The sequence below is a fragment of the Phyllobates terribilis genome, unplaced genomic scaffold (genome assembly GCF_046119375.1).
Source record: "Phyllobates terribilis strain yellow unplaced genomic scaffold, ASM4611937v1 Scaffold_13__5_contigs__length_258822181, whole genome shotgun sequence".
In the NCBI taxonomy this organism is placed as follows: domain Eukaryota; kingdom Metazoa; phylum Chordata; class Amphibia; order Anura; family Dendrobatidae; genus Phyllobates; species Phyllobates terribilis.
The window spans coordinates 226,477,440-226,621,618 of record NW_027362773.1 but is presented as its reverse complement, the minus strand read 5'-3'; the positions used below and the strand labels follow the sequence as shown (position 1 = coordinate 226,621,618).

Here is a 144,179-nt window from a genome sequence, read left to right as displayed (position 1 = left end):
AACAGGTGGCGGTGAATGCTAGTTCCAGCCAACAGAGAGTCCTCAACAAGGAGATAAAAGCCCTGATGAGACGGCAGCAGGTATAACTGTCTGGTGGTGAGATCGGTAGCGTAAGACTGAGTGACCCATTCCCCATTTCCATGCCTCCCAAAAGTGAAATGATGATCTGGTGTCGGACTGCAATCGGGTTGAGAGGTAGAGACTACCAAGCCATGGTAGAACCCGTGTACTCAGACAGCAGGCCCACCATTTTGACAGCCCGGGGGGTGGTTGATGTCCGTCATGGGAGGGTGCCCGTTCGCATTCTCAACATTGGGGAGAGGGAGGTACACTTACCCAGGTACGCTACACTCGCCAAACTGTTTGTTGTCGAACACAAAGCTATCAGGGCCGTGGAACCCTTGCCTCCATCTCCACAGGCGGAGGGTAATGGCTCCCAGAAACAAAACGAGGACTGGTGCCAGAAACTCCATGTGGGTGCTGACTCCACTCCCCTGCGCCAAAAACAAGGAGTCTACCGGGTGGTACAGGAGTACGAGAGAGTCTTTAGTAAGTACCCGCTAGACTTCGGCAGAGTAAAAGGGATAGAACACCACATCCCCACAGGGAGCCACCCACCAATAAAAGAGAGACACAGACCTGTACCCCCTGCACATTATCAGAACGCAAAGGGCATGCTAAGAGAAATGAAAGAAGCTGGAGTCATTAGAGATAGCTGTAGCCCCTGGGCAGCCCCCTTGGTTCTGGTGAAAAAGAAAGACGGCACCATGAGAATGTGCGTCGACTGTAGACAAATCAACCGTATCACCCACAAAGATGCATACCCGCTGCCCAGAATAGAGGAGTCTTTAGCCGCACTAAAATCAGCTAACTTCTTTTCTACTTTGGACCTTACTAGCGGGTACTGGCAGGTTCCTGTGGCAGAGGCTGACAAGGAGAAGACCGCCTTCACCACCCCGATGGGACTGAGTGAGTTCAACTGTATGCCCTTCGGGCTCTGCAACGCACCAGGGACCTTCCAGAGGCTGATGGAATTCTGTCTAGGGCACCGAAACTTCGAGACGGTCCTCCTTTACCTGGACGACGTGATCGTCTATTCGAAGACCTACGAGGACCATCTAAAGCACCTGGCCGAGGTGTTCGAAGCCCTGGCAGGCTATGGCCTGAAGGTGAAACCATCGAAGTGCCACCTGTTGAAACCAAAGGTCCAGTACCTAGGGCACGTGGTAAGTGCAGAAGGAGTAGCCCCTGACCCTGACAAGGTCACGGCAATCAAGAGCTGGCCAAGCTCCTCGAACATCAAAGAAGTGAGGCAGTTCCTCGGGTTGGTAGGCTACTACCGAAGGTTCATCCCCGGGTTCACTAAGATGGCTGCTCCTATGCAGGACCTCCTGATAGGACAGTCTAAGTGCAGAACCCTTCAAGTGGGATCAACCTGAAGAGGAGTCCTTCCGCCAGTTGAAGATGGCCCTCACAGGAGATGAGATCCTGGCCTACCCTGATTATGGCCAGCCTTTTATCCTTCACACAGACGCCAGTAATGTGGGACTGGGAGCCGTACTGTCCCAAAACCAACAGGGCAGAGAAAGGGTGATCGCGTACGCCAGCCGGAAGCTGAGGCCCACCGAGAGGAACCCGGAGAATTACAGCTCCTTCAAGCTAGAATTCTTGGCAGTGGTGTGGGCCGTAACGGAACGCTTCAAGCATTACCTGGCCTCCGCAAAGTTCACCGTGTACACGGACAACAACCCGTGGACACATCAGGACAATGCGAGACTGGGTGCCCTGGAACAGCGGTGGATGGCCCGTCTCTCCAACTATGACTTCGTGATCAAGTACCGGGCGGGCAAAACCAATGCCAACGCTGACGCCCTATCGAGAATGCCTCACTTACCTGAAGGTGACACAGACCCAGAAGAGCTGGAGGAGGTAGAACTCCCCGTGTTTCACCAGTATGGAGCCGCTCAATACTCCCACCGCGTGAAGGAGGAGGATCTAACAACCGTGATGATCAATCCCCTACCTCACCACAGCTGGGCAGTGACCCAAGATAGTGACCCTGCCATCCGCCTAGTGAAAGATCTGCTGACCCAGGAAGACGCCCGCATGGATCCGGATGCCCCAGAAGAAGCCAAGCAGCTATGGAAAGAGAAGAGCAAGCTGTTCCTCTACGAAGGCAAGCTGTGTAGAAGGATTGTCAACCACCGGACCCATGAGCTGACCTGGCAAGTCGTGGTCCCAAGGCGGGATGCAGCTATGGTCCTGGGGGCTTACCATGACAGAGCGGGGCACTTCGGTTGGAAGAAACTGGAGTTCCTGCTGAGAGGACGGTTCTTTTGGGTCGGCATGAGAGGGGCTGTAGAGAAGTGGTGCAGAGACTGTGGCCCTTGTCACCTAAAGAGGAAGGACCGTGCCAGCCAGAAGACACCCTTGAGGCCCATCGTCACCACGCAGCCTCTTGAGCTGGTAGTACTGGACCACGTCAAGTTGGCTCCAAGCCGGTCAGGGTACATCTACACCCTGACAATCGTGGACCACTACTCCCGTTTTCTAGTGGTGGTCCCGGTGAAAGACTTGACAGCCCAAACGGCGGCCAGAGCCTTCCAACAATACTTCTGTCGTCCACACGAGTATCCGGAACAGGTCCTGACAGACCAGGGTCCAGCGTTCGAGGCTGAAATTTTCCAAGAGTTCTGCAACCTCTATGGCTGTAAGAAGATTTGGACAACGCCTTACCACCCACAAACCAACGGGATGTGTGAGAAAATTAACAATATAGTCATTGATCTCCTGAAGACGTTGCTCCTGGAAGAACACAGCCTGTGGCCAGAAAAACTGCCGGACCTGATAGACCTATACAACAATATCCCGGTGAATGCTACAAACTGCACCCCGGCTTACCTGATGCGAGCCAGACCAGGTAAACTGCCCGTAGACCTGGAGATGGGAGTTCTAACGCCTGAGGACACCTCCCCGGATGCGGACTGGGATACGGAAAGGCAACTGCAGTACAAGAAGGTACAGGAGTGTGGAGAAGAGCCTGGCCCAGGTGAGAGAGAAGCAAGAAAGACTCTTCAACCAACACGCCCCTGCTGGTCCCCTAGAACCTGGTGAGCAGGTCCTGAAGCTAAAGAGAAGGCTACATAAGTTGGACGACCAGTGGGAAAGGGAACCCTACACCGTACTGCAGTCTGATCACGACAACCCGAAGGTGTGCGTGATCACCAAGGATGGAGGAGAAACCACTAGTACCGTCTCCAGAGACCACCTAAAAAGGTGCCCCGAGCAACTCCGTAGTGCAGAAGAGGATCAAAGTGACATTGAACCCGCAGAGGACAAGGAAGAAATGATCAGCACCGTTCTCGGAGAGTTTCCTCAGTCCTGGACCCGAATAAGCGATGCCATAGTGGTACCCGTCCTGCATTTCCTGCAACCGGCTCAACAACAACCTGCACCAGAGCTGGAAGGTGAAGAAGAGCAAGCAGTTCCAGAGGCAGAAGAGCCTGAACCAGCAGCCCAGGAGAATCAACCCTCTGCTGACAGTGAGCCTGCCATGCCTGCGGTAAGCCAAAGGACCCGCAGACATCTGCCTGCCCTACCTGTACACCCAGCTGGTAGCTGTACCCCTAACGCTAGTTAGGTTGGTCCACCACCAGACAATGGATTAAGGAGGTCAACCAGGAGCACAAAGGGGCAGATACCCGCTCGCTGGAGAATATAGGGTGCACTAAAATTGTAAATAACCCTGTTGCCAAATGTTGAAATGTTTGCAAAGTTACATGCATGTTTGGTAATTCTGTGTTTCAGTTTCTTGCAGTTACCGTAAGGACTCAAAGGTTATGGACTTTTTTATAACCGGGACCTTGTATGGACTGCGTTCGGAGCCTAGCCAAGAAATGAACTAAGACTCTAAAGGACTTGGGGTAGGACAGATCCCCACCTGGTTAAGGCTCCCCGTTGTATTGGTGATATGGACACCCGGTCACAGACCACACTGTGACCTTAAGAACTCAATCTGTGTGTCACTTTCCTGATAATGTTTTATGGTCATGTATATTGTCTTTGTTTATTGTTTAGTCCCGGAGTACTAAATTTTACTAGGGGGGAATGTGTCACCCTGGCCTGGATGCCACAAGTATAATAAAGCTGTGTCTGAGAGCAAGGGGGAGGTTATCTAGTCAGGGGAACATTAGCACTGGATAAGCTGGGCAATTGGGAGCCAGTGAATGGATCTTATAGATTGCAATCTTATAGATTGCTGGGGCCAGTTCACAGTAAAAAAGTAGCCATAGAGTGTCCGGGAACCTTGGCCAGTGATGCTTCTCGGCAAGGTTGCACGGGCCCACCAGAGAACCGGAGACTCCCCCGGTGGGCCCTGGCTTCTCCTTCAGGAGAGTTCATAATGCAAACCTTACAACTGCTATGGGGCTCTTGAGCAGGGGAGAAAGGTGGGCCCTCAAAATCATATTCTCTGGTGGGCCCAATGTTCTTCAGTCTGACATTGCTTCTTGGTGACAGTTGTATTTCACCACAGCCATATTCTTTAGCTCGGTGAAAGGACTCGCATAGAGGGAAACTGAATCTATGCCGGCTGTCATTTCTCCCAGGAAAGTCCTTTAATGCAGCTTCTTCCATAAGCAATGATAGCCCGCCCAACATCAGCTCACACTTCTTGGTGGTGCTTCAACATACAAAGATGTTTCTTTGCGCCTTGAATTTCATGACTACAGAGTTGGGCAATGGGCTGATCTACAATGCTTTTTCAGAAATAACGTGCATAAGCAAAGCCACTGAAGATCATCATTAAGCGAAACTCGTACAGCTTTTCCACAGACTGAAAGAGGGGTATTAAGACTTCCAAGAAAGTCAAGACTTCCCTGTCCTCACTAAGAGGACGACTGTTCATGTTCTCCTCCTCCTCCTTGAGATAAGATGAGGCTGGGCTGTGTAGCATCACCCTGTATAGTTTCCTGCTCTGCCTGCAAGGCCTTGTCTTTGTGAGCTGTGAGCGTTTCAGTAAACAGAGAAGCGGGATGGTGACGCTAATTATGGCGTCATCGCCACTCACCATCTTGGTGGAGTCCTCAAAGTTTTGGAGACAACACAGATGTCAAACATCCATCCCCACTCATCAGCTATGTGCGGAGGCTGACCTGAATTCCAACGAGCATGTTGAAGCTTGTACTCAACAACTGCCCTCTGCTGCTCACAAATCCTTCCCAACATCTGCAACGTTGATTTCCAAAGTATGGTCACATCGCACACCAGTCGGTGAGCTGGAAGCTGCAAACGCTGCTGAAGCACTGCCAGGGTGGGGAAAGCTGTAGCTGACTTTCTAAAATGGGCACACACGCGGCGTTTTCATGAGCAGCTCTGGCAGATCTGGGTAATTTTTGAGAAACCGCTGAATCACTAAGTTGAGCACATTTAGTGCTCGCTCATCACAAATGGGTACCCCTGTCTGGAGAACAATATCATCACCAAAGAATTAAAAGATGAAATGTAGCCTGCTTTATATACCACAGTACTAAGAAAACCAATATCAATTATATCATCTGTACTCCTGTGACAATATCTGTACCAAAGAATTAATTTCACTAGATATAGAAATAGTATAATGGGGACCGACAACTCTTCCACTACAGCCAATCCAGCAGATGAAGACCCAACCAGGAGTGTTCACATTTCAAACAATTAGGGCCTGACACCACCATTTCTGTGGCCAACAGTTTGGAAATGGTGGTGTTCAATCTCTTAGCTTTGTCATGTGTAGGAGGAAACAATCTTTTGCTGGCTGCAGTGCTGAGAGAGGGCGGAGTATGGTAGACTGGACAAACAGCTGGACCGTGAGTGAGATGCAGACGGAGATGTTACGATGGATAAGGTTGTGGTGTGCTCGTTCTCTGAGATTGGTCAAAAACAGCAGGCATGTCCGCTTCCATTACAGGAGATGGGCTCTCACTCATCCTGACTGGAGTGGGTAAAGAATCGGAGATTCTGCGGTCAGAGACTTGCTTGACAATACTTGGCACGGTAACAAAAGAGGAGGAGGAAGCAGCAGATGCATTTTATGGGGTGGCTAATGGTTGTTTATTGAAAATCAATTTTGAGTTTAACATGTTTGTGTACCCCTGTGTGGAGATTAATATCTGCACCAAAAATTAATTTCACTAAAGTATAACTATTATAATAGAGACCAAAACCTCTTCCACTACAGGCAACCCAGCAGATGGAGACCCAACCAAGAGTGTTCACATTAAAAAATTAGGGCCTAACACCAGAGAAGTGGCATCTATTTCAGTAGATTAGAAGTAGTATAATGGGAACAGACACCTCTTCCACTACAACCAACCCAGCATATGGAGACTCAATCAGGAGTGCTCCATCCTCTCCAGTAGTTCATGTGTCAGACTTGTACTCTGTTATGCTGGTGCACGAGCTGGTCTAAAAAATGTGTGAAAGGACTCACAGAAGTTGCTTCTGCCACTTACACTACTGCTGCTACTAATATTTTTGCGTTGATAAATTGACGTGCAAGAGGTTGGAAGTGTAGAGCTGTAATGCACTCTGTGTGCCTCATTGCTGTCTTGGAAAAAACCTCTCTTAAGATTGTGTAAAAACGTGTTTCGATACTCCAGCATTCGCGGGCCCCTTTCCAGGACGGGAAGCATGTGGCAAAATTTACTCTTATAACATGAATCTAACAGAATTGCCACCCAATAGTCAGCACTATTTAGAATCATAACTATATGGGGATCATGTTGCAGATAGTGCAGCAAGAAGGCATTCATATGTTGGGCTCTTCCATGAGGTTCAAGTTCATGCTGTGTTGGTGGCTGGGTAATTCTGAAGCTTGTTTCCTCTGTCCCCTCCCACCAAACACGAACAGAGAGGGGATGATTATCCTCTTCATGTTCAGACTGTTGCTCGCCCCCATCACCTCTTCCTCTTCCTCTTCCATTTGTTCCTCGCCTCTTGCACCTTCACTAACAATTTGTCTGGTATCACCAACCCCCCTCGATCGCAGTGAACCACGCTCCCTTGTCACCCTGAGATGTCCCCCAGTGTATGACGTTAATGACTCGCCCTCTGGACTGCGTGGGGAACCCGGAACCGGGCCTCTGGTGGGATGCTGGGGGAGGTAGTCTCAGTGTGGCGGCAACCCGGTCCGTGGCTCAGGGTGGTCAAACCAGTGGCAGTCTTAGTGTAATAACAAATGTCCGACTACGCCACCCGTGGATTGCGGTCAGTGGGGACCGCCGCTGCGCTGCAGGCCGCTGAGGCTGATGTTGTAAGCGCAGCCAAGTATGGGATAACTCCCCACGGGAGAAGTATTGCCTCAGGGCAGCTAGTGTGGATGATGGGAGTGATGGTGTGAGCGTCCCAGTACTAATGGTGCTGGTGCGGCGATGAAACACAGAGACGTGTGGTGCAGTTCAGGGTCTTTACTGATGGTATAAAGCAGACCCTCCCGGAAGTACTGGTTAGCAGTAGAGGCCTGGTCAGTCTGTGAGCAAGCAGGATCTCCCCCTGGCCAGGTGGAGTTGTAGGCCTCCCCGTCTATCTGCACTCTTTCCTGGCTACCTTGCTCTATGCGGGTAGAAGTAGCCCACGTCCCTGAGTATACCGTGTGGTGCTCACCCGTATGGCCGGTGACTTGGGGCCTTCTGTTAGCCTCCACTCCACGATAGCGGTGCTGGTCCCTTGCTTGTGACCGTGCCTCCGAGCTTCTAAGGCCAGAGGACCTGGAATCCCCTGCCGGTTGGATTCTGCTGCTGGACCTGGATGTCCCCACAGCCTCGGACTCCATGTCGGGGTTTAGTGTCTTCAGCCAAGGCGAGCTATCTAGCTTCCAGCCTCTGGCTCTCACTCCTGCTCCTACAGAGCTCCTGCTGTATCTTTCCCTCTCCAAGCTCTGACTCACCTAATCCCGCCCCAGACCCAGTTTATAAGGGCAGATTCCTCCCCTCCCAGGTCTGGGCGGGCAGTGTTGCATGCTTATGGCTCCTGACCAGAGAAACCTCCCACTTGCTCTCAGACATAAATATTTCTATTACTTTGGCAACCAGACCCCTGGGGTGCCACATTCCCCCCTAGTAAATTTTAGTACTCCGGGACTAAACACATTTTTAAAGAAACATAAATACAAGGGAATAAACGATAATACAATAACATATTTACAAGAAGCTTTAGTTCTTTAAAGGTCACGGCGTGTCCGCAACCGGGTGTCCATATCACCCAAGGTGAAGTTTGTGAAACAAGAGGGTGTCCATGTCACCCAAGGTGAAGCTTTAAGCGAAGTAGGGGACCTGTCCAAAGCAAACCCCTTGCGTTGGCCTTGGGCGAGGCTGCAAGGCTGAAGCTAGCTACTTTGGGCCGCAAGGAGGCCACGCCAGACAGGTTTTCTCTTCTGCGGCCATCTTCGCAAGAGGCACAGTGTGCAACTATCTACAAGATTGTTCCGGTTATCCAGCGTCCATAACCTGTTAGTCCAAATAAATCTGCAGGGTAACTGAGAAACATAATTAATAACAGGTAACAACAAAAACTGTAAACATTTTCAAGAAACAGGTAAATTTACAGTGCATTACTTTATATTTTCCAGCGAGCGGGCATCTGACCTCTAGTGACTCTAGTGGACCTACGGAGCTCACTAACTGGTCCTGCACTACAGGGTGTAGGAGGTGTTATGGGTAAGCTGGGCAGCTGTCTGCGTACTCTTTGGCTCACTAGGGGCACGGCAGGCTCACTACTAGCAGAGGGTTGATTCTCCTGGTCTGCTGGTATGGATTCTTCTGCCTCCTGGGCCGGCTGCTCTTCCAGCTCTACCTGGTCTTCTGTAGGCACTTGAGGAGCTGGCTGGAGAAAGGTGAGGACGGGCACCACGATAGCGTTGTTTACTTGTGTCCAGGACCGGGGAAAGTCTCCGAGTACGGTGCTGATCTTTTCCTCCTTTTCCTCTACGGGTTGAGGGTCTTCCTGATCTTCATCCATGCTTTGCAACTTCTCGGGGCACTTTTTCAGGTGGTCTCTGGAGACAGTGGCTGTGGTCTCTCCTCCATCCTTGCTGATGACGTACACCTTTGGATTATTGTGGCTTGAGGGCAGTACGGAGTACGGGTCCTTTTCCCACTGGTCGTCCAACTTATGGAGCCGCCTTTTTCTTTTCAACACCTGCTCTCCAGGTACCAGGGGAACAGCGGCAGCATGTTGGTTGTAAGTCTTCTCCTGCCTTTCTCTTGATTGACAGAGATTTCGCTCGACGCTCTCCTGTACTTTCCGGTACTGCTGCTGCCGTTCTGTATCCCAGTCTGCCTCTGGCGAGGTGTCCTCAGGTGTCAGGACTCCCATATCCAGGTCAATAGGCAGCTTACCAGGTCTTGCTCTCATTAGGTAAGCCGGGGTACAGTTGGTGGAACCTACCGGGATGTGGTTGTACAGGTCCACCAGATCAGGCAGTTTCTCAGGCCACAGGCTGCGTTCTTCCAGGGGCAATGTTTTTAGCAGATCTATCACCACCTGGTTCATCTTCTCGCAGAGTCCGTTGGTCTGCGGGTGATAGGGCGTTGTTCTTATCTTCTTGCAGCCATACAGGTTGCAGAACTCCTGGAAGACCTCTGCTTCGAAGGCTGGTCCTTGGTCTGTCAACACTTGCTCTGGGTACCCGTGTGGATGGCAGAAGTGCTGCTGGAAGGCTCTAGATGCTGTTTGAGCCGTTAAGTCCTTGACGGGAACCACCACCAGGAACCGGGAGTAGTGATCTACGATTGTGAGGGCGTAGACATACCCAGATCTGCTCGGAGCCAGTTTCACATGGTCCAGGGCTACCAGTTCCAGTGGCTGTCTGGTGATGATGGGCTGCAGGGGAGTCTTCTGGCTGGCACGGTCCTTTCTTCTTAGGTTGCACGGGCCACAGTCTCTGCACCACCTCTCGATGGCTCCTCTCATGCCTACCCAGTAGAACCGTTCACGCAACAAGTACTCCAGCTTCTTCCATCCAAAATGCCCTGCTCCATTCTGGTATGCCTCTAGAACCATAGCCGCGTCTCGTCTTGGGACCACTACCTGCCAGGTCAACTCATGTGTTCGAGAGTTAACCATTCTCCGGCACAGCTTCTCCCTGTAGAGGAACAGTTTACTTTTCTCCTTCCACAGTTGCTTGGTCTCCTCCGGAGCGTCTGGGTCAAGACGGGCATCGGCCTGTGTCAGCATTTCCTTCACCAGACGGACTGCGGGATCACTGTCTTGCATTTCTGCCCAGCTGTAGTGGGGCAAGGGATTGAACGTCACAGAGCTCCTGTCCTTCACACGGTGGGAATACAGGGTAATCCCATGACGGTGGAACGCAGGGAGCTCGACTTCTTCCAGATCTTCTGGATCTTCCCCTATGTCCGGTAAGTTTGGCATTCTAGACAGGGCATCCGCGTTGGCATTTGAGCATCCCGCCCGGTATTTGATGGTGAATTCATAGTTGGACAGGCGGGCCATCCATCTCTGCTCCAGGGCACCGAGCCTTGCAGTGTCCAGGTGTGTCAACGGGTTGTTATCCGTGTACACGGTGAACTTGGAAGAGGCAAGGTAATGCTTGAAACGTTCGGTCACTGCCCACACCACTGCCAGGAACTCCAGCTTGAATGAGCTATAATTCTCAGGGTTCCTCTCCGTGGGCCGTAGCTTTCGGCTGGCGTAAGCGATTACCCGTTCTTTCCCCTGCTGGATCTGGGACAGTACGGCTCCTAGCCCGATGTTGCTTGCGTGCGTGTGGAGGATAAAGGGCTGGCTGTAATCAGGGTACGCCAGGATTTCATCCCCCGTGAGGGCCATCTTCAGCTGGCAGAAGGACTCCTCTTCCAGCTTTTCCCACCTGAAGGGCGGCTTCTGGTTTTTGGCTTTCCGAGATTGACCTATCAGGAGGTCCTGCATAGGGGCTGCCATTTTGGTGAAACCGGGAATGAATCTTCGGTAGTAGCCTACCAACCCGAGGAACTGCCGCACTTCCTTTATGCTGGAGGGTCTTGGCCAGTCTTTAATCACGGTGATCTTATCGGGGTCGGGAGCCACTCTGTCAGCACTCACCACGTGTCTCAGGTATTGCACCTTTGGTTTCAGGAGGTGACACTTGGAGGGTTTCACCTTTAGGCCGTAGCTTGCCAGGGCGTCAAACACTTCTGCCAGGTGTTTCAGGTGGTCCTCGTAAGTCTTGGAATAAACTATGACATCGTCCAGGTATAACAGGACCGTCTCGAAATTCCGGTGTCCCAGACAGCATTCCATCAACCATTGGAAGGTTCCTGGTAAGTTGCAGAGCCCGAACGGCATACAGTTAAATTCGCTGAGTCCCATCGGGGTGGTGAATGCGGTCTTCTCCCGGTCCGCCTCTGCTACAGGAACCTGCCAGTACCCGCTAGTGAGGTCCAAAGTAGAGAAGAAGTTAGCAGATTTTAATGCAGCTAAGGACTCTTCTATCCTTGGTAACGGGTACGCATCTTTGTGTGTGATACGGTTGACCTTCCTGTAGTCTACACACATTCTCATGGTGTTGTCTTTCTTTTTCACTAAGACTAGTGGAGCTGCCCAGGGGCTACAGCTGTCCCTAATTACCCCAGCCTCCTTCATGTCCTTTAACATCCCCTTGGCGTGCTGATAGTGTGCAGGGGGTACGGGTCGGTATCTCTCCTTTATGGGAGGATGGTCTCCCGTTGGGATGTGATGTTCCACCCCCTTCACTCGCCCAAAGTCTAGCGGGTGTTTGCTAAACACTCTCTCGTACTCCTGAACCACCCGGTAGACTCCCTGTTTTTGGTGTGAGGGAGTGGAGTCAGTACCCAAATGCAGTTGCTGACACCAGTCCTCCATTGGTTTCTTAGAGCCGTTACCTTCCTCTGGTTGAGATGGAGGCAAGGGTTCCACGGCCTGTACAGAGTTCTGGTTTATGGTGAACAATTTGGCTAGCGTGGCATACCGGGGCAGGTATACTTCTCTCTCCCCGATATTTATGATGCGGACGGGCACCCTCCCATGACGTACATCGACCACCCCCCGTGCTGTCAAAATGGTGGGCCTACTGTTTGAGTAGACGGGTTCTACCATTGCTTGGTAGTCTCTACCTCTTAGACCAATAGCTGCCTGGCACCAAATCATTATCTCACTTTTTGGGGGCATGGCAATAGGGAACGGGTCACACATTCTCACGCTACCTATCTCACCACCAGATAGTTCCACTTGTTGCCGCTTCATCAGTGCCCGGATCTCTTTTTGGAGCACACGCTGCTGGCTGGAACTGGCGTTCTTGGCCACCTGCTGCAAAATAAGAATCACCTCTGCAAGACAGTTTTCAATTACGTTAGTACCTAGGGTTATTTTTGGGTGACTCTCGCGACGGTCAATGTCCACAATGATCAGTCCTTGTGCCGGCAGTTCAACTTTACCGACCTTGATGGTCACTTCTTTAAATCCTATCTGTGGCACGGGCTGACCATTGCTGGCGATAATGCTCATGTCGTCATCTGGGTAGCGGGTTATGTCCGAGTCATTCCAGTACCTCTTGAAGAGCACGTACGGGATGGTGGTGACCTGTGACCCGGTGTCCAGTAGGGCACTCATAGGAATGCCGTCCAGTACCACAGGCAAGACCGGATGTCCCCCTACGTATTTATCATGCCAGTTCGATGGGCCTGATGATCTTGTGCCTGGGGGTTGGCCCTCTACCCCAGGTTGTGCCCGTTTAAATGACAGTACCTTGCCATATGTCCGGGTTGATTGCAGCGGCGGCAGATGGGATGTCCGTCCTCGTTGTACCTGTCGCTGGGTCTCCCTCTGGCCGGTGGGGTCCTCCTCAGTCGGCGCCACGGGACGTCCTCCGGTCCGGATGCCAGCTGGATCTTTCCTGGAGAAGAGACCTGTAAAGACTGCACAGTTCTGGTTAGTGCAGCAACGCTCTTAGTCAGCTCTTGGACCTGATGGTGCAGGTCTGTAGCCGGGTTATTGTTCAAAGCCTGCGCATCAGCTCCCACAGGCCCTGCAGACAAGGGCGCCGCGTCCTGGTGATAAGTGATAGCAGGGCGCCTGTGGGTCACAGCCCCACCTGGTGCCGGTTCTCGGAGCACCCGGATGGCTCTGTCCTTGAACTGTGCAAAGTCCAGGTCAGGGTCTTGTAAGGCCATTGCCCGCAACTGGGTTCGGTGGGCATTGCACAGTAGACCCTCAATAAACTGTTCGGTCAACAGCTTGTCTTCATTTCCCACGCTGTCAGGGTCTGCCTGCTTAATGGCTCTCAGGGCCTCTTGTAGGTTTAGAGCATAGTCTCTTATACTTTCATGTGCCCGTTGTTTGCACTCGTAAAATCTGAGCTTTATTTCGGCTGAGGTTCGGGTATCAAATGTGTCTTTCAGCCGGGCTAGTATTTCTCTGACAGTCCTCTTCTTCCCAGGTGACCAGGACTTTACCTCCCTTTGGGCTGCCCCGATTAACTGGGCCACCAGGATGCTTACTTTTTGCTCTTCCGTGAGGGGGTATACCTGGAAGAGGCTATCCAATCTTTCCCTAAAGTCACTTAGGGTATGTGACTCCCCTGAGTACTGGGGTAGCCAGGTTGCCCCCGGGATATAGGGCATGGTGAATGGCATGACCGCTGCAGCGGTTGCGCTGGCGGCCGGTGTGGCGGTGGAGCTCCCCTCGGTATCCGACATCCTTCTACCCCCCTAGTGGACCGTGGCCTACCTTGCGATGCTCTTCTTCCGTAGGCCGCGGCTCCGCAGTCAATCGTTGGGGTAGAGGACCTGGCGTCGCGCTCCGATGACGTTAGCGTCACTCTTCCTCCCTTCCAGGACCTTGCGCAGCGTCAGTGCGTGGGGCGGAGCTTCGGATCTCGCGCGCTTTCGGCGTCCACGCCCCTCTTCTTCCCGTGCGGCGTCCCGAAGATGGCGTCCGATGGCGGGAAGCGGCTGCGGATGGCGGGAAGACGGCAGAGGATGGCAGGAAACGACCCAAGATGGCGTCCGATGGCGGGAAACGACTCCGGACGGCGGGTAACTTCACCACAGGTAAGTACAAAAGTCTTTTTCAGGCACGCAGTACCCGGTGGTTGCGGGCACGAAATCCTGCCGACTACGCCAAAGTTGACTCGCCCCCTGGGCCGCGTGGGGAACCCGGAACCGGGCCTCTAGTGGGATGCTGGGGGTGGTAGTCTCAGTGTGGCGGCGACCCGGTCCGTGGCTCAGGGTGGTCAAACCAGTGGCAGTCTTAGTGTAATAACAAATGTCCGACTACGCCACCCGTGGATTGCGGTCAGTGGGGACCGCCGCTGCGCTGCAGGCCGCTGAGGCTGATGTTGTAAGCGCAGCCAAGTATGGGATAACTCCCCACGGGAGAAGTATTGCCTCAGGGCAGCTAGTGTGGATGATGGGAGTGATGGTGTGAGCGTCCCAGTACTAATGGTGCTGGTGCGGCGATGAAACACAGAGACGTGTGGTGCAGTTCAGGGTCTTTACTGATGGTATAAAGCAGACCCTCCCGGGAGTACTGGTTAGCAGTAGAGGCCTGGTCAGTCTGTGAGCAAGCAGGATCTCCCCATGGCCAGGTGGAGTTGTAGGCCTCCCCGTCTATCTGTACTCTTTCCTGGCTACCTTGCTCTATGCGGGTAGAAGTAGCCCACGTCCCTGAGTATACCATGTAGTGCTCACCCGTATGGCCGGTGACCTGGGGCCTTCTGTTAGCCTCCGCTCCGAGCTTCTAAGGCCAGAGGACCTGGAATCCCCTGCCGGTTGGATTCTGCTGCTGGACCTGGATGTCCCCACAGCCTCGGACTCCGTGTCCGGGTTTAGTGTCTTCAGCCAAGGCGAGCTATCTAGCTTCCAGCCTCTGGCTCTCACTCCTGCTCCTACAGAGCTCCTGCTGTATCTTTCCCTCTCCAAGCTCTGACTCACCTAATCCCACCCCAGACCCAGTTTATAAGGGCAGATTCCTCCCCTCCCAGGTCTGGGCGGGCAGTGTTGCATGCTTTGCCGTGAACACGGCCTTGCAGACACAAAAAAGCCAGATGTCAAATAGTGAAGCTACATAAAGATGAGAACGTTGAATGGACAGAAAATAAATCCATAGATCCCAACTGAAAGAAGAACGACGCACAGATGACATCATGCCAGCCCTGACTAATCAAAAGTCACGCCGGATGAGGTAAGGTTAGTAGTGTTGCATGAGCGTGCTCGGCTAACCCTTTCACAGAGCACGCTTGGGTGCTGCTCGAGTATTTTTGGCATCTATGCTCGAGCCGCCGCGGCTGTTAGACAGCTGTGACACATGCAGGGATTGTATGTTTGTTAGGCAATCCCTGCATGGGTCACAGCTGTCTAACAGTCCCAGTGGTTCGAGCATAGATCCCGAGCACGCCGTAAATACTCAGGCAGCACCTGAGCATACTCGGTGAAAGGGTAAACCGAGCACGCTCATGCAGCACTATAGGTAAGAGATTCGTGGCCTCCTGTCCAGCGTTTCATGAATTGACCCGCTCAGCTCTAGTTCAAACTAGCTATGGAATCCGTTCTACGCCTGGGTTGCGAGCATCTTTATTGGTATATGGTCTGCCATGCTGGTATGTGCTGCCCCCCTCCTGGTATTTGTGCTGCCCCACTATCCTATCCTGGTATGCGTGGGGTCCCTCACCCCCCAATCCTGGTATGCGTGGGTCCCTCAACCCCCAATCCTGGTATGCGTGGTGCCCCTCACCCCGCAATCCTGATATGCGTGGCGCCCCTCACCCCGCAATTCTGGTATGCGTGGCGCCCCTCATCCCTATCACACTGCACACATACCAAAAAATAAACACTTATACTCACCTTTCTTCCCTGCGCTGCTGTGTTCTGTTCTGCCGAAGTACGCGTGTGCCCATACCGCGCTGTCCGGCGCCATTTTGCTGAAGACGCACTGCAAATGTGTCTTCAGTAAAATGGCACCGGATAGCGCTATGCGCATGCACCAATTCCTACGCCTCGCTCCTGCCCCAGTCTCCGGCAAAGAGAGGCGCCATGGCAATGCTCCTCCCGGTCAGGTATGGCACCAGAGATAGCGGTATATGTTCAGGGTCTACGCATACCGTGATCTCCGGCGCCATACACTCCTCTTACCTGTAACGGCTCCATGTGTTCTTCTCTCTGGAACCATACTGCGCAGGCGTGTCGCGCTTGCGCAGTTTAGAGAGGCTTCAGAGACACGCATCTCCCGTTATATTATAGATAACTGCCTTTCTGCAGTATGTGGCCTGAGGCACAGCCGGCACTATCTAGTACAGTCCTCCCGTGTGGCCTGGGGCACGGCCGGCACTATCTAGTACCATCCTCCCGTGTGGCCTTGGGGGACGGCCGGCACTATCTAGTACCGTCCTCCCGTGTGGCCTGGGGCATGGCCGGCACTATCTAGTACCATCCTCACGGTGTTCTGGGGCACGGTAGGCACAATCTAGTAACGTCCAGTTCTATGGATGTCGCTGGTCTTCATCCAACACGGTCCTCCTTCTCTGCTTCATGTGGATTACACGTCCAACGTCAGCCACACAACATCTGCCATCGCGCTCCTGCTCAGGCACACTTCTCTGCTCTGTGCGGGGAAAGGGCAGAGAGAAGTGCGCCAACGCAGTAGCACAATGTAAGACACTGTCTGGATGATGTAGGATACGTCATCCACTTGAAGAAAGGAGGACGGCAATCTCAGGAGGAGGAGCCGGATTAACACTAGAGAAACCCATTGGACGGGACTGCCCTGTAGGTGAGTCTAATATAAGGTGTTTTTTTTACGTTATGCAGATCGGCTTGGGGACTTATATACAGCATTCTAGAATAGTGTATATAAAGGCCATACAGATGGTGGTCATACTTTATATGGGGAAAACCAGGTGACAGGTTCCCTTTAAGCAGGTTTTCATCTATGCAGCTTGTACAAGTGAGCTTCATTGTTTCAAAAGTGGGTTACCTGTCTAAGCCATGTTATTATAGTACCTTTTACATGGTTTACACAGATGCATCATGGGCTTTTCCTGCCCTATGAGTAAAATGAAAGGCTAAAATACAATGTGGAAACTTAATCAGAGAAATGTTTTATTTACATTCAGAACAAGTTTAAAAGAAACAAAATAACCATTACCACAGAAATCTCAAACTTTTAATTGTAGAAATATTGTATAAATAACATTAACATCATATATAGAAATAATTCTAATTTTATAAAAGTGCATTTATGGGAGGATTGTGGGCAAGGTCTTTGCCCCGACCCTTCGGCCTGCCTCCGGTGTCTGATGTCTCAGCGTCCTGGAAATGAGATCAGGATGCCTGCTTTGGATAGCAAATCAATAGCCTTGAAAAACCCGGGAATAAGGGAAAGGGGGGTCTTTGGGGAAATTGGTCTCGAAAACAAGGCAGCGTGGAAAATTCTATTTTGTGGCTTTAGGTGACAACGTCTCAGACCCAAGCGTTGTTGACTACTGAGCGCCACTCATCCCGGAACCAAAAGGAGACGGCCGCCCACCCCGAGAAACATCCCAGGTGGGAACACCGCATCATACCGACGAGAATCTGCTAGATCTGGGCCTGGCAGACTGGCGCTAGTGGGTTCGTTGATGCCAGGAGGGGGCTAGCCTAAAGAAAGGTCTCTTCTTTTCCTGGCGGGTCAGAGAGTTGTCCTTGTTGTTGCTGTTCTACACTGAAAATTTCCGAAAGGACCAAAACTGGACTGGGCATCTCTTGGGGGGGAGGACATTTGGCCCTCTGTTGCGGAAGCAAAATATTCTTACCCCCCATTGCATTAGAGATCATCTTATCTAGCTCTTCGAAAAGGCGGGAGCCCTGGAAGGTGAGGGTGGTGGACTTTTTGGAAACTGAATACACGTTCCATGATTTCAGCTATGAGGCCATGTGGATGGTGATGTTGCCGGCTGCCAGGGCTGAATAGGCGGCTGCAGGGGGGGCACACTCTCGTTATAGGCAGTGAGGTGCTCCTCGGGAGGTGACATTGTGGGCGGACTGCAGTCCTGGCAGAGGGAACAGGTCTGACCAGAGGGAAACCTTTTGTTACAAGAGAAACATGCAAAATGCAGGACAATGGGAGTGAGATTCCCTAGGGTTCGGTATAGAGAGAAGAGAAAGAAACAGGTGCTAGAGGGGAGCTAGGCTGTGGATAAAGAGTTGCCCCCGGTGGCAGAGCTTACTCAGACCCTGCATCCTGAGGACCTGGAGAGGCTGAAGGTGGCGGTGATCCAGCAGAACCAGGCGATGAGGCAGCAGAATTCAGGTGAGATGCGGCAGTGTTATAAACTGGCGACAGAAAGATGGCGCCGAGCAGGAGAAAGGTAGCGTCAGGAAAAACACCAGAATGCAAAGTGTGCCCTGATAGGTGGAGGGCAGAATGCGCTGGAGAGCCAGCGTGCGTGATTGTTTAGGCTGCTAGGGGTGTGGCCCGGGCACCGGGGAAAGTCTAGACTGAAGTCTGGATTTTTTAAGAGAGGGGGCCACAGGAGCCTCTGGAAAATGTGGAGGTGGCGATTCGAGCACCCTCACTGCCTGGTAGGATATATCTGTACTGAAGAACCTGAATCCTTCTTCGCAGACCGATGATGAGGCTGAGCATGAGATAACCTGGACAAAGACCTTCGGGCAGCTGGCAGGTAACAGATCAGTCTTCCCTCCCTGCACCTTCTGGATCTGGGGGGCGAGCGGGCAGGGGATTAGTGCCAAGGACCATCTGCTGTGGAATCCCAAACACTCTTGTTGTGTTAGGGTTCTGCCTCGTAGACCACAGAGGATACAGTAGTGAAACAATTCCACTGTCGCCCTCACAAACTGTATCTGAAAGAAAAAGGGGAATCATTAATAAAAAAAAAACAAAAAAACCCCACAAATCTAAGGCTACATACACATTGCGTTCTGTGTCCCGTCGGGAGTATACGTCCGAAATCCCCAGGAAACAAGGTCTGACGTATGCGCCGAAGGGGGCCATAGACTGCAATGGTGACGGCAGAGCGAACGTGCACTTTTTTCGACAGTGTATTCCTACAGGAGGCGGACTCTCAGACACAGTAGCCTATGTCTGTGTGTCCGCCTCCTGTGGGCATACACTCCGGAAAGCACACGTTCACTTTGCCGTCACCACTGCAGTCTATGGCCACCGTCAGCGCATACGTCCAAACCCCGTTTTGCCAGGGATTTCAGGCGTATGCCCCAACAGGGAGACAGAACGCAATGTGAAAGCACCCTAAGGTAGAGATGGGCCTGGGTCCAGATCCGTGTCTGCCTCCTACTGACACCACGCTAAAACGGATTAGCTTCATGCCAGTTGATCATGCACCCTTCTGGGGAAGAGAGAATTTTTTTTTGCATAGTGTCAGCAGCATACACTCATGTTTTTTGTGTCCCCCAATGAAGCATTAACCCCCCACCCCAAATCACCCCCAGCATTAACCCCCCACATCAACCTGAGGGCCCCAAAGCATAACCCCCCCAAATCCCACCAGACCTCCCCCAAGCATAAACCCATACCAGCCACCTCCCCAAGAATAAACCCCTACCCCAAAGCCCAGCAGATGGCCCCCTACAAACATTATTCCCATCGTGCACCATCATACCCCCCCCGAGACCCCACAGGCGTGCACCATCCCCCCCCCCAAAGAGCCCCCACCAGCATGCCCGCACCAGCGCCCCCGCAGCATCCCCCCAAAGCAGCCGCCAGCATCCCCCCAGAGCCACCAGAAGCCACCAGCATCCCCCCAGACCCACCCCCTAGAGCCCCCAGCATCCCCCCACAGATTCCGCAGCCTCCCCCCAGAGCCCGCACAAGCCTGCAGCATGCCCCCACAGACCACCCTTTTCAGCATGCCCCCAATGTACCCACAAGCCCGCAGAATCCCCACAGAGCCACCACCATCCCCCCAGAGCCACCAGCAGCCCCCAGAATCCCCCCAGACACACCAGCATCCCCCCAGAGCCACCACCAGCCCGCAGCATGCCCCCACTGAGCCCGCACAAACCAGCAGCATGCCCCCAGCATCCCCACAAGCCCGCAGAATCCCCCCAGACCCATCACCAGCCCGCAGAATCCCCCCACATCCACCACCAGCCCGCAGCATCCCCCCAGCGACCACCCAGAGCACGCAGCATCCCCCCAGAGCCACCATCAGCCCGCAGCAACCCCCACAGAGCACGCAGCATGCCCCCACAGACCACCACCAGCCCTCAGCATCCCCACAGAGCACGCAGCAGCCCTGACCTCCTGCAGGTTCACCGGCTGCTGTGTCACTCTCTGCATGAGACTATGGCATCTGGTGCTAAACTAGAACACGCCCATAATGCACTGTCAGGACACGCCCCCCGGAGATGACATCATACCTAGAAGGAGCCCATACATTCTAGCGTTTACCGAGGTAACAGGGAGACACTGTGAGCTTCCCTGATCACCAGAGACTATAAAGAAGACACTGTTAGGCTGCGTGCACACGATGCGTTTTTCATGCGTTTATGCTGCGGAATTTCCGCAGCGGAAACGCATCAAAAACGTATGGTAATCCGCACCCCATGGTCCCCAGTGGCATTCCACAATGTCAATGCACATGCTGCGGATTTTTCCGCAGCGTTTCTGCAGCGCTCATAAATCCGCAGCATGTTCATTAATTTTGCGGAAGCGCCGCCATTGACTTGCATTGAGACGCATAGAATGCGCGTCTGTACATTTGTACAAGTGGATTTTATGCATCTCTATGTGCGGATGGTACCCAGTTCTGGACGAGAGCAGACTCTCATCCAGACCTGGGTACCATTGTACCTGTAAAAAAAAGAAATAAAAAATAAAGTTTATATTCACCTGTCCAACGGCTTCTCTCGGCATGCCGGCAGCGCTGAAGGACCTTCGGTGATGTCACAGTCATGTGACTGCAGGCCCTTCACCGCTGTGTCTCGCGATATGCCGGCAGCCGGGAACCAGACAGGAACGAGCGCTGCAGCACACGCCGGGGCATCGGGGGTGAGTATAACTTTATTTTTTTTATTTTTGCGGTCACACTATATAAATCCATGCTGTTTGCATGGATTTATATAGTGTGACCTAGTTATCAAGCACTTTCCAAGTGATGCTAATCGCCTGGAAAGCGCTTGTCAATCTGCATGCGGAAACGCATGTGAATCCGCATGTATTCTGCAGGAAAACCGCATGCACAATCTGCATGCGTTTTTTCTGCCAGGGAGATGCAGAAATGCCACAGAAATTTTCTGCTTCATTTCTGCATCGTGGGCACATAGCCTAACTCTATGGAAAGAGAAGATGACTGACTATGGAAAGATTTGTTGTTTGGGACTGTGTCAAGGAGTAGAGAAATGTATCCTTTTCTTGAAGAATGTTTTCCCTGGAGACCGAGGACCTGAGACAACACACAACACAGAGTGTCAGCCATTCCTGTGAGAGAGTGGAGCAAAGTTTGCCTGCCGGCTGGCAGGAGGACTCGTATACAATGAAAAGACTCAAGTGAATTCATCCAGCTCTTTCCCACCAGGAACAAGCGGCAGCTGCCATCTGCGCACGCGTGAGAGGCCCAAATAGCAGAAAGCCAGATTGGAGATTAGCTCAGAGTAGTTTGTGAAACTGGTTGTTCTGAGCTTTCATTGCCAGAACTGGAGCATAGTTTGTAACTTGTTCCAGCTCTATCTTCCCATGTTCAGGTTGGTAATATTGTTATTGTAAATATATTCATCTCCCGTCATATAATTCCTTTGTATATAATAAAGCCGCAGTTTTGTTTCAGTCTTCTCATCTGCTGTGCCGTACTTGAACCCTGCCTTTTGGTGTTCTTTGGACACCGCTACAAAATTTACACAGAATGTCCTGTCGCCTGTGAGCACCAGGGGAAGATGCTTCATTTGGTTGCATAGCAGGCATAGATAGACTAGGTCCTCTCTCTCCCTGCAGCAGCTACATCACCAGCAGCAACACTGCCACGTCCCCTATTAAATGCTTTCCACCCCAAAAAAGTGTAGACTATTACACAGCCTGTAAAGAGAGTTGCCAGCACATTACACTTCCTGTATAAAGAGTGCCCCCACAAAGCCTGTTTTCAGAATACCCCATCTCCTCCACCACCTCTTCCATCTACACCAACTTTTGGTTCAAGATTATTATTTTAAGTAATTTTCCTATCCACGTTTGTTTGCAGGGCAATGGTCCTGCTCTTACCACCATTTTGCTTCCTTTTCAGCCCTTTGGTCCTTACTCCATCCATTTTACAGAACCAAAGTTTGGGTTCCCATTGACTTCTATTGGGTTTGGGGTCAAGTTCTGATGCCCTAACCAAACTTTGGACTATAGTTCAACTGAACCCAAAACATCCACACCCCTACCAATCATCCTTAAACAGATTTTTTTTTAATAAAAGAAAAAATATAAACCTTTATTCATTAGAAACTAGACAGGCAATTTTACAGAGTCGTTACAATGATTTGAAAAAAATAATCTCAATATTTGTAAATCATAATAAGCGTTACAAAACAGAATAGAATGATTCTACATAGGCATATGAAGTAGGTTTTATAAATCAAACATCATTTTGTAGTGAGGGGTTTCATGCAGTAGTGCCGATATCGTAGACAAGAGACAACATCGAAAACTGATTGGTTTATAAACCATACTAACTCAGAATAAAACGTAGCTCAACTCTAGCCATTCTTCTGTGATATTGTCCCCATGAAGACAATAGTCTGAATAGGAGCTGTATACACAAATGGTTTCTAAAATTTCAAATTTGGACTAATTACATATTATTTTTATTAGTCTGAAGTACTGGAGCAATACTTTTACATGGACATCAGATATGTTCATAGATCAAGGTATAGAGTTTATTTGGCTGTTTTTCAAACATTTTTACAGCTACAGAAATCCCATGAAGTATAAAGAATTAAAGGAAGGATGTCCAGATAGGATTAAGCAACACTGGCCTCTTCTTAAAAGAGACTATTTGAACAGTCATTCTACACTGACAATGTCCTGCTACTTGGTGCTTCATGGCCGGGCCAAATCATTCCTATACGCCTTCCCACATGCTTGTTTTCCCCTCAATCCCCCTCCTCCTCGATTGACAGCTCTAGCTTCTTAGAGACAAAGAAGGGAGGAGATAAATACACCTTCCTACCTGCTTGGTATGTAAATGATTGGCCTATCATGAAGCACAGAACGCCTGGATTTTGCAGCACAAAATTACTGTTCAGAGTCCCTTTAAGTCCCTGCAGAAGTTGTTAGTGGTCACATTTATAGCACAATCCTTGAGAGAACGGTTCTGCTGAGCCCAAGAATAGTTTCACCAATCTATTCAAAGGTGCAGCTGAGAGGTGAAATTCATGCCCCAATGGCAAAATATTTTTTTTTTTTACATATATATTTATTAAATAATTGCCGTTTTAATTAGTGAGCAAATGAGGTTTAAGTGCCCTGGGAGTGAAAAGCACTTCAAGTCACTGCCCCTCTGGCTTTATTCCCCCATTCAAACCCTTCATCTGCTTGACTACACAATAAAAAAGGTACCACGAGTCAGGCAGCAGAAGAGGAGGCTGGGTGGTGAATAAAGTCAGGGAGGCAGAAATCTGGGAAGTGCATTGACACTCCCAGAGCACCTATGGCTCATTTACGAATGCAATCTGATTTTTCAGCAACAGATTGCGTCAGTAAAAAGTGTGTGTGACATTATCATGTTGCACTCTGAAGGATAAACAGTTTGGTGGGGAGGGATGAATTGTTGTGAAAGATTACATTTCAGTGAAATCAATGCAATAGATTCATCACAATAATCACAATACAATAGTAAACAGATTAGAATCACATTGGCCAGAACTACTGCATGAAGCCAAATCATAATGAATTCATCTGATCTGCCGATTTGATTGAGCACTGTGCTAAAGAGATAATCCATCAATCTCATAACAAAAGTTTAAAAATGTTATGGTCCGGAATAATTGCAATAATCCAAAAATATATATATAAAAGCATTTAAAGGTCCATTCTGCCTATGATTGTAATCTCTATACTACACAATTATGGCTGCTGGTAGCTACATCAACTCTTGGAAGTAAAATATTTTTGGGTTCAGATTTAGATTGTCCACTTTACTCATCTTGGAATAAACCAGAAAATTGATGTTGAAGTACCTGAAAATTAGAGTATTTGGCACATTTTGCCAAACTGAACAAGCCCGAAGAAGGAAATTCCATGGCTTTAAAGTTCCTTCTATTTGCGTGTGTGTGTGTTGGACCAGTTGGTTGTCGACTAAAATGTGACTAGAAAACTAGGAGAGCACAATACTGATACATTAGTGCAAAGTCCCACTGGTGTGAGCAACACCACTAAAGGCAAGAAGGAGCAACATTGAACGCTGGCTAGATATAAACACTTTTCAGAAACTCTGGCTTTTACTTCACAACACCATCAATGGTCTACCCATTTTCCACAGTGGGATACATGAAAATCTTTTTTTTTTTTTTTTTTTTTTTTTTGTAAAAAGGTTACACAGAAGAGCACATGGTAATTGAATGTAGAAGATCTATGACCCAAGGACAATTTTGTGAAGGCACTTTGATTTTAAATTGCAAGTGTACAAAAATCTAAAAACATCCTGGAAACTACATATATATATTATTTCGGGATTTAAATATAAAAAAGGTAATTATATAGTGATTACTGAAAAGAAAGGCCAGATCTGCAATATAAACTAACTAAATCATAAAAACCTGATCTACAGTTCCTCACTTTTTAATTACACAAGATAGAACTTACTTCTAACAAACCAGATTCACAAATATTACTTTTGCTGAGTTTTTAATGAAAACAAGCAAACAAAAAAAAAAACTCCAAATACTGCAAGGAGTTTAAAAACCATGAGTTTTGATTGGAGACGTTCCACTTTGAGAACGCAGCAAAAACTCAGTGAACACACATTTATAAACAGCAGAGAAAGGGATGGCAATCTTATTTGCTTGTACAGGAACATAATTTCATCATTTTTTGTCCATGAAGGTTTTATGCATGTTCTAACATTTCAGCGTAGATTTAATGGGCAAGTTGGATTTTCTCTGTCCAGTTTTGCTTTCTCCAAGATGACAATTTACTGGAGGTTTCCAACAGGTGCTTGGTCCTGCAACTACCATAGAAATGGTTATGTACATTTTGCCTCACCCAAGAAGCATGTTACTGGGCAAGTGAGAATTCACTGCTGAAAGATCATTTTGAAAATATTAAAAAAAAGGGGATTATTCACATGCCATTGTATTGCTTTAGTTATTTTTTTTCTAAGTCCATAGCAAATTTGCTTATTTATTTTCATGCCATTTGCTGTTATTCTCCTGATAGGAGAGCTTTTATCTTCTATTGTGTACAGTTTTTTCCCCACAGAGCTTGGCCACTAGAGCGGCTTTGTATGCTCAGTTGTTACATTCCAGAAGGAGGAGTTAACTCCTAGCATTCTACCCAGCATTGGCAGTTTTCAGAGCAGTTCTAATCTGCTCTCACTTTTGAAAGCAGGGTGCTTGTCACTTATCTCCATATGTAAATCTAGTGATAACAATGTAGACTCTGAACAAGCCCTGACAGACAGTTAATGTGTTCTTGCAGACTAAAGCTACTAAGCAGAACTGTTACTCAAGGAGGAGCACCCACTCCCAAAGCACCCTGGAAGTGATGAGACTGCTGAGCTGCTCGAGACAAGTTGAAAATACCCCTTTAAGTGTGGACCAGTTTTAAATCACTAGTCAATCCAGATGTCTAGAAATAAGCATTGATGAAGATAAGTATTGATGAATCCACAATCATTTTGGAACAGTAAGGAGGCAGAGTGTTTAGTAAAATAAAAAAGATTAAATGGTAGAAAGTGTCACTGGAATGCATAGCACGACAATGGCAGCAAAGACCAGTTTCATGGCAAAACAACTTTAGTTGCCATATCTGCATGATGAAAAGTATTTGGTAAAGACATTTCCAATGCCTTATCTTCTTCCTTCTTACAATGTTGTGCAAATTAGCCAGAAGTTCCTAAGTAGGACATGGAGCTTAGAAGAAAATAGACTAATCTGTATGCAAGGTGCTTGAAGGAATGTCACCATATTGGTTCCCAGAGAAATCCTTCACACATCTATAAAAGTGGATTACGGAGGTGCTCTTATTCGTTGTGCTTCTGTTTTTGAAGGGCTCTTGGCACACACTTATTCCTTAGAAACATGCCTTTGAAAAAGTTGTCACCGATACTGTGCGGTAAGTAAAGTCCAATGAAATACAATAGCCACATCTGTTTGCCAGCATAGTATATCACTTTTGGGTTCTCGGACAGAATGGCATCTGTGATACTATCTAACACAGGACTGAAGTCAGAGCTTGCTGTATGTCTATAACTGAGAAACTTGTTTTGAGTTTCACGGATATATTCTTCTCCATAATCCAGAAGCAATTCACTTGGAAGACCAGCCAGCAGCTTTTTATGCTCATTTTCCCAGTACATTGTTTTGCCATGTGCACCTAGAAACAATTATACAGACAGATGAAGTGGAAAACAATATGCAAGTAAAATAACATGGGTAACATGAGCAATTAAATATATGGTAATATATATATATATATATATATATATATATATATATATATATATATATATATATATATATATATATATATATATATATATATATATATATATATATATATATATATATATATATATATATATATATATATATATATATATATATATATCACAGGAACATCCAGAAGTTACTAGACAAATTCTGGTTTAGCCTTAAGAGCTATCCGGTCCTCTCTAGGCACCTTCCTGATAAACCAAGGGTGGTGTTCAGAAGGGGTAAGAACCTCCGCAATATGGTGGCTCCTAGCAATACGCTATGTGAATCCTCTCCAACCCAATCTACCAGCATGGGCAATTCGATCAGTGGTTGTTTCTCTTGTGGGGTCCCCAAAATGCATGTGTTGCCAGAGCATCTTTAGTGGTTCAAAGACTTTCTCCTCGAATACCACTGGCAAAACATATACCATTAGACAATTTTTAAACTGTCACTCCATGTTCGTGGTATATCTTCTTGAATGTACGTGCGGCCTACAATACATGGGCCGTACAATACAGGCCATGCATGCACGGATGAATAAGCATAGGTCTAATATTCGTAGTGGTTTCCTTCTACATAGCGTTTCTAAACATTTTTCTGTGGCGCATAATAAGGATCCTACGGACTTAAGGCTTAAAATTATTGATCAGATTGCTGAAACCACGACTCACCGCTTGGGTCGTTTAATTAATCGTGAGAGTTATTTGATTTTTAGATTGGGCACCCTGTCCCCCGAGGGCCTTAATTTAACAATTGAGAATGCGATTCATTAACTATTTCTCTCTTGGTTCTTATTCATGCATTACTAGTTTTTATTTATTTATTTTTTTTATTAATTTTATATTTTATTCATAATCCCTGCTTTTAGTACATCATGACATTATTGGGTATACTGTGGCATCTTTTATCCTCTTTTGACCTGCTGATCTAATGTAGTATTTATATTCATATTTATATGATATTCATTTCCTTTACTTACCTTTTTTTTTTTTAACTTCCTGTTTTGTATTTCCTGTGTTGTCATAATTGTTAGTGTCCTTTGATTGGTGCACCTACCCTATATAATGGTTGCTTTCATTTGCTCTCTAATCTACCTGAGGAAGATAGCGTCTGCTATCGAAACGCGTCGTGGCGTTAGAGAGCGTACTAAACAATAAAAAGGTGTGTGTGTTATAACCTAATCCACTGTCTAGTTGTTCTAGCGCTTCACTAACACCGCAGAATTCCTTCTTTCTTGTTTTGCTGAGATGTCAGTTTCTGGGGTGGGGCTGCCCTGTGCTCTCCCCAATAACCCAGCCATCTCCTTACATTGCGCACTGACAGTGCGCTCCCTTGCTGTCTTGTCACTTATCATAGCTGGCGAGAGCACACCGTCACTGTGCATTAAAAATAGTGCACAGCAAGTGCAAACCTACTGAGCATACATCAGACATGCTCAGTAGAGCATGGACTAGCCCAGTCCCTGAAACGGACATCACTGATTACTTCTTGTTTGGGATACTCTAAAAAAACGTCAAATAGATTGTGGGTAAAAAGAAAAAAGAAAGCAGTTCGAGTTGAGAGGAAACAGTATGCAAATTGCCTCTTCAGAGAAAAAGAGGACTTGTACTCTATAGCGCCACCTATTGGAAGCAGCAATCCTACAAGTCACAATCAACCCTTTAACGAGTCGTGCAATATGACTTAGGATAAAAGCCAAATCAGAATCTCAATTTGCAGACACGGTGTTTCGGGCTGTTGGCCCTCGTCAGTGCAAAGTATGAGCTCTGGTTTGGCTAGGTGAGAGGCTCTGGACTGAGGTCTAAGGGGTAACATTTCTCCTTAAGGAGAAACGTTACCCCTGAGGAAACAGTAGGGGGTTTTTAATTTAAGTAAATTAGAAAACTTATAAAACATTAAATAGATAAAGATTTAGGATTAAATCAATGTTAGTTTCGGGACACACTAAGGTTTCCACAAGTGGTCTACAGATTTTCTTTTGTCCCTGTCCTTACGATCAAAGGTTTACTCATGCTTGGGTGAATTCTATCTAAATATTAAGTCTCATTGGGTTGACCCTTTTGAAATGACCCTGTTTGTTGTGTTGCTCGTTATGTAGTTTACCCTATGGCAGTCAAATCATGTTATTGTAGAATATACGAGATGGCCAAATCATCAATTCATATACTAATTGCGTAACCAATTTTACTGCTATTAGATTAACCAGCCCAGCAATGTGGAAAGCAAAATTAGCATCAAATGGTAAAAAAGGTACAACAAATGCTTTTATTGGAAGAACGAAGTTTAAGGACAGAAAACAGTCTGTTCCCATCTACTGCTACCAGTAATAGTGTTACTTTTTTTTTTTATTAAACTGAAGAGATTTTTGTATTTTATTACCCAGACTTAATAACTGAGGACATTTCACCTTATATTGCTTAGTACATCTGTGCTGATCTAGCGGTCTACCAGCCTAATTAAAGTGTCTGGACCATTGTTTATTAAGCATTCAACAAATACACAGATCTCTGAAAACAAAAATAAGGTAGAAAATAAACTACAGGACCCATCACGATGGTACTGTTCACCATCATATAGTCCACATGGTTTATGGTAAACCAAATGTTGACTTCTGAGTACTTGGGGGCATAGGAATTGTTGGAAGGTAGAAAAAAATAAAAAATAAAAGGGCTGAAGTTGTGCAGGTTCATTTAAAAAAAAAAAGGTGGAATAAATTTACAGGAGCAAAATTAAAAGTGAGGGCCAAGTTTAAAAGGCACCCATCATGTCAAAACAATATTAACCTGCAGATATGGGGGTTAATAGTTTTGCAGCTGCTGGGAGGGAATTAACCTTATTCCTCTCAGCAGCCTTCGACTTTCAGTCAGAGGTGCTGTCGGCGCAGCTTCAGTCACCGCTCAGTACATAGTGAGCAGTGTAACCACGTGCCAGCACTGACTGACAGCCAGCTCACCGGCGCAGAACCGGCTGTCAGTCAGTGCCAGGTTACAGCCACCGCTCACTAAATACTGAGTGGTGATTGAAGCCGCGCCTCTGACAAAGTCGGAGGAATAAAGTTAATTTCCTCTTGGTAGCCAGGCTTTCAGTGTGGCGGATCCACAGCTTTAGAACACCATCGCCTCATATCTGAAGGTTAGTTGCATTATTTTTTTCATGGCAGGTTCCCTTTAAAAGGCATTTTCCCATATCACTAGGATATTCCATCACTTTATAATGGATGGGGTCTGGCCTTTAAGACATCCATGAACTGGAGAACAAATGGGTATGTTCCTGAGTTCACCTCCATAGTGTTACCACCCACCAGGCTGTACAGGGAATGGCAACTAGTTATTTTCATTTGGTTAGGGCCTGAATACAGGGATAAACTGTTAAAGGGGTGCTACACCACTAGGTCCTGCAAGGAAGAGAGATGGGAAGAGATATGGGCTTGCGATGAACATTGACTGGCTGCAAATTGGTAGGTATGGTCTGTCGGCTGGGTGGTGTGTAGACAACCAATTTTTAGCATTTCTGCAAGTGTATAAAAAGGAGCTAATGCAGGGTGTCTTTGTCAATTTCCTACCACGCTAGACAAATAAGTGTCTACGTGGCCAAACCAATAGCATAAGAAGAAATTGTCTACTTCTGACATTCAATGCAGTTGTTTCATGGTTTTGAAGTTGTATTTACCATATGAAACCCAATTGTTACATACCTGTTCTGTAGGACCCTGGCTTTATCACACTAACGTTTACTCCCCAGGGCATCAGTTCATGACGGAATGTGTCCATGAGTCGGCTCAGAGCAGCTTTTGAGGAGCCATATGCAGCCAAAAATGGAAATGAGTGGTCACCTAAAAAAGGTACAAGAACATGTTCAGTACATAGGTTATTTGGTGGTAGATGTAACACTTAGTGTCAGAGGTTTAGCTTAATGGGAAAATCTTCTCAAAAAACATTTGGCTGATCTCATACGTAGAGGGGGGGGGGGGGGGGACAAACAAAAACATTAATGTGACGTGTTGTCTCAATTTTCACAAGGATTTCTAGAACAAAGGGCCTATCGCTCCATAAGGAAGGCACGTTTAAAATGATTGAACTCTCCGACAGAACAGAATTAGGAAATGGTCTTCTAAAAGCATTTCGGTCTGTGAAATGACCATCTCTCACTGGTTTAATAAGTTTCTCTTTGTGGAGACCACAATCTAGGCTATGGAGACTTCTGGCAAAGTAATGCCCGCTGGGAAAAGGGTATGAAAATAACCTCTATTAGAGGAAGAAAACTGGCTCTCTGGGGTGTCACCACTTGGAGGAACATGACTCTCGGTCAACCCTTTAGAGTCAAGGCTCCCCAAACACATTAGATAACTGAAACCACCAGATTTTGGTGGGAATGGGTACAATTAATGAGTGTAGGGGCCTCTCATCTGTTCCCTACAGATTATGTTTAAAGGAAGTAGAGGTTTGGTAGGTGGGAATTCAATTACTTGATCCCCTTGTTCAGCGGTGAATTAAGCTGGTGTCTGGCAGCAGCTCTCAAAAGATTACATAAATTCTTGATCGAGCTCAGTGTTTTTTGTATGGGAGAGATTAGATCGCTGCAAGTTGTACAGTGTATGGCTAGTTGAAAGGTTTGACCTTTTTACCTTGTAAAATGACTTGGCATATTTAGACAAAACCAAAAAGGAAAGGATTTCTATCTGCAATACTGAACGTGTCTCTCTGAAATCTCTGCAATATATCAGACATTATATAAAACACACACACACACACACCTTGTGAGTTCTCACCTTTAAGGATCAATACCTTTGGTGAAAATGCTAACTCCCCCTCAACATATCACATGTATATATGCAGGCCGTTTTATTAAAGGTTTGGTTACATGCCATTTCCTTCGACATCAGGAGGGAAGCTACACCCAGTCCAGGACCAAAGGCCCACACCAGTAACATCAACTTTGAATGCATAGTGTTCAGCTACATGGAAAGATTGCATTACACACATTCACAAGTTTATGTAATAAAACTGGGTAGTGTATTAGCCGAATGATGAGATGCCGCCATTGTCTGTACATAATGACAGTGCCAAGTACTGTTCATCTATAAAGGTGGGAGGCCCACTCCTGCACAAAGGCCTACCAGGGGATTCACCTGCTCCCCAGTGGGCCAGTCCAAGCCTGGCGACACCCATAATAAAACATTTACATGTGTAGTCCCCCCTGGGATCGGACATGTGCATGATTGGCTGTTATTGTGCGCCTGTCCTATTCTTTGGAATTGTACATGATACCTGCCATTGTGTATTCCGTAAAGTATCGTGCACATTTGCACAAAATCACATAGTTAGGTCATCATTACTTCAATTCTCCTAATATTGAGCTGCAACAACAAAGCAATTCATCTCCCTTACAATTGCCTGGCTGCCACATCAGCAAAGCCAGGTTGGAGTCCATTAACTATGATCACTGGTTTTATTTCATTGCAACAGTAAATGGCATGAGCCATTATAATATTAAGGTAGAGGAGAAGAAAATGTAACTAAAGTTATCATGATGCCAGCTGCATTGTCAGGAAAACTGAAGTCCAGCTCACATTAGGAGGACTGATAAGGGACACATTATGAACGAGCGGGCAAAGTCTCAGGTTTCCATTAAAAGGTGGTAGTAGTGACTTCATATGGATGGCAAGGATTATAAGGCGCGATGACGAACATTGGCAGGTACCACCCGCCTTCTCTGCCAGAAACTTTTGACCAGATCAAACATTTCAAAGCATAGAGAGATGCAAAGTATCATGGGGAATACCGAACATGTACTGTATGACCTTTAGACAAAGTCAAAAGATTTATATTAAACTAATTTAATACGTTTCATGTAACCATATAGTATGGTCAAAACACAGTTTACATGGAATTATTCTTAAGAAGCAAGGGGCAAGTCTTCTGATAACGTTGGACCAATTTAAAAAATTTAAGATGTAAAACCAAATTAAAGATTTACCCTACTTAAACTCAGAGTGGAAAGTCAAGCGGACCGATCTGCTGTGCTAAGCCCACCATGCATGTTAGATCATTAACTATCACTCAGCTGACAGCCCTCTCGAGTCCCCCCCATACACAGGAACTACTTTGGTAGATAAGCCACTGCAAGATGAGTCTGGCAGCAATTTTCTCCTAGAGAATAAATGGCTAGGTCAAAGGAAATATGGCCAGCCTGATCCTTCTCTCCTCAAACATCAATGGTCAGGGCGGGGACATATTGGAGGGCTCGGCCGACTTTTGTCCAATGTGTATGAGGTCTTTTTTGCTGCCCAACCTGTAGGTCAGAGTAGTGAGGATATAGTTACCGGCAGGGCTGCTAACAGTCACGATCCTTCCTTTAGATGAACGTAGCATGGGTAAGAGAATTTTGGTTATTTCGAGTGTTCCAAAAAAGTTAACTTCCATGCAGCTTCTGTAGGTGGACATAAGCGACAGCTCCGCATCTCCAAAGTGAGCACAATATCCAGCATTATTCACCAGTGCCCACAGTCCTAAAATAGCAAGAAGAAAAAGAAAACAAATCTTAAAATGGCTAAAACCACAAAAGGTTAAAAAGATTAACAAGAAGCCGGCCGCAGTGCCTTTACACCTGCTGGATAGAACTAGAATTTGGAAACCTTCTGGCACTGCCATACAAAGTGATTGAATAGAAAAACTATATTAAGTTATAGTACAAGAAGCGATTAATGAATCATTCTCAGGAGGGAAAAAATGCTGAAAAACAAGTTAGCAGTCCTGTCCTCCGTCTACCTTAAGAAATGTTTACTTCTAACCTAGAATGAGGCACGGATACAAATGTGTAGATCATAATTTTATTAAAAAAAAAATTAAAAAAATAATGATAAGAGTAAAGCCTTTACTGTTAATATAGAGACAATGGACAAATATTTATAATTAAATTGAAGATTTGTTGTTTTCTTGTGTCCCATTAGCTGTAATCACTGAATTTTTAAATTGGAATCTGTGATCAGGTTTTGCCTCCTAGTCTAAGAGCAGTATAATGTAGAGGCAGAGACCCTGATTCCAGGGATGTGTCACTTACTGGGCTGCTTACTATTGTTTTTAAATCAGAAGGATTTTCATTATATGACTAGTAAACCTGCTGTCATGTAGTCCTCCATATTCATGAGCTCTGTATAACCCGCCCACACCACCGGCAGCTTTGTATGTACACTGTGCATTGGCTGCATTCTGCCTATCAGTGGTGTGGGCGTGGTTATACAGAGCTCAGCATTTAGAGAACTGCTAGATCTGCAGCAGATAAAGCAGTCATTTTATAAAAACTACAGCAAGCGACACTGTTTTGGAGTCAGAATCTTCTGCTCCTATTTAATACTGTTCTCAGATGGGGTAGCAAAAAACTGGTGAAACCTTTAACCCCTTTCTGACCCAGGGCGTATTAGTACGTATTTGTGCCCTGGGCCTTATATGTATTAATACGCCCTGGCGATTTCGCCTACACACAAGCGGTGCGGGCGAGATCGCTGCCCTGTGTCAGCTGATTGTCACAGCTGACACCCAGTGCTATGTGCAGGGAGCGGTCCCGCACCGCTCCCTGCACATTAATCCCCAAAATGCTGCGATCGAAATCACCTTCTCAAGCTCCAGCGACAACTCGCCGCTGATGCTTTGTTAAATGCTTACAGGCTGTAGGAGCGATATCAAAACTACAGCACAGCATCGCTTCGGTCAATCACTGAGCTCAGCGGCTCTGCAATATTGTTGACAAGCCTCCGAGTTCAATGACTGGCTGCAGCTGTGATGTGCACTGTTGATGTGATGTCACCACTACAGCCTGTAAACCATCATCATCATGGAACAATTAACCTTGAAAGCTCCTTTATACCTCCCTAATCTACTGTACATACAGCGCTTATGGCTGACGTGTCTACCACATAACAGTAAGAACTTGTACAGGTGAAGGCAAAAAGAAAGTCAACTCCTAATGTTAACATATTGGAAGCAGGAATGGTTGGCAACCATTAACTGGGTCATGGCCTCCAAAGGCTTATTGATGCTGGAAATTGAACCCAAAATGAGAACAAAATTGTTGGGCTGAAAAAATGAATAAATAAAAAAAAAAAAAATAAAAAAATAAAAAAAAATAATAGGAAAACGGTGCCACTATTCAGTGTCGGCACACACAGTGCGGTTTATGGGGTTGTGTACCCGCAGACTGGTTAGACTGCCAATGCCAGCCACTGTCAAAAGTGCCTCCAATGGTGAGGAGAGTACAGAACTGGACTATGGCCAGGTCTGAAAAAGCTAATTATTTTCTCGGCATGTGGACGACTGATTTATTTTCGTTTCTTACCTACAGAAGAAATGGCGCCAGGATGCACTATATGAAAAATGGCAAGTCAGCAAAGGCAGCATGAAGCACTGGGCAATTTTTCTTTCGTCAAGGGACAAGAATTAGAGTTAATGTGGATTTTACTCTACAAAAAGAAAGTCCAGCTCACTCCCCACCAGGTGCTTGGACCACATAGGGAATGTGCAGGAGCAGCAAAAAAGAAATCCAGCACCAACAAATCCTAGATTGGCCTAATGGATTTTATCCACAGATGACAATACAGACAGAACATCCAAGTTCAGCTCAACTTTGATGTGGCCTGTGGTCACAAGTTAGCGGGGGAGTTCCGAGAAAAATAAAAATCTTCCAATCAGAACAAGTTCAGACAGATTCTGAGTCTACTCAATCTGTTACTCTAAAAAGGCGGAGAATTAAATGCAGTAAACTAGTCTTATTTGAAATTTTTAGCTAAACAGGTCTACAGGTACAAGGCCCAAATTGTCACATGCAAGTAGGTGCATATTAATAAGAACATACCAACTTCTTCAGTTTTCTCCCTTATGATTTGAGAAGCTCTCTTTAGGTCCTCAGGTTTGGTTAAGTCCATTTGAATTATGGTTAACCGATCCGAGCATCTCTTTTGCAGATCCTTGGCACCTGGGCTTTGCAGATCCAGCACACTTGCAATCACTTTGAAGCCCATTTGATCCATTTGATGAGCAGCTGCATTTCCAAAACCTGAATCACATCCTGTAAAGAAAAGATAATCTGCATAAGAAACAAAAAGTGTTTTCAGCATTTCATGGTCTAGCAATATATATAGCTACTGGATTTTATTAATATCCTTTCACGCAGATCTATTCTTCAGTTCAAGGGTGACTTTGCACCAAATTGAAGAATGAGAATGAATAATTGTTTGGAATCTTTTTTTTGTCGTTTCTGATGCAAACTGGCTAGATATTAATGATATGGATACATTTTAAATTCCATAACACTGAACCTTAGGATGAGAGAAGTTTGGTTCAGTAGGAACAGCCAAGTTCTTGCAGCCGTATTACTGACACTACAATGTGCATATTATGGCTGTCAGAATTAATCAATTTAAAGAAGTGTTTTTATCCTCTTAATGTATTACGATCATATTATACAGCACCGTGTACTTACAATTGCTCATTTTGCCTTTCTACCCAGCTAATTCTTCTTTTCCATTAGATCACATGATTAAAAACCGACTAGCTGAATCCTTCTAAGCTCTATGTAGAAACAGGAAGTCTCTTGTCCCTGCATTTATCATTCCCCTCTTCAACTCGTGACCCAGCTGCTCCGCTCCTCCCACCTGCCAGGGACTTTGCAGTGGGTAGAATTGTAGTTCTAATGATGACTCATGCAGGGAAAATTGACCTCCTGTTTCTACATAGAGCTTAGAAGGATATAGCTAATCGCTTTTAATCATGTGATGTCAGTCCTAATGGAAAAGAGAAGAATTAGCTGGGTAGAAAGGCAAAATGAGCAATTGTAAGCACACAGTGCCATATAATATGATGATTGAAATGTATTAAGAGGATAAAAACGTGATGGAGGAGTGCTTCTTTAATAGGGTCCTTAATTCAAAGGCAATTAGTCAAAGACACTTTGTTATATACTGCAGTACGGTAGCTCAGTGGTTAGCCTTGCAGCGCTGGAGTCCTGGGTTCAAATCCCACCAAGGACAACATCTGCAAGGAGTTTGTATGTTCTCCCTGTGTTTGCGTGGGTTTCCACCGGGTTCTCTGGTTTCCGCCCACACTCCAAAGACATACTGATGGTGAATTTACGCTGTGAGCCCCAATGGGGACAGTGCCAATGTCTGAAATGCTGTGGAATTAATGACACTATATAAGTGAGTAAATAAATAAATAAATACTGCAATAGAGCCAAGCAAGTCTATTCAAGGCAAATGAAATCTGCCATGAATTTTACAAAAATAAAATTTGCCAGAAACCAGCAAAATGGCAGCCGACCATGACATGCAAGGATAAAAAAAAAAAAAAAAAAAAGCTATGCTTCACGCCGGTTCCCCACCCAGTCTCTCCCTGTGGTTCTGGTGCCATTTCTTCAGGTGTGGTGGTGAATGTTCTCTTCCGCTGCGGACGTTAAAACATGTGTGTTGAGGCACCAAAGACATCCGTCACCACACCTACATCTTTGTGGTGTGGCAGGTAAATGTCAAGGAGAGGTCTGTACAAAATATATATTTTCTTCTCAGAAAAGACCCCTGAGCATAATAAAACACATTCGATTTGCATCAAAATTTTAAGTGAATCAAACTTATCCAAATTTGAGCCATTAACCAATTTCAAAGATTCCACTGATTGGCTCATCACCATTTAGCAATACATAACAAGGTACAAAACCAGTGTTACGAAACATGACTAAGTGCCAAACCGGTGGAGGACTTTTCAGGGACCCATGGTTCCAAACTAGTCTATGTCCAAAGATATTGTTCAATAATTTCTAAATTGGAAATTTGTTGGGTTAGAGATTTGCAACTTGTATTTGATCATAATGCCTGGTCATTACCGCAAGTATTTTATATGTTCATGGTAGTAGAAAGTATCCAAGATTGAAAGAAAAAGGAGGAGATGTTCGGCACTTCCATCCGGTTGGGGGTGAATATAACAAGCTTTATTTATAAAATAACCTTCACCGGATGGAAGTGCCGAACATCTTTATTTTTTCGGTTAGTGCTGTGCTCCACCAGCTGATCCTGGCCCTCACCGGCTAGAGCATTCCCGGCTTTCTCAGACAAGCCGGCGGTGAACTCCTTTCCGCTTTTGTTTTTATCCAAGATCGAGGCCAGGGTTTCTCCGGAAACCTGCAGTACATGGAGATTAGCGGAATCCCTGCACATTCTGTTAATATCCAGCATCAATTATGATCAGACAGTAAAGCGGTTTCCCTTGAACAGATAAGGTTTCATGTGTAGACCTCAAGGTCTTATGTAATCCATTTACATAGCAAGTCCTAATGGAAGCAAGTAACCGCATAAAGGACATATTTTATTTACTTTCTTAGAAAAGACAGTGCATCCAGACCCTGGGGGAAGTCGTAACATAACAGTCACAGTTAGCTTAGTTATGCAATGGTTGGATCTTGAACATACCAGTTAAGTGATTTGGCCTCTGTAGAAGAAAGGTAAATGAAAGCAATACATTGTAATTCTATTCTAATGGAGAATTAAAGGAATTTAAGATTTTGTTTTTATTTTAGCCAACCCTTTTCCTTGGGCTGTTTCTGCTGATGCAAGGTGAATAGAGCATATGGCAATACCAATGATTAAGTTGGTTCGATCTACAAAAGGGGGAAAAAAAAAAAGATTTTTTTTTTCTTCACTATGTTATACAAACTTAACAGATTACAGAAATTTGGCTTAATTGAACAAACTGGTTGTGCTCTATAGTGGTAGCTCCAAGGTATTTTTGGATGGCATTGATGCTATTAAGGCAATGTGGACATGCTGTGAGTAACCAGGAAACTTTAAAATCCTGGAGTTGGCATTTGGGGGAAAAACTATTTAGCTGATAAAGATAGGAGAGCACCCCTCACTTAGAAGTTGGGGAAAGAAACTTTTTTCCAACAGTACAAATGAGGACTTAGTTTTCAGTCCGGTTTTACATGCATAACATTCATGCTCAGACTGCAGGTCTCCTGACCAGAACTGATCAGCTGCATTTATCCATATGGGGCTGTTGAGTATGGATCATTAAATCTGCAACCTGTCCGGACATAGACATGTGAAACTGGCCCATGTATGTGACGCGCCCCCTGGGCCGTGTGTGGGGGAATACCCGGAGCAGAGTCTCTGTGTAATGCTGGGGGTTGTAGTCTCCGTGGCGGCGACCCGGTCCCGTGGCTCAGGGTGGTCAAACAGTGGCAGATCTGTTTATTTGTTTTTTGATGTTTAAATGTCCGACTACGCCACCCGTGGATTGCGGTCACTGAGAACCGCCGCTGCGGGGCAGACCGCTGAGGCTGATGTTGTGTGCGCAGCAGAGGGTAGTATAACTCCCCACAGGAGGAGTATAGCCTCAGGGCAGTGAGTGCAGATGGTGGGGGTAATGGTGCGCAGGAGCAACAGTAATGACTCAGTCCAGTGATGCAGTCCAGGGTCTTTACTCACAGTTTTATACTCCAAGCCACTCCTGCAGGTAATGGCTGCCCACGTCGTACTGTGCTCACCAGGTGAGGGGCTCGGCCAACTCCCAGGTACCTTTGGAATGCTTTTCAGGACCCCCCTCGTGTGTCCTTTCTCTGGCCCGTCGTACCCCACAATTGACCACGTTTCTGTCCAGCTGCCTCGGGTCTTGGCGGGCAAACGTATGTTCCGTTTCCCTGGGCCCTATATGGTGCCTTCCTAACGGGTGTAGTGAGGGGCCGTAACACGAGCAATGCCACGGCCTCCGGTTACTAGCTGAGGGTAGTTGCTCTCCTCCACTAGATGAGCTCTCTCTCTCCCTCTCCAAGATGGTGCCCACCTTATATATTCCTACTTTTCAGTGCACCCAGAATCTACTCTCCCCACCCACACACTACCGGGTTCCCCCTTTCTAGGTGTTTCCCCCCCCCCCCCCACTCCAGCCAGGGACAGGGGCAGTTGTGCTCACTCTTGGGAGCATTGCCGCCCTGCCCCCCAGAAATGTGGTGTAGTGCATGTGGGTGTTAGGGTCCTGAGCCACACTCTATCCTTACCTGGAAGTGAGATATCACACCTCTGGGTGAGATGCAATACCTCTGTAGCGACCGAACCCTCGGGGCGCTACATATGGACCACTAACATTCAGTGTTTAACTCTTGCCAAATCACCCCCAGCCACGTCCATCATCACGTAACACTTGGCAGAGCATACATGTGTCATCTTTGAGTAGATTGGAGAAAGCATCCATCACATTCCTGCTGCATTTCATCTTCCTTGAGTACAAAAGAATTGGACATAATTTGAAAAAAGAACAGTTGCAGAAACAAGGCTTTACACTGGACTGTTTAGGTCTCGATTTCCTGGTTTAAATAGAGTCTAGAGCAACCATTTTGTCCAGACAGAAAATAGAACAAATTGCATTCTAGAAAAAAAAAAAAGTGGTCAGATCTAGCACCTGTTCACATTAGATGGTTGTTGGCCAAACGATGCTTCGCTAGCAGGCATCTTGGCAGTCTGTTCTATACACAGGAGCACGCATTGGGCCCATGGCAACTCTCTCATAGAAAGCACAAGGTATAACAGATCTCTAGAGGCAGCTTTTCTCTGGGAGATCAAAGTAAAAATCGGCAGCCGAAATATGTTCATCGGGAATGTCCTCTCCCCTGGCAATCAGTCGGCCGGTGCCCCCATACACATTGGAGCATCATCATTAGTCTAATGTTTATAGGGGGCTTAAGGGTTTCTGATACCATAGGATTAGACAACACCTCATTTAAACAATGCAAAAGAGACAAGAACACAGATAATGGCCTCTGTTCACATAATCCTGATAAAAAGTCTGCAGTATCTCCTGAAATCCATGCCACCGTACAGTTCAGAGCGGCATATGCTTGTCCTTTACCAAAAAAAAAAAAAAAAGAAAAAAGTATATAGGAAAGCAAATTAAAAAGGTCTGCTGGCAGATACAAGCATGACACAAGGTCACTTTTTTGGTCTCCAATGGGCGAATGGCCGCTTTTGGCTACTCAGTGCATAAGCCAGGAGTTCTCTCACGTATATACTGAACATGTGAGGTGGACAGAGGCCACAAATCTTATTCCGCCAGGGTTTTTTTTTAATTGTGGGCTGATTTAAATTAGTTTACCGTAAACTGGGGGCAAAGCAATTTTAATTGGTTTATTTCTACACCCTCCTTTATGTATATTTAATAGTTAAAGTTTTAGGTCCTGTGCATGTAAAGATTTTTTTTTTAAACTTTCTGTCATCATGAATAGAAAGCACAACATACAAAATGTGCATGAAGGTTATATGAAATTTTAGCTATAAAAAAGTGCAGCTTCAGCAAGATATAACCATGGATTTTCTCAACAAGTCAACACATGAGCTCTAATAAAGCAATATAATGCAGACGTCATGATGAAAAGGGGAATGAACTTCTTGAATAGTGTCTATTGTAGACTCGTAAATGAACGACTTCAGTGATACAGCTGCAGCGATAAACAGGGGTAGGGCACGTAGTTTTGATACTAGGAAGACATTTGTTTGTCCAAAAGCCAATTACGTACGGATGGAAATACACTTTATATATATATGGATCACAAGATATGTCAGAACAGCATGTATCCGTTTAAAAAGTTACATATTTCACCTATAAAAATGTATATATATATATATATATTATATATACACACTGACTTTAAGCAACTCCCCCCCCCCCCCCCTAACTATTTTAATAGAAAAGGTTTTTCTCTTTTGGCTTTAAAGTCATTACAAAGCTTATTTTGTCAGTTGAATTAGAAATGGTTATTAGAAACTATGTTCTTTCATGGATAAGGTAAAATGTATGACTAAAGGGAAAGAGTTGACCGAATGTACTGTATCAGTGACTTTAAAGAGGTTTTCCCCATGAACAAAAAAGTTAAATTTTATTCACTAGATCTTGTAATGAAAATAAGGTCCACAATAGGAACTGGTTAGTTGGAAAACCCCTTTAAATGCAAAAAACACACCTTAGAGGGTTTAATATTGTATTTTACATGGATTTATTCAGTGCACCCCTGGGTATGTTGACAATCCATCTGGAAATAGTTTGATAGAGATTTGGTGGCATCATGTTTCTACTAAGATGCTAGAAAAACAAAACAACCCCAAAAAAAAACAAACAAAAAAAAAAAAACAGTGGATGGAACTGATGCAGATTCAGGTTGCCCGTGATCCAAGCAGTCAGAGCTATCCCTTTCATATGCCACCAATTGAATTAGGTCGTCATCTTCCTCTAGAAAAGGCCTTTTAAAATGTTAGAAAGTCTGATTTGTAGATTTTCCACAGCTGTGTAATGCCAATCACATTTATTCATTTATATGGCGCCATTAATTCCACAGAGCTTTACAGACATTATGGGCACTGTCCCCATTGGGGCTCACAATCTACATTCCCTATCAGTAGGTCTTTGGAGTGTGGGAGGAAACCCGCACAAATCTGCTCCTCTTTGAATATGATCAGATCTTAGACACTTCAGGAGAGCAGTACATACAGCTCAGCTGTGCAGGGGCTAAGAACCCCCATAAATCTGAGCATATATCACATACTGGATAGATTTCTAAAATCATATCGTTTAGAATAGCTTTAAAAAGGGAAACTGTCATTAGGTTTTTGCCACCAGATACGAGAGCAGCATTATGTAGAACCTGATTCTAGAGATGTGTCACTTACTGGGCTGCATGTTGTCATTCATATTCATGCGCTCTTATAACCCTGTTTCCACCATTGATTGCATATGCACAGTGTACACAGAAAGCTGCCAATCAGTGGTATAGGTGGGGTCATACAGGGCTCAGCTATAGAGAACTGCAGCAGATAAAAGCTATCAAAGCAGTCCAGTAAGTTACATTGCTGGAATCAGGGTCTCTGCCCCTACATCATGTGGCTTTCAGATTGGAGGGGGTGGGGGGAATGGCAAAAAAAAACAAAAAAAAAAAAAAAAAAAAACAAACAAACCACACACCACCCACACACACACACAAACCACCAACATTTATATGATTCTCTTTAAATTCAAGGACAGGCTTATGAAGAGGAAGTAAAGAGTTGTGGAGAAACATCGGTAGTCCTGTACGGCCTGGAAAGTGCAGTGTGTTGTGTTCTCCAAGACGACAAGTTTATTGTAGGGCTCGGATGCGGTTTAATAAGCTTCATAACATAGGTAAAGATTAACTGACCTGTGCTGAGTGGCACGTGCAGGACAAATTTACCTTTCTCTTGACAAAACCAGGAAGATTTGACATTAAAGAGAAAACCCAGGAGCTAGGTTGGCCCACAAACTACCACCATCAGTACCTGACTGATGTAGCTACTGGGGCGAAGGGGAGGTAAAGGTGGAAAATACAGGAAATATAAAAGGACTCCACTAGAAAAAAATGTCTGCTGTAAGTCACTATCTGTAACATCTTACATGTTCTGCAGGACTGATATCTACCACTACGGTCACAATATAGCAATAATATTAGTGTTCATCTTTGTATAGAGATTTTTATTGTTTTTTAAGTAACAGCGTGGTCATCTGCTGAGGTTCTCCTACATCAACTATTAGGGTGTGCCACCATATTTTTAACCAGGGTTACTCTAGTTAATAAGCTTCTCTAATCTATCTTGCTAGGCTACCTTTTGTGACCTTAAACCCCTTTCTAGGGCCCTGGAAGGAGGCAAATGATGACTGGAGGAAGAGCCACTTTCTTCTTGTTGACATACAGTATACTCAACTAGGGTCTTCCTGATAGGGTCTAGTTTGCAGAACTTTTCTTCCTTTGGGTTCTTAGGAGTCAGGAAATTGTGCTTCCCTCCTTTCGTGATAATCCTATGAAACCCCATGGCTACTTTTGGAAGATAGGCCAGATCTGGTTTTAATACAATTTGGTCCTCAAAATCCTTAGTATATGAGGGGTTAATTGATAAGCCCTGGATGTCACCAACTCCACGGAATGAGGTCAGTGCTACCAGAATTCTTGCTCTTAAAAAAGTGGTGGGATTTTTGACGGATAACTCCCGCAATGACTCAAAAGGGTCATTTGGTCAATGCCTCCAATATCAAGTTGAGATCCCAGGGAGGAATTCTTAGATTAGGGACCAATCTAGACTGATCACAGGACTTAATGAATCTAGTTATCCATCCATTAGCTGTTTGGTTACAATAATACAAAGCCCTTAGGGCTGATATCTGAACGTTAAGGGTGCTGGTAGACATCCCTAGCTCTAGCCTTTTCTGGAGAAATTACAAGACAGATTTTATTGGGACTTCTCCAACCATTTTTTCTCCTGAACTGGCCAACATTTTTTTTTCCAAAGTCCTGCCCTACATCCTTGTTGTTACTGGCTTTCTACTGTTAAGTAGAGTGGATACTAAGCCTGAGGAAAACCCTTTCTGCATTAATAGCAACCCCTCAAATCCCAGGCTGAGGATGATGGATCGGACCTTGAGTAAGCAGATTCGGGATCTCTGGCAAGAGCCAAGGATCAGAAATGGACATTCGCCTCAGCCAGTAAAATAGCCCCATTTTGGCCCAAAAGACCATCAGGATTATTCTCGCACAATCCTCCCCGATTTTCAGCAGCACTGCCAGAATCATTACTACTGGAGGGAATGCATATGTAAGCAGGTTACAACAGCGGTACTGAACCAATACTATTTGACAAACACAAAAAAAGTATATTATATATGCATACAAAACGTAAGCGCTATATTGCCAGTAACAGTAACATGGTCAATACGGTATTATGACAGCAATAATACGAAGTACTATAACTATGCAACATTCTATTACATACACTGTTCTTGTCATCTAGCAGTTAAACAACTCAATTCCTTTATGTCTCAACTTCACAGACATGACTTAGTACTAGGCCTGTCCCTGGAGTAGCTTCTATAAACATCTGGTAGTTACACTGGCCCTTGCGGGGGTCACCGGTATTCCCTGCTAGGCCGCAAATCCTAGATATGAGAGTCAGTGGGTATACAATGTGCTCGTGGCACTGGCCTTCTCCGTTCCCTGAAGCATGGCCCCAGCCCACACTATGTACCGTACGTCTACACTGAAAATAATGGCCCACAGCAACGGTCCTCTGCTACAGCCGGATAGTCTCCAGAGCCTGGTTCGGAACTGGTCACGGTCTTCTACTGGCTCTGCTTATGATTCTTCACAGGCCCTTACCAGTATCTGACTGCTCTTGGACCCTCCTGTTACAGCCACTATCGCATGCCCACCTAACAGCCGCACGACCTGTCCTGGTCCATGTTCTGGCGCCAACGGCCTCTAAGCCAGGTCTTTTATAATTAGAAACTGACACAGGTGTCACCTGACCTGGTGACATATTTAATCTCCTCCTCTGGGAACATAGGAACCTACTATTATCATTCTCTTTACTTTCATCTTTGACCAGCAGATAGCGGTGTTCACTTACAATTACTCAGCTGAGGGTGGTGGGGGCATCCTTTTATTTCAGTAGGTTTCTGGTCCTTGATGGGCTAATCCCTCTCAGGTGTGCAGTGATGGGTGAAAGTGAAAAAAAAAAAAAATCTTATTGGTAAACTGAATTATCTTTAAAAAGGAGGTGACAAAGTGAGTTTCTAAATAAGTGGTGGTCAAAGTCCAAACCATGTATTCTGTCACTGATTAATAAGCTGGAACATTACTGGATAGGCATGATGAGGATGTCCGAAAACATCTACAGAAACAATTCAAGATGTGAAACAGCGATTTCTGGCATCCCCACGTAAATCAAGAGAAACTTAAAATGAGTTATTGTCAGTGGTTCCAGACCTTAATTGCTGGGGAAACAAAAAAGTTAGACTAAGTGGTTTCACCTACGTGGCTCCGTCAATTTGCAAAATACCCGTATTTGGGCAGCTGACAACGTGCACGTGCTTCACAAGATGCAGCTTCATCCTGAAGAATAGCAATCTACAAGAGACTGGCCACTAAAATCACCCGATCTAACACCACCGTATTTTTACCTTTGGGGCCATGTGAAAGAACATACAGTGGGAAATTCAGGCTGACCCCACACGTCCTGCAGAATACAGTCAATATGGATCAGTGCAAGCAGGCGTGCTTGGATGCTAACGGTGGACATTTTCAGCACTTGCTTTAAAACATCAGTTTCTCATGAACCAAGGAATGTACAGTCCAAATTTCAGTATGATTGATATTCCTGTAACTTCTAAAAGACTATTTCCGGGTAAAGTAGCAAGTGAATCTCCCTGTAGTTGTTTCAGCTGGTTTAAGGCGGTGTGCCCACGATGCGTTTAAGCGTTTCTGCAGCGGCAAAAACGCTTTAAAAAAAACAAAAAAAAAAACAACGCATGGTAGAAGGCCTGCCATGTTCCCCAATGATAATCCCCATGTGCTGTGCACATGCTGCAGAAATTTCCGCTGCGGATTATCATTGCGGAAAAAAAAACGCAGCACTACCAATTATTTTGCGGAAGTGCTGCGTTTTCGCCATTGACTTGCATTGGAACGCATGGATTACGCATCACTGCATATGTAGATGCACATTGGAATGCGCAGATGGTACCCAGGTGTGGAGGAAAGGAGACTCTCCTCCGGACCCGGGTACCATAGAAATTGTAAAGAAATAAAATAAAAAATAATTATACTTACCTTCTGACGACCCCCGATGCGCTCGTCCTCCCATGGCGGCAAATCGCGATGGACTGAAGGACCTGCGCTGATGTCATAGTCATGTGACGGGTCATGCGATGCTGATGTCGGCAGGTCCTTCAGTGTATCGCGATCTGCTGGCAGTCAGCACCGAGCGAAGCAAGACTGCGGGGGCCATCGGAATGCAAGTATAGATTTATTTTTTTTACATTCTCTCGGGTCACACTATATAAATCCATGCCGTTTGCATGGATTTATATAGTGTGACCAAGTTGTCAAACACTTTCCAAGTGATGCTAAAATCGCTTGACAACCCACATGCGGAAATGCAAGTGAAGAACGCTTCACATCCGCATGTCCCTGGCAGGAAAAACGCAAGTACAATCCGCATGTACAATCCGCATGTACAATCCGCATGTACAATCCGCATGTACAATCCGCATGTACAATCCGCATGCATTTTTTCTGCCAGCGGAGATGCAGAAACGCTCAGGAAAAATCCGGAGCATTTCTGCATCGTGGGCACATAGCCTAAGTGTTTATTTTTATAGGGGGGGTCTTTAGAATAACTGTTCTGCAAACAGCCATGTTAAAGGTCTGCTCACTTTAGAACTGGGAGCCTCACCATAAAGGCAGAGGGAAAGCTCACATCATCAGGAGCCCAAAGTCTATGTGCCCACGATGAGCTCTTGGCAAGTTTGATGCGGCAGATTTTTGTCCCCCATTAAGTAAAATAGGCTAAAAAAATATTCATCTTGGAAATGTAGTCTTAAGGTCCATGAGCTACAGAGATACGAGGTCATAAACTAAAGGCTGCATTACATCCACTAGATTAAGCAGATGACATTGGGTAAGTGGCCCATTCTTGTGCAGACCACTAGAGGTGATGCTGAACACTTCTAACAGTTACAATAGGCAGCTGCAAAATACAACAGTAACCGTATAGTGTGCCAGCAGTGTGTTCTCTGAGCCCACCCATCAAGTCCTTACTTTCCCCTGATCCATATCACTCAATGTTTTATCAATCATTCAGGCCATCAATGCTTATTGATTCAGACCATCATTCTTCCAAAAATAAAAGTAGCAGCATTAAAGTGAGCCGGACAGCAGGATTAACTCCTAGAAGTTTGGTGCTACTGACGCGCCCCCTGGGCCAGTGCTGCAGTGCGGCGCACGTGTGCGCGGGGGAATACCCGGAGCCGGATCCGATGGGGGTAGTAGTCTCCGAGTGGCGGGGACCCGGTCCGTGCCCAGGGTGTCAAACTAAATGGCAGTAGATGTTGTTTAAGTGTCGACTACGCCACCCGTTGATTTGCGGCCGCAAGGCCGCCGCTGCAGAACAGTCCGGTGGTATGTGTGCAGCAATGGTGGTATAACCCCCAACGGGAGAGGTATGGCCTCAGGGCAGCTGGTGCGGGTGAAGGGAGTGATAGAAAGGGCGTCCCGGTACCTTTAGTGCTGGTAGTACGATGGAACACAGAGACTGATGGCAGTTTTCAATGCTTTACTCACAGATGTTATCAGTGTCAGTCCTGCAGGTGATGACGACCCGAGCCGTGCTGCATCCACCAGGTACGGGGCTCGACCAACCCCCAGGCAGTTCCAGAGTGTGACCTTGAACTCCTTTCTCCGTTCCTTTCTCTGGCCGTCCCCACTAGGGACCCACCCATGTCCAGCTTCCTCGGGCCTTCTGGTGGCGAAACCCATCTCCGGTTTCCCTGACCCTATGTGGCGTGCCTTCGTGGTGAGTGTAGTGAGTGGTCGCGCCAAGACGTGGCCACGACCTCCGGTTCCTGGCTGAGGATAAGTGGCCTCCACCAGTTCGGGATCCGGTACCCTGATCTGCCAACCCTTCACCCGTTTTAGCTCACTCGTGGGATCTCAGGGTTCCCTCTTCCTTCATGTCTCTGGGCCTTTCTCCAGGTTCCATTCCTTCCTTGTTCCTTGTTCCTTTCCTCTTGTCTTTCTCCCTCCTGCTCCCTTCAGGAGCAGCACCCAGACAGGGCTGCTGCTCCCTGTCACTACTCTTCTCCTCTTCTTCTGTCTGACTGAACTACTCCTAAGATGGTGCCCACCTTTTATACTCCCTCTGACACCCGAGCCCAGGTGACTAGCCACCAATGGGCTCCTTCCTATGCCCAGAGTCCCTCCCCTCTCTGCTCCTGCACCACTGGGATATTCCTCCCCCCCTCCCACTCCAGCCAGGGACAGACACTGTCGTACCTGCACATCTATCTGGTGGGAGTACCGTTGATCTGTCCCCCGGAAATGGGATGTATGTGGTGCATGCAGCTAACAGAGTTCCAGTCCACACTCCATCCTTACCCGGGAGTGGAATACCACACCTCTGGTTCGAGGTGCAATACCCCTGTAGCAGCCGAGCCCTCGGGGTGCTACACTACTACTCTCTTCAATGCGGTGTGCCTAAATGTTACATGTGGACACACACACACACACACACACACACTTGTCAGGGAAATGAAGCACCCATATCAGCTTCTAGAGTAGAATGTACTGCATGAAGAATGAACTTTTCAGGGTGCGTTTAATGGGCCTGACAGCACTTTGTTATCTTGATTTATTGATCACACACCCTTGGGTCCTAAGACATTAGTCTTTCTTAATGGACTTCCTATAAGGTTTGGTCTTTGAGTGTAAAAGATTAAAAGTTGACTTGGGAGCCCACTGGGGACAGCAACCGCTCTGGGAATAAATTCAGAAAAGTTGCCATATAACTCCCTAACAGAAACAAGACGACAGTACTATCTGTGCCCATGTATTTCAGTAGTTAACTGATGTCGCATTCGCCTACTGGCCCAAACAGAAGTGATGAAAGACAACTTTAAAGAGAATCAGTCACCAGGTACACGCTACTCAATCTCAGGGCAGCATGAAACTGGGTAAGGAATTCGGATTCCAGAGCAGCGTCACTTTCCTAACCGCTTGCTGTAGTTTTGATAGTTTTATTAGCTAGGCTCTCAATGATAGTCTCTATATAACCCTGCACCATAGATAGAAAGCCAAATGTCAATGGTGGGGGTTGGTATAGCCAGAGCTTATGAGTATCAAGGACTACATATCAGGAGCCCATCATTGAGAGCACTAGCAGAGCAAGCAGGGATTTTAAAATCAGAACTACAGCAAAAAGCTCAGCGAGTGAGCCAGCATTGGACTCAAGGTTTCTGCCCATACTATGTGGTTCTTAGATAGGGCAGCATAATCCTGGTGACAGATCTCATTAAGGTTTACATAGACAGGCAGATTGCTGCCCATAAAATGTGTGCAGATCACCCATATACAAATTGATAGACACTTGTTTGCTTAACCCCTTTGCACATATGGACGTAACCGCATGTCTCTGGGGCGGAGCTCCCTCCACATACGGTTGATACTGGCAATATTAAAAAGCCGACATCTGTCTCCAACAGGAACAAAGTTCTGGCTGTGGCTAATAACACATCTAGTACTGCTGTGTTCATAGAAGTCTGATCTGATGCTGCAAGAATTATTTTTTTATTTTTTTAAATATATAAATACAAATTTATACACACATCTAAATGAATTCATCAATCTCGATACAACTCTGTTGAGTAGATTATAATACACTGCTCCAAAAAATAAAGGGAACACTCAAATAACACATCCTAGATATGAATGAATGAAATATTCTCATTGAATACTTCGTTCTGTACAAAGTTGAATGTGCTGACAACAAAATCACAAAAACCAATGGAAATCAAATTTATTAACAAATGGAGGCCTGGATTTGGAGTCACCCCCAAATTAAAGTGGAAAAACACACTACAGCCTGATCCAACTTTGATGTAATGTCCTTAAAACAACTCAAAATGAGGCTCAGTATTGTGTGTGGCCTCCACGTGCCTGTATGACCTCTCTACAATGCCTGGGCATGCTCGTGATGAGGTTGCGGATGGTCTCCTGTGGGATCTCCTCCCAGACCTGGACTAAAGCATCCGCCAACTCCTGGACAGTCTGTGGTGCAACGTGACGTTGGTGGCTGGAGCGAGACATGATGTCCCAGATGTGCTCAAATCGGATTCAGGTCTGCAGAATGGACGGGCCAGTCCATAGCTTCAATGCCTTCATCTTGCAGGAACTACTGACACTCCAGCCACATGAGGTCTGGCATTGTCCTGCACTAGGAGGAACCCAGGGCCAAAAGCACCAGCATATGGTCTCACAAGGGGTCTGAGAATCTCATCTCGGTACCTAATGGCAGTCAGACTACCTCTGGTGAGCACATGGAGGGCTGTGCGGCCCTCCAAAGAAATGCCACCCCACACCATTACTGACCCACTGCCAAACTGGTCATGCCAAAGGATGTTGCAGGCAGCAGATCGCTCTCCACGGCGTCTCCAGACGCTGTCACGTCTGTCCCATGTGCTCACTATGAACCTGCTTTCATCTGTGAAGAGCACAGGGCGCCAGTGGTGACTTTGCCAATCCTGGTGTTCTGTGGCAAATGCCAAGTGTCCTGCATGGTGTTGGGCTGTGAGCACAACCCCCCCATCTGTGGACGTTGGGCCCTCATACCACCCTCATGGAGTCGATTTCTAACCGTTTGTACAGACACATGCACATATGTGGCCTGCTGGAGGTCATTTTGCAGGGCTCTGGCAGTGCTCCTGCTGCTGGGTTGTTGCCCTCCTGTGGCCCCCTCCACATCTCCTGGTGTACTGGCCTGTCTCCTGGTAGCGCCTCCAGCCTCTGGACACTACGCTGACAGACACTGCAAACCTTCTTGCCACAGCTCGCATTGATGTGCCACCCTGGATGAGCTACACTACCTGAGCAACTTCTGTGGGTTGTAGAGTCTGTCTCATGCTACCACGAGTGTGAAAGCACAACCAACATTCAAAAGTGACCAAAACAACAGCCAGAAAGCATTGGTACCGAGATGTGGTCTGTGGTCCCCACCTGCAGAACCACTCCTTTATTGAGGGTGTCTTGATAATTGCCATCTATTGTCTATTCCATTTGCACAACAGCATGTGAAATTGATTGTCAATCAGTGTTGCTTCCTAAGTGGACAGTCTGATTTCACAGAAGTTTGATTTACTTGGAGTTACTGTATATTCTGTTTAAGTGTTCCCTTTATTTTTTTGAGTAGTGTATATCAAGTCAATTTCTGCACCAAGTCACCCCATTTTTAAAAAAATAGCTCAGGTTGTTATAATTTAAAGCCTCAAATGAGCAACTGCCAACTCATTAACTGAACCATTCACCGGAGGTAAAGGTTGGCAGAACGCTCTGTACCACAGGAGATGTGATAATGCCCAAACAATTGCAGTACAGAGAGTTCTCTTGGCATGACAATTAAAATAGGGCATCCCTCCCTTCCAGATGAGAAAAAAAAAAAAAAGTTTTGAACTCCCCAAGCAGGTAAGACAAGCTCATAGTAAATGAAGACCTACAAGGCTTGTGACTGGTGTTAGAGTAGTGAGCAAGCATGTAACAATTACCATACAGTAGAAACAAGTGCCCAATTCAGCAGAAGTGTATAGCAAGAAGTGAAAAAAAAAAATATATATATATTAGTTGTTGAAGCCATTTTTTTCTGCTTCTGAATGTAGCAAAATGTGAAAATATTTTACAATATATAGTGTATGTTGCGGTCACTCAGCATTAGACCTTATGGTATACAAGTATGGATGTGTAGCACCCTGAGGATTCGGCTGCTACAGGGGTATTGCACCTCAACCCAGAGGTGTGGTATTCCACTCCCGGGTAAGGATGGAGTGTGGAACTGAGCTCAGAAAGCTGCATGCACTACACACATCCCATTTCCGAGGAGCAGACCAACGGTACTCCCACTTAGAAATGTGCAGGTACGACCGAGTCTGTTCCTGGCTGGAGTGGGAGGGGGGGTGGTACATCCCAGTAGTGTAGGGGCAGATAGGGGGAGCAGCCTGGGTAAAGTTAGGAGCTCATTGGGTGCTGGTCACCTGAGCTCACACATAGAGGGAGTATTTAAGGTGGGCACCATCTAAGATCAGGGTCAGTCTGTCAGCCTTTTGTCAGAGCAGAGCAGAGGAGGAGAGCAGAGGAGCAGAGCAGCCCAGAGAGAGAGAGGAGAGCAAGAAAGACCCAGAGGGGGAGACAGAAGGAACTCCGAGACCCCAAATACAACCCTAGGGTGAAGAGTTGGCAACAGGGTACCGGATCCCAAACTGGTGGGGGCTTAAGCACACCTCAGCCAGAGACCGGAGGCCGTGGGCAGGATCTGCCACGGCCACCCACCACATCCACCCTGAAGGCAAACCACGTGTAGGGTCAGGGAACCCAAGGCCAAGGGTCTCCCAACAGAAGGCCCGAGGGAGCTGGACCTAGGTGGATCCCTGGTGGGGACGGCCAGAAGAAAGGACAAGAGGGAGGGCTCAGGGACACTCTCCGGACTTGCTTGGGGGTTGGCTGAATCCAGGACCTGGTGGACGCAGCACGGCTCGGGTGGTCACTTAAGGCCGGAGTGACCGGAATATCTGCAGTAAGTAAACACCCTGAACTGCACAACCCGACTCTGTCTTTAATTATCATCTACGCTGCACCACCACAACCCCCATCCTCTGCACCTGACCCCCTGAGGCTATACCCCTCCCGTTGGGGGTTATACTATCTAAAGCTGCACCAACACCATCAGCCTCAGCGGACCCTGCTGCAGCGGCGGCCGTAGTGACCGCAATCCAACGGGTGGCGTAGTCGACATAACGAACTTTGTAACATCTGTAGGACTGCCACATACTCTGAGCTTGACACCCTGGGCACGGACCGGGTCACAGCCACTCGGAGACTACAACCCCCATCTGATCCGGCTCCGGGTATTCCCCTAAAGAATATGGCCCAGGGGGCGCGTCAGATGATCTAGTTGATAATGAGTCAAACACCAGGTAATAAGGTATGTGGGAAGAAGAATCTCACTGCAGATGGACACATGTGGACAATAGAGGTGATATACTCTACCTTGGATAGAAAAAAAGTGTCAAGAAGACAACCTACATTTGCAGGACACGTTACTTTTGATACTGTATGATCATATTCACAAAATGTACAGTAGAACCATTTCTTCCAGTTTAAAATCCATTAGCAAGCGCCCATCTGTTTCCGTTCATTATGCAGTATTGGCTGGTCACAAACGGACTGTAGAAAATATATTGTTTTATCAAAGGAATCGGACCTTTGATTTTTTCGTAATGACTTTAGTATAACCATTTTCTCTTACTTTTGGCAAATTATAAAATCAATGGCACTACAAATCCTAAAAAAGGTGCCCAACATCCGAAGTAAAGGTTAATTGAATACGTCTCAGCTGCTAGATGGCCATCTGGTCTCCATGCACAAGTGTGTTTGGTCCGGCCAGACATACATGATTTCCTTACTTAAAGTAGGAACAACCTGGTGCCAGATACTATAAGCCACCACAAGAGGTATCTCTTGGGAGGATCTGTTTGCGCAGAGTCCAAAGACCCTCATACCTATTAGATGTGCAGCCAACTTTTCTTTACTGTGTATAGATACCATGTGGTATGTAAAGTGCATGACCTTTTGGGCTTCTTCATAAGAGATAGCGGTAATGGGGTTAAGAACCACTAAAGCTCGTAATACAGCTCCGTGCTGCAAAACATTCTGTACTTGTCTTGATGGCAGGTTAACGACAGTGCAAAGTTCGGATTTATTCTAGTGCGTCGTAATTAGCATGTACATAGTACATTATGTATAAGAGATTAATTCCATCTAATTGCTACATTCCAGTCTGCCATTAAGCAATACTGAAATTCTCGCTTGTCTTCTCCAGTTTTTTTTAACAATGAGTACAAGATGCTTTGTAGGTCAGAGATTTTAAAATGAAAGGGACTCTCCCCAAAAGGTCGGTCACTCGTTATGCCATCATAAAGTTTTCACCTTTTGCAAACTAGATAGGTAAATGCTGCAGTAACAGTTATTAAAGAAGTACTCTCCTCAAAGTTTTTATCCCTTACTATATTGCAATCATATATTATACAGCACTGTGCACTTACAGTTGCTCATTTTGCCTTTTTATCCAGTTAATTCAGCTCTTTTCCATTAGGTATATGATATCACATGATTAAAATGCGACTAGCTGAAATCATTCTAAGTTCTATGTAGAAACAGGAAGTCTTACCTGCATGAGTCAGTCACTGCAAAAGTCCCTGACAGAGGGAGGAGCGGAGCAACTGGGTCAGTAGTTGAAGAGGGGGAAAGACTCATGCAGGGAAAAGACTTCCTGTTTCTACATACAATTGCTCATTTTGCCTTTCTACCCAGCTAATTCTAAGTACACAGTGCTGTATAATATGATGATTGCAATAGAGTAAGGTGAGAGATTTTTGATGGGGTGCTTCTTAAAAGAAAGACAAAAAAGTAGGGGTTGGGGGAAATCTTCAGAACTATTAAAAAAAAAAAATTTTTCCCTGTGCTCAGAGACCTCCCGGAACATTTCATTACAAGCCGGCCATCTCAAAAAAGTCTGTCATTATACAAAACAAAGAATGAATAGGAGACAGACATTGCTTTTCTTGGAAAAGGGAACATGTCACCAGAAATAACACTATTTACCTGCAGCTATGCAGTTAATGTTATTAAGCTGCCCGGCACCTGCACACACCTGGGAGAAAATTAACTTTATTCTCCCCTCCAGCATTTGGTTTTAGTCATGGGGCGGGTTACAGCCCCTCGGTATACTCGGAGGTGACTGAACCTGAATGCTGGTGGGGAGAATAAAGTCAATTCTCTTCCTGGCACAATAACGCTATTAACCACATATCTGCAGGTTAATAGTGTCATTGCTGGTGACCAGTTCCCTTTAAAAAAAAAGTCCTATTGACATTACAGGCAGAGATGGGAAGTGCCATAATACATCAATCGCCGATGTGAACACAGTGCCTATCCTGCTACTCATTTACATGTATTTTACATATCAGTTATATATAATTTTATTAAATGATGGTGGGATATTTATTATGCACTTTAGAACGCTTAGTAATATTATTCACTTTCTATCAGACTTTTCCAGGCCCAGAATTGATTTATTAACTAATCTTTAGGTGTCAGATCCTCATTTTGTTAGCGCTCTAATTTCCTATTGACAATAGGCATAAGTAATTGATCTAATTAGATTGCAGATTACCGTTCTGCATACACCTGTAGTATTAATACTCTGTATGACCGATCTGGTCTTACACCATCTGCAGTTATTGGTAAAGGAAGAGCCAGGGCTTTTGGCACTTGTGGGTAATAAGACGGTTGTAATGTAGAAGTGAATTCTTGGAATCTGCGCAGCAGCAATTACATTCTCACAGCCAGTTCCTAGACAGAATACCCCTCGGAAACGAGCCAAGAACGATCAACAAACAGCAGGCTGGCGGCGAGCCATCGTACCAGTCCCGACTGAATGTGTATTTACACTCTGCGCTTTCAGACATTTCTACAACCTTGTAACGGCACGTTAGCTAAAATTATCCCGCTCTGTCATGTTATGCTGACATCAGGGGATCTCTCAACAGTAACATGGAAGACAATAGACTAGAAGATAATCAGGATGTACTAAGTGAGCAACAAGGTGGTCAGTACTGTGATTGAGCAACTATAGCTGCACTTACATGGAGAATAATAAGCAGTTCTATAGTGAATAGACACAAGACTCCATGTTTCATACAGGCAGCCAATACAGCGACTAAAGTGCTTATTCCATGGAACAATTGCTGTAAACCTACAAGTTCTCCTATAGAAAAGCTGCCATTTCTTATGACATGACCACTTTAGTAAATATATTTATAAAATATTTATTCCCATAAAACACCAGTTCTGGAGCACAAGTGATGAATAGGCAAACTGGATACCTGCTCGAAGAAAAGATTACAGACTATTGCAACATCATTGTAGAGTTAACATCACCAGTATTAGCAGAGAAAAAGTTTGCTATGCTTAAGGCAAACAAATGGTTAACCACAGGTCTGAGCCAGGAAATAAGTGCATATAGATGATATATGCAAACAAGGGCTCCACCCTCGGCTGTTAGGCACTTGATGGCTAATTAAATCAGTCATCAAGTGCGCGGAAAGATGTGGGCTCGGCCTGGGAGCCCACAGCAAAGCCAGGGACATTACCTTTGATGTACATGTATGTCAAAGGTAGTGAAGGGATTAATGTATACTGTTTGAATTGTGAAATCTGAAGTTACAGCTTGGTCGAAGAAAATGGACAAACATATGTAGAGTGACAGAGACCTGCTGACCATTAGAGCGAACACTACCGAAGAGAGAGACTTACCCAGTGACTCTGGAGATGGAAAACGACTCTGCCGGACCAACTGTGCTCCATGGGGAACGATTGATCTGTGATGGCCCAGGTACTGAGCACCACTGTACAAGTTAGGATAATCCACTTGATGCTGGGCAAGTTTATTCGGTTTTCTTTTTGCTAATCTCAATATTTTAATTGACAAAAAAAAAAAAAAAACCTGAAAATTTGATGAAATCCAACTCAAACCTTTGCAGATCGATCCCCTCATCTGTACTGGTCAGAATTTTTTTTTTTTCCCCCCAATAATGGATTTTTACATTAATTCTGTTTCTAAACATGTGATTCATTATACAGCAGGTGAAACAAGTAATGAACACGTCACATTTTTTAAGTAAATCTATTTCTAAAAAATGTGCTATTAACATGAAATTCTCGTCAGATGTCGTTAACAAACCATCCAATCCACACAGGCAGAGAAATAAAACCATAGATGAATGGACAAGTGTACCGAGACATTCTTGATAAAAATCTGCTGCCATCTAGCAGGATGATGAAGATGAAAAGAGGGTGGACATTTCAGCAAGAACAATGATCCCAAACACACAGCCAAGGAAACTCTCAATTGGTTTCAGAGAAAGAAAATAAAGCTGCTAGAATGGCCCAACCAGTCATCTGACCTGAACCCAATAGAAAATTTATGGAAGGAACTAAAGTTCAGAGTTCATAGAAGGAGCCCACTGATTTGAGTTTTGTCCTGATGAAGAAAGGTCACTTCGAAACGCGTTGACCAATAAAGCGCATTTTTTAAATATCTTGCCTCCAACTCATCACTGGACCACAGACAGCACAGATTTTAACAGTCTCTTCTCCAGCTTCACAAATTCTCAACATTGTGGATTTGCAGCAACCATATTCTAAGCTTCTACGGGGTTGTGAAGTCACAACCCCATCAGGTGAGCATAACTGCATCTAGTCTCCCTGTTTCTGCTCAGATAAGACTAATTACTCTTGTCTTTCCAGATTCTCTTGCTCAATTTCCTTTTTTTTTTTTAAACACATAATTCATGGATATCTTTGGTTTGAGTTCTTTGCCTGTGTGGATAGGATGGGTTGTTATTGAAAACTGGTGAGAATGTCATGTCAATATCACCTTTAAAAATATTTACTTAGAAAATGGGTGACGTGTTCAATACTTTTTTCACCCACTGTATATCGGAAGGTTGTTTGATATAATATTAGATTTCTTGCAGTTTTCACTGTATCCATGAACTTTTAAATCTCTTGGCCCAAGGCCAAATTTTGGCAAACTTTTTGAATGCTTCCAATACCTGTAGAAGCCTCCATAGACCATGAAATATTGCAATAATTGTGTCCCTATGTTAACACTTGGGGACCTGAGTCATACCTGCATTCATCAAAGGTTAGATGTTTATAACCTCTAGCAAATTTCATAGAAAAGTTACTGCAAGTAGATAAGAATTTACTCAAGAATGACTCAGAACTGCTCTGCCCCAGAAAGCTATGAATAGAACAAATTTTCTCTTGAAGTCCACACTTCTTTAAAAATATACTGAAGTGAAGGTGCAAAACTTTTCCCCCTCAACTCCAGGCAGGTAGTATTAAAATTATGTAGTCAATAGAGGGCCCTGATAATAAATGGAGCTTGTTGTCCAAGTAGTCTTCAAAAGAACATGTCCTCCTCTGTAGGATCCCTGTACTTATATATAAGAAAGCCAATGGAGTGCACATATATATTTTTTTAACCTATACTGAATTATAAAATACAGTACATGATACAAAATGATCAGTAGACATCTCATGCATACAGATGAGTGGGTAGCAGAACCATTGCGATCTTTAAATGTAACCTGAACATCTATCCAATGAGGCTGGAGCGGCATCATGTCTGTAAATAGCCCTTCCTCAATACCACAGTGGTCCCCAACAAAGTTTACATACATATACATATATATATATTTATTATACACACATACCCTCTAAAGGTACGTTCAACTTGGACAGTTATCCCCCATCCATTGGATAAAAGGGATAACACACCGACCGCGAGGGCCTGACCCCCTTTGGACAGATGAAACCAAGATCAACCTCTACCAGAATGATGGAGAAAAGTATGGTGAAGGCGTGGTACAGCTCATGATCCAAAGCATACCTCATCATCTGTAAAACACGACAGAGGCAGTGTGATGGCTTGGGCATGCATGGCTGCCAGTGGCACTGGGTCACTAGTGTTTATTGATTATGTGACACAGGACAGAAGCAGCCGAATGAATTCTGATGTATTCAGAGCCATAATGTGTGCTCAGATCCAGACAAACTGATTGGTCGTCGTTTCATACTACAGATGGACAATGACCCAAAACATAAAGCCAAAGCAACCCATGAGTTTATTAAAGCAAAGAAGTGGAATATTCTTGAATGGCCGAGTCAGTCACCTGATCTCAACCCAATTGAGCATTCATTTCACTTGTTAAAGACTAAACTTCAGACAGAAAGGCCCACAAACAAACAGCAACTGAAAACCACCACAGTGAAGGCCAGCAAAGCATCAAAAAGGAGGAAACACAGCATCTGGTGATGTCCATGAGTTCAAGACTTCAGGCAGTCATTGCCAACAAAGGGTTTTCAACCAAGTACTAGAAATGAACATTTTATTTACAATTATTTAATCTGTCCAATTACTTTTGGTCCCTTTAAAAACAGGGTGGCACATGTTAAGGAGCTGAAACTCCTAAACCCTTCATCCAATTTTAATGTAGATACCCTCAAATGAAAGCTGAAAGTCTGAACTTCAACTGCATCTGAATTGTTTTGTTTAAAATTCATTGTGGTAATGTCTAGAACCAAAATTAGAAAAATGTTGTCTCAGTCCAAATATATATGGACCTAACTGTATGGTTGACAAGCTACTATGTGACTACTCTTACATGACATAAGATCATGAGGAAACTGAAGCTTAAAGTCAATGAGAATGGATATGTGACAACATATTCCTGACCTCAAAGTATCATATTGTCCTACAGACAAAGAATTGGCATAAGTGGTTGTCCCATAAACTTTAAGATCCTTCAACAAGATAGATGAGCATGATCGCTGAGGAACAAGCTACTGAGACCCCCACTGATCCCAAAATTGTGGGGCCCAAAGTCCTGTTACAATGAGAAAGTGCGACTGTGGCGCTCCTGAGGGTTTGACCGCCACAGCAATGCTGCACTTCTCTAATGGAGTGCGGTGTTCCTCCTCTGAGGTAAGCCCAGTGCGATGGTTGTGACCTAACCTTTTGCATCCAACACCACACTTCTCCACCAGAGGGAGCTAGTATGCACTTGGTGCTGCTCCCCTGGTTACAGGGAGACTGGGGAACACAAAGTGGTAGGAACCAGTTAGTGGGTGAGGGTGGAGGACTTACAAGTTAGTTACACTTTAGATTTCATATTTAATTGAAAGCCATCTTTGATCTTAGCTCTAGTGGTCGTACTGTGCTGTCAAACTACTGTGTGTTAATCTGACTTCCCTCCGGGAGTGCAGATCCTGTGTGGGCCTGCACCGGTAAGGGACACAGCCCTCGTACCCTGGCCTTGGGACGAGAGGTAGGTTGCAGACAAGGAATGTTTCAACCCGGCCAAGGACCAGGATCAAGAAGGGCCAGGAGCTTTAGAGTGTGGCTCCCCAGCAAATGGGTCCCAGGGAGGATGCAGACGGAGCAGAGCTCGCCACCTGTCCTCGCCTACCTGATCTATTCAGAGGGATTACGGCTGCAAGAGGGGTACCGGTCCCCGACACCCGACCTTGCTACTCTACGTCCTGGACGGGAAAGCCCGGTTAGGCCCCGAGGATCCCACCGGGCATCGGATGGAGAGGAATTGCCACCCGTGCCCTAGTCCTGAGAGGAACTCAGAAGGAGACCTGGCCTATCTACACACGCACAGACGGGAAAGGGTGAAGTCTGTAGTGCAGGAACACTTGACTTTCTCGGAGGTAGTCGGACCCCCGTCCCTGGTGGCTGCAGGACTCCGCGGGGAGCAGGGAGTCGCCTTCCCGCTAACATCTCTGAGTGAGTAAAAGCCTTGGAAGTTCACCCCTATGGCCTCCGGACTGTTCATTACGCGCCATACCATGCGATGCGGTGCCTGTACTCCCCGCACTACTACCCCCTCTCTTTCCTGTTTGCCTGCCCTGAGGCCTTGCTCCGCCTGTGGGGAGCAGTGAGAACTTTGGCCGCCATGACACCTGGCCTCAGCAGACTGTAGCAGCGCTGGTGACCCTTCACCAGGCACCACAGGTGGCGTAGTCGTTAATCAGCCACTCAACCCGAACAAGCCCACACCATCTCTTTCTAATGTGACGGCCCTGAGCATGGGTCGGGCCCGGGCCACGGCTGCATCCCATCTCTCCAACAGGGCCCGACACCGAGTCCCCCAACACCCAGGGTAAAACACGGGCTTCTCTGAGTAGAGGCGTCACACGACCACCACAGTTGCACATGTTCAAATACCTCTTCACTCACATAGGGAACACCTGTTTGGATATGCGATAGTAGATATGCATTGTTTATCGGGCAAGCATTTTAAGGCAGGTAGTAAGAAAACTGTAATCCAAGAGTACAGAGTCAGGATTTAGAGAAATATAACATCGTAGGAGGTTGGTTAATAATAGAGTTTAGTTGGCAGTCGGCCCCAGATCTACCAACCTTACATGCAATTAACAGCGATATTAGAAATTTAACCTTTGTGTCCAACACTGTATTATACAGGACAAAGTGGGAATTTTAAGTTAATAGAACACCACCATAGTGGCGGTCTGCCATGTAGAGCAACAACCTCTACAAGGAATTTGCTATACAACACGGGCTATAAAAGACAAAAACACAAGACTGCTGCATCTACAGGGGAGCGGCTAGCATCACAGCCATACGTGAATTACTCTGTTGGTGAAAACTATTTTGGTTCAAACGTCATTGGGTTTTAACTGGATACAAGAGCTTACAATTTAGGTCATGGCCCCACTATCAGTATTTTTTCTCAGGAGTGGGAGCCAAAACCAGGTGAGGAACAATCAGAGAAAAGTTATAATGGAAACAAGTCATCAATTCTGCATTTATCACCCACTCCTGGTTTTGGCTCCCACTCCTGAGAAAAAATACTGACCGAATACTGATAGTGGGGCCGTGGCATTACAAGGAAAATCAGGGTGACCCAAGAGGTAAAAGTGCTTGTCTTAATCAATGGTCCAGCCATCATGTATAAAACAAGGTATTATTCATAAAGTTTTAAAAACTAAATCAACCAGCAAATTATATGTATGCAAAGTCAATGTAGATACAAGTCACTCTGTAACAAAAGGTGATCAGATATGATGCCACTCCTTATGTACAAGAAAACAATCTGCCACTCTTGGATGGGAAGTTTAGAATATGTTTTATTACATGAAGCCATCCACAATAATAAACGTTTTGATCTCAAACTTACACCTTCATCAGATGGATTGTTGTGGTACAGGATCATGGGGTGAATAGTTGTATTATAAAAAAATCTGTTAAGAACACTCACTGTAGAAGGGTGGTAAATGAATAATAACAGGAAACAGGATATACCTGATTAAAAAGATGTGGTGTAAGGGCATACTTATAACTGAGACTCGGATATGAACCCGGTTGTTTGGGGTGGAGGAGAGGCGAGTATTCTAGGGAATTGGTGCAGCATAAAGGCCCCGTCACACTTAGCGACGCTGCAACGATCCCGACAACAATACGACCTGTCCGGGATCGTTGCTGCGTCGCTATGTGGTCGCTGGTGAGCTGTCAAACAGGCAGGCTCACCAACGATCAGGGGAGCAGCGACATTGTGGAAAGAATCTTTCCACGATGTCCTGCTCCTGGTTACCAGCCTGCTGAAGCAAGAGCAGGCTGGTAACCATGATAAACTGCGGGTTACTAAGGGCACACGCGCACCTAGTAACCCGCTGTTTATCATGGTTACCACTCTGCTACAGTGAGCGGAAGGTTACTGCTCACTTTAGCAGGCTCGTAACCATGATAAACAGCGGGTTACTAAGCGCGCGTGCGCCCCTAGTAACCCGCTGTTTATCATGGTTACCAGCCTGATCGCTGCTCCCGCTGGTCATACACAGCGATGTGTGCTGACCAGCGGGAAGACAACGACCAAAAAAAGGTCCAGGACTTTCTGCAGCGATCAGCGACCTCACAGCAGGGGCCTGATCGCTGCAAAGTGTCACACATAGTGACATCGCTGTTGCGTCACCAAAACCCTGACACAGCAGCGATCTCGCTATGTGAGACGGGGGCTTTAGAAAAGTCTTTAAGATGGTAGCAAGGTTCAGATTATGAAGGTTGTGTAATCATTGGTAGAGTAGTTGACAGATACAAGGGGATACAGCACTATAAAGTGCTGTTTGAGTGAAAGTGACAAGTTTAAATTGTGTTGTCCGCTGGATGGGTAACCAGTGCAATGACTGGTACAGGATAGAGGCATAAGTGCAGTTGTTGTACAGAAAGCCTGACTTGACTGTCAAATTCAAAAAAAATTTGAGGAGGTCAGAGTAGACTGATTAGTCAGTAAATACAGTAACTAAATGTTAAGAGTATAATAAATGAAACTAAAAAGGTTTTCTAAATATTTATATGGACGAGGGAGTTCAGTCTTCAGAAACAACAACCAGTTCACTGCAAATAAAACATTGCATGGAGCAGGGTGCAGTAAACTCAAGTAATACATTTGTCCCAGTCTGTACAGATTGTGGGTTTTCATTTCACAGCCAGATCTCTCACTTTCTGTACTATTCCATTGGGAAACATAAAAGGTCTTGGCTCTCTAAATTTAGTCCAGCCTTGCAGCTAGTGAGCTTTTCCACATTTTAGGATAGAGTGAATTTCTGTTTTTTGTATTACTGCCAGTTACAAAAAAAAAATAAAAAAATATAATAGTCCAGTGAGAGATAACAGTTATGTAAGAGTTACTTCGTTGATGTTGGAATATTGCCTTGGACAATTAAAACCAGACGACTCCAATTCATCTGTTATATGGATACATGTAGCTCATAAGGGGCAAATAAAGTAATGGCAGATGATCACATCAGTTTCAGTGTTCAGGTCACTTTCTTATAGGTGTTTAGACACTCATGCATTTGCATGGAAAAGGTTTCATGACAAACTTTTTGTACTAAAGACTTATGATCATATTTCTGCTCTTTGAACCACTTCCAGCACATCTGCCATGACACTGGATGTCATTCTGCAAGAGGAGACCGCTGGCTGGAGTCCTATGGAACTGGATGTGGCCTTTTAGGGCAATAGAAGTGTCAAAATCATATGAACAAACTCCTGAGGATCTACTAAGGAGGGCAAGCTTATTAAGTTACTGAGTAAGAGAAAAGCTATACAACTTTCCAGAAACTATGGATGCAGTTGAGAAAACAGTTTAGGTCAGTTTTCCCACCTTTAAAAAGCTGTCACCAGACTTTGCTGTCCCATCTGAGGGCAGCATAAATAAGGTGCAGAGACCTACATTTTAGCAGTGTGTAACTTACTGGGCTTCTTGCTGCAGTTTTGGTAAGTGATTAAAAAAATAAATCTACTGCAGCATTACTTAGTGTTCTTAAAGTAGGTTTTCCCATGAACAAATTATAGTTTAATCAATAGATCTTGAAATAAAAATAATTTCCACAATTGCATATGTTAAAACATAATGTTCCTGCACTGAGAATCTTATAAATGTGTCCCTGCTGTGTACGGTGTAATGGCTGTGTCTGACCGTACAGGAACATTGTCTGATCATACCACATCTCCTGCCATGTAGATCTTCATATTCACGAGCTCTTGCTATTCCTGCCCTCCACAGATTGCTACACTGTGATTAGACAAAGCTGCCAGACATCGCTCAGTGAGAGGAATAGCAGAGCTGCAGCAAAAAAACTGAAATTACAGCAATGAGCCCAGCTGCCTTAGTTGGGGTGCAGCCATAGAATGGCTTTAAACCCCATTTTCTAGTGACAAACTGATGCCCAGACAGTCTCACTATAATTAGTGGTGAAAAGTTATAGAAGAAATCTACTCCATCTCAGTTGACATTGGTTCTAGATTATTGCACATTGGCAACTCAAATGTGCCAAATTCTTTAAGAGGCGTTTGCTTCTCATTTAATTTGGTGCATTTTAATCCAGTTTTGATGACTAGGCCGTTGTGTTTTTTTAAAGGGAATCTGTCACCAGGTTTTTGCTATGTAATCCAAGAGTAGCATGATTTAGGGTCTGAGACACTGATTATAGGCATGTGTCACTTACTGGGCTGTGTTTTGTTGCTTTAATAAAACACTAATTGTATCAGCCGGAAATGATCACAGAACAACACTAGAATCATGGACTCTACATCATACTGCAGTCAAATTACATAACAAAAACATGCTGAAAGATTCCCTACTGTACCCGACTTGCCATCAGTCATAGCCTAATGCACACAGCTTTGAAAGTGTAGCATTCACTAGAAGGCTTTGTGTACCTTCAATGACTGCATTTCCTGCCAAGGTGTTTTGTATTTTTCATAGGAAATAGTTCTAAGATTACACATTATTGGTAGAAACTATACTTCACTTCTTTCATTGAATTTTTTTTTTAGTGAAATTTAAATCCATAATCTGAAGCATATGTGAACATGATCGGCTTACACACTGTACTTCACATTGAATGTGTTACCTTTAATAGGAGCAATGCTTTCTGGATATGGTACAATCAGTATAACTATACCGGATGTGTGTTCAACAATTTATGCATTACAAATATCAGAATTCAGCTATTAAATGTCATTTTATTATGCGCTCATATACCATCACAGGTTTACTATGACAGAAAGGAGCCAGAAGACTGCAGTGTCGGAGTTCACATACTCTTGTATTGAATAGAAGCACTTCTCCCTCTTATTAGATGGTGCTGGTTTCTTTCAGTAGTGCAGGACTTAAACTGCTCAGCTTTGAGTCTCTGTAGCTTCCTTCTTGGAAGTTCTAAGCTGTGCAGTATCAGCCAGTCTCCTCTCCTATATAGTCTCTGCTCTGGCAATCTGGATTGCCAGTGTTAAGTCTTGTACTGCTTGGTGAGGAGAGGAGGATTCGGTAGAGGCGTTTAAGGAGAGTTGTTCTGTGACTGTTGCTTGGGGTTTGGCTGTGTGCATAGTCCCTTTCTCTTCTATGTTTACCTTCCTAATCCCTTCGGTGTTTTCCCACTGTTGTCTGTGTGCATATTTTGTATGTTTGGTATTTTCATTCATCCCTGTAAGTCCTTTCCTTGTTTGTCTGGTTTGTGTATTTACATATACTATTCCTCCAAACTTCCCTGTGTAATACTTCAGGGCTGATTCAGGAGAACAGCAAGGTACATGGCCCCAGCATCTTCACCATCAGAAGTAATTTGGGGAGCAGGGATAGCTAGGGTGCACCTAGCGTTAGGGACAGGGTAGGAGCCCCTGGTCTCAGGTAATCAGACAACAGTATCATGAAATATACATTTCATGCAGCTGCGAACAACAAGGACCAAAATAAGTTTTCCTTCCTTTGTTGAGATCCCAGTTTAGGGAACCTAATATTTCCTTCAAGATTTTTATTTTTTTTTGTATTTATCCTCCTCCCCTGCACAACTCTTATGATTCAGCAAACACCCCTAGAAAATGTAAGAGGAGGCTTTTTCAGTATAGTCTGGCAAGACTGATGTCCAACCTCATCACACCGAGACCTCCTTACACCTGTCAATTAATTGTCATCATAGTGCCAGGAGAGCTTTGTGTTTATGTAATTACATACAACACTTTGGGTCTTTCCCAGGTATTGGGTAATATTGCTCCAATATATGGGAAAGATCCACAGTTCTGTATGCAACAAATTCTGCTCACATGATCATCACCACTGCAACTCTGTCAAATTACATTGATAATATCTTGACAGCACCGAGAAGGGAGATCGGCAGAGGGGAGCAGTGATGAAGACGATCATGCAAGCAGAATTTTTCACATACCTTGGAAAGATCCAGAGTATTAATTTACAAATGCTGCTCACATGATCATCATCACTGCAGCTCTCCTCTCCTGATGTGGTCTTGTCATTACAATGCCGGGAGAAGAGAGCTGCAGTGGGGAGCAGTGATGACTGAGTAGCTTTTGTCAACTACAATACTCTGGATCTTTCCCAGGTATCAGGGCATTATTACCCAATACCTGGGATAAATCTGGAGCATTGTATGCAATTACAATACAGAACAGCTCTCCTCTCACACAGCTTGAAAGTTAAGCGCCAGGTGGGAGATGGCCTCAGTGGGATAGAGTTAGACAAGTCATTCTTATCACATTGAAAAATCTGGTTCTTCTCTTCTCCAGGGATTTTCTTCCCACCCTCATGCATGACACTTCTTTCTTATGATTGGGCAGCAGTACACAGGGGAAAAGTAAACGCCCCCAAAGAAAAATTTCAGCTAACACCTGCTTTAGTTAAACGAAAATTAGCATATTAGGTGCCTGAAACTTTAGAAGCCAATATCTAAAGAAATGAGAGAGAGAACAACAACAAAAAAAGTTAAACTACAGTATAATCATCAGTTTTGCCCCTTTATCATATGGTCACCAGCTTAAACATACAAAAGGGGGGGGGGGGTAGTTCTCACCCATTCAAGTCATGGATGAGATGAGAGAGTAATATCTGTCTCTATGCAATAGAAACAGGTGGTCAAGACCACTGAATGCAGTCATGCCAAGCAGTTTCCTCAATGCCTATAGAAATGAATGGGACCAAAAGATGATTGTGAATGAACATTCTTAAAAAATAATCTGTCAGCAGGTTTTTGCTATGTAATCAGAGTAGCATAAAGTACTGGCTGAGACCCTGATTCCAGCAATGTGTCACTTACTAGGTAGTGTTTTATTTAAATAAAATCAGTGTTTTATCAGCAGCAGATTATCACTACAGGACTAGGTGTCTTGTGCCTCCAAGTTAACTGCTCTGTAAAACCCTGCCCCCCACTGATTGGCAGCTTCCTGTGTACACTCTGCATTGACAGAAAGCAGCTAGTGGTGTGGGCGGGTTTAAACAACTCAGCATTCAGAGCACCGATCTACATAGATCTACACAGGAAAAAAAAAAAAAAAAAAAAAAGACGGATTGTAGCAAAATGACAGCAAGTAGACCCAAAAGTGACATTGCTGAAATAAAGGACTCATGCTGCTCACAGATTACATACAAGCCTGCTGACACATTCCCTTCAAGAATGCCCATTTTACAGTTATCTTTCAGTGTAATTAGACTGCTGATCATCCAATAAATTAGTAAAATGATTTTTGAGCAGGCAGAGTATTGTCCTATGTTCTTGGCAGCACGAGTCCGGTTTACAATGGCCTTGTTCAGTGCCGCTGGTTGTTTAGTCTAAAACGGACCTTACAGAAATGTCGCAGAGCAAGTGACACCATTTTGGTTACTCCTGAGTTTCTGAAGCATCATAGCTCACTGTGCTACGCCCTTTCCTTAACTCCCAGACACTTCTATGAGAGTTATGGAAAGAGTTTGGCTCAGACCTAAACACTTGATATCCCTATAACTATGGATTTAGTGATTCAAGACAGATTTTGGAACCTCTTAAAATTTAATTAGTTCGTCTCAAGACATCAGCGAATGAAACGGTTAGGCTGTGTGCCCACGTAGCGTTTTTCAAGCGTTTTTGATGCGGAATTTCCGCAGCGGAAACGCTTGTAAAACGCTTGGTAACCCGCACCCCATGGTCCCCAATGGGATTCCGCAAGTTCTATGCACATGCTGCGGATTTTTCCGCAGCGTTTATGCTGCGTTCAAAAATCCGCAGCATGTCATTTAATTTTGCGTTTCCGCAAGCAGAATTGCCTTTGTCCAATGCATAAAAAACGCAAGGCAATTCCGCATGTGGAAAACGCGTGATAAACGCGCGAAAAATGCGCGATAAACGCGTGCGGAATTCCGCATGCGTTTTTCCGGGAGAGGACTTGCAGAAATGAAGCAGAAATTTTCTGCTTCATTTATGCAACGTGGGCACATAGCCTTACGTTTAACTCCTCGCATGATGCACTTGTAGGAGGGGGATGGTATAAGATGACTTGTCGACTCATGGTTATGACACAGCATGCCTAGCATTGCTTAGAAATCCTGGGATAGGTTCGTAGTTCAAGATTGGGAAGTCAGTGTAATTTTTGGTGAAATGTTTCCCTTTAAACACTTTACTCTAACTAGGTTCAAAGTTCTCTACTAAATAGTCACATTGTTTAAAGCTTCCACCCAACTCTAAAATAGAGCCCCAACCTCCTGACTAGACACAGGCAACATGTTAGTAGCAATCAGCAGCCACTAGAGGGAGCTTGGTACATAGTATGTATGTATGCATGTATGTTTTTTATAGATCTACGTCTGCTGATCTCAGGTGTAGCTGTTAATTTCTGACACAGGCAGCCAAATATTTGCCATATTTGCATTAGGGGTTACGATAGTTTGGGCACATCTTATTCTGACATATTTGACTTTTATTGGGGGAATTTATTGTTCCTGCAATGCAAATTTTCTGGTTGCAAGAAGTATTTGTGCAAAAACCTCCTCCCCAATTTGTGCCAGCCTTGGCACAGATATATAAAAACTGTGTGGGGCTTCACAAAAGACGAGTGGTCTACCACCACATGCCAAGTTTATATGCTGTTGCATACGGACAGCCCAAAAATTTGTGCCAAATTTAATAAGAGGCATGCGCCTCACTCCTTTGGGTCCAAAACTGGCAACCGGTCTAAGCAAGAATATACAAAGCATCATTATTACTGATGGCAAGTTAAGCAGAACAGAAATGGATTTTCATAGCAAGTACACCAGCCTCACCCAGTCTAGGATCTAGTTTTTTTTTGTGAAATCAAAATCCGGTGACATTATAAATGTTTACTGTGAAAGGATAGTAGGTATAAAGATTAAGACTCTTTTTAATAAAATTATGCACAATGTGCAACTTTCACGTGATCGTGCACCGTCCTGCCACAGCTCTTGTCCATGGATACATATAAATTCATATCAAAGTCCATGTTTGCAGAAAAGTATAAAGATAGCAATCACATATTGTGAGATTAGTCAGTGACACTTATAAATAGAGCTACATCTGTAACCATTTAATAGAAAGTCTCCCTGAATAGAGACCCGTCTGACCCATCCAGTAACAGGGCGAGAACGGAAACAAAGCGAGTGTTTGTGAACCCATACGTCACCCACTACTGAGGAAGTCTAATTGGCTGATCGGTATATACAAAGCCATGTGCAGAGCAGGCGGCAGGGATCCATTCACACTGTCAAAGTTCCCCAAGACACTAATGTTCTGTTAGATGATGTAAATGCATGCATTTGGGGCTAAAATTAATTTTTGCAATTTGCTTTTATTAAAACTTTTGCACAGTTTGACACTCAGGCTATTTGCCTGCACATTCCTTCTTTGATGTGGTCATAAATTAGCTGAGAGAAGCTCAGAAAGAGAAAGTTACAAACTCATAGTGGACTGACTGATTCTCAGTTAACTCATTCTGCAGCCAGCAATAGACAGTGCAACACAGACTATTGAAGGCAAACTGTTTCTTTAAAAATGTTGCACCATTTGCCTTCTATAGCCTCTGTTATACTATTGCTGGCTGCCGAAGGAGTTAACTGAGAATCAGTCAGTCCACTATGATTTCTGATGGAGAGTTTGTAACTTTTTTTTTTTTTTTTTTTTTTTTTATCATTCTTTTTTGGAGCTCCTCTCAGCTGAATTAGAACCACATCATAGTGGGAATGTGCAAGGAGATAACAAGCCTGCAAGTCAAATTGTGCAAAAGTTTTAACAAAAACCAATTGCAAAAAATATTTTTTAGAAAAATAAACATCCAAAAGTTGAGCCACCCCTAGTTGTTTAAGAATTTGGGCATCATAACTCTGGTGCAAGTTATTTTAGCACTGAAACATCCCAAAAATAGGTTTTGCTGCATACTAAACACTTGAAGGGTCTTGGAGAAGGGGCATGGTTTTGTCAATTTGCACAATGCTCCAGATTTATTCCTGGCAGTCTACATGGTCTAGGTGCACAATACTGGAGTGAATAGTGCCACCAGGAGGGGTGCAGATTTGGGACTGCCTCCTCTGTGCCCACATGTTGTACGGTCAGTATATCTGCCCCATAGACTTTCTAGGAGTCAGGCACCTGTGCACGGGTCACTTACCTGTAATGAACACAGCCTTGCCGGCTACTGGTAACCTTCTTCTCGGGGCAGCAATAGTCAGGACATACCAACATGCAGAACTGAGAAGTACCATTCCTAGAAGGATTGGGAGATACAGGTGGCAGAACCACTCAAAGATCACCAATAAGAAGAAATAAACCAACAGTGCAGGGGTGAGGACCATGTCAGAATGGGAGAACTTAAAAAACAATAAAAGGGAGAAGAACAGCCAGACAGAGCCATAGGCCCACAAGGTGGGGGACGTGGACAGATCCATAGGAGCAGAGAACAGGGACCTAGCAAGGGTTGACTTGAGGGCCAGCACTTCTGCACCAAGTCCACGGTGGACTGAGAAGTCATGTACACTTATACCACGAGCAGTCTATTTATACAGGAGCAGCCAGAACAGGAGGGAGGGAGTGGCTGTCTCTAATCTCTACTCCAATGATTTCATGGCAGCAGGAATTCACTGGGCTTTCGCCCTTCACTTGCAGATACAAACTTCTCATAGTGTATTTTTTTTTTGGGGGGGTCGTATTTGGCCGTCTTGGTCTCCACACACTCTTAATATCCAAGTCAGATAACTGCATTTGTGTTCTTGCACAATCTGCTTAATGCGATAATGAAGTGTTCTCCTTGTGCGGATCTGATGAGTTTCTTGTGTCTTTGCACTTAGGTGAGTACAATTCGGAGATCATCCGGCACGAGGAGTTCACGGAGAAGCCTCCTGGTGCAGCCAATATCTCGCACTACGTGAACTCGGCTGGCACACATGGTGCGGCTACGTTTGCTTTGTGCAGGTGATGGGGGAACGCTGCTGCTTTTTCCTGCCTGACTTCAGCCGGAGCTTTCCCAGAGCTGGAGCCAGTATGAATCTGTAATTCCAGTTTGGACAGCTGCTGCTTTCTAAGAAGAGATTGGAAATGCCGAGCGTAGAAAGCCGGGCAGCGACCGGGGCGATGAACTTTTCTTTGTCTGACGGGCTCATTCAGACGTCTGATTTTTCCACATACGAGAAAAGTGGACCGATTATTCTGTGAGTGTCATTAAAAAATAAATTCTCCATTCTGAAAGTCTGTGAAAATTGGACCGCACTCAGATGTTATTTTTTCACGGCCCCATAAACTTACTTGCCGATATTGATCCGACCCTCAGTTCAATATCTGACATGTCTACACGATTTTCCACGGACATGTGAATGACACCATAGACTATCACAGGTATGAGTGCTACCCATGGAAATAGTGGCTAGCACTCGTACGCAAAAATCTGACGTCTGCATGGCCCTTACTGTTTTATATTATGTTACCTTTAAACAATGTTTCTGTATTGTTGCATGCCATTTACAGTATGTGCGTGTCCGTTCTCTTTCTACAACTATGGGGTTAATGGTTGGAAAGCAGGTGGGTTGAGATAGCAAAATGTTCTAATTCCATACACTAATTATACCGCCGGGTGTAGGCTGAAACGACTTTTTTGGCTGCTGTCTCAAAGATAATTTAAACGAGAATTGAAGACATATTTAACTTTTCAACTCTTACTATTCAACCACCTGTTAAATTGTGGAACTACAGTTTTGTAGATAGATGCATATTCTTTCTCGCCTCCCCAAGTAACAGCCTGAAAATTGCTAAACGAAGAAGCTTGAAAGTCACCTCCTATTCAACTCTATTGTAAAACCACTTTGCTGTTTATAAGTTCAGTCTTTTTAAGGTTTTTTCCTGGCTTTCAGGTTTTCATAACTGCCTGGAAGAAAAGAAAAACATATATTTTGATTCTTTGAAGCGACTCCTGCTCCAAACTAGGCAGTGCTCAATCAAAGGACTCTTCAGGAAACAAAAAAACTCCTCCAAAAACTCCCAAAGGTTATGTTCACACAGTTACTTTTAGATGCCGATGCAGCTATTGAGTGTTCCTAGCGAGGCAGCATGCCGTTTTCTTGAAGCAACTTTGCCTGAATCCTGCCAGAAAAAGTTCCACAAAAATGAACATAATGCACAGCAATGTATAACGACATTGCTGTGCACATGGTCAGTCTTTTCTTACTTCTTTTTAACTGGTTCAGAAGCCACAAAGCGAATCTAAAAAAAAAAAAAATCATAGAAAAAAGAAACCGGTGAAACCGCTTCAGTAAAAAGCAACGCTTCCTAGCGAACAGCTCCCTAGTGGAAGCTGCCCACAGAATGAATGTGTTACTTCTTTGAAAGCCATTAAAAGAAGTAGCAAAAGACTGAACAGATCCAGGAAAATGGTATTACATTGCTCTGCGCTAACTTCATATTTTTTAAGGCCCTCTTTTTCAGGTGGATTACTGGTTGAGTCTGCCTAAAAAATACATTGTGTGCACATCCCCTAAAAAAAATTGTAGCTTCTGCTCCAAAAACTCATCAAAAAGACTGGGTGTGCATACCCTTAGGCTATGATCACACACGTTGTGTTTTGCTGTGGTCAAAAAAACGCAGCAAAAAACGCAACAAAACCTGCATTTTTAACGCAGCTGTTTTCCTACCAGAGAAAAGTTAGAAGCAGAAAAAAACACAACGTGTGTGAACATAGCCTTAGGCTATGTGCACGTAGATATTTTTGAGGCTTTAAAAACCTTTGAGTTTTTCAACAGAAACTACTTTAGGAAACTTTCCTTTTGTGAAGGAGTTTTTCCTAAAGAGTTTCCTGAAGTTGTTTTGAACAGGATTTGGAAGAGGTTTTTTTTCTGAATTTTTTTTTTTTGATTGGACAATGCTTAGTTTGGAGAAATTTCCTTTAGGATCTACTTTAAATAAATTAGATGCACTTTCTTTTTCGCAGGCGTTTTTCATAGCTTCTTGGCTGTGTTCATACAGTGCATCTGCAATTTCAGAATACGTGGCAATGTTATTATTTTTTTTCTGAAAATTGTGGCAGAATAACGTATTAGGAATGAACATGGTCTTTCAGGAAAAAAGCTTAAAAAACCTCATAGAAACAGGGAAGTATATTTCTAATGCAAATGAATCTGAAGAGTTTTTGAGGACAATTTTGGAATGATCTGCTCCAGAAAAACTCCTGAAAAATATTCTGCGGTATACATACCGCCTAAAATGTAAAAATGACATTACGGTGCACATGTTCACTCTTTTGTTACTTCTTTCAGTCCTTTCAGGTTTCGGAAACTGTGAAGCAGGTAACAGAAGTAACAGAGAACTATAAACTGGCATTGCCGATTTTGATCTGACTCTCGGAAAACCACGGCTAGCACTAGGATCATAAAATTGGCCGTGTGCTTGAGCCTCTACTGTGATTTGTTTTCTTATGCAGCAAAAACTGATCTGTGGTATGTGTTTGAAATCTGCAACGTGTCAATTTCTCTTGCCAGGACGCTGAGTTTTATATGCAGATTTCCCAATAGAATTGCAATACATATGACAAATCTAGAAGTAAAAAACAAATATGCATTTTTAGTGCGTTCCCGCTTTGGAAAAGCACTAAAACTGCATGTAATCTGCACATAACTGTATCAAAGTTTTTTCAAAGCCAAATAGCAGGAAATATAAAAAAACAAGACACCTTTATTTAAAACTCTGACATACCAAAAAGAGGCAAAAACTGCAGCATCAAAAATGCAATAAAAACATATGTAAAAAAATGCACTCAAAAAACATAATCTAACTTAAGTTACCTAATAGGTGCAGAAATGCTTCGGAAAATCTGCTACATCAAAAACTCACCAAATTCTCATTGTGGGAACATAGCCGTGGGGTCTTTTTGAGTTTTTCAAGCAGAAACTGAGTGGAAACTCCAAGTTTTTTTAAGTGTTTTTGGAGATTTTGAGGATTATTTTCAGAGTTTCCACTCTGTTTCTGCCTCTAATACTTTTAGAAAATCTCCATGTCAGCATAATCTTGGAGAGTTTCTACTTCAATAACTCCTTAAAAAACTTGGGCCTGATTAATCAAGACCAGCATGGACAACATCTTGATGAAGAGATATATTGAAGTCAGATGCCCCTGATTCATGAAGTCGCATGTCCCTTCATGAATGAGGAGCATCTGACAAATGGCATACAGCTCTGTGAGTGCCTCGCCACAGTGTCTTACTATTCCAGCAAAGTGGATGGTATTTATAGAAATCTCCTGCCCACTGTACTTCTTTTTTACTCAGCCTAAACTGACCTGCGGTGCTTGTTTCAAATCTGCAACATGTTAATTTCTTCTTCAATAACTTTTTTGGCTTGTATGCTGAGATTTTGGAAGCAAGACTTCTTGTAGGTGGCGATGGTTTCACCATCTTTTTCCTCACTGTTTTCAGTGCAGATTTTCCCCATAGACTTGCATTAGATGCAGAAAATCCCCAAGTAAAAAGCACGCATACATTTTTGGAGTGTTTCCGCTGCGGGAAACATATCAAAAATGCATGCAATCTACACCTAAGTACATCAATAAAGCTCTGACAAAGCCAACTACCAGGAAGTATCAAAAACAATGGAGCTTTATTTAAAACATGACACACCTGTAAGGAGATAGACAAGTGATAAGACTCACACAGTTAATGCCTAGCAGAGTGTCTGCAAGCGAATCCCGCCATCTTCTGCTCAAAGATGAGAGGAAAAGGGAAGCAGAGAGAATTGCATTAGCAGGAACTGAAGGGTGGAGTGTTTGTTCCCTCGGGGAAGAGATTAGAGGAGACACCAGGTCAGGTGATAGCTGTGTCCCCAGTTAGTAATTATAAAAGGCCCAAGAAGGCAGTGAAGAGGAGGAGTCTGCGTGAACCTGTAGCAGGACGATGTGTGGTGCAGCAAGGTTGGCTTATAGCCGTCATTATGAGTGACCAAACCTGAGCAAAGGACCGAAAACAGAGCTAAGTGATTGGCGAAAAACTGAGTGAGAGAGATAAGAGCTAAAGGAGTAGATCATGTTAGAGGGACATTTGTGAGATCCACAATGTGAAGGGCAGAAGTACGGTACACAGGTGACCGGGGTCGCGCTTCAGGGAACGGAGTCGGCCAGCGCAATGTGAGCTAGATGCGAACCACCAAGAAGAGACTTGTGGCCTAAAACCACGTTCACACAGTCAGTATTTTACATCAGTATTTGTAAGCTAAAATTAGGAGAGGAACAATCAGAGGAAAAGTATAATAGAAACACGTCACCGCTTCTGTATTTTTCACACACTCCTGGTTTTGGCTTATAAATACTGATGTAAAATACTGACCAAATACAGAATGTGTGAACGTGTATTAGTGGTGTATTCGCATAGAATCCTGTTAGGGCCTGGATAAGGCTTGTCACTGCCACCGGAGTGACTGGGTAGCGACGGTGGTGGATAAGGATTAGAGATGAATGAACTTGTTCAGGAAACGTTCGCCAATCTCAAAGTCGGCATGAACATTACACATTCGGATTCGTGTTCAGATTCCCGAGCATTTTCCCCAAAATTGGCAAAATTTGGCCAAAGTTCGGTAAATGATCACGTTTTCACTAATGTTTTTGTTAGGATTTTGGCTAGGATAGTGGTGCTGTATGATGAGCAGGGGGGCATGTTTAATGTGGGGAGAGGTCAGAGGAGCGGCGGACTGTTATTCATTTTTTTATTTTTTTTATTTAACTTAATGTGTGGAGATTCCAGCAAGCCAACCAGGGCGCAGAAACCGTCCACATCATCCAGACACAATGACTTGTGTCATTGTTTGTTGAAGTCCCATGTCCCTATCCATATAAAAAGTGGACATGTGGCTTCGGCACCATTTTGTCAGTTTAACAGCGTAGTGAGGCTGCTGCTGTTGCAATTAGTCAGATAGTTAGCTAGACAGTTTATTGTCTGCTAGTTCACAGATAGAATCCTGTGTCAAATCAACCTTCCAGCATATCAATCCTTTGTACTAATTGTGTGGCCCAGACACAAGTCCACATTTCAGCATCTAAATCCTTTGTGCTAATTTTGTGATCCAGACACCAGTCCACATTTCAGCATCTAAATCCTTTGTGCTAATTCTGTGGTCCAGACACACTATCTCAGCAAATAAATACTGATTGTTAGTTTAGTGACAGGTGACTGACAGGTTTGGGCCTAGGGTTGTGAAACAGCTGGTTAAAAAGAGGGGAAGGTTAAATCCAACATGACTGGGAAAAAGTGTCGTGGTGGAAGGGGGAATAGGCTTAATGTTCAAGATGTCTGTGGGTTAGGTGGTTATGTTACTGAAAGCTCTACTGAACAAACACCGACTCATCCTATCCAAAGACAACTGACAACTTTTGTTACTGGGCGGGCTATTCCACTCTCTTTCTGTGGCAGCTGCACAGCGGTACTCCTTGTTGATAAGGACCAGAAACAGCATGTACTCCAGTGGATGGCAAGCGCTGCTTCAAGTGGCCTTTCCTCCTCTTCCTCCACCTCAATATCACACACAGTACAGTCCTCAGAGGTAGCATCCCAATTACCATTTCTATCCCACTGTTTCACAGCTGTCCAACTGCCCAAATGACTGTAGGGAACCACAGATGGGCGAGTCTGCAGAACTGTTCACACATTCTATACCATGAGCATCAGAAGTGTACTCCAAATATTCACAGAGTCAAGAGGAGGAAAGCATCTGCACCGATGCCCAAAAATTTTTTAGGTTTGATTTGGGGCAGGGCGAAGCAGGGTCCAAGCAGCTTCCTGACCCTCGTCACCAGACGTTAGCCCCCGGGGGTACTGTGCTGTCAGGGCAAGAAGAGGAGGAGGGTGGCTCTCAGGGCAGGGAATGGGATAACACATTGGATGATGATGAGGTTCTAGATCCCACTTGGTGTGAACCAAGAGTCACCCAGCTGAGTAGTTCATCTAAGGAGGTGGAGGAGGAGGAAGATGAGGAGGTTACGTTGTGCCTTACGGCACAGACACGGAGTTATTCAACCACAACGAGCACAGCTTCCTTAGCCACAGCTGTGGTCTGCAGCTCGCAGGGGCGGCAAGGGTTGCCTAGCCTGGGCCTTTTTTGACACCGCAAAGGATGAGCCAACTCACGTTATCTGCCAACTTTGCAAGAAAAAACTCAGTAGAGGGAAAAATTGCAATAATTTGACTACTACATGCATGAACCTTCACATGCGCAAACAACATGCATTACTCTGGCAACTCACTGCGATAAAATGCAGACCAGCGGACCTCAACAACCATCAGCTGCCCCATCTGCTGCTTCTTCCTCCTCATCTGTTACTGTGCCAAGTATTGTCACGCAGGTCTCCAACCACAGAGCCTCCGATTCTTTACCCGCTCCAGTCAAGCTGAGTGAGAGCCTGTCAGCTGTAATGGAAGCAGACATGCCTGCTGTGTTTGTTTCACCAAGCACATCACATCTTTTTCAATCCACCATAACATCTCCACCTGCACCTCACTCACAGTCCATGGTGGCTGTGGGTGCAAGCGGGGAAGGGGCTGCTCCACAAGTCTTGGAATCCCCAAGGCTTGCAGAACAAACTTCTGTGTTTCACACTTCCTCCACTGCTTCTGCCTCCTCCACTTCCTCTAGGGCCTCCACCTGCGCACTCAACCTCTGCCTTAATGAGGCACACGTTCCAACAGTGCAGAGTGAATCCACCCCACCCTCCGTTCTGCGCAGCCAGGGCTCACCGCAATCGGGTAGTGTCAAAATTAATATGCCTTGGAGATCGCAGTCATACAGCTGAAGAGTTGTGGACAGCTCTCCAGGCTGAGTTTGAGCAATGACTGTCTCCGCTGAACCTGGAGCCAGGGAAGGCCGTGTGCAATAACGGTGCGAACCTGGTGATGGCCCTACGCCGAGGCGAGCTCACACACGTGCCTTGCATGGCTCACGTCCTCATCCTGGTAGTACAGCGATTTCCACTATCCCTGCCTGGATGAGCTGCTTCAGAAAGCACGGAAGCTGTATGCTCACTTCCGCCGTTCTCACCCCTCATGTGATCAACTTTCATCGATACAGTTGTCTTTGTCCATACCAGTTAACAGGTTGATATGCTATGTGCTGACACGGTGGAATTCCACTCTGCACTTGTTGCAGCGACTGTTGCAGCAGCAACGAGCCCTGACACAGTATGTCATGTCATATAGCCTGGGCCAACACAGTATGGATGTGGGGCATATCACGTTTACGGAATGGGAACAGATTAAGGACCTCTGCACAGCTCTAGACTTCTAACCTCCAGAACGTCAATTCATCAATGCCAAAACATTAGCAGCAGAGTAAGTGGCAGAAGCAATTTCTGTGAGTCCTTTCACACATTTTTTACACCAGCTCGTGCACCAGCACAACAGAGTACAAATCTGACGTGGTGAACGACTGGAGAGGATGGTGCAGGAGTATCTAGAGCTCAATATCAAAACCATCAGGGACAGTTTGGACCCTTTTACATTTTGGTTTTCAAAAATGGATGAGTGGCCTGAGATCGCCTGTCACGTCTTGGAGGTTTTATCATGCCCGGCAGCCAGCGTTCTCTTTGAACGTGTCTTCAGCGCTGCTGGTGGTGTCCTGACGGATAAGCGCAGTCGGCTGTCCCCTGAAATTGTAGATCGCCTAACTTTCATCAAGATGAACAAGTCATGGATCTCCAGGGACTTTTGCACCCCAATCGCAGACTGTAGAGACTAGGTGATGTTGTAGTTTTTTGTGTGCTGTATTGATCTTGCCTAATTGCCGTCTGCTATATCTTTAGCATGGCTTCTGTGCCTGCTGTTGCTGCTGCAGATGTTAACACTAATTTTTGGAAATGAGAACACTCCTGGTTGGGTCTCCATCTGCTGGATTGGCTGTAGTGGAAGAGGTGTTGGTCCCCATTATACTAGTTCTACTCTAGTGAAATTGATGCCACTTTGGTGGTGTTAGCCCCTAATTTTTGGAAATGGGGAGACTCCTAGTTGGGTCTCCTTCATGTGTGTGTTGCCTGTAGCAGTAGAGCTCCCAGACCGGCAGGCCTCCATTTACTTTCAGTCAACTACCCTTGTTACTATCCTTAAATTTTTGTACCGATACTAATCTATGAAACTGATTTTTCTGCCATCTAAGTGTGGCTGAGCATAAAAGCAGGTTGAGCTGTTGCATGTGGTATCAGGGCTCCCAGCACAGCAGGCCTACACCGATCCCTCACCCACCTCGTCTTAATTTGAAGTTCAATTCAAAGCTGTAAATGCTGGCCCATACCCTGATACCTCATGCATGGCCCATGGCTGACTGCTGGTGCGCCATTATAAAAATTTGTACAGTGGGTCAATTGATGGAACTTTTCCTTGTGTCTGCCCCTAATTTGATCTGTTTTGACAGCTTTTGGACCCATTTGAAGGTGTTGTGTATGCGTTTGGTTTTGCCTCCCATTGAATCCAATGGGGTTCGGTATGTTCGATGAATTATTCAGCGAACATCGGGAAGTTTGACGAACTGGAACGAACCGAACATTGACAGGTTCGCTCATCTCTAATGACTAGGGTATTGAAAGTGTCTATGGCATTAATGAATAAAAACATAGCGCCTAGTGACGTGGCTGTATATGGCCACAGCAGCCTTTATTGATTACAACATGTAGTGTATATAAACAAACCTAAACACCATTTCTTCAAGGAGGAGATCGTGGATGGCCCACCAACACTGTACATTACCAAATACAACACTCCTTAGTTGCACCGCTCCAACTCGTGGCTGACAAACTGCCATGTTACTGCCCATACAACAATTTCCCGTTCCCCGGGAACCATCACAGAGGGAACTAACTACACTTAGTTATGAAGGGTCACTATATCTCTGTTGTGACTCCTACCCCATTAACCAAGGCCATTCCTGACCTCCTCACCTCCAGCTGCAATGACATAATTATAGAATAAAACAAAAATCCCACACCCTCCACCGAAAATTGTTCATTGCACCAACCTAAAGAACTGATGACTGGGCTTGATGTTCACTTGTCCTGGATCTTGAATAGAAGCCGCTGGTCCACAGGTACTCTTCTTCTTAAAAGGTACCCTCAGCTACCCCACCTCTCTATAACATATTGCTCAATCCTGACCTAAACCCACCCCATATGACCTATCCCTCTACCTTCCTCCCTTAACCGTTTCTCTTGTGGATGTGCAGAATAAACAGTTAACCTCTTCCTGGCCTACTAATTTCAAACCCCTGTCATGTCCGGGACTACACTTTAGATATGCCTGTCCCAGCCTTGAGATTGAGAATGACAAGAAAACTGCCAGGTCTTGGGGGTCTCATTATCCACAGAGCTCACCCAAATCTAGAGCTAGTCCTAGTCCTATCTACTATTGCCTGTTCATTTCTCCAACTGTCCCAACATGGATAGATTATATTACTGAAATCTCCTACCATTATAATTGGTACCTCAGGCATTCTATTTGCAATGAATGCAAAAACTGTATTTTTGTATGGGTGAGTTATATAATGTATATAGTCATGGCCAAAAGTGTTAACACCCTTGACATTTTTCAGAAAATTAAATATGGATACCAGAAAATGATTGCAATTACACATGTTTTGTTATACACATCTTTATTTCCTTTTGTGTATATTGGTACAGCACAAAAAAAGCAAATTAGACATAATTTAACACAAACCCCCAAAATGAGCTGGACAAAATTGTTGGCAATCTTAAAATTTAATTTTTCATTGCACACCCTTTGGAATAAATAACTACAATCAATCGCTTCCTATAATCATCAACAAGCTTCTTACAACTCTCAGCTGGAATTTTGGATGACTCTTCTTTTGCAGTCTGCTCCAGGTCTCTCATATTTGAAGGGTGCCTTCTCCCAAAAGCAGTTTAAGATCTTTCCACAGGTGTTCATTGGGATTTAAATCCAGACTAGTTGCTAACCACTTCTGAACTCTCCAGCACTTTGCTTCTATCCATTTCTGGGCGCTTCTTGAAGTATGTTTGGCATCATTGTCCTGTTGGAAGAACCCAAATCCTATGACGCAAACTCAGCTTTTTGACACTGGGCACTATATTGCGACACAAAATCCTTTGGTAATCTTCAGATTTCATGATGCCTTGAACACAGTCAAGTCAGCTAGAGTCAGCAAAACAACACCAAAACATCTTTGAATCTCCACCATATTTGACTGTAGGTACTGTGTTCTTTTCTTTATTAGCCTCATTCAGTTTTAGGTAAACAGTAGAATGATGTGCTTTACCAAAAAGCTCTATCTTGGTCTCATCTGTTCACAATACGCATTCCCAGAAGGAATTTAGCTTATTCATCTACATTTTGGCAAACTGCAGTCTAGCTTTTTTATGTCTGTGTCAGCAGTGGGGTCCTCCTGGGTCTCCTGCCATAGCGTTTATCATTCAAATGTCTACGGATAGTTTGCGCTGACACCGATGCACCCTGAGCCTGCAGGGCAGCTTGAATTTCTTTGTAACTTGATTGGATGGTGGATAAGCAGCCCCAAACTATTCTTCGTTGCAACCTTTCATCAATTTTTCTCTGCAGTCCACGTCCAGGGAGATTAGCTACAGGGCCATGGGTTGTAAACTTCTTGATTTATGGTGCGCATTGTGGACAAAGGAACATCAAGATCTCTGGCGATGGGCTTGTAACCTTGAGATTGTTGAAAAATATCAATAAATTTTAGTTCTTAAGTCCACAGACAGTTCTCTTCTCTTTCTGTTCTCCATGCTTAGTGTGGCACACACAGACACTTAATGCAAAGATTGAGTCATCTTCTCCCCTTTTTATCTGTTTTCAGGTGTGATTTTCATACTGTCCATACTTGTTACTTGCCACAGGTAAGTTTGAATGAGCATCACATGCTTTGAAACAAAGTTGTTTACCTAGATTTTTGAAAAAGTGTAATCAATTTTTTGTCTGGCCCATTTTTGGGGTTTTAAGTGAAATTATGTCCATTTTGCCTTTTTTTCAGTTTTTTTTGTGTTGTTCCAATACACACAAATTAAATAAACATGTGTATATCAAAACGTGTAATTGCAATAATTTTCTGGGAGAAATACATAATTTTCTAGAACAATTTCAAGGGTCCCAACACTTTCGGCCATGCCTTTATATACAGCATCAAAATATATTCTTGGAAATATACCCTGCAGTGGATGCAAATATATCTACCATTTTGATCTGACACTCAGGTACTGATCTCAAAAATTGCAGATCTGTGTACAAGTATAACCACTCCACAAGCTAAATTAAACTAAGTAAATTGAGTTCCCACTCCAGGGTCAGCTATAGTATCGATCCTGTCTTTCTCCAAGTGTGTTTCCTGAAGACAGGTAATTGAAGTGGCTTTTGCCCTTATATATCCAATAATTGAAGTACTTTTCTTAGGATCCCCTGTCTCTGGACATTCCAGCTCAGACCTGAAATGTTTCTAATCATTTATAGTAAACTAGATGGTGGCCCGATTCTAATGCATCGGGTAACCTAGAATATGCATGCGGCTGACCGGGCGCCACTAAGCAGCGAAGCAGTGTTTAAATGGGTTGTGCACTACTTTTAATTAACTTCACAATGTATCCCCTCGGTGCCCCTAATGAATTTTGTCATTACGTCATGTTGTCAATCCTGCTTGTGACAACATCGCTGACGACGCACAGCCAGCACGTAATTCTCCCGCCTGCAGCCGTATGTTGCTTCAGTTTACATCACAACTATTTGCGGCTGCACCACAGTGAATGACGGGCTGTGGCCGGGGTTATCCGTCATCGTGTCACATCCAGCATCCACAGCGCGGTCTGTCAATGTGGTTTGTATGGATGCCTCATTCCTCTAATCCTGGTTTGTATGGCTGACTTATTTTGGATTGTACGCCTTCCTCATCTTAGCTTGTATGGCCCCCTTATCCTGGTTTTGTATGACCTACTCATTCCCCCATCTCTACAGCACAGTTCAAAAACTAAACCCTAATACTCACCTGGTTTCCTTTTCTCTGCTCCAGCGCTGTCTGTCCTGTTTTCAGCAGCTCCTCGCAGGATGTGAGGCACAGCACGTGCTCTCAGATACTGCTGTGATTTGCTGCTGTCTGTAGATTCGCTGCTTTCCACGCCGGGACTAAGTGCATGGAGAGGCACAAATCTGCATTCACTTTAGTAGCACATGCTGCAGATGCCGCTATGAAGATTTAACAATAATACAATGAATACACAGAATAATACTTTATTAACTATTATTGGTTATAGAACTTAATACAACGGAACAAAATTATTAAACAGATGATCAAAATATATAAACCATTCCATGAATATGTAACAATATTTTACAATAAATCATCGGACAAAAGAAGTACGACCCTAGAATTTATTTATTAACAATATCAACCTAAAATATTTTTGTACACGACATTTTTGGTGAATACTTTTGGACTATCTGGAAGCAACTTTCCTTGTAAATGGGTATCCAAAACTTGCACCTTGACATTGGATCTCATTTTAACTCTTGAAAATGCAACATAGAGTTGTCCATGTCCAAAAACGGGCTCCGGTAAATATATGCCAACACGTTGTAGAGTTTGACCTTGTGACTTGTTTATTGTCATGGCAAATGCTGGTTTTACTGGAAACTGTCGACGTCGAAGCCTAAATGGAAGACCCGTGTCTGAAGGACATAAATCAATGCGAGGAATGAACTTCCTCTCCTTTTGCAGATCCAGTGATCACTGTTGCTTGAATTATGTGGGAATGGAGTCCAGTAACAATAAGGCGAGTTCCATTACATAGACCATTTCTTGTATTTAGATTCCGAAGCAACATTACGATTGCTCCAACTTTAAGTTGTAGTCTGTGGAATGGCATTCCTGATGGCGTAACACTATTTAAAAATTCAACTGAATAATGCTCTTGTTCATCTTCATTGTCGACATCCACCGAATCATCACTTTTGTATAATTTATACTCTCCAGGCATTCTATCCATCACACGGGAATTTAGCAGAGCTACGTCATCGTTCTTGGGACAGAGAATTGCATAGGAAGAGGCCCTCTCAACACTGCTTTGGTCGTTTACATCTATTTCAACGCGTTGTCCAAAAACATCACTTACGATGCAGTCAGTGCACACCATGTCTTCTGGTATTTCAATAATGTCTTCTCCAAGGTTATATTCATTGCTATGTTCACCATTACCAAGTTTAAGAAGCCAGTTGCTGTACTCTGGGTCAGAAGATCGCATGTTGTTAATTAGTTGTAGTTTATTAAACTCTTTCCAAAGGTCTGACATTTTTAAGGTTGACTCGATAATATTTGTTCTTGTTCCATTCGGTACAACTGGAAGGCATTGCCTAAAATCTCCGCCAAGGACAAAAACTTTACCTCCAAAAGGAATTTCATTTTTTTCAGCAATATTTGTAGTCATAACTTCACGCAGAAGTCTGTCAATTAAGCTCAAAGCATATTTGGGCGCCATGGTGCACTCATCAAGTATCAACAGATTTGCACTGTTCAACTGTTTTCCTGCAAATGTGTCTTGTTTGATTCTGGAAACGGAGATTTCATTGACCGGAACTGGTATCCCAAAGAGTGAATGCATAGTGCGACCTCCTCGTAAAAGGTTTGTTGTAGCCGATGGCAATACGACTTTTGCTAACCCTCTAATGTGATGCATTAAAACTTCATATAGGTATGTTTTACCGCTGCCTCCAGGACCGTCAATAAAGAAACATTTTGGCATTGGATCGGCTTGGTTTTCTACAGCGCTCACAATAGTGTCATAAGCAATCCGTTGTTCTTGATTTAAGAAGTTTTTCTTCTCTGTTGCCAACAATAATTCATAAGCTTCGTCATACTCTTGAATTTGTGCAACTTGACTTGCAGGCTGTGGCAAATTAAAGTCTGAAAACGTTTTTCCATGCAGTAGTAGGATATTTTGGACATCTTGCATGGCATAAGATTCGCAATTGTGACAATTTCTACTTTTGTTGTGAAGACGTAAGCAGTAATCTTCAATTATATGTTCTTTGAAATTTGTCCAAAGTTGAGCCGGATTTGTAGGCGGTACAAATGTAGGCAAACAATTCACGAAGTTTCTTAGGCATATGTAGAGTAACTGCGTCTTCTAAAGTAAGTGTCCACATAGTATCATCCAATAGAAGTCCTAAAGCCAAAGCTGCTGCTTTAAATGTATCGTGCAATACTCCATTAACTGTTTTCAAATCTTCGTAACTTCTAGCTCCTTTGACATGCAGTAGTAACAGCCGAAGGCAATATCTTTCTTGATCTTTGACACTAACAGTATACATGCGTCCAATTATTCTGCTAAGTCCTCGTTGTCTTGGCTTCCAAGTTTTATTCCAAACGTAATGCTCTGGAATCTCTCGATACAAATACTGCCTTGCGTTTTCGTCACGTTGGTTCAGCAAAAACCATTCCATTAATGTTGACGTTGTGCTTAAATTTTTGGAGACATCTTCGACTTGAGCATTTTCAAAGAAATAAAGCTGCTGTTGATTTGGTAAATGAATTGCTAAACGTATAATGGCATCGGACTGTGAATGCATTGGAAATGCAAATATTCTCCAAGCAGCTTCTGGAGCACTGACATATCTTGAGTCAACAAACCGTGATGATTCATCGTGATTGACTGTTTTTTGTTGGATTTCGACGTTGGCTTTGTCATGCCCCTTGTAGATGTACTTGAAAAGATATTTAACACTTTTTATTGAAGCGCAGATTTCAACGTTGATGTGACAGTTGTAGCGTTTTAATAAGTAGGGGTTGTATGGAACTATCCATGAGTTATTTATAATCTTTTTGTTGTGTACAATGTTATCAATCAGTTGTCTCCGGTAGGATGGGTAGCCGTCCAAATCTTTAACAGTGTGCTGTTTCAACTGCTTTGGAAACCCTTTTGTACACTTTCCGTTTTCCATGCATGGACTTTTTGGATTTGCTACACCGCATGGGCCATGAACCATATTACAGATTACAATATTATACAGTTCAGGATACTTTTCTTGGTTAGGAATTTGAGCCCACACTATGTTGTCAATTTCATCCTCCGTGCGAAACTTGGAATCCGCGTCTAAAATAATTAGTACATGCGCATGTGGGAGACCTCGTTTCTAAAACTCTATGATGTGTACCATTGCTACGACTGTTCCAAAAAGGCCTTTTTTGATGTCTTCAAAAAGGCTGCTGAGTTTTAGTCGAAATACGCGTGCAACTAAGTCCGGCCTGTGTTCAACTTGCTGCCAGGGTTGTAGATTTTCTGTAATTTCCGGCCATTTAGGATTACAGGTCATTGTTAAAAAAATGTCAGGTCTTCCATACTTTGTTACTATTGCCATTGCATCTTGATAACGCTGTTGCATGTTGCGGGGGCTACCTTCAAAGGACGACGGGAGAATTACTGTTTTTCCAATTGGAATTCCTTTTTGAATGGATTGTTTTTGCAAATGTTCTTGAAGAACGCAGTAGTCTTCAACTTTAAGTTGTTTTTGATTTCTTCGTATGAAATTGAGCCGATTTGCTTCAATTTTAACGTATGCATCTACTAAGTACTGTTGTGTCAGTTTCCCACCGTTTAAAATAGGATTGAAGTATTTTCGCACAGACAGAAGAAAACTGTAGTACTGTAGTTGTGTAATTCTTCATGAAGTTCCTTGCTGGTGTAGGTTTTCATGCCACCCTTGATCACCGCTTGGAAAGAATAGCGGATACAGAAGAGCATCAAGATTGCTGTGCAAAATGCTTATCCGTTGTGTTTTAGGAACGAAAGGGTTGTTTTTGTCTGGCTTAAGATGGACTAATATATCTCTTTGAAAAGGAGGCTCTCCATCATCGTTTTGAAAAACAACTGCGACCTCACTTACACGTGGTTTGTTGTAACATCAGGGATCTTGTTGACATTCTTGTTTAATGGCCATGATAATAGAAGGCATTTCCGTCCCATTTTGTATAGCTCTCTGTTCCTCCTCAGCTTCAACGTCTTTTAACATGCGATATGCGGCAGCAAATGGGCTGATTGTTTGTAAATGTACGGCAATTAGGTTCATCAGTTCTGCATTACACTTTTCATTTTCTTTTCGGTTCATCCTTTGTTCTGTAGTCTCATTTGGATCAAAGATGTATAATTGTGCAAATGTTGGTGGTTGTCCTAGTTCTGGGTGAAGTGTTCCAGTACGGTGGTAGATCTGGCCATGAATTTTAAAACAATACGGTCTGAATCCAGGGGGCGGTGCAATGTTGGCACCAAATGAAGCAAACGCATGACAACTGTTGATACTTCTGATATTTTCCATAAAATTTCTACTGTGTTCATGCGTTCCTTTCATCAACTGCTCAAACAGATCTGAGTAGTGACATCTTGGTAGCATCACTTTTCCTTTTTGACAGCATTGAGTAAACTGTCAGATGGTTTTTCCTCGATAAAATTCATAGATTCGCATTTTGAACAAACTACATTCATCTTCCCACAGTAGTGTTGAATAATGACAGTTTCATTGTCTGTTACGTAACGTGCAAGTTGTTGAATGTTCTGCTGGGTTTGCCTTAGTTGGTAGAGCATTCTTTTTTGATAAATTTGTCGATCGTGTTGTTCTCGGTTTGTCCTGGATTCTGGAGATTCATTCAGACGACATTGTCTATGGGATTCTGCATCGTGTTCGTGTCTAGCCGCAGTGTGTTGCGGTGTTTCCCGTTCCCGACGTTGTCTGTGAGATTCCGCATCCTGTGCTTGTCTGGCGGCAGTGTCTTGTGGTGTCTCCTGTTTCCGACGTTGTCTGTGAGATTCCGCATCCTGGGCTTGTCTGGCGACAGTGTGTTGTGTTGTCTCCTGTTTCCGACGTTGTCTGTGAGATTCCGCATCCCAGCATTTTTGTTGAGATTCTGCATCGTGGGCTTGTCTGGCGGCAGTGTGTTTCGGTGTCTCCGGTTCCCGGCATTTTTGTTGAGATTCGGCATCCTGAGCTTGTCTGGCGGCAGTGTGTTGCGGTGTCTCCTGTTCCCGGCGTTTTTGGTGAGTTTCCGCATCCTGGGCTTGTCTGGCGGCAGTGTGTTGCGGTGTCTCCTGTTCCCGGCGTTTTTTGTGAGATTCCGCATCCTGGGCTTGTCTGGCGGCAGTATGTTGTGGTGTCTGTTGCTCTCGACGTTGTCGTTTTCTTGCTGCTTCTGCTGCTTTTCTGTCTTCCTCCGTGGCGTATTTTCGCTTACAACCCATTATAAAACAGGAAGCGTAAAGAAGTATCTCTTCAGCGCGCTGTCACTGTCAGAACGTGTTCAGTAAACCTGACAGAAGTCCCTCGCACAGTGCGACTGAAGTCCCTCGCACAGTGCGACTGAAGTCCCTCGCACAGAAAACCTGCTCAGTACGTTATGAGCATTTTGTGAGTCACATGACCACATGGGCGGAGTTAGCCGTGCTATCTCCCGTACGTGGCGTAGATATTTGAAATGTTGCGGTAACTGGCCGGAGAGCGTGTTTAAATTTGGCGCAGAAATCTGTGATTGGTCGCGGGCGGCGTCCGCGACCAATCATAGAAGCAGGTTTTAAATGTCGCGCGCCGTGTTACTAAGCAGCGGACAGTGTGTTTGAATTCAGCGTTCAAATCTCTGATTGGTCGCGTCGGGAGGGCGTGACCAATCAGCGTATCGTATTTGTGAGGATCGGGGAGTGGCTGCCTGTGCGGCTACTTCCGCTCCGAGAAGCCGGGACATGAGCGGGCGCTCGCAGCAGAAGTATCCGGACCCGCAGCGCCGCTCCCCGGTCCTCCCTACACACGCTAGCCGCATGGATGTCAGCGGCGCTGCCTGTGCGAATACTTCCGCTCTGAGAAGCCGGGACATGACCGGCGCTCGCAGCAGAAGTATCCGGACCCGCAACGCCGCTCCCCGGTCCTCCCTTCACACCCTAGCCGCTGATGTCCCCACAGTATAAGCATGGTGTTACAAAGATCCGGACATTTGTGTTAAAAATCGCTAATTGGTCGCAGGCGCTGCACGCAACCAATCACCGATTTGGGCGCCAAATTGAATTATCGGCGGCGACCAATCACGGATCTTGGCTCCACATTTAAAAACCGCTGTGCAGATTGGTCGCCGACGCTGGGCGCCACCAATCACCGATTTTGGCGCCACATTTAAATAGCGTCCGTGACCAATCAGTACAGCGGTGTTGAAATGTGGAGCCAAGATCGTGATTGGTCGCGGCCGATATTTAAATTTGGCGCCCAAATCGGTGATTGGTCGCGGGCAGCGCCTGCGACCAATTAGCGATTTTTAACACAAATGTCCGGACCTTGTAACACCATGCGGATACTATGGGGACATCAGCGGCTAGGGTGTGAAGGGAGGACCGGGGAGCGGCGTTGCGTGTCGGGATACTTCTGCTGCGAGCGGCCGCTCATGTCCCTGGTTCTCACAGCAGAAGTATCCGCACAGGCAGCGCCGCTCCCCGGTCCTCCCTTCACACTCTAGCCGCTGATGTCCCCACAGTATCCGCATGGTGTTACAAAGGTCCGGACATTGTGTTAAAAATCGCTGATTGGTCGCTGGCGCTGCCCGCGACCAATCACCGATTTGGGCGCCAAATTTAAATATCGGCCGCGACCAATCACCGATCTTGGCTCCAGATTTAAACACCGCTGTGCTGATTGGTCGCGGCCGATATTTAAATTTGGCGCCCAAATCGGTGATTGGTCGCGGGCAGCGCCAGCGACCAATCAGCGATTTTTAACACAAATGTCCAGGTCTTTGCAACACCATGCGGATACTGTGGGGACATCAGCGGCCAGGGTGTGAAGGGAGGACCGGGGAGCGGCGCTGCGGGTCGGGATACTTCTGCTGCGAGCAGTCGCTCATCTCCCGGCTTCTGAGTGGAAGTATCTGCACAGGCAGCGGTGTTCCCGGGTCCTCACTAATACGATTCCGCTCCCCGCTCCTCACCAATACGATTCGCTGATTGGTCGCGCTCTCCACACGCGACCAATCACTGATCTTAGCGCAAAACTTAAACACCGCTGTGCTGATTGGTCGCCGACGCTGCCCGCGACCAATCACGGATTTGGGCGCCACATTTAAATATCGGCCGCGAACAATCAGCACGGCGGTGTTTAAATGTGGAGCCAAGATCGGTGATTGGTCGCGGCCGATATTTAAATTTGGCGCCCAAATCGGTGATTGGTCGCGGGCGCTGCCCGCGACCAATCAGCGATTTTTAACACAAATGTCCGGACCTTTGTAACACCATGAAGATACTGTGGGGACATCAGCGGCTAGGGTGTGAAGGGAGGACCGGGGAGCGGCGCTGCGGGTCGGGATACTTCTGCTGCGAGCGCCCGCTCATGTCCCGGGTTCTCGCAGCGGAAGTATCCGCACAGGCAGCGCCACTGACATCCATGTGGCTAGGGCTTGAAGGGAGGACCGGGGAGCGGCGCTGCGGGTCCAATTGGTCGCGGCCGCTATTTAAATGTGCCGCACAAATCGTTGATTGGTCGCGGGCCAAGTCCGCGACCAATCACTGATCTTGCGGCCAAAGTTAAACACTACTGTGCTGATTGGTCGCGGACGCTGCCCGCGACCAATCACTGATTTGGGCGCCAAATTTAAATATCGGCCGTGACCAATCACCGATCTTGGCTCCACATTTAAACACCGCTGTGCTGATTGTTCGCGGCCGATATTTAAATGTGGCGCCCAAATCCGTGATTGGTCGCGGGCAGCGTCGGCGACCAATCAGCACAGCGGTGTTTAAGTTTTGCGCTAAGATCAGTGATTGGTCGTGGTCTTCGGACCCGACCAATCATCGAATCGTCTTGGTGAGGACCGGGGAGCGGCGCTGCCTGTGCGGGTACTTACGCTGCGAGAACCCAGGACATAGCAGGCGCTCGCAGCAGAAGTATCCCGACCCGCAGCGCCGCTCCCTGGTCCTCCCTTCCGCATGGAGGTCAGCGGCGCCGGCGGTCCTTCCGCTGATACCGGCCGGGAGATGAACGCCTCGCGCCGCTCATCTCCCGGCTGCATCTCCGTCCCGCAGATGGGTCCGGCGGTCGGGTTCCTTCTGCTGTTGCCTGCCGGGAGATGAGCGCCTCGCGGCGCTCATCTCCTGGCTGCATCGCCGCTCAGCTCCGTCCCGCAGATGAGCCGCTAACGGCCGCCATCTTTTTTCAGAAATCCCGCGGCGCTGATTGGCCGTTGCCGGACCAATGAGCGACGTGGGATTTCCTGGACAGACAGACAGACAGACGGGATAAGACAATTATATATATATAGATGCTTGACAGATGCTATACAAATCGGCACATGTCATGTCAACACCAACTGAAAAGATAAAGAATAAAGACATCTGTCAACAGCATCTAAAACACAGTGAAAACTCTCAACCCAATGTAACCAATCGTATGAAGATCCATAGCATGTCAGGAGACCATACGGAAACGCATGCTCCCACAAACCATCCTAGTGATTTCCAGAATAAAATCCACTTGCTCTTGCTCCTGCAATATGCTTCAGCTCCTTTTATGAACAGTAGATATGAAATTGAAACTGATAATAATGGGGGTGCATCACTTGGATAAAGTTAGTTCATTGTCTACATTTCCATTTCAGTCATTGCTCATTTTGATCTAGCAAATTCATGGCATCTCTTGGATTATCAGTCACCCATAATTTTGCAGGCTATGGCATAACATATGACGTTTCCACAGCTCTGGATCTGTGTATGACATCTTGAAATTGTAACCGTCTGCTCTGTACCTCTGCTGTGTAGTCGGGCAAAAACTTTTGCCCATTGATAGCTATGTTCGAATTGCCTCTAACTACACAAAGTATGGTGTCTGTATCTTTATAGTGTGAAACTGTATCCAGAACAAGTATTGGCGGTGCACCAGGCTAGAGAGAGAGAGGCTAGGCACTCTGTTCACATTTGACTGCAAACTATTAGTTTCAAATCTAGTCTTAATCTAGTTTTTGAAGTATTCTATAGGATTTGTGCCATTCGTTTTCTCTTGTATGCCTATTAGTGATGAGCGAGCACTAAAATGCTCAGGTACTCATTGCTCGGTTCGAGCAAATTGGAATGCTCGAGTGCTCGGTCCGAGTAACGAGCCCAATGTAAGTCTATGGGAAACTCAAGCATTTTTCAGGCGGCTCCCCCCGGAGGTCTGCAGATGGCTTAAAAATTGCCCAAATCGACGGGAACAGTGCTCAAATGACAAGGGGATAGCATGGGGAAGACCCCTGGAAGCATTTCTTACTCCCAGGCCACTATTGTCAACAACGTTGTCAGAGGTATTACGCCACTTTTACGGACTCACAATAACACATACAAAAGCAAAACCAAAATGGATTTTCCTGGGAAATATGTTAAGGAACATCCTTTCCAGGGTAATGACTTGTATATAAGGCAAAATAAATAGGCCAAGGTGTGGAGGAGTATTTTTGTTTTTGGTTATGTTCACACGTAGCGTTTTTGATGCGTTTTTGCACCAAGACAAATGCATTCACCAGGAAATGTCATTTTAACATTTTACAACCTTATCTGGCCATGTGGTGTGTGACACATCATCAGACACATGCATACAGTGCTGAAAAGACATGGGAACAGCATGGGCAAGACCTATGGAAGCATCTCTGACTCCCAGGTCACTGCCTAAAAGTGTGCCCATCATAAATGATACTTGGCGCATGCGAAGATGCCTCCCGCCATGTACCTGTCGTTGCGAACTTGCAATAATCACCGTCCACGTCCTTGTCCCAGTGCAGCCTTCAGTTTTCCCTACCCCATTCCTTGGAATGCAAGCGCAAGTATGCAGCCAACCACTCACCCACAGGCTGCAATACTATACTGCCAAATTTTTGACAGCTGCTTGCACATGAAATGTGGCCTTTTAGGCTCATGGAGGCGGAAGCTGTCCACAATCTTATGGCGGCGGCAACCGGGTATCCATACTCGGTCCCCAGCCGCCACTATTTGTCCAGGTCTCGTCTCCGCCTTTCACAAGCACGGGTCCCACAACATTACCCGTGTCCTCCCTAGTGCACTTACTAGAAAAGACCGCCTAATCACAAACAGGTGACAGGTGAATGTGGCCAGGTGAATGTGGCCAGGGATGGTACGGAGCCAGTCCACAGCTTTTTTTTTGCTGAGAGCTGTATTTCACCACAGCCATATTTTTTAGCTCGGTGAAAGGACTGGCATAAAGGGAAACCGTATCTACTCTGGGTGTCATTTCTCCCAGGAAGTCCTCTAATGCAGCTTGTTGCAGAAGCAATGGCAGCCCGTCCAACATCAACTCGCACTTGTCCGTGGTGCTTTGACACACAAACATCTTTCTTTGCGCATTTAATTTCATGACTAGAGAGTTGGGCAATAGCCTGATCAGCAATGTGGTTTGAGAAATAACATGCATAAGCACGTCCGATCCACATTAAAAAAGCAGCCATAGAGTGTTTCGGGAACCTTCCCCCACACTTTTCATAACCAGGGCTGCTTCTCGGCAGGGATGGATGGACCCACCAGAAAACCAGAGACTCCTTCGGTGGGCCCTGGCTTCTCCTTCAGGAGAGTTCATAGTGCCGAGGTGAGGCCATGATGATGATAGAGACCACCATCTGCTTAGTTTTCTGTTACTTGGAATGCAAGCGCAAGTATGCAGCCAGCCAGCCAGCCACCCACCCACAGGCCGCAATACTAAACTGCCAGATTTCTGGGTAGCTGCTTTCACTTGAAATGTGGCCTTTTAGGCTTGTGGAGGCAGAAGCTTTTCACAACCTCATGCCTCATGCCTCGTGTCCATACTCGGCCCCCAGCCATCACTATTGTCTCTGCCTTCTACAAGCACAGGTCCCTGAACATTACTGCTGGTACTTCTCTGTGGGAATTTGTTTGCCTCCTACCAGCCTGGAATATTTCCAGTAAACTATGGTACGACGTCATGGTATTAGCACTGCCCCCAGTACTAGTAGCGAAGCCATCCCCAATTTCCTTCTCAGGAATTATTTTTGGTAGACTGAGTGGCTGCCCAAATACATTATTTTCTCACAAAGGAGCTGAAGATACTGAGTGGCAGTAGGTGCAAGTTTCTCCAGCCTGTTAGATATTAGAGGGTGAACGGTAGCACATTGAATCAGTGGTTGGTACTGAAGCCTTGCAGCGCTGGGATCCTGGGTTCAAATCCCAGCAAGGACAACATCTGCAAGGACTTTGTATGTTCTTCCCGTGTTTGCGTGTGTTTCCACCTCAGTAAAAAAGCAGCCATAGAGTGTCCGGGAACCTTCCCACACACTTTTCTTAGCCAGGACTGCTTCTCGGCAGGGTTGGACGGACCCACCAGAGAATCCTCTGGTGTACCCTGGCTTCTACCTCAGGAGAGTTCATGATAGCGCTAACTTTGCAGCTGCTATGGGGCTCTTGAGCGGGGGGAGAAAGGTGAGCCATCAGAATCAAATCCTCTGGTGGGCCGATGTTTTTCAATCTGAAACAGCTTCTCAGTGGGAGTTGTATTTCACCACAGCCATATTCTTTAGCTTCTTTGAAAGGACTGGCATAGAGGGAATCCATATCTACTCCGGCTGTCATTTCTCCGCCACCAGGTTCCACCCATTCTCACACACGACCATGCCCGGCTGTATGTTCAGCGGTGAGAGCTACAGATCAGGCTGCTGTGTTACAGCTTTCAACAACTTTGCAGCGCTGGGCAGTTTGTCACCTAAGCATTAAGCATGTTATCTTCAGCACAGCCTGTGTGCCGCTTGGCCAAGGCAGTGCTACAGTGCTTTCAGCTTGTGACTGATGTGGTCACTTCGGAGATGGAGGAGGAGGTGCAGGAGCTGAACAATGTGATTACATTGAGGTTACATTGGCTACTCTGGTTTTTATACTAAAGAAAGATCATTTTGTTTTTGTTTTTTTTTCACATTATTTTTTAAGACAAATGGATTCACCGAGAAATGTAATTTTAACATTTTACAACCTTATCTGGTAATGTGGTGTGTGACACATCATGAAACACATCCTGTTTCATTTATGATGGAGGGACTCTGAAAGTCACAAAGCCTATTTTTATAGGGCCATCAGGTGGCCCTTACTATTCTTAAAATGCCAGCAGTCGTCCCTCTCTATTGTTAGAGAGCCATCAGCCGGCTATGCTTTGTTGTTACCATTATTAATGAGTGGGTCTCCTATTCTGTTATTGCGTATGCAGTGACTGCAAGGGCTGCCAAAAATTCGGATGCAACCCAATACCCCTTTGAAGAGACATAGAGGAGGGTTTCAGTAGAAAAAATGTTCCCATAATAAAGGAGCGGGTCTCCTATAGTGGTAATGCCCATGCTGTGACTGCAGTGGCTGCCAAAATTTGGGGAAAACCCCACTAAGAATTTAAAGACACACAGAGCAGGGCCACAGTAACGACAAATTCCCATTAGAAAGGAGAGGGTCTCCCATAGTGTTGGCCTATGCAGTGAATGCAATGGCTGCTAAAAATTGGAAGGCACTCCAATGCCCCTTGGAAGAGACTTAGAGGGCCTCATAAAAAAATGTTCCCATTAGAAAGGAGCGGGTCTCCTATACTTGTAATGCCCATGCACTAAGTGTATGGGCTGACAAACATTTACCCCTGGGGGTATACATGAACATACTGTATAATTTTTTTTTTTACGGGCATCATACACCCTTTAAAAAAATTATGTGGGTGTTGCATCACGGACCACGGTCACCCTGGTGATATGGTGGTGGAGGATGAGGGTGAGGAGAAGGAGGAGGACAAGAGCAAATAGCCAAAATCAGGAAGCGTATACCCATGTGTGGGTGTGAAGACGTGCATGAGAATACACCTCCCAAAAAAGACACTGGATTTGAGTTTATATTACGCTGCTATCATTCGATGGTGTTGAGAATCAGCCTGTCCGCATTTTCAGTTGACAGTTGGATGCGCTTATCAGTTATAATTCCACCAGCGACACTAAAAACACGCTCTGATAAAACGCTAGTGGCAGGGTAGCCCAGGACCTCCAAGGCGTAGAGGCCAGTTCCTTCCATGTATCCAGCTTGGATACCCAATAATTATAAGGCACAGAGGAATCACTGAGGATGTTGGTATGGTCGGCAAGGTACTGTCTCAGCATCTTCCCAAACTTTGCACTCCTTGTGAGAGTACCCCGCACCTCAGGGCCTGTGCGATGGGAGGGGCTGAGAAAACTGCCCCAGAACTTTGACAATGTTCCCCTGCTTCTGCTGGATTGCATTTGTGTCTCTCTCGTATGTACTCCTTGGTTGTCCAACAAACTGTGACCTCTGCCACCAGCGTTTTCAGATAGGAAATTTTTTAATAGTTCTGCAACAAGGGCCTTCTGGTACTGCCCCATTTTTGTAGACCTGTCCACCTGAGGAATAAGAGATATAAAGTTCTCCGTGTAGAGTGGATCCAGAAGTGTCACCAACCAATAATGACTGTCACCCAAAATTTTAAGAACGCAAGGGTCATGGGAAAGGCAGCGTAACAAACTCAGCCATGCGTGCCAGACTGCTAACAAGCAAGAATTCCGTGTCCTCACCAAGAGGATGACTGACCATTCTCTCCTCCTCCTCTCTGTCCTCTGGCCATCCACGCTCAACAGACGGTATGAGAGTTGTGCAGGTAGTACCGTCTATAGCGCATGAAACTAGCTCCTGTTCTTCCTCCTCCTCCTCTTCCTCATTGTCACCCAATCCACGTTGGGATGAGAGGAGGCTGGGCTGTGTGTAATCACCCTGTATGGTTCCTTGCTCCATCTCATCATGCTCTGCCTGCAATGCATCCTCTTTGATTGTGAGCAGAGAGCATTTCAGAAAACAGAGAAGTGGGATGGTGACGCTAATTATGGCGTCATCGCCGCTCACCATCTTGGTGGAGTCCTCAGTTTTGGAGGATGGTACATATGTCTGACATCCATGTCCACTCCTGAGGTCTTGTGTGGAGTCTGAACTGAATACCGATGGCCTTGTTGATGCTGGTACTCAACAACTGCTCTCTTCTGCTCACAAATCCTTCCCAACATCTGCAGTGTAGAGTTCCAACTCGTGGGGACATCACATCATACCAGTCTGTGAGCTGGAAGCTGCAAACGCTGCTGAAACACGGCAAGGGCGGCGGAAGCTGCAGGTGACTTTCTAAAATGGGCACACAGGCGGCGTACTTTAACAAGTAGCTCCGGGTAGGATTTGAGAAACCGCTGAACCACGAGGTTAAGCACATGGGCCAGGCATGGTACGTGTGTGAGCTCGCCTCGCCTCAGAGCCGCCAGCAGGTTCCGGCCATTGTCACACATGACCATGCCTGGCTGTAGGTTCAGCGGTGTGAGCCACAGATCTGCCTGCTCTTTCAGAGCTGTCCACAACTCTTCAGCATTGTGTGGTTTGTCACCTAAGCATATTAGCTTCAGCACAGCCTGTTGCCGCTTGGCCGAGACTGTGCTGCAGTGCTTCAAGCTTGTCACTGATGTGGTAATTTCGGAGATGGAGGCTGAAGAGGAGGAGTAGGAGGCTGAGGAGGATGAGGTGCAGGTGCTGTAGACTGTGGGGGCAACCCTGATTGACCTAGGGCCTGCAATCCTTGGCGTCGGGAGGACGTATTCCGTCCCAAGGTCCAACTGGGTCCCGGCTTCCACTATGTTAACCCAGTGTGCCGTCAGCAAGATGTACTGTCCCTGCCCACAAGCACTTGTCCACGTGTCCGTGGTTAGGTGAACTTTCCCGGTAATTGCGTTGTTGAGGGCACGGCTAATGTTTTGGGACACAAGCTTGTGTAACGCGGGGAAGGCACACCGGGAGAAATAGTGGCGGCTGGGGATCGAGTACTGAGGGACGGCCGCCGCCATCAGGTTGCGGATTGCTTCCATCTCCACGAGCCTAAAAGGCAACATTTCAAGTAAAAGAGAAAAGAACCACATGCACGGAGCAGCACACTTCTATATATATATATCTGTATTGGTGACCATCTATTAACTTGAGCTGTCTTGAGGGCCAGACCCCTTTGTGTCTATATACTTTTTAAATGTTTTTAAATGTTTTGTCTATGAAGCTTCTGGAATAAAATTATACCTTTTATATATAGAAGTGTGCTGCTCCGTGCATATGGTTCTTTTCTCTTTCACTTGCATTCTTGGTTATACCACATGGGTTAGCACCTTCTTTAATATTATTGGACTCCATATTTGCTGTGTGCACTCCTGTATGTGTGTGTGTGTGTGTGTGTGTGTGTGTGTGTGTGTGTATATATATATATATATATATATATATATATATATATATATATATATATATATATATATATATATATATATATATATATATATATATATATAATTAGTACAGACCAAAAGTTTGGATACACCCTCTCATTTAAAGATTTTTCTGTATTTTCATGACTTTGAAAATTGTACATTCACACTGAAGGCATCAAAACTATGAATTAACACATGTGGAATTATATACGTAACAAAAAAGTGTGAAACAACTGAAAATATGTCTTATATTCTAGGTTCTTCAAAGTAGCCACCTTTTGCTTTGATGACTGCTTTGCACACTCTTGGCATTCTCTTGATGAGCTTCAAGAGGTAGTCACCGGAAATGGTTTTCACTTCACAGGTGTGCCCTGTCAGGTTTAATAAGTGGGATTTCTTGCCTTATAAATGGGGTTGGGACCATCAGTTGTGTTGTGCAGAAGTCTGGTGGATACACAGCTGATAGTCCATCTGAATAGACTGTTAGAATTTGTATTATGGCAAGAAAAAAGCAGCTAAGTAAAAAAAAAACGAGTGGCCATCATTACTTTAAGAAATGAAGGTCAGTCAGTCCGAAAAATTGGGCAAACTTTGAATGTGTCCCCAAGTGCAGTTGCAAAAACCATCAAGCGCTACAAAGAAACTGTCTCACATGAGGACCGCCCCAGGAAATGAAGACCAAGAGTCACCTCTACTTCTAAGGATAAGTTTATCCGAGTCACCAGCCTCAGAAATCGCAGGTTAACAGCAGCTCAGATTAGAGACCAGGTCAATGCCACACAGAGTTCTAGCAGCAGACACATCTCTTCAACAACTGTTAAGAGGAGACTTTGTGCAGCAGGCCTTCATGGTAAAATAGCTGCTAGGAAACCACTGCTATGGACAGGCAACAAGCAGAAGAGACTTGTTTGGGCTAAAGAACACAAGGAATGGACATTAGACCAGTGGAAATCTGTGCTTTGGTCTGATGAGTCCAAATTTGAGATCATTAGTTCCAACCACCGTGTCTTTGTGCGACGCAGAAAAGGTGAACGGATGGACTCTACATGCCTGGTTCCCACCATGAAGCATGGAGGAGGAGGTGTGATGGTGTGGGGGTGCATTTCTGGTGACACTGTTAGGGATTTATTCAAAATGGAAGGCATACTGAACCAGCATGGCTACCACAGCATCTTGCAGCTTAATGCTATTCCATCCGGTTTGTGTTTAATTGGACCATCATTTATTTTTCAACAGGACAATGACCCCAAACACACCTCCAGGCTGTGTAAGGGCTATTTGATCAAGCAGGAGAGTGCTGGGGTGCTACGCCAGATGACCTGGCCTCCACAGTCACCAGACCTGAACCCAATCGAGATGGTTTGGGGTGAGCTGGACCGCAGAGTGAAGGCAAAAGGGCCAACAAGTGCTAAGCATCTCTGGGAACTCCTTCAAGATAGTTGGAAGACCATTTCCAGTGACTACCTCTTGAAGCTCATCAAGAGAATGCCAAGAGTGTGCAAAGCAGCCATCAAAGCAGAAGGTGGCTACTTTGAAGAGCTTAGAAAATAAGAAATATTTTCAGTTGTTTCACACTTTTTTGTTAAGTATATAATTCCACATGTGTTAATTCATAGTTTTGATGCCTTCAGTGTGAATGTACAATTTTCAAAGTCATGAAAATACAGAAAAATCTTTAAATGAGAAGGTGTGTCCAAACTTTTGGTCTGTACTGTGTGTATATGTGTATATATATCTTTATATATATATATATATATATATATATATATATATATATATATATATATATATATATATATATATATATATATATATATATATATATATATATAAATAATTATATGGCAACATTTCGAGCGCAAACAGTCGTGAAATGTGGGAATTTAATACTGTGACCTGTGGGGCGTTGGCTGCGTATTTGTGCTTGTGTTCTAAGGACTAGGGTATGGACAACTGAACGCTACGCTGGGACAAGGACATGGACGTGCTTCCTGATGCTGCTACTTGAGGGTGTGCAACGACATGTGCAATGCAGGAGGCATCTTCGCAAGCACTATGGACAGGGGATTGGCTTGCATGCACAACAGCGGAAGAAGCAATGGTGCCACCCGCAGACACTGTTCCTGGACCTTGGGGCTCGGCCCACCAAGTCGGGTGCTTTGCTGCCATGTGCCTGATCATGCTGGTGGTGATCAGGCTGGTAGTTTTGCCACCCCTGTTGATGCTGGCCTGGCAGGTGGTGCAAATGGCCTTTCGGGGGTTATCGGCAGAGTCTTTAAAAAAACAACCAGACTCAGTAAGACCTAACAGTTGTACTGGCAACTTCCTTCGTGTTGGTGTTACGGGGAACGGTTGCCTGCCTTCTTTCTGCGGCCACCACACTGCTTCTTCCTGCCTGTTGGAGTGCTCTGCCTCCCTCCCCCTGTGTGCTGCTGTCCTCGCTCTGCATGTCCTCCTGCCAAGTTGGTTCAGTTTCTATATCATCCACCACCTCGTCTTCCACTTCCGCACTCTGGTCCTCCTCCTGACTTTCTGGCAATTGTGTGTCATCATCGTCCACCTCTTGTGACACTTTCCCACCGTCGCTTTTGTGTGACCGTGGCTGCTCAAATATTTGGGCATCGCTACATGCGATCTCCTCTTGCCCCGCCTCAAGTGGACCGGGCGAGAGGCCCGAATCTATAAATGGAAAAGTGAACAGCTCTTCGGAGTGTCCAAGTGTGGGATCAGTTGTCTCCGGGCACTCGGCATTGTGGGAGGAAGGAGGAATGAGGTGAGGAATATGCGGTCCAGACTCACGGCTACTGAGACTTGACCGTGTGGAAGACAGGGTGGTGGTGGTGGTGGCTAAGTGACTGGAAACATTATCTGCTATCCAACCAATAACCTTTTGACACTGCTCTGTGTTCAATAGTGGTGTTCTGCGGTCCCCTATTAATTGGGACAGGAAGGTCGAGCGAGAAGATGTGGGTGTTTGTTGTGGCACAATTTCAGCTTGCCCACGGCCTCGGCCTCTGCATGCACCATCATCACCATCACGTCCAGTTCCCCGTCCCTTGCCACGTGCCTTGCCCATTTTAAATGGAGGACAATATCTTCCATGCTCACAACAAATGACTGAATTTGGAGCGAACTTATATGTGATCCGTGTGACGGACAAACCACAGTTTTGAATAGCTGGATTTTTTGCGCTGTAATATGTAAAGGACCTGGCTGTATTCTTCATTGCCAACAAACAAATGGCGCAGAAAAATGGTGTTCTCTGGATTGCTTTTTAAGCAAATAATGAGGATTAAGATCCCAAAAAATTATTCCTGGCCCCTGAGACTGGGTCTATTTCTAGAAATATCTAACAGCAGCAGCAGACAGAACTGGAAAGGAGCCTCTTGTCCTATGTGCACTACAGTCTGCTATATTGCTATATACCCTACCTGCCTGCCTGCCTATATACACTGCCTGCCTGATATCTCTGCAGATGGATTAGTCCTAGATGGACTGTTTGTTGAGATGGATATGTGTCTCTAATATAGTTTGGTACACCTACACTAACTAGAAACAAGCAAATGTCTCCCTATCTCAGCAGTACCTCTCCCTACACTGTCTGATTCCGGAGTGACTGTGACGAGCACGGTGGCGCCAGGTCTGATATACACCTGATGACTCTGTGCGGCCAGCCAATCACTGTAATGCCACAACCAACATGGCTATGGCATTACAGTGAGTGGCAGGCAATCCCTGCATGTTCATTGGTGCTCTAAAGAGCGCTAAACATGCAGGGAGAAGACCCCAGCTCCCGCCGAGCAACCCCAGAAATACTCGGCGAGCGCCGAGAGGTGAAACTGAATATCTAAATTATGTCAATTATTAACGTTCAAAGCATCTACTGATTACTTAGCCTCTAAGATCTTCTGCATTAGTCGTCCTCAGTGTGAAGAGTGGTTTAGCAGTAGTGATGAGCGAATATGTTCGAAATCCGATCTAAAATGTTAACTTTGACATGAATGTGGCACTTTCGGATTCGTGATCGAAAAGGTGAGCAAAATTTGTGAAATTCAGGAAAATCAGTAACGTTCGGCGAATTTACGTGATTACGTGATTGCGGGGCAACTACTGCGTTTTTTACAGTTTGCTATCATAATGCTTGAGTATGATGAGCAGGGACACGTCGCAGATGATTGGGGAGGCTGGTGATAGCTCAGAACAGGTCAGATCAGCGGTGCACTGTCTTTTTTTCTTTTTTCTTCCTGTAGGTGGTAACTTTAAGTCAGGAAAGTGCGGCTAGCCAATCAGTGCACAGGAAGCATCCACAATGTCCCAATCACAAGGGCTTCTGCAATTGGCTGTTGAAATCACATGTCCTCTCTGTATAAAAAGCGGCCATGTTCCCTTAGCGCCATTTTATGCATGTCACTGAAGGAGATAGACGCTGGCTGTGTCTTGTGTAATGAGAGATATTATCTAGATAGATGGGCGCTTCTGTGGAAGTCAGATAGGTGTAGATAAGTCCTGTGCTGTGTATCTGTTCAATCGACCTTGCAGCCCTTTTTTTTTGTGCAATTATGGAGATTCTGACAAAAACAGCAGGGCCTATGGCTCAGAACAGTGTTGTGCACCGGTTGTACTGTCTGTGCTCCATGCATGAGTATACCTTCAATCTATTTTTGAACTAGCTAATGTGATAAAGCAAGCAAGCCCTTGTAGGCCACTTTTTGTTTTTGTGGGGTTGAAATTCAGCTATCTGCAGAACTTGTCAGTGCAGAGCTTCTGAGTGCAGAGCACACAACTTTTTTTTTCATTTGCTAATATGATAGTGCAAGCTGTGTTAGCCCAGTTTGTCATTTTTTTTGGTGGATGAACTTCAGCTTTATGCACAGTAAAACAAAGATTTTTTTCTGTTGCTAGCCACAGTCCACCAGAGATTTTTTGTGTGTCTCAGACGTGTTACACTCTGCTATAAGCAACCTAGTGCTTCTAGTGGCGGTAAAATTCATCTGTTTTCTGAGTAAAAAAAAAAATAGATTTTTTTCTGTTGCTAGCCAGTGCCACAGTCCACCAAAGATTTTTTTTTGTGTGGCAAACGTCATACACTCTCCTATACCTCAGCTACCACGTTAGTGGTGGTGAACTTCAGCTGTTTTCAGAGTAAAAAAATAGATTTTTTTCTGTTGCTAGACAGAGTCCAAAACCATTTTTTTTTTCTTTCGCAAACGTGTTACACTTTGCTATAAGCCACCAAGTGCTTTTAGTGGCGGTGAAATTCAGCGGTATTCAGAACTCGTGCAGAGTCAAAAAAATCTATTTTTGCTGTTGCTAATGTTATACAGCAGCCTAGATCTGAGTTTGAAATAGTTTGTAGAATATCTCCTATGTTATACAGACGTTGACGCGCCCAGGGGATGGGGAAGACTCGGCGCCCGGGCCTTGTTGCCTGGCTCTGGGGGATGTCGCGGTGGTCGGCTCCCGGACCCGTACCCTGGGGTCACTCTTAAAAGAAGGGGGGAAGTTATATGGGATATGGAATGTTCGTGACGCCACCTGTGGTGTCTGGTGAGGAACACCAGCGCTGCGACAGTCCTCTGAGGCCGGTGTTTAGGCAGCTTAGTTGGTGCGGCTCCCCACAGGTGGAGCGGGGCCTCAGGGCAGCGTAAGTGTAGGGATGCAGGACGGAGGGGACCCAGCCGGGTCAGAGGAAGAACAGGCACGCACACGGGAGTTCACTTCAGTACCTTTACTGGTGGTGTTTCTGGCACGGTCCAGGGTACTTCAGGGTGAAGGGTGCATATCAGGACTCTCCCCAGTGAGCGGGTGTGGGGCCTCCTGTTCCTTGCCTTTCTTTGATAAGTTTCTGACCTGCCTGGAACTAGGCCTAACTTGGTCTCTGTCTTGCACCTGCTGACCTGGTGGTAGGGCCTTCTGTTGGAGATCACACTCCCTGGTCTCTGGTGCCTCCGTGACTCCTGGCCCTGGTATAACAGTCAGCTTCTGGTGAACCTGGGACATATAGTTCGCCAGTGGTTCCGGTTATTCCTGCTGGGGAGATAGGCCCCCTTTAGGCGCAGACCCGGTGTCCGGTAAATGTTTTTGGGGTGAGCTGGTTAAGCTCCTCTGCCCCCTATGTTGCTTGCTTACTCCACTCGCCTTCGGCCATGCTCGGGGCCCTCACTAGGCTTCACACGGGCAGTAGGCCTCGCTACTCTTTGCCGCTCTCTGACAGTCAGCACGCTCCTGGCTCACTAATCTGAGCTCACTGAGTCTGAACTCTCTCTAGAGGAACTGGCTGAGCTCCACTGCAGACTGACCTCTCTCAGGCTCGTCTTCTGCAGGAACTGGAACTAACTCTGTCCCCTGAGGAAACTGTTCTCTAGACTGCCTGCCTAACTCCACCCTCCAGTATATATATCCCGATCCGGGCTCCCTCTGGTGGTCTGAGGTAGTAGGGTGGAGGTGTGTGAATGCTATGAGGGCCTCTTGTGGAGAAGTCCATCCATGCACCCCTCTGGGATCTGTGGCACCAATGCGCAGCAGGGCGCCACAGCGTCATCCACAGTAAAAAAAAATACTTTGTTCGGTTATTAATGTTATACAGCTAGCCATATTTTACCTTGTCATTTAATGCCGCTGAAATTTAGGTGTGTGCAGAGATGTTGCAGAGGAAAAAATCTAATTTTGTTTTGCTAATAGGGTGCTCCTACTACAGTATCTGAGCAACCTGAGTGGGAAAAAGAGAGATTGTGGTGGAAGGGGGAATGGGCTTTGTGTTCAAGGTATACATGGGGTATGTGGTAAGTTAGTGAAAGCACTAGTGAACCAACACCGTCACGTCCTATCCAAAGACAACTGACAACTTCTGTTACTGGATGGGCTACTCCACTCCCTTTCTTTGGCAGCCGCACAGTGATACGCCTTGTTGATAAGGGCCAGAAAGAGCAGGTGCTCCAGTGGATGGCAAGCGCTGCTTCAAGTGGCCTCTCCTCTTCTTCCTCCACCTCTCCATCACACACAGTACAGTCCACGGAGGTGGCTCCCCAATTACCTTTGCTTCCCCCCATGTCACAACTGTCCAAGCGCCCAACTGACTGTAGCAAACCACAGATGGGCAAGTCTGTAGAACTGTTCACCCATTCTATACCATGGGCATCAGAAGTGTACTCCAAACATTCAAAGTCAATAAGAGGAGGAAAGCATTTGCACCAATGCACAATTTTTTTTTATGTTAGATTAGGGGCAGGACGGAGTAAGATCCGAGCAGGTTCCTGACCCTCGTCACCAGACGTTAACCACTGGGGAGGGAGGTGATCCTGATGAGACTCCGATACCTGAGGCTCATTCGGACTCTATTGTGCTATCCGGGCAACAAGAGGAGAAGGGTCACTCTGAAGATGAGGAATGGGATAACACATTAGGTGATGACGAGGTTGAAGATCCTCCTTGGTGTGAACTGAAAGTCACGCAGCCGAGTAGCTCATCTGAGGAGGTGGAGGAGGAAGACGAGGAGGTTACCTTCCACTCTACGGGGCAGACACGGGTGATGCAAGCACGAGGAGCACTGCATCCTTAGCCACAACTGTGGCTGTGGCCAGCAGCGGTTGCGGGTCTGCAGCTCGCAGGGGTGGCAAGGGTTGCCTAGCCTGGGCCTTTTTTGAGACTGCAAAGGATGAGCCAACTCACGTTATCTGCACTCTTTGCAATAATAAAACTCAGTACAGGGAAAAATGGCAATAATTTGACTACTACATGCATGAACCTTCACATGCGCAAACAACATGCGTTATACTGGCAATCTCACTGCACTAAAATGCCGACCAGCACACCTCAACAACCATCAGCTGCCCCATCAACCACATCCGCTGCTTATTCCTCCTCCTCTGTTACCGTGCCAAGTATTGGCATACAGGTCTCCCACCGCAAAACTTCTGGTTCTCCACCTGCTCCAGTCAGGTTGAGTGACAGCCCGTCAGCTGTAACGGAAGCAGACATGCCTGCTGTGTTCGTTTCACCGAGCACACCACACGTTTCTCAATCCACCGTAACATCTGCACCTGCACCTCACTCACAGTCCAGCAGTTTGTCCGTTTCACCATACTCCACCCTCTCTCAGCACCGCAGCCAGCCCTTGGTCCCACCGCTGTGGTCATGTAAAAGATTGTTTCATCCTACACATGACAAAGCTAAGAGGTTGAACTCCACCATCTCCAATCTGTTGGCCACGGAAATGCTGCCTTTCCGCCTGGTAGATACAGATGGTTTCCAAAAGCTGATTGCCGTCGTAGTCCCCCAGTACCAGTTGCCCAGTCGCCATTACTTTTCTAAGAAAGCTGTGCCTGCGCTATACCAGAATGTCGCAGACAACATCACCCGTTCTTTGTCTAAATCTATATCTGCCAGGGTACATTTCACCACAGACACCTGGACGAGTAAGTATGGCCAAGGGCGTTACATCTCACTGACTGGGCACTGGGTGACTCTGGTGGCTGTGGGGACAGGCGGGGAAGGGGCTGCTCCACAAATCTTGGAATCCCCAAGACTTGCAGAATAAACCTTTGCATTTCACACTTCTTCCACTGCTTCTGCGTCCTCCACCTCCTCTAGAGCCTCCACCTGCGCAATCAACCTCTGCTTTAACGACACACGCGTTCCAGCAGTGCAGAGAAAATCCACACCACCTCCGTACTGCGCAGCCAGGGCTCACCGCAATCAGGCAGTCTTCAAATTAATATGCCTTTGAGATCGCAGTTCTACAGCTGAAGACAGGTCTCCAGGCTCAGTTTCAGCAACGGCTGTCTCCGCTGACCCTGGAGCCAGGGAAGGCCGTGCGAACCTGTTGGCGGCCCTACGCCGAGGCGAACTCACACACGTGCCCTGCATGGCTCACGTCCTCAACGTGGTGGTATAGCAATTTCTCCACCACTATCCCGTCCTGGATGAGCTGCTTCAGAAAGTACAGAAGCTGTGAGCTCACTTCCGCCGTTCGCATCCATCATGTTATTGACTTGCATCGATACAGAGGTCTTTGCCCATGCCAGTTAACAGGTTGATATGCGATGTGCCAACTCTGCACATGTTGCAGTGACTGTGGCAGCAGCAATGAGCCCTGATACAGTATGTCATGTCGTATAGCCTAAGCCAACTCAGTACAGACGTGTGACATATTACGTTTAAGGAGTGGGAACAGATTAAGGACCTCTGCACCCTTCTGTACAGTTTTGAAATGGCTACTAAACTAGTCAGCACTGACAATGCCATCATCAGCATCACTATTCCGGTTATCTACATGCTGGGGAAGACTTTGAATAGTGTGCAGCAAGAGGTGGTTGTCCCAGAAGAAGAGAAGGGTGCAGAAGGGATAAGAATGTCTCAAAGTTCCAGACTGTCATCACACAGGCGGATGCCAAGTGATGGTGGCTTCCTGCCATCAAGGGGGTTTGATGAAACCAGACATACTATTAGTGAAGGTGCAAGAGTCGAGCAACAAATGGAGGAGGAAGAGGTGATGGGAGAGCAACAGTCAGAAGATGCAGAGGATAATCATCCCCTCTCTGTTGAACGTGGTTGGCAGGAGACAACGGAGGAAACATGCATCAGTGTTACGCAGCCAACTATAGGGTCTGGCTTTGGACCACCTGGAAGAGCCCGACATAGGAGTGCCTTCTTGCTGCACTTTCTGCAACATAATCCCCGTATAGTTAGGTTTCAAAATAATGCTGACTACTGGGTTGCCACTCTGTTAGATCCACGTTATAAGAGTAAATTTTGCCAGATTCTTCCCGCCCTGGAAAGGGACCCGCTAATGTTGGAGTATCGACACAAGCTTTTAAGCAACCTTAATAGAGCTTTTCCCCAAGATAGGAGTGAGGCACACAGTTTGCATCGCAGCTGTAGTTTTTCTGACGCGCCCCCTGGGCCGTGGGGTACTCGGTGCCGGGCCGGTCGTCGCTTAGGGATATGTCACAATGGCTGTGACCCGGTCCGTGACCCAGGGCGGTCATTCAATAAGGGATTATTTACAGGGGATTTATGTACAAAGTTCGTGACGCCACCTGTGGTATGCGGCTAAGGGAGCCGCCGCTGCGGAGTAGGTCCTCTGGAGCTGATGTTACTGCAGCAGGGATCGTGTGACTCTCCACAGGTAGAGCTTAGGTCCTGGGCAGTGTGGATGTTATGGGTTGTGCTGGGCGTTGTAGTGCAGGGGGTGATGGTGCAGGCAATAACCACAGAGACAGTGGGGTGCAGTCTTCCAAGTTTACTCACAGTTCTTAAGTTCCTCAGGTTGCACTGTCCAGCTTACAGCCTCCCACGTCGCGCTGCGTTCACCAAGCAGGGGTTCAGCAATCCCCCAGATAATTCAGGAGCACTTAACGGGACCCCTTTCTGTGTGCCTTTCTCAGTCGTCTTTCTGCGCTGGCTCTCACCCTCCTGCCCTGCGCCTCGCAACCAGTGTCCCAATCCAGTAGCCTCGGGTCTTGTCGGGCGACCTGCAGTCCCCTGGACCCTCTGTGGCCACCTTCTCGGTGATATAGTTGCGGATGTGGCCAATGCACCCTGAAAGTACAGCAGCCTCCGGTTCTATGCTGAGCCTTGTAGTTTTCCACTAGTTAAGTGGCCGGTCCCCTCTGCGGCTTGATCCCTCCACCGCCTGGCAGATTCGGGCGTACGGTAGCCTCCAGCACTTCCCGTACCCCTAGGATCCCTTCTTCTGTTCCTTGAGCCTTTCTCCTGCTCCCTCTCCTCTTCTCTCTCTCCTTCTTCTATCTCAGTCCTGGGCCTCTCCCTAGGCCTGCTCTGGAGCAGAGCTCCTACAGAGCCTCTGCTACACTCACTTTCCTCCTCTGACTGAACTCACTCCCTCAAGATGGCTTCCCATTTTATACAGCTTCCTTTCAGGTGCTCCCCTGATATGTCCTCCACCCACACCCACTACATGGTTCCCCCTCACTTGGTTCCCCTCCACTCCAGCCAAGGGAAGGGCTCAGCAGAACCAGAGACATCTTGCCCCCCCCCCGCTAGCCTGGAGTGGTGTGCTGGATGCAGGTGTGAGGGTCCCGGGCAGTACTCCATCCTTACCTGAGAGTGAGATACCACACCTCTGGGTGAGATGCAGTACCTCTGTGGTGACTGAACCCGCAGGGGCGCCACATTTCAACCTCTGGCACATCAGTTCGTCAATGCCAAAACATTAGCAGCAGCAGCAGAGTAAGTGGCAGAAGCAATTTCCGTGAGTCCTTTCACACATTTTTTAAACCAGCTCATGCACCAGCACAACACAGTACAAGTCTGACACGTGGAGAACGACTGAAGAGGATGGTGGAGGACTATCTAGAGCTCAATACGAATACCATCAGTGATGGTTTTGACCCTTTTACATTTTGGTCTTCAAAAATAGATGAATGGCCTGAGATCACCTGTCACGCGTTGGAGGCTTTATCATGCCCCGCAGCCAGCGTTCTCTCAGAACGTGTGTTCAGCGCTGCTGGTGGTGTCCTGACGGATAAGCGCACCCGGCTGTCCCCTGAAAGTGTTGACTGCCTAACTTTCATCAAGATGAACAAGTCATGGATCTCAAATGACTTTTGCACCCCAATTGCAGACTGTACAGAGTAGGCGATGTTGTAGTTTTTAGTGTGCTGCATTGATCTTGCGGAATTGCAGTCTGTGATATGGCTTGTGTGCCTGCTCTTTCTGCAGCTGCAGGTTTTAGGCCCTTAGTTTTGGAAATGTGGGGAATCCTGATTGGGTCTCCATCTATTGGGCTGGCCGTAGTGGAAGAGGTGTCGGTCCCCATTATACTACTTATACTCTAGTGAAATTGATGCCACTTTGGTGGTTTTAGACCCAAATGTTTTCAAGTGAGAACAGTCCTGATTGGGTCTCCATCTACTGGGTTAGCTATAGGGGAAGAGGTGTCGTTCCTAATTGTACAATTTTTACTGTACTGATATTGATGCCACTTTGATGGTGTCTGCCAGTAATTTTTGGAAATGTGGGGAATCCTGATTGGGTCTCCATCTATTGGGTTGGCTGTAGGGGAAGAAGTGTCTGTCCTAACTATACTGTTTCTACTATACTGAAATTGATGGCACTTCGGTGGTATTAGGCCCTAATTTGGGGAAATGTGAACACTCCTGATTGGGTCTCCATGTTCTGGGTTGGCTGCAGAAGAGGTTTTGGTCTCCTTTACAATAGTTATACTCTAGAGAAAATATTTTTTTGGTGCTGGCATTGTTCTCCATACAGGGGTACACAGACCTGATAAACTCAACATGAGTATATAAAGCAGACTGCATCTCAGCTTAAAATTGTTTCGGTCAGATATTCTTCTCCACACAGGGGGGAAAAATAAAGTTGGTCCGAGCAGCTTCCTGACCCTTGACTGTACTCTGCGGTCAGGGCAAGAAGAGGAGGAGAGTGACTCTGAGGGAGAGGAATGGGATATCACATTGGATGATGATGAGGTTGCACTTCCAACTTGATATGAACCCAGAGGTACGCAGCTGAGTAGCTCATCTGAGGCGGTGGAGGAGGAAGACGGGGAGATTACGTTGCGTCCTATGGTGCAGAAACGTAGTGATGCAAGCACGAGGAGCACTGCATCCTTAGCCACAACCGTGGCAGTGACCAGCAGCGGTCGCGGGTCTGCAGCTCACAGGGGCGGCAAGGGTTGCCTAGCCTGGGCCTTTTTTGAGACCGCAAAGGATGAGCCAACTCACGTTATCTGTAAACTTTGCGATAAAAAAACTCAGTAGAGGGAAGCTATATCTTCCTATGTTCATGTTGGTAATATCGTTATTGTAAATATTGTTGTTTTCATCTCCCGGCATATAATTCCTTTTTATATAATAAAGCCGGAGTTTTGTTTGTCTTCTCTTCTGCTGTGCCATACTTGAATCCTGCCTTGCAGTGTTCTTTGGACACCCTTACATTGGCACGCAGGTGTGGCACCCCTGCGGGTTCAGTCGCCACAGAGGCACTGCATTTCACCCAGAGGTGTGGTATCACATGCTCAGGTAAGAAAGGAGTACAGCCCGGGACCCAAACCCTTGCATCCAACACTACACTACTCCAGACCAGCTGGAAGGGCAAGATGTGTCGCACTTCCTGCTGAGCCCTGTCCCTGGCTGGAGTGGGGGGAACCTAAGTAGGGGGAACCATGTAGTGGGTGTGGGTGGAGGAAGAAGTTCAAGGGAGCACTTGTAAGGAGTAGTATAAAGAGGGAAGCCATCTTGGGTGTGTAGCCAGTCAGTCAGAGGTTCTTCAGTGAGAGGAAGAGGTGGGAGCAGGAGCTCTGTAGGAGCTCTGCTCAGGAGGGCCTGAGGAGAGACCCTGGACAGACTGAGGGAGAGAAGAGCAGGAGAGGCTCCAGGAATGTGGAAGGGACCCCAGGGGTACGGGAAGTGCTGGAGGCCAGCCGTACGCCCGAATCTACCAGGAGGTGGAGGGGTCAGGTCGCAGAGAGGGGAGCGGTCCCTAAACTAGCAGAGTTCTTCAAGTCTCAACTAGGAAACCGGAGGCTGTAGTATTTCAGGTACTGCAGCCACAATCCACATCAGTCTCACCAAGAAGGTAGCCATAGAGGACCCAGGGGACAGAGAAAACGTCACCCGACAAGGTCCGCGGTCACTGGATTGGGACACTGGGTGTGAGGTGCAGGGAGACGGCCAGAAGGAACACACAAAAGGGGGTCCTGCTATGTACTCTGGAGGTGTACAGGTGGCGTCACAAACTCTATATAAAACCTATAATCCCCCGTAAATAATTCCCCTTTTGATTGACTGCCCTGGGTCACGGACCGGGTCACTGCCACTGTGACATCTCCCCTAGTAACGACCGGCCCGGCACCGAGTACCCCACGGCCCAGGGGGCGCGTCACAGGTCTCCCACAGCAGAACCTCTGCTTCTCTACCCGTTCCAGTCAGGCTGAGTGAGAGCCCGTCAGTTGTAACGGAAGCGGACATGCATGGTGTGTTTGTTTCAGTGAGCACACCATATGTTTCTCAATCCACCGTAACATGTCCCCCTGCACCTCACTCACGGTCCAGCAGTTTGTCCATTTCACCGTACTCCGCCCTCTCTTAGCACTGCAGCCAGGTCTCGGTCCCCCATTTGTGGTCACATAAAAGATTGTTTCATCCTACACATGACAAAGCTAAGAGGTTGAACTCCACCATCTCAAAGCTGTTGGCCACGGAAATGGTGTTGTTAGGCCCTAATTTTTTGAACTATGAACACTCCGGTATGGCTGCTTTTTTACTGAGGAGGTAAGCGGAGAACCTGAAGGAAACACCCACAAGCACAGGGAGAGAACATACAAACTACTTGCAGATGTTGTCCTCTATCATTATAGAGGAGTTAGCTCGCTGTCTAGGAGACCGACTACCGCTGCTGTCTACCTTGTGAACATTATGTTGAAGCTTGCAAGGTGTCACGGGTTTACCATGACAGAGAGGAGCCAGAAGAAGACTGTAACGTCTGATTCCTCCCACTCTTACAGTCATTAAAAAGAAGCCTTTCGCCTTCATGTTAATCTGCCTAATTGTGCTCTCCTGGAAGTTTTAACGTGATTTAGGCTCTCGACAGATTTGTCCCGTGCATCTCCCCTACTGTGATAATGCTGTACCCAACACATCAGACTGTCGCCTATCGTTGAAACCTTTAAAACGAAGCTGAAGACCCACTTCTTGTGACAAGCGTGTGTGGCGCCCCTGAGGGTTCGACCGCCACAGGGATGCTGCACCTCTTCAATGGGGTGTGGTGTTCCTCCTTCGAGGTGCAATGGTCAGGACGCCACCTCCACATCCAACACCACACTACTCCCACCAGAGGGGGCTAGTAGGCACTAGTGTGCTGCCCCTACTGGGAAAATGGGAGACTGGGGAACCAAAAGATAGGGGGAACCATGTAGTGGGTGAGGGTGGAGGATGTACATCTAGTTTACACTTAATATTTGATATTTAATATACGGCCATCTTGGGCTCATGGTTCTTTGATTGTGATCTCCATCCCTGAACGTGGCTTCTGGGTGAACCTGCAGCGGATGGAGACACGGCCCTCGTACCCTGGCCTTGAGTCGAGGGGCAGGTTGGAGTAAACGAATGTCTCAAACCCAGTCAAGGACCATAACCAAGAAGGCCTGGAGCTTAGGAGTGTAGCTCCACCGCAAAAGGATCCCAGGGGGATGCAGACGGAGCGGTATACGCTACCTGTCCTCGCTATTCTGGCCTAGTCAGAGGGATTCCGGCTGCAAGAGGGGTACCGGCCCCCGACACCTGACTTTGCTACTCTACATCCTAGTCAGGGAAGCCCGGCAGGCCTAGAGGATCCCACCGGGTAACGGAAGGAGCGGAACTGCCACCCGTACCCTTTTTCTGAGCGTAGTCCAGAGGGAGACCCGGCCTATCTACACACACACAGACAGGAAAGGACTCGGTCTGAAATCTAGGAACACTCTGGTGCGGGGTCCTGCTTAAGCACTTGGAGCAGGGAGAAGCCTTGCAGCTGTACTCTCCACCGTGAGTAAAAACCTTGGAAGTCAACCCCTATGCCCTCCGGACTCTTTATTTCTGCACTGCACCGCACCACGTAGCACCAGACCTCCTACACTACAACTTCCTCCATCCTTGACTCTGCCCTGAGGCCCTGCTCCGCCTGTGGGGAGTAGTATCAACGACGGCTGCCACAACATCCCGCCTCAGAGGACTGTAGCAGCGCTGGTGGCCTTCACCAGGTACCACAGGTGGCGTAGTCGATAAGAATCACTCAAACCCGTAAGCCCATTACTCTTTTTTTTTTCTGTGTGACGGCCCTGGGCACGGAGCGGGTCCAGGCCACGACTGCTCCCTCAACATCTGACCCGGCTCCGAGTACTCCCATTTCCCAGGGAGGGCTGAGAGCGTCACACGTGCAATCTTTGCTCCAGCATACCGCTGCATGACTAGTTGTACCCTGACCTACTGTATCCTCACCCATCCCTTGTAGATTGTTTGTGCGCCCTTGCGGGCAGGGTCCTCTCACCTCTTGTTCCAGTCGGTGACCCCTTTTGACCTGTATAGTGCCACGGAATAAATGTCGCTGTAATAATAATTATAGTACTAGTACTGAGTCAATTGATGACACATTCCAGGTGTCTACCCGTAATTTGATGTGTTTTGGCAGCTTTTGGGCCGGTTTAAGGTGTTTTGTATGCGTTTTTTTTTTGTCCCCCCCCCCCCCCATTGAATCCTATGGCGTCCGGTAATGTTCGACGAATAAATCGGCGAATATCGCAAATTCAGCGATCGTAATCCGAATCGAATATTGAAACATTCGCTTATCTCTATTTAGCAGCTGAGTACAGTGCTCTCTACCTGCCACTCCTCCACACTGTGCCACATAATGCGTCTTAGCTCCTGTTTCAATGCGTCTTAGCTTTTGGTCCTTAGCTTCATTAAGCGGTCTGAAGCTTCCAGGCATGCTGCGGTTCCACCAGGGCCGTCTCCAAGTTTTTGTGGGCCCTGGGTGAAAGAGTCTCAGTGGGCCCCTTTAACACATACCACGATTCATGATGCACAGATACAGAAAAGAAATATATATAGTACAATGCTGAAGATTTCACTTCTTACATTACATAAGCGATATCTATTGTAAATTCCACAATAGCTCCGGAACCGGCGAATCGCTCCATACAGAATACTGGCCCCCATAAAATGCTCCATACAGAATACTGGACCCTACATAATGCCCCATGCAGGCTGTCCCCCCCCCCCCACATAATGCCCCATGCAGGCTGTTCCCCCCATATAATGCCCCATGCAGGATGTCACCCCTCCTTATAATACCGCATGCAGGATGTCACCCACCCCCCCTTATAATGTCCCATGCAGGATGTCATCCCCCCCCCATATCATACCCCATGTAGGATATCACTTCACCCCCCATATAATACCCCGGGCAGGATGTCACCCCCCCTCCCTTATAATGCCCCATGCAGGATGTCACTTCTTTCGCCATATAATGCCCCATGCCTCCATGCGTTAAAAAAAAAAAATTGAATACTCATCTCACTTCTCCTCACCTGCTGCCGCTGCTCAGCTCTGGACTCCTCAGTGTCGCTGTCGTCTTCCCGCTCTGCGCTGTGACGGCTCAGGAGAGAGTGCGGTGGAAAGATGTCACCGCGCCCTCTGACCTGAGATGTCACTGTGCAGCAGTGGCGGAAGATGCAGGACCTGCTGCGGAGGCACGGGGAGAGGCAAGTATTGTGCCGGGTCGGGTCCCATAATGTGGCGGGGTGCCCGACGGCGAGTGAGCCACCTCGCCTGCTCAGGGCCCCGGCACTTACCCGGGTGCGCCGGGTGCTGGTGCTGGGCATGGGTTCCACATCCTGCCACCTTCCTCTTCAACAGCATGACCAATACTCTTTAAAGGGAACCTGTGACCAGTTTTGTCACTTATAAACTATGCCCATCACCTTTAAGATTATAAGAATGGGATTCCTGTAATCCATTTATATCCTTAGACGTGCTCCTGTATACCTCAGAAAAAGTGTTTTATACTTGTACCACGCTGCATGTAAATTGCACAGTCCGGTCCGATTGGTGTTTCCAGATTGCGATAATTTCTGCCTCACTCTCTTTAAACGTCATCCTGGTCCCTTCAAACGCCGCCTCGTCTAACTGCACGTAAGTGGATGACTACTATCTGTCATCCATGTGGTGCCCGACTGTCTCGAGCCTGCGCAGTGGAGTCACTGGCTGTTCAACTGAGCACAATGAGGCGCGCCTGCGCTGCCCTCCTATTCCACTGCACATGCGCACGAGACTTCAGGTACTACGTGGATGACGGAGAGACGTCATCCATTTACATGCAGCTAGAAGAGACAGGTACTGAGGCGGCGCTGATCACTATCTGGAAACATTGGACCAGATCGCGCAATTTACATGCAGCGCGCAAACAAATATAAAACACTTTTTCTGAGGTATGCAGCGAAACGTCTGAGGATATAAAGGGGTTGCAGGATCCTCATTCTTATGATCTTAAAGGTGATGGGCAAAGTTTATAAGCAAAAAAACTGGTAACAGGTTCCCTGTAATATCACATTGGTTCGTTGTTTCAGTGCGTACCGATTTCTGGATCTCTGGTGTACTTCACCTCTCTCATGTGGCTTTCAGGTTTTACCTCCCCATACTTCCTCCCGGAGAAAAATGCACTCTCAGAGTTGCCAACTCCTACAGGTGCATCTCACAAAATTCGAATATTATCAAAAAGTTAATTTATTTCAGTTCTTCAATACAAAAAGTGAAACTCGTATATTATATAGAGTCACTACAAACAGAGTGATCTATTTCAAGTGTTTATTTCTGTTAATGTTGATGATTATGTCTTACAGCCAATGAAAACACAAAAGTCATTATCTCAGTAAATTAGAATACTTTATAACAACAGCTTGAAAAATGTTTTTAAAATCCGAAATGTTGGCCTACTGGAATGTATGTTCAGTAAATGCACTCAATACTTGGTCGGGCTCCGTTTGCATCAATTACTGCATCAATGTGGCGTGGCATGGTGGCGATCAGCCTGTGGCACTGCTGAGGTGTTATGGAAGCCCAGGTTGCTTTGATAGCAGCCTTCAGCTCGTCTGCATTGTTGGGTCTGGTGTCTCTCATCTTCCTCTTGACAATACCCCATAGATTCTCTATGGGGTTAAGGTCAGGCGAGTTTGCTGGCCAATCAAGCACAGTGATACTGTTGTGTGTAAACCAGGTATTGGTACTTTTGGCAGTGTGGACAGGTGCCAAGTCCTGCTGGAGAATGAAATATCCATCTCCAAAAAGCTGGTCAGCAGAGGAAAGCATGAAGTGCTCTAAAATTTCTTGGTAGACTGCTGCGCTGACTTTGGTCTTGATAAAACACAGTGGACCTACACCAGCAGATGACATGGCTCCCCAAACCATCACTGATTGTGGAAACTTCACGCTAGACCTCAAGCAGCTTGGATTGTGGCCTCTCCACTCTTCCTCCAGACTCTGGGACCTTGATTTCCAAATGAAATGCAAAATTTACTTTGCATTTACTTAGTGTCAATGACTGCTGTCTGGACATCTGTCAAGTCAGCAGTATTCCCCATGATTGTGGAGCCTACTGAAACAGACTAGGGACCTTTTTAAATGCTTTGGAAGCCTTTACAGGTGTTTTGTTAATCATTCTAATTTACTGAATTAATGATTTTTGTGTTTTCATTGGCTGTAAGCCATAATCATGAACATTAACAGAAATAAACACTTGGAATAGATCACTCTGTTTGTAATGACTTTATATAATGTATGAGTTTCACTTTTTGTATTGAAGAACTGAAATAAATTAACTTTCTTATGATATTCTAATTTTGTGAGATGCACCTGTAAGCCTTAGGTTCCTTGCTCACAGACTCTGATCAGCATTGAATAAAATAAAATATGTTTGTCACGGCTTGGTTTGGGGATACGATCCAGATGCTTTGTGGTTGGTTCTTCTACCTGTTGAGCTATTGCTCTTTTCTCACTTATTCTCCCTTCTTGGTATGCTCCTTTCCAGGTGTTTTCCATTTTCCCATTTTTATTTTGCTCTATCACATTCTTGATGGGGCTTTATATATTATCCCTCCTCTGCACTTCCTTGCTAGCTGTATTTCCTGGTGGAGATGACGCACCCCCACCGCCGTGGGGTACTCGGTGCCGGGCCTATAGATGGTGGTGAAGGGATATGTCACAGTGGCGGTGGCCCAGTCCGTGGCCCAGGGCGGTCAACAAAAAGGGGAAAGAAAATATTTATATGGGATTTGTAGTTCTTAGGAAGTGTTCGTTACGCCACATGTGGTTTCTGATAATAGGTACCAGCGCTGCTTCAGACCTCTGGGGCGGTTGATAGGGCAGCTGGGTTGGAGCGGCTCCCCACAGGTGGAGCGAGCCCCCAGGGCAGTGTAGTATAGATGATGGTGATGCTGGGGCTTGTGGTGCAGGAGAGATGGTGCAGCGGAAATAACTGATGGAAGCAGTGGAGTTCAGTCATCCGAGTTTGCTCACAGTTCTGTTCAAGTTCCTCAGGTACACTGTACGGGTGTCAGCCTCCCGCGTCGCATTGCGTCCATAGGCAGATTATAATGAGGGCAATAATAGAGGGCAGATTATAATGAGGGGGCCCGGGGCTCCGGGGGGGCTATCGCCGGATTGCCCTCATTATATGTGTGGCCGCGCGGCAGACAGTGGCGGGGGGGGGTGCCCCGGACCACTCCCCCAGCAGCGGCCGCCGCTACTTCTTCTTCGGCCGGACCAGCACTGCAGCAGTTAACTTCCCTGTGCTGGCCCGGCCGCGTCACTGCTAGGAGACACGGCCCTGTGCGCGGCCATGTCTCCTAGCTGTGACGTCACGCCGTGCGCGCCCGGCCTGCACTGCTACTTACCACCGGAGAGAAGCAGGAGCCAGGAGGACTGGAGCCGGGGGGATGGTGAGTGAGTGAGTGAGTGTGTGTGTGTGTGAGAGAGTGTGTGTATGTGTATAGGCAGATATCATTGTGTGATGTCTGTTTGTATGTATTTTTGTGTTTCAAATGTGTTTATGCGTGTATGTATATGTTTGCGTGCGTGACTGCGTGCGGCCTCCTGCTGAGTATAGATGGCGCCGTGCGGCCTCCTGCAGTCTCTGGAGGGGGGGCCGTGCGGCCCTCCCGCTGTGTCTAGATGGCTCCGTGCGGCCTCCCGCTGTGTCTAGATGGCTCCGTGCGGCCTCCCGCTTTGTCTAGATGGCTCCGTGCCGCCTCCCGCTGTGTCTAGATGGCTCCGTGCCGCCTGCGCTGTGTCTAGATGGCTCCGTGCCGCCTCCCGCTGTGTCTAGATGGCTCCGTGCCGCCTCCCGCTGTGTCTAGATGGCTCCGTGCCGCCTCCCGCTGTGTCTAGATGGCTCCGTGCCGCCTCTCGCTGTGTCTAGATGGCTCCGTGCCGCCTCCCGCTGTGTCTAGATGGCTCCGTGCCGCCTCCCGCTGTGTCTAGATGGCTCCGTGCCGCCTCCCGCTGTGTCTAGATGGCTCCGTGCCACCTCCCGCTGTGTCTAGATGGCTCCGTGCCGCCTCCCGCTGTGTCTAGATGGCTCCGTGCCGCCTCCCGCTGTGTCTAGATGGCTCCGTGCCGCCTCCCGCTGTGTCTAGATGGCTCCGTGCCTCCTCCCGCTGTGTCTAGATGGCTCCGTGCCGCCTCCCGCTGTGTCTAGATGGCTCCGTGCGGCCTCCCGCTGTGTCGATGGCTCCGTGCGGCCTCCCGCTGTGTCTGGATGGCTCCGTGCGGCCTCCCGCTGTGTCTAGATGGCTCTGTGCGGCCTCCCGCTGTGTCTAAATGGCTACGTGTGCTCAATATTGAGTCATACAATTAATGTAAGGCTATGTGCCCACGATGCAGAAATGCTCCGGATTTTTTTTGAGTTTCTGCATCTCCCTGGCAGAAAAAACGCATGCGGATTGTACATGCGGATTGTACATGCGGATTTTACATGCGTTTTTCCTGCCAGGGACATGCGGATGTGAAGCGTTCTTCACATGCATTTCCGCATGCGGGTTGACAAGCGCTTTCCAAGCGATTTTAGCTTCACTTGGAAAGTGCTTGACAACTTAGTCACACTATATAAATCCATGCAACCACCTTCTGATGGCCTGCCGACGTCAGCGGTCGCGTGACCCATCACATGACTAAATGACGTCATGGCAGGTCCTTTTCAGACCATCGCGAGCTGCCTGCAAGCCAGGACGCATCGGATAAAGACACCGGGGGCCATCAGAAGGTAAGTATAATATTTATTTTATTCTTTTTTTTACAGGTTCTATGGTACCCGGGTCCGGAGGAGAGTCTCCTCTTCTCCAAACCCGGGTACCATCCGCACATTGAAACTCATGGATTCTGCATGTACAGATGCAGTGATGCGGATTACATGCGTTCCAATGCAAGTCAATGGCGGCGAAAACGCCGCGCTTCCGCAAAATAATTGTTAGTGCTGCGGATTTTCCCGCAATGATAATCCGCAGCGGAAATTTCCGCCGCTTGTGCACAGCACATGCGGATTATCATTGGGGAACATGGCAGACCTTCTACCAAGCGTTTTTTAAGCGTTTCTGCAGCGGAATTGCCGCGTAGTGGGCACACAGCCTAAAAAAAATTATTATAATTAATATTGTGCCAAATTAATTTCACGTGAACTATCACATGATCTATCACAGGGGATCATGTGACATGTCACGTGATACATCAGGTGTTTGTGTGTGGGGTGGGGGGCCCGTGTCTTCTAAACTGCCCGGGGCCCTTGCTACTCTTAATCCACCCCTGATTGCGTCTACCAGACAAGGGGTCCAGCACTTTCTAAAGTATATCAGGAGCGCTTGACGGAACTACGCTTTCTTTATGTTCCTTACTAGACCGACTTCCCGCGCCGGGTCTTCTCCCCCCCTGCCCTGCGCTTCCCCACACACAGTCCCGATCGGGTGCTCTGAAGTTCTTCTGGGCAACCTGGAGTTCCCGGACCTACTTGATGCACTTCACGGTGACTAGGGTGAGACTGTGGCAACTGCACCATGGAAGTGCAGAAGCCTCCGGTTTTCCAGCCGAGACCTGGAGTAACAAGGGAAGACTACCTCTATACAAGGAAAGACTAGAAGCAATGGGATGAAACTAAATGGGAGGAGACACAGATTAGATATTAGAAAAAACTTTTTGACAGTTAGGGTGATTAATGAGTGGAACAGGCTGCCACGAGAGGTGGTGAGTTCCCCTTCAATGGACGTCTTCAAACAGAGGCTGGACAGACATCTGTCTGAGATGATTTAGTGAATCCTGCTTTGAGCAGGGGGTTGGACCAGATGACCCAGGAGGTCCCTTCCAACTCTACCATTCTATGATTCTATGATTCTATGATTCTAACACGGCTGGTCCAGGGACCGGTTCCCTTCTTGCGGCCTGATCCCTCTGACACTTGGCAGACTCGGGCGTACGGGTGCCGTCCTGCACTCACCGTACCCACTGGGATCCCTTGTGTTACTGGAGCCTTTTTCCTCTGCTCCCCTCCTGGGCCTCTATTACTAGGCCCCTTTCTGGAGCAGAGCTCCTGAAGAGACTCTGCTCCCCTCCTCTCCTTTCACTGAATCCACTCTCACTCTCTGTCCCTGCCACCCTAAGATGGCTTCCCTTTATCTACCTCCTATTATGGTGCTCCCCTACTCTACATCCTCCACCCTCACACACTAGTGGTTCCCCCTCTCTTTGGTTCCCCCCACTCCAGCCAGGGACAGGGCTCAGCAGAAACACAGTGCATCTTGCCCTTCCAGCCGGCCTGGAGCAGTGTAGTGTTGAATGCGGGTGTTGGGGTTCCGGGCAGCACTCCCTCCTTACCTGAGAGAAGGAGACACCACACCTCTGGGTGAGGTGCAGTACCTCTGTGGCGACTGAACCCTCAGGGGCGCCACAGATGTATACTTATGAGTTCTAGCATTTTATATTAGGGGCTTACCTTGCTGGGTAAACTCCAGTTGTTTTCCTGCGGTGAGTTAGTTTTCTTTCCTTCCCAGGCGGTCTTACTTGTTCCTTTTATTTTTTGGTACTCCTTAACTTTCACCCTTCCACCTTATTTGAATGTGTCTTACTTTCTCAACTTGTGTTCTCGTGTCTCTCCTGACACTTTCCTTTCCCCTTGTTGGTAGTGTGTTGCGGCTCCCTTCTGGTTTCTCAAAAGGTACGAGAAACCTCTTGACTGCCTTTTAGGGAGCCAGGTCTGAGGTGGTGTTTTTAGTTGTGCGGCTAGGACCTTTCTAGTCTGTACAGGGACCAGTTGGGTGTAGCTGCTGCATTTCCCAGGTGTGAGTGTGAACACATTCATTACAATATTAAAATGGTAAGAATGGCTCAGGTGCTATCCAGACAAATATACTGTATAAGCTGTTTTTGGCCTAGGTTCCATGGATTTTATGACTTTTTAGGAGGATAAATTAAGGATTTAATCAGGCGCTTTGCACTTATGCTGCCACTCACATGAATCATCAGGCCACGGAGCATATATTTTTGGAAATGCTGTTTATCACTAATACTAACCTCCTCCTCCTCTGATGATGACAATACCTCCTCGTTACCCTCATCTGGTTCCCAGGTCTTGTTCACAACATCATCATCAATCATCATCATCCATCATCATCTCGACAAACCGTTGTCTCAGTGTTGGAAAAGTCTTGAGCTGCCCCCATCCTGCCTGATTCTCACCTCTAGATTTGCTGTGACTCAGAATGCCACTGCTAGAGCCCCTACTACCACAACTGACTGAGGCACCAACATAGCTAGGCATTTGAATCATGTTCTCAATCTCCTCAAGCCCCATGTCTTCTGAGTACAAAGGCTAACTGTTCCTCTCAACTAACAAATCAACTTAAAGACGTTGTTGCTGTGAAATATCTTCCTTAGCTCCCCGAGTGCTGTGGTGATAAAAGGCTCGGATGCCGCACGCAGCACACAGAGAGTATGGCAGAGGTTTAATTCAAGATTTGGTTTCTCCACGCAGGGAGTGTACATTTAAGTAACACAGCAATAAAACAATAAAATCGGACAATAAACGATTGTGGTTTAACTATAACACGGAAAGGATGAACAATACGGCGCAGTCCCAAAAGTTCAGGCTGAATAAGAGAAGGTAGATTACTGGAGGCTTGCACTTATCTGTCCTTTAGCGATAACTACATCCGTCTTCAGACACTCACTCCGGAGGGTGTCTGTCTTCTGGCGGCAGTGGGCGGTCTCGGGTCTCACCCACTGGGCCCCCAGTCCTTTTGACCACACAACAGCGGTCACGACTCCTTTAAGAGCCTTAGCAAGCTCCTCCGGCATACAACAAACTGCATTAGAATCACTAATCCCGGGTGCGTCCTCACCCGTAGGTCACCGTCAGTTGTCTGGAAAACTGTGGTGATGCAGGTAACTGAACGATCACTATCTGTAGGCCCAGTACAGACCGTACGCCCCTTGTTTTGCAGCAAGCTGTGTCACCCATTCGTCCGTCACCGCAGACAGGTCAGCACGTCTCTCTCTCGTTGTCGGCAGGACAGACTGTTTCTCCCCAACTGCCGGTCTGCTCTCTACAACCAACTGTCTCTTTCGCTTGAGCCCAGACACCTGACTTCCTCTCTTCCGTCCCTCTCCTCTGTCCCCCAGCACTGTCCAGGAAGTCCCCTGTGCACTCTTAATCCCGTCCCCTGGCAACACTGGGCAGGACCCTGGCAGTTCCAGCGCCGGAGCTCCGCACCTGTCCCTAGGCAAGTCTTCCTTCTTACAGTGGCTCAGGGGACTAAAGGGCAGAATAATTAGAGGACACTCATCTTTTCTTAGCTCCTTTGTTTTCCTCTCTCATACAGTAAGTGTCCACCTTTTATGACTTGATCGAGCTGCAATGTTGAAAATTGTGGCTATATAAATTAATAATGTATCAGGCCACAAGGAGGGCATTGTTAATGTTCCCCATAGTGGCAGCATAAATTGATATGTCCCCCCATAAAGTATAATGTTCCCCGTTATGGGCCCCAATATATTAATAGTGTCACCTTCTGTGCTCACCATACAGTATAATGTCCTCATCTTTAGCCCCCATTTATTATTATGTCCCTTTCTTTGGCCCCATTTAATATAATTTCCCTGTTTGGCCCCCATAAAGGATAATGGAATAGTGTCTTCTTCTTTGGCCCTCATTTATCATAATGTCCTCTTCTTTGGCCCTCATTTATCATAATGTCCTCTTCTTTGGCCCTCATTTATCATAATGTCCTCTTCTTTGGCCCTCATTTATCATAATATCCTCTTCGTTAACCCCCATTTAGTATAATGTCCTCTTTTTCAACCCCTTTTTAGTATATTGTTCCTTTCTTTGGCCACCATTAAGTTTAATGTCCCCTTCTTGGCACCATTTAGTTTAACGTCCCCTTCTTTGGTGCTTTTACATAGAGATGTAAAAAACCCCTATGATTCTACTCACCTTTCACTGCTCCCACAATAAGCTGCTCCTTCTTTCACCTCCATTGCACATCACAGATGGTGCAATGTAGTGACATCACTGTGCCATCTGCGACATCATCTGCTGTCGCCGGTCTCTGATAGACCAGCAGTGTGTATAGGCATTACAGGGTGTTGAGCCAGTGGTTCTCTGCTCTGCAGTACATTTCTACTAGATGTGTGTCTGAGGAGGCACATACAGATGAAACTAGCAATGGCACGTGTGGCTTCTCAGGTTGGCTAGTTCAGGCATGTTTGTATAATTCACAGACTACTACCCTCATCTTCTTCAGTGTTGCAGTTGTAAAACACACAATGCTTGGAGCATTTGTCTCAAGCTTTAGTTATTTCTTTCCCTATCTTTGAATAGGACGTTTCACCAATGTTTTCATGTTGAGCTGGATACATAATGTAATAGTGGCTGCAGAGTGGAATAAAACTTTAATTTTGCAATTTACTTGTGGAGATAGTAATAGTCAAAGTATGTGGCAATTAATTTTTTTTTTAATTAAGTCCAATTGGGTGTTCACATTTTTCATGTTGAAAAGTATCTGTTTTGAAAGGTCTTGTGTGAGCACTGAAGTCCTATTACTATCATGAATTAGGCTAAGTGCCCACGATGCAGAAATGCGGCTGATTTTTTTCTGCATCTCTCTAGCAGGAAAAACGCATGCTGATTGTACATGCATTTTTCCTGCCAGGTAGAAGCGTTTGTCAAGCGTTCTTCACATGCATTTTCGCATGCGGGTTATCAAGCGCTTTTCCAAGCGATTTTAGCATCACTTGGAAAGTGCTTGACAACTTGGTCACACTATATAAATCCATGCAACCGGCATGGATTTATATAGTGTGACCAAGTTAATAGTTAAAAAAAAGAATAAAAATGGTAAACAGTAACAAAAAAAACCCCATTATACTCACCTTCTGATGGCCCCCGATCTTCTCTCTGGTTCGCTCGGTGTCTTGGGTGGCTTGCGGTGGTATAAAAGGATCTTCCATGATGTCATTTAGTCATGTGTCATTTAGTCATGCGGTCGCTTGATCTGTCACATGAATAAATTACGTCATGGAAAGTCCTTTTACACCATCGCGATCCACCGGAGAGCCAGGACGCACCGGAGAGAAGACTGTAGGCCATCAGAAGGTGAGTATAATGTATATTTTTTATTTACATTTTTTTTTTAACAGTTACTATGGTACCCGGGTCTAGAGGAGAGTCTCCTCTTCTCCAGACCTGGGTACCATCCGCACATTGAATCGCTTAATATCCACATGTGCACATGTAGTCATGCGGATATTAAGCGATTCAATGTAAGTAAATGGCGGCAATTACGCCGTGTTTCCGCAAAATTAATGGACATGCTGCGGAGTTTTCCGCAATGATAATCTACAGCGGAAATTTCCACATCATGTGCACAGCACATGCGGATAATCATTGGGGAACATGGGGCACGTATTACCAAGCGTTTTTGAAGCGTTTTTGCTTAAAAAACACATAGTGGGCACGCAGCCTTACCATAAAATAGCTCCTGCATTCCCTCTCAGCTTTTACTCCCTTATGATGGGCTGTGCTATACCATGTGATAACTGCAAGGCAATATGTGAGCATTCTCTGGTTGATGTAATCTTCTGCAATGTGAAAAATGGTGGTGGGCTTTTTTAAGTGATTCATGCACATCGAATAGCAATATATTCAAATTCAGCAGTACAAGTGAAATTCCTAAAAGTCTAAATATGCAAGTAGAGTTTTAGGAATTTATGTCTATGGTGAGACAACACCTTGCAATCCAAAGAAAACACATCTCTAGTTTAATTCTGCAGTTCTATATGACTATGCTTCATTTTGTAGTAAAAAGATGGATAATTCTAACACTTTTGTGGGGCTCTAATTCTTGTAAATCTACTTCCCTGCTGCTTTTGTGCCTCAGTCATTGCCTCTTTCTATCCTGGTCTTCTTTACACACTCGGCAAAATTTGATTATACCTGACTACTCGTGCCTGGCCTCATTATACTACCCGCCATTTCTTTATTAATTAGTTGACTTACATTCGGTAAAATAAGAGCAATTACAATATTAGCACAATAATAATATAATTGCGGCTACAATATGTCAGGGCTTTATACATGAAGGCTAAAATGATATTAGCTCCGAACTGAGCCATTTACATTTGCATTGTTTTAGCCTAAAAGTCTAAACTAAGATTTGAGAAAGTTTCGAAATACGTAAAACGGATACCATTCTGGTCCTTAAAACACAAGTAAACACGGTTCTCTTTACACTATGAAATAATTTGCACCAGTTTTCTGACAGAAAAAGTTGCAAATTTAGCTCATTTTTTTTTTCTCTAAAAATTTTATTTTTTCACAATGTGGTTGTGGCTGAGGGGAAAAGAAGGGACCCAGCTGTGCCTGACAGATTTTCCACTACAAATTGAATAAAATATTGAAGAAATGTATGACAGCTCATTTCTGGTGTATATTTTATTTTATTCTGCATGAACAGCCAAAGATGTGGCAAATTAATTAAGAGGTGTGCACTTCTTAAACTGCATTTTTTTAACACAGGCATATAAAGTACAATTCTTAGCAAAGTTCCCCATATGGTTCCTTAAAGGGGTTTTCCTACGACTGAAAGTTGATTTTAATCAATAGATCTTGGAATAATAATAATTTCCACAATTGGATGTGTTTAAATAAAATGTTCCTGTGCTGAGATAATCTTATAAATGTGCCCCTGCTGTGTACTGTGTAATGGCTGTGTCTGACCGTACAGGGACATGGTCTGATCATACCACAGCTACTGGGCAGGGGAGGAAGCAAAAGAGTATACAGACATTACAGCACAGGATCACAGATGATTCTTTTTGTGAGGTAAAACTTTTCACTGTCTGTTTTTAAACAATGTTTTACTTCAAAAAAAGAATCAGCTGTGATCCCCTGCTGTAATGTCTGTATACTCTTTTGCTTCCTCCCCTGCCCAGGAGATGTGGTATGATCAGACCATGTTCCTGCACGGTCAGACACAGCCATTACACAGTACACGGCAGGGACACATTTATAAGATTATCTCAGCACAGGAACATTTTATTTAAACACATCCAATTGTGGAAATTATTATTATTCCAAGATCTAATGATCAAAATCAACTTTTGTTTGTAGGAAAACCCCTTTAAAAAAAACAACAAAATATTGCATGTTAAGTACCTATATGGCAGAAGATGTCAAAAGTATGCCTTTTACCAGAGGCTAACCAGGTCTTCCTGCAACAGGGGCAAAAAGGTAGTTTGATGCCCCCTCTCATGCATAGCTTAAGCAGCTTGAGTAGTCGTCATGTGACCGTTCATATTCGGCTTCCATAATTAAAGTCATGCTGAAGAACTTCTCTTCCTGATTCTCTAAATATTCAATGAAAAACTATAGCCCCTGATTCAATAAGAGAAGCCGGAAGAGAAGCCAGACGGCAAGTGACCATAGGTATGAAAATCGCATATGAATGGTCATGTGATGCCTGCTAGAACTGGCAAACAAAGCTGAATACTGACAGTGAATATATTACACACTGTTAGTGACGTGCCCCCTGGGCCGTGGGGTACTCGGTAGCCGGGCCAGTCGATGCTGGGGGATGTAACGGTGGCAGTGACCTGGTCCGTGACCCAGAGAGGTCAATTAAAGGGGAAAAGTAAAAGGGGAATGAAGTTTTTATAGAGATAATGTTCGTGATGCCACCTGTGGTATGCGGCTATATGGAGCAGATTCTCTTGAGCTGATGGTGACGCAGCAGAGTTGGTTCAGCTCTCCACAAGCAGAGCTTAGCTCCAGGGCAGGATATAGTGATACTAGAGGGTAGATGTTGTTGGTGCGGTGTAGTGCAGGTGATGGCGCAGATAATGACCAGTCCACAACTTAATGGCGGTTTACTCTTATCTTTACCGGCGGTGAGTAGGCAAACCGGGGCATGGGTACTAGCTGGTAGTAGAGGTCCGGGCGGCTTGGAAGCAAGTTGGGAATCCACCTCGCCAGGTGAAGTTGTAGGCCTTCCCTCTGCGCTAATCTCTTTGGCCCTGCTGCTTGAAGCTATGCTGCAGCCCTCGTCCCTGAGTAAAACATCTTTGTGCTCACCTGTATGGCAGGCAGCTCGGGCCTTGCTGATGCGTCGCTCCCACGTGGCGGTGCTGGGCCCTATGTGCTGCTGAGCCTCCGGGCGTCTGGTGGGGCCAGGAGACCTGCCGTCTCCTGCCCTCCGGTTTCTGCTGCTGGGCCTTCAGTGCCCCACAACCTCGGACTCCGATGTCCGGTTCTTCTGTGCTCCTCTCTGGGGTGAGCTTGTACACAGCTCCCTTCCCCAGGTCTTTCCTCGTCGCTGTCCTGTATTCAACTCCTCTCAATGCCTCTTACTAACTCTGCCTCCAGATTCCAGTTGCTAAGGGGAGGGGCTCCCCTTGCTGGTCTGGAGCCAGGAAAGTGTTGTATGCTGGTATACCTGATTAGGGGACCCTTCCTTGCTTCCAGGCATGGCAACACTCCCTGTGAGGGAGGCAATGCCACTGTGGCAGCCGGACTCCTGGGGTGCCACATTAGGACTTGGTATGAAACGGTACTTAATTTTATAATTAATGCTCCTAATAGAAATAGAATGTAGTAATCCTTAACTTATTAGACATCACAATAGTTTATTACCATAGCCATATTTTACGTTATCTGACAAGTTATGGATTGCTGCATGTGTACAGAATCCGAACCAATAACAGTATATAAATATATCACCTGAGCCACTAACAATATAGAAATACAGCATCACAACAATCTTCAATACATCAATACAAACCCAAAACCACATCATTTAAAAATAATAGTGTCATTATAATGCCCCTAAATAAAAATGTCAGCCCTATGGTCTTCCCCTGAATAGTTGACCCTCACTGTGTTCCCTGCACAAAATATGACCCCTCATATACTGTCCCTCTTAAGGTACATGGAAGTTCACAATGTCCTCTCCAATAAAATATTGCCTCCTCACTGTCATCCCTTATTAGCTATAACTACCATGCTGTCCACCCTTATCAGCTATAATGACCACACTGTCTTCCCTTAATAACTATAATCACCAGAATGTCAGCTCTGATTAGCTTTATCCACCTCACTGTCCCTATCTTAAGGGTCTCCCCCCATGCCGCCCCCTTTCCATACTGGGCCCCGTTGTCACTCTCTCCTCTCACACTGCATCCCCACTATACTGCCTAGTATCTATACTGTGCACCCTCCTAACATTCTCCCCCTCTGTATACAGTCCATTCGGGGACTGTGTTGTTCCTTCACATTGTCCCAGCACCCTTCTCTCTATATTACCTCCTACACTGCCCAGTTTCTATATTGTGGCCCCTCACACTTTCCCCCCCATACAGTTCTCTCACACTTTTCCCTCCCTTCTGTCCTCACTCTTTTCCTACCATGCTGTCCTCTCACACCATTCTCCACCAATCTGTCTTTTCACACGCCCACGCCAATACTGCCCCCTCACATTATTTCCCCCATACTGTTCTCTCACAAGATTCCCCCTCAATAAAACTTCTTTGTATCTTTGGCTCCATTGGAGCTCTTTACCTTATCACCATCCTCCTCCTCTATGCAGCAGGAGTGATGTCAGTAATCTGATCATGTGACTTCATTGTGCTGTTGACGTCTGACTGACCAGTACGTGCCGGCAGTTAGAACTGTAATTGTACTTGCGCCTGAAAGACTCAAGTACAAATGAATGCAGGGAGGTAGAATTTTACATGTTTTACATGCTTGTCTGAGCCAGCTGTCAGCAGTTTTTTAGAACTGATTTGGAGAATGGTCAAATCCAACTCCCAGAGTTGTGGTACAATGCCTCCACCTAGGAGACACCTCACACTCCACCCGCATTAGGCCATGTGCGCACGATGCGGATTTGAAGCAGAAACTTCCAGAGCGTTTTTGCTTCTCCGTGGCAGAAAAAACGCATGCGGATTTTACATGCGTTTTTGTACATCAATGAATGCTTTTTGGAGCTAAATAAAGTTATTTTTTTTGGGACATTGCTTAAACCCTTGGATTACCATAGAACTGGGGTGATTATATTGGTTTGTTTAAATGATTATGGAATGTGTCTGTTGTATTTTAAATAAAGTGTTTACTCGGTGTCTGTGTGCTTATTTAAACTCTTTACTTTACTTTAATTAAGTTTGGTCATGAAAAGGTCTGATTGACACCTTGTTATTGCCAAACAAAAGAGCTGGGTGTCAGCTTGTCACATTCACCCAATCTTCATTAGCATTTCTATGCGGCTGCTGTGAGCTGCTAATTTTAGCCTGGTAAGTTGCCATTATGAAAACATTTTCCCTGGTCATAATTAACATGTCATAGTTGGTTTGTTAGCCGCTATGTCCCCCCGATCAGCACTTAGCAGCGCTTTGGACACAAGGTATTTTTGTTGCGTCCAAATCGCGGTGTTCTAATACCTCACTTTGGTACATGTGAATCTATTGCATATAATGACACTTCAATCAGTAAAAATCTGTAGCGGAGACTAGCGTGTCTACTACAGAAATTGACATGCTGCAGGTGAATTTGGGTACATGGCCACGATCAGGAGCCGCTACAGGTTTGAAGCTGCGTGTTTATACAGTGTCAAACCCGCAGCATCCAGATGATACAGTATGATACAGTATAGTGGATGGGATCTCTAGAAATCCCATGTCCACTATGCGTGCATCTGAGGCTGCGAATCACCCGTGGACACTGATATGCGGTGCGTCTTTCATGACCGCAGCATGTCAAATTCTCTTGCGGAGTCGCTAGTCTCCACAACAGAAATTTGACCACTAGAAAGTATTGAATGCGGTAAAGTCTATAAGACGCCCCCATTAATAACCACATAATAAAATATTCGCCACCTTTTCAATAAAAGACACGGCCAGAATAAAGTATTTTAATGAAATAAAAGACACATGGTTCTACAATTTTTTTTTATTACCCTCCGTCCGTGAAGAGCTTGATCTCCTGAAAAAAAAAACGTAAAAAACCAAACAACCATATCCCTCACCTGTCCGCCGTCAACTTCGCAGTCCACGATTACGCCGAGTGTCCTGCGGCGATCTGGGTCACTTCTACAGCAGTTCCAACAGTCATCACTGATGTCACTGCTGTAGAAGACAGCAATATATACTGACAGGGGTGTAAAATCACCCCCTGTCAGTATACATGCTGCTGCTGGAAGTCACTGGGGTTGATCAGCTGAAGATCAGCTGATCAGCCCCGGTGAGTTTACCACCCTGGGAACATTCTTGCGAATTTTCCCAGGGTGAGCATCAGCTGATGGTCCTGTGACCGATTAGCTGATAGCTGCCGGTACTGATCAGCTGATGATCACGTGACCATCAGCTGATCAGTGACTTCACCGCAGGTCCTGGCAGCTCGGTACACTGCGGGGCGCGAGCCCGTCCCCGTAGTATACCGCTGGCCACCAGGGAGACAGCATCGCCTGGGAACAGGAGGACACCTGGGGCCACCGCACAGGTCAATATAAAGGTTTATTTTTTTATTTTTTCTTCTTTTTTACTACCGTGGGCACACGAGCTGGGAAGAGCAGACTACTGCTCTTCCCATCCATGCAGCTCTCGCTGTTATCAGCGGGAACAGTGGTCGGATGAGAGGAGTAGTAGCCTCCTCTCCGACCTGGTTACCACCCGCACCGCGTTTCGGTCGCGATTTCGCGCCTATTGATTTTCAATCTAGTATAGATATTCTACCTGCGGGTTTGCTGTGATTCAATGCAAGTCAATGGGCGTGAATTCGCTGCGGAATCGCGCAATAAATGGTAATGCTGTGGTTTTTACCGCAATGGTAATCCGGAGCGAAAATTTCCACATCTTGTGCACAGCACATCTGGATTACCTTTGCTATACATGGCAGACCTATTAAGAAGCGGTTTTAATGCGGTTCTGCGGCGGAAAAACAGCTGCGGAAACGCATTAAAACCGCATTGTGTGCACATAACCTTTGACAGTCTCGATGGTGTCTCTCTAAATGTCTGTTATGTGAAGATATAAAGCATGTCCATGTACTTGCATTGTTTGCAGTGGATTATCATTAATTAAACATGGATTAAATAAAATGTAGTGCTATGCTGTTTAACCCTGGATACAACTAACAGTCATGCAACTCTGTAGGAAAAGCTCATAAAGTACAGTATTACGTTTTTTTTAAACAATCTTGTATTCCTAGAATACATTTCATGCATTCCACCTGTTTGTGCGTTCAGTACCGGGCATTCCTTGCATCTAGCTCTTCCTAGCATTAGATATGACTACAGGCTCCAGTAACAACAAATACCTGTTACCTGCATGTCTCTTTTACTACTTGTTTTTAGCCTATCCTCTAAATCAGTGGTCGGCAAACTTTTTTGCACCAGGGACCGGCTTTAAGCAAGACCAGTTTTCATTGGCCCGGTGGGGATGGGGGCGGGGCTTTGGTCATATGTGGGTGGGGTTATGGAGGGGTGGAGCTTAGTGCATACTTATCATATAATTATGACATTTATAATGAGAATGTGATTCAACTTACCATAGGTTCAGAATGAGTGGGAGCACCAGGCTTGTTTCCCTGGATCAGTGGGAGCACTGGGCTTGTTTTCCTGCAACAAGACGGTCCCATCTAGGTCCCATCTGATGATGATGACCACTACTGCTGCTACTGGACACAGCCACTGCTGCTATGAATTTTCACTGTTGTTTGCTTTTTTCACTTTAACCAGAAAATCTGCTGCTGGGCCGCACGACACCAGAACACAGCTACAGGAGTCATAAGGGTGGGACACCTGACGTCATATCTAGCTGCCCATTAGCATCCAGAGCCCCTCCCCCTCCAACTCGCAGCTAGCAGGAGGGGAAGGAGCGCTGGACACACATGACCTGCTTGTCCCTGCTCATGCCTGAGCACATTCTGCGAGTAGGGCCGCATGGCTAATTATCTATTCACTGCCAGTCCCTCCTCCTCTTTTCTTATAGGCTACTGATCACATGCTGGCTTTCTCCCTGCTGATCCTCTACAACTGTCAGCGGCGCCGCGGACCGGCTGAAAAACCCCAACGGCCCGGTCCTGGTCCGCGGACCGGCGGTTGGGGACCTCTGCTCTAAATCATCTTAACAAATGAAGTCAATAGGCATCATTGATAACTACTAGAAAATCGATCAGTGTTTCTTCTTACCACCGCCACCGCGCGATGAAACCCTTGGCAGGGTTGGACTGGCCCACCAGAAAACTGGAGAATCCTCCAGTGGGCCCTGGCCTCTCCTTCTTGAGAGTTCATAGTGCAAACCTTGCAGCTGCTATGAGGTTCTTGAATGGGGGAGAAATGTGGACCCTCAGAATCAAATCCTTTGGTGGGTCCAATGTTCTTCAGTCTGACTCTGACCCCGGGTATATTAATGCTAGACCCGGGACTTCCCTGCATGTCATGAGATCACCATAAGCTTACGACATGCATGTGCAAAGACATTGCTGGCCAGGTCACGTCTTGAGGTCATAGTGTACATCATGACGTCACGACATGCGCTGCAACCTTGTGACAGGAACTCTAGTCTGGCACTTCCGGCTGTGACTATAAGAAGACGTGTTGAGTTTTTATTTTTACCTTTTCTGTTGCATTTTTGGCAAGAGTTTTTGCAAGTCAAAACCATACTATCTCATATTATTATGAGAAAAGTATTCTTACAAAAGCAAGCCAAAGCCATATATTTTAGTAGCGATTTTTAGATGTGGATTTTTCAGAATGAAAAATCCTTGCAAAATACTCCACTTGACAGAACTGTAGAAAAAGACATGGACCGCACATCCAAAAATCATATGTTGATCGAAAGCCACTAGACAAAAATTTACAAAACTGAATATGAGATTCTTGGTTTAACATTCTGATCAGACTGTATGAAGTCCGCTGCCAAGTCACCGCAAACCTCTCAGTGGGTCTCTAGCCTAAAGAGTGCAGTGCTGTGCGCATACCACCATCACCACAACAGTACATCAGCAGGGTGGGCAACCTAGTGCCTCATGGCACCCTTGCTGCGAGGCTGAGTCCCTATGACTCCAGGCCACACTGTGCCACAAGCACAAAACCACAGCATAAATAGCCACCACACAGCGCCAACACAAGGTGAATAGATGTAAGGATCTCATCTTCCACAAGCTCTCAGACTGAGGGCAAAAATAGGCGAAACCCCTCTTGCAGTTTCCTGCTGATTTTAAAACACCTAGGTCGAATGGGAGGAGTACTGTTTAAAGTAAAACATAAAAACAGAGGGGACAGTAATGCAATTGACTGAACTGTAGTAAAAGACATGGACCGCGCATCCAAAAATCTAAAGCCTTGATCTAAATCCTTTTAAAATTAGCAGGAGACTGCAAGTGGGGTTCCGACTATTTTTGCACTCTGTTCACAGTCTGAGAGCTTGTGGAAGGTGAGATTGTTACTAGTGTTGAGCCACCCCCGTAGTGTTCGAGTTCGGTTCGGTTCGTCGAACACCCGTGTGTTCGCCGAACTGTTCGTCGAACTGTTCGTCGAACACCTTCGAACACCGTTAAAAACAATGGCAGGCAAACAAAAACACATAGAAACACATAGAAAACACCTTCAAAGGTGTCCAAAAGCTGACAAACTGCTCAGAAGACACAACTAACACATGGAAAAGTGACAAGTACATATAGTCATGCGAAAATAAAAGAGGTGGAGGAGTAAAAGGAGGGGGAGACACAGATATAGGCATGTCATGCCCTTCTAAAATCCAAAAAGTGAGAAGCCGACACGGCCAGTCCGCTCCTGCCCGTGCCACCTCCGTGTCGCCGGGTTTGTGCCAGAGCCGCGGTGAACCCTGACGGCCAGCCCCCCTCTCCCAATACTGGTGCCTGTCCGCTGGTGGGTCGAGCGAGCCCCCCTGTGGTGGAGGCAGCTCTAAGCTTTTTAATTTAAATTGTCTCTCTAATTTGAATGAATACACTTTAAATCCATTTACAAGGATCTATTGGAGGGCAAGTCTCATGCCAGCAGCCGCGTAATTCCAGCTCCAGTAGCGTCCACTAAAGCTGCTGCAGTTAAAAAGCTTTTATAAGGATCGAGCTCGGCTGTCCACCGCAAGGCATCCTAATGCCAGTCCCAGCCCCTATGCCTTGGGGTGCCTCCTGATGCTCTTCACTAAGTATCCCATGGTCCCGAATCATTTCCTTTGAAAAAATTAAGTGTCTAAACTACAGGTGGTGTAGCTTGCTTAACAGCCGGGATAATCCGCTGACTAGCAGACACTGCTACTAGGCACAAAGTATTTCCTGGGCTAGATGCAGTTAAAAATTTGTAAGTAGATACTCTCGTTGGATGCTGAGAAAGCATTCCATAGAGTCTCCTGGCACGCCATATATGATTCTCTTAAAAAGCTTGGGGTAGGGGTCTAGGGGACCCTTTTATAGCCAAAATCACGGCCCTGTATCGCAATACGTCACCTAGGCTGAAGATAAATGGAACTGTAGCACCCTGAGGGCTCGGTTGCTACAGACGTATTGCACCTCACCCAGAGGTGTGATATCTCACTCTCAGGTAAGGATGGAGTGTGGATCAGGACCCGACACCTGCATGCATTACACCACATTGCCGTGGGGCAGGGCGACCAATATGCCCCTGAGATGGGCACGACAGTCCCTGTCCCTGGCTGGAGTGGGGGGAGGGAACACTGAGGAAGGGGAACCCTGTAGTGCAGGAGCAGGGAGGAAGCAGTTCCTGGGTGCATTGAGAAGGGAGTATAAAAGGTGGGCACCATCTTAGTTCAGTGCAGAGAAGTCTGAGCAGAAGTGGCAGGGAGCAGGGGCTCTGCATGAGCTCTGCTCCGGAGGCGGGCCTAGTAACAGAGGCCCAGGCCTGGAAGAGGGAGAAGGAAGGAAGAGGAGCGGAGAAGGCTCCAGGAACGAGGAATGAAGGGATCCCAGGGGTGCGGACGGGCGAGTCGCCACCGCACGCCCGAATCCACCTGCGTGGAGGGGTCAGGCCAAAGGGGGAGACCGGTCCCCGAACTAGTGGAGGCAGGAAACGACCCTCAGCTAGAAACCGGAGGCTCTGACATTTTATGTGGCGCAGCCCCTCGCTACACCCGCTAGAAAGGCACCACATAGGGTCAGGGAAACTGGCGCCAAGTTTACCAAGAGGAGGCCCGAGGCAGCCGGACAGAAGTGTTGGTAAGAAAGGCCAGACAAAGGACACACAAAGGGGGTCCTGTGAAGTGCTCCAAAGTTATCTGGGAGTTGTCTGAGCCCCTCACCTGGTGAGCACAGTACGACGTGGGCAGCCGTTACCTGCAGACGTGGTCTGGATAATAAGAACTGTGAGTAAAGGCCCTGGACTGCATCACTGACTCCGTGTCGTTACTGCTGCTGCCCTGCACCATCACCCCCATCCTCCGCATACACTGCCCTGAGGCTATACTCCTCCCGTGGGGAGTTATGCTACGCTCTGCTGCACCCACAACACCAGCCTCAGCGGTCTGCCCTGTAGCAGCGGTTCACTCTGACCGCAATCCACGGGTGGCGTAGTCGGACATTTAAACATCAAAACCACATAAATAGTTCCGCCACTGGTTTGACCGCCCTGAGCCACGGAACCGGGTCGCCGCCACGAAGACTACAACCACCAGCATCCACCAAAAAGGGTCCGGCTCCGGGTGTCCCAAGGCCCAGGGGGTGCGTTAGAACATTTTCATCACCTTTCACAATCACCAATGGGACAAGGCAGGGATGTCCTCTGTCCCCCCTCTTATACATCCTAGTGACGGAGCACCTGCTCTCATCAATTCGCCATAACCCCAATATTAGGTGGATTGAGGTGGGAGGCACCGAGTACAAGTGCTCTCTATTTGCTGATGATGTCCTAGTATATATCACTCAATCACATATATCCATCCCTGCTGTTATGGCTGAAATAGATCACTTTGTTACATGGTCAAATTTTAAAATCAATGCAGCGAAGTCTGAGGCCCTCGATGTCTACCTCCCCAAATCCATATAGGATTCCATCCAGTCCAACTTTCCCTTTGCCTGTCCCTCACAGGGTATCAAATACTTAGGAATTCCTATTCATAGAGACCTCTCCCATCTATGTTATCTTAATTTTGGGCCCTTTATTGAACAACTCCATACAGACCACGGTTGGCAAGTTAGAACTGTAAGATTCACTACGTGAACCGCTGGTGTTTTGTGGAAAAGCACATGTACACTGCGTTCCAAATTATTATGCAAAAAGTGTTTAGGAGTGATAAGGGAAGAATTTGTTTGTTTGTCAGTTAAACTCATTGATGGTGATGTGTGTCAGGGCTCTTTATATCACTGTAAGCAATTGCAGACACCTGTGCTAATTAGTTTGGCAGGTGTGTCCAATGAAAGGCAAGACTACTTAAGAAGGCTCTCTCACATTATTAAGCAGCCTACATTTTCTGCCAAAATGGGAAAGAAAAAGGATGTGTCGGCTGCTGAGAAGCAACAAATTGTGGAGTGTTTAGGTCAAGGCATGACTACAATCAACATTGTGCGATGATCAGGATGAAGTATCTTGGCAATCAAGAAGTATGTAGCTGATTCACAGTACACACGTGTGCGTGCTGATAAGGGCAAATTGAGGACTCTTTCCTACAGGCAATTACGTCAGGTTGAAAGAGCAGCGGCCAAAAAGCCTTGTCATAGCAGCAGACAAGTTTTTGAAGCTGCTTGTGCCTCCAACGTCCCCCGAACAACAAGATGCAGGGTCCTTCAGAGATTTGCAGCTGTGCATACGCCATCCTGTCGACCTCCTCTATCCACTTCACACAAGCAGAAACGGCTCCAGTGGGCCAAACATTACATGAAGACTGATTTCAAAACAGTTTTGTTCACGGATGAGTGCCGTGCAGCGCTCGATGGTCCAGATGGATGGAGTGGAGGATGGCTGGTTGATGGACACCCCACGCAAACACGGCTACAGCGCCAACAAGGAGGAGGTGGAGTAATGTTTTGGGCTGGAATCATGGGGAGAGAGATTGTCGGCCCCTTTAGGATCCCTGAAGGCGCTAAAGATGAACTCCATAATGTATGTGGATTTTCTCAAACAGCACTTCCTGCCATGGTTCAAGAAGAAGAACCGTGTATTTCACAGCAAGATCATTTTTCTGCATGATAATGCACCATCTTATGCTGCACATTAAACATCTGCATCTCTGGCTGATATGGGCATAAAAGGGGACAAACTTATGGTGTGACCCCCATGCTCCCCTGACCTCTACCCCATTCAGAACCTTTGGAGCATCATTAAAAGGAGTGTCTATGATGGCGGGAGGCAGTTCACATCTAAGCAACAGCTCTGGGAGGGTATTCTGTCCTCATGCAAAACAATTGAAGCAGAAACCATCCAAAACCTGACAAATTCAATGGACGAGAGAGTTCAGAAGCTCCTTTCGAACAAGGGGTCCTATGTGAAAATGTAACATCACCTAGAATAAAGTTTTGAGTTGAACACTGTTTGATTTCAGTTTCTAACAACCTGCTAATGCTTATAATTTCAAAAATGACCATTTTTTTGGTCTTTATTAAAATGAAAAGGTTGATCGAAAAATTTGGGGGATCTAAGAGTGTGGCAACCCAGTAGTCATGATTACTTCGAATTCTGACAATATGAGGGTCATGCTGCAGGTAGTGCAGCAAGAAGGCACTTATGTGTCTTGCGCATCTCGGAGCCCCAAAATTATTTTCCGGGCTAGATGCAGCTAAAAATTATTTTTAATTTTAAATCTGGTGAAGCTTTAGTATAGATGGCCTAATAGGATCAGTGCTGCACACTGCTACAAAGCCCAAATTATTTTCCAGTCAAGATACAGATAAACATGATTAGTAATTTGAAAGCTTAAAACGGTTGGTAGGGTGATTTTAACCAATCATCAAGCTTTTACTCTCCCCAGGATGACACAGGGGTAGAAAAGTCGTTTCGGATCCATGATTTGTTCATCTTTATGAACGTGAGTCTGTCTACATTATCAGTGGAGAGCCGCGTGCGCTTATCTGTCAGCACACCACCAGCAGCGCTGAACACACGTTCAGACAGAACGCTGGCTGCGGGGCATGACAAGATCTCCAAGGTGTAAGTGGCTAGCTCCGGCCATTTATCCAGATTGGAAGCCCAAAAAGAGCAAGGGTCCAGTGACACAGTCGTGGCTTCAATGTTTACTTGGAGATACTCCTGTACCATCGTCTCTAGGCGTTGACTATGTGTCAGACTTCTTGTCTCCTGTGGCCTTGCAAAGGATGGGCTAAAAAAGTGGTGAAATGATTCCGCAAAATTGATGTTACCAGCAGATACTGTGGTTCTGTTACGGTTTGAGTGCTGAACACTTGACGGTCCCACGGTTGGCAAGTTGGAACTGTGAGATTCACTACGTGCACCACTGGTATTTTGTGGAAAAGCACATGTAAGATTCTGCAACAGTCTCTGCTGATACTCCTGCATGCGTGCATCCCTTTCTATGGCAGGAATAATTTCTGCAAATTTACTTTTGTACCGGGGATCTAACAGTGTGGCAACCCAGTAGTCAGGATTATTTCTAATTCTCACAATTCGAGGGTCATGTTGCAGGTAGTGCAGCAAGAAGGCACTCATGTGTGTTGCGCATCCAGGAGCACCAAGTCCCTGTTGTGTTGGTGGCGAGGTAACAATCATGCTTCCTTCCTCTGTCCTCTCCCCCCAACCTCGCACAACAGAAATGTGATCAATGTCTCCCTCATCTGATGAGTCTTCCATCAGTTCGTCCTCCACTTCTTCCTGGGCTCCTGCACCTTCCTCACTAGTTTGGCTGCTACCATGCGCCCTGGTAAAACCATCTCCCCCACCCTCACATGCCTGCCGCCTTGGTGCTGCCGACCGTCTGGACCTTGCAGATGTTAGCCCTTCCGCATACAACTCCTCCTCCTCTACTTCCTCCACCTCCTCTTGTGCCACCACCTGACTCCGAATTCTGTTTAACATGTGCTCCAGCATGTAAATCACCGGAATAGTCATGCTGATAATGGCATCATCAGCACTAAACATCTTCGTCGCCATTTCAAAACTGTGCAGAAGGGTGCATAGGTCCCTGATCTGAGACCACTCCTCCAGCGTGATTTTCCCCACCTCTGAATCTCGTTGGCCCAGGCTATACGTCAGAACGTATTGCACCAGGGCTTGTCGGTGCTGCCACAGTCGCTGCCACATGTGCAGAGTTGAATTCCACCGGGTAGGCACATCGCATTTTAGCCGGTGAAGTGGCAGGCCCAACGACTTCTGTAGAGATGTAAGTCGCTGAGCTGCGGGATGCGAACGGCGGAAGTGAGCACACAGCGACCGTGCCCTCTGCAGAAGGCCATCTAGTCTGGGACAGTGGGCTAAAAATTGCTGGACAACCAGGTTCAACACGTGAGCCATACAAGGCACGTGTGTGACATTGCCCCGGCGAAGGGCCGCACCCAGGTTTGCAGCATTGTCGCACACGGCCTTCCCTGGTTTCAGGTCCAGTGGAGACAACCATTCATGAAATTGGTTCTCCAGAGCTGACCACAACTCCTCAGCTGTGTGACTCACATTTCCCAGACATTTCAATGTAAAAACCGCCTGATGACGTTGAGCCCTACTGCCAGCATAGTAAGGAGGTGTGCAGGATCCCTTCTGCGCAGTTAGAAAGCTTGTGGCATGACCAGACAGGCTTTGGGTGCAGGTGGAAGACCGAGAGGAGGTTGAGGAGGCAGAAGCAGTGGAGGAACTTTGACATAAAGAGGATTGACGCACAACTCGTGGGGACGGCAAGACTTGGACAGCAGCCCCTTGTCCTGCTGTCACCATAGTTACCCAGTGCCCAGTCAGCGACATGTAACGCCCCTGTCCATGCCTACTCGTCCAAGTGTCTGTGGTGAAATGTACCCTGTCACACACAGAGTTCCTCAAAGAAGCGGTGATGTTGTGTGCGACATGCTGGTGGAGCGCAGGCACACCTTTCTTTGAGAAGTAGTGCCGACTGGGCATCTGGTACTGGGGCACTGCGACGGACATAAGGTCTCGAAAATCCTCTGTGTCCACCAGGCGGAAAGGCAGCATTTCTGTAGCCAAGAGCTTGCAGATGGTGAAATTCAACCTCTTAGCTTTCTCATGGCTAGGAGGAAATGGTCTTTTACTTGTCCACATCTGAGGGACCGAGGGCTGGCTATTGTGCTTAGACGGGGTTGATAAGGGTGTCCCCGGCAAACTGCCGGTCTGTGAGGAAGATGCAGGCGGACATGTTAGGTTGCCTTGATCCAAAGGTGGTGCTATCGATGTCGGACAGCGCTCAACACCAGCTGGTGTTCCCACCTCCAAAGAAAATGATGACCTGCCAATCACGCTGGCTGTTGCGGGTAAAGAGGTGGCAGGTCTGCGCCCCAAAACAGGTGTGACTGCTGTCCCCCCAGTCACAGAGGATGAAGAGGCCGCGGATGCACAAGATATGGCAGACGGTGGTTGGCCCGGCCGGCTAGGCCGCATTGTAGCACACTGAGCTTCCCACTGCAACTTATGCTTCATGTCCATGTGCCGGTTCATGCATGAAGTACTCAAACTATGTATTTTTTGGCCTCTACTTAGCTTTTGCTGACAAATGTTACAGATAACACGAGTTGGGTCATCTTTATCGATCTGAAAAAATGCCCAGGCTATGCAAGGCTTAGCACCCATGCGACCTGAAGAGCCACCACGACTTGTGGTGAGAGGCAGAGTTGTGTTTGAGGATGCAGTTGTTGACGTGCTTCCAGTACTACGTCTCTGTCCAGGAAGGCGCAACCTGACCTCGTCGTCACTAGCATCTTCCTCCACCTCCTCTGCTGACCTCATCTCTTGGCTGACTGTGGGTTGACAGTAAGTGGGATCTCCAACCTCATCATCATCACCCTGTGTGTTATCACACCCGTCGTCCTCAGAGCCAACCTGTTCCTGCCCTGACAAAAAACTAAAGTTGTCGCTCCAATCAGGTATTTGAGTCTTCTCATCGTCTTCCTCATTGTCTCCACCAACAGGAGTTACAGTTTGGGAATGAGGGTCTACATTATGGTCAGAACCTTCTGCGTCTGGTCCTGGATCCGACTCATAAAGATTCTGGGCATCAGTGCAGATCATTTCCTCGTCTGGATTCACAGAAGCGCTGGAGTCGACCTCTGATTCCCAGGCTATAGTATGAGTAAACAGCTCTGCAGACTCAACCATCTGTTCTACCTCATACTCAGACGGGCAGCTGGAGATTTGGGAGCTGTGAGGAAGCAAGTGCGATTTGGGTGACACCTTTGAGGACTGGAGTATTTGTGATGTTGAAGTTGATGTGGAGGAGAGCCCACTTAAAGGAGCACTTGATATCCGTTGAAGCACCTGCTGTTTTTGTGCCTCATCTGGAATTTGTAGCGATTGGCGTGGCCGTAAGAAAGGGATCTTATCACATTGTCCGCTAAAAGAAGTAGACATTTTAGTTTGGCTGGAAGATGGTCTTTCTTCTGCAGATGTTACTGTTGCTTTAACACCTACCCCACGGACACAACCTTTTTTCCCCTTCCCAACACGCCTATTCCCCTTTCCACCAGCAGCAGGCCTTTTTCCACTCATTTTGGTGGTTAACTAATTCACAACTCTGGAGTTGTTTGCACAAAAAAACAATGGATGGTAACCAAGCAGAGCTGAGTGGCCAAACTGTGGTATTAGGCCAAAACTATTGGCTGGGTTAGATGCAGAAAAAAATTATTTTGAATTTGCAACCTGATGGAGGTCAGTATAGATGGACTAATACAACAAGTCCCACACACAGCTAGAAGCCCAATATTTTTTCAGAGGTAGATGCAGAAAAAATTATATTCAGTTTGCAACCTGATGGAGGTCAGTATAGATGGATTAATAGAACAAGACCCACACACAGCTAGAAGCCCAATATTTTTTCAGAGGTAGATGCAGAAAAAAATTATATTCAGTTTGCAACCTGATGGAGGTCAGTATAGATGGATTAATAGAACAAGACCCACACACAGCTAGAAGCCCAATATTTTTTCAGAGGTAGATGCAGAAAAAATTATATTCAGTTTGCAACCTGATGGAGGTCAGTATAGATGGATTAATAGAACAAGACCCACACACAGCTAGAAGCCCAATATTTTTTCAGAGCTAGATGCAGAAAAAAATTATATTCAGTTTGCAACCTGA

The 144,179-nt window shown here is 46.1% G+C and overlaps 1 protein-coding gene and 1 long non-coding RNA gene across 2 annotated transcripts; one reads left to right on the top strand and one right to left on the bottom strand.

Annotated features, from left to right (window-relative positions):
* Positions 1 to 24,570: 24,570 nt before the first annotated feature.
* On the bottom strand, positions 24,571 to 71,178 carry HSD11B2 (hydroxysteroid 11-beta dehydrogenase 2). Its single transcript, XM_073659325.1, has 5 exons — positions 70,789 to 71,178; positions 35,466 to 35,678; positions 32,941 to 33,126; positions 30,313 to 30,450; positions 24,571 to 26,517 (listed from the first exon to the last, which is right to left on the bottom strand). The coding sequence occupies exons 1-5, from the start codon at positions 71,063 to 71,065 to the stop codon at positions 26,165 to 26,167; spliced, it is 1,167 nt and encodes a 388-aa protein (XP_073515426.1). The 5' UTR covers positions 71,066 to 71,178; the 3' UTR covers positions 24,571 to 26,164.
* Positions 71,179 to 71,313: 135 nt separating this feature from the next.
* LOC141174672 (uncharacterized) lies at positions 71,314 to 85,323 on the top strand. The gene is made up of 3 exons (XR_012252940.1): positions 71,314 to 71,464; positions 82,472 to 82,511; positions 84,632 to 85,323. It is a non-coding gene; the product is annotated as an uncharacterized lncRNA (long non-coding RNA).
* Positions 85,324 to 144,179: the final 58,856 nt, after the last annotated feature.

What these genes read in the sequence shown, in the direction of transcription:
- HSD11B2 (XM_073659325.1), bottom strand. Translation starts at nt 71,065, where the DNA reads ATGGATCTGTCCACGTCCCCCACCTTGTGGGCCTATGGCTCTGTCTGG. An exon ending in CAAGGCTGTGTTCATTACAG is followed by an intron (nt 35,679 to 70,788) that starts GTAAGTGACCCG and finishes TTTTCTTTACAG; the next exon opens with GATGTGATTCAGGTTTTGGA. An exon ending in GACTGTTAGCAGCCCTGCCG is followed by an intron (nt 30,451 to 32,940) that starts GTAACTATATCC and finishes TACCTTTTTTAG; the next exon opens with GTGACCACTCATTTCCATTT.